This window comes from Amphiura filiformis, chromosome 10, assembly GCF_039555335.1.
Source record: "Amphiura filiformis chromosome 10, Afil_fr2py, whole genome shotgun sequence".
Lineage (NCBI taxonomy): Eukaryota > Metazoa > Echinodermata > Ophiuroidea > Amphilepidida > Amphiuridae > Amphiura > Amphiura filiformis.
The window spans coordinates 14,206,659-14,350,837 of NC_092637.1; the positions used below are offsets into that span (position 1 = coordinate 14,206,659).

General features: G+C 38.6%; 2 protein-coding genes and 1 non-coding gene across 3 annotated transcripts; 2 read left to right on the forward strand and 1 right to left on the reverse strand.

The window, feature by feature from the left end:
• The first annotated feature begins 273 nt into the window (after window positions 1–273).
• LOC140162539 (uncharacterized) lies at window positions 274–39,141 on the forward strand. Its single transcript, XM_072185789.1, has 5 exons — window positions 274–515; window positions 12,097–12,391; window positions 13,103–13,299; window positions 27,996–28,128; window positions 38,983–39,141. The coding sequence occupies exons 1-3, from the start codon at window positions 442–444 to the stop codon at window positions 13,274–13,276; spliced, it is 543 nt and encodes a 180-aa protein (XP_072041890.1). The 5' UTR covers window positions 274–441; the 3' UTR covers window positions 13,277–13,299; window positions 27,996–28,128; window positions 38,983–39,141.
• Window positions 39,142–52,510: 13,369 nt separating this feature from the next.
• Window positions 52,511–52,584, forward strand: Trnat-agu (transfer RNA threonine (anticodon AGU)). Its single transcript has one exon. It is a non-coding gene; the product is annotated as a tRNA-Thr (tRNA).
• Window positions 52,585–58,455: 5,871 nt separating this feature from the next.
• LOC140162540 (uncharacterized) lies at window positions 58,456–68,627 on the reverse strand. The gene is made up of 2 exons (XM_072185790.1): window positions 68,505–68,627; window positions 58,456–62,709 (listed from the first exon to the last, which is right to left on the reverse strand). The coding sequence occupies exon 2, from the start codon at window positions 62,668–62,670 to the stop codon at window positions 59,380–59,382; it is 3,291 nt and encodes a 1,096-aa protein (XP_072041891.1). The 5' UTR covers window positions 62,671–62,709; window positions 68,505–68,627; the 3' UTR covers window positions 58,456–59,379.
• Window positions 68,628–144,179: the final 75,552 nt, after the last annotated feature.

Genomic DNA, 144,179 nt, shown 5'->3' on the forward strand with positions numbered 1-144,179 from the left:
GAATTTTTATTATTTGAGCCTATCTGTGGCGCCGACTCCGTAAAATGATCTAGAAACTTTTCCTTAATTAAACGATATAAATTAATTTATGCCCCTTAATATCCTATTAATTTTTATTTATTATCACATATTTGATTTTGTTTAAATACAAGTAAATTTCAAATAGGAAAAAAGATTGTATTCAATGATAAAACGGTAAGATTTTTATATTGTAGGGATTCTGGGCTGACCCAGTAGCCATCACATGAGACCAATCAGTTGCGATTTCGCGTGTTCCGGGAATGACCCACTTCATCGACGTTGCACTCAAAAAGCACCGTTTTGCTTCACTCGGGCAAGAGTTTACTGCATTGTCAGCATAGATCATTTGCCGGGTGTATACTAGCAGAGTTTTAAGCGAATTTTGAGCTGCTGTTTAGTTGAATTATAGCCGTGCAGAAGATGGAAAACGTGTCGACATGCCGCTGTGTTTTGTTTGTTTTGATAAGCTTACAATTGCTGCTTACATTTACAAGGTAAGTCAGTCTCCAGTTAACAGTATTTGAAATCCAGGTTACAACAAGTCCTAAAGTATTAAGTTCAAAATTCCTAGTAATTACCAGGGCTTTATACACTCTTTGATAGCGAGAACCGATCCCGGTACTGTTGACTGTACTTCAAAAATACACTCATAGGTTCCACAGTAAAAAATAAGTGCACACTACAGCTTGTCTGTACGCAGTGCAAGAATACATATGAGGGAAGCACTTATAAGGAAGAAGAAGAAGAAGAAGCAGAGCAAGTGTTAGAAAAATCCAAAACATGCATTGATTGTGAAATGCACGTGCGTGCGCATACTCGCATACAACGCTGGAGTGCTTTCGACGCGTTCATTTTTCTTATGGATTGATGCATTTATATTTGCTTGTATTTTCCGATACTTTTAGTGACAATTTGGTTTTAAAAAGAGCAAAGTCATGTAATTTTTTCTTGTGTATGAAATCTACATGTAGATATAAATATGTATCACTTGTTGCTCGTGAAATTGTACATTTTCACTCACCACCAGCAAGTGATGCGTATTTATTAACCTGTAATTGGTAGTCTTTCGCTCTAGCATCCTGTGCCATTCTTAGAGAAACACTAATTAACAGGAAATTACAGCAGGAGAACCAGCGTCACTGGAGGCCCATTCTAGACTGTGGAGGGGGGGGCAAAAAAGAGGTAAAAGAAAAGAAAAAGAGAAAGAGAAGGAGAGAGAAAAGGGAGGGGAGAGAAAGAGAGGAGGGAGCTGAAGAAAAGGAGCCATTCCCCTCCCTCCCCCTTCGCCTCACACATCTTGCCCCTTGTTGAATGCTGACCTACACGGTTTTAAAGTTGTTGGTTTTTATATTTTGGGCCCATTTTCGGCAAATTTTCCCCCATAAAAGTCACATGGCCTCTCTTGACTTTGGAAAATTCCTGGCTACGTCACTGGCGTGGCAACACATGCAAGTCTGTGTCATGCAGCAATTATTAATCATTATAAATAAGTTTACTTTCAGTCCGATATCACACAACTTTTACGGGATTTCATCACATTGTATATACTAGAACGCCTCTCTCAGAAATAATGTAAAAATTATGCACCAATATAAATAAGCAATTGGCTTCATTACGGCCGGCCAGGGGCGTACATGTAGCCAGGATTTATTGGGCACTTGAGCAAACTTCTGTACAAATTCAACTTATGCAAATGAATCAACCACAGCTCATTATAACCCAATGACATCACCAGCTCAAATTACATCCCATTGAAATACATGTAACTGATGTAAGTGGAACCAACATTACTCAAATTTCAAGGCCTTTTTGTAAAAAATTACAAGTTTAAGGTTTATTCAAGCTACTTGTGTAGGAAGTACAAGTGGAGACAGCCAAATGTTGATGGACAAACGTAATATGCATGAGCATTTTTCATAGTCCAGAACAAATTTTCTTGAAAATCCATGCACCTGATTGGTCAGTTCAGTGCATGGGGTTGTAATGTGAGCAGCTCTGTGTGTACTGTTGGTTGGTGGTTTCCCAACTGTGCAAATGATCATCATGGTGGTGGTACCTGGTGTGTTCTCTTAATTATTTGTACAGTGCCAATGGTGCAAGTTTGATTGTGTTGGGGGCTGGTTTTGAAAAGGTGGACCTGTTTTGGACCTTTTCCTAAAATTTTGACCAAGAAGGCATAAAGAGCCTAATTTTTTCGCTCGCTACTCTCACGAATGGGCAAATTTTGTCCTTTTCTGAATGAAAAAGCAAAGTGGACCTTTTCGGCTTTTAGTGATCATAGGAGGCGATTACCTCCCACCTGCGCTCAGTTATATTTCAAACCTCAAGACACCCCCATTCATATCATTTTATCGTGCTAATTTATAAAAAAACGGCATGTCATATATACAATAATAATAATAATATGCACATATTTATTAAGCGCTTACAAAATTAATCTCGAAGCGCTGTACAAAGCATTAAAAACATAAAAACAAAAGCAAATATTATAGGCAAAAATATATAGATTAAAACCTACACAAGAAACATAATAAAAGCATGCAACAAAATATAATAAAGGGCACGACAAGTGACAGGCTATGACAAAACGCACGATGGAAAACCAAGAGCCAAACCATCCACCCGTCGTGCGCCGCACAACTCAATATTTCTAGCCAGCGCCGCACTACAAGTGGCTGGTTATGACAAAACGAACGAGAAAACAAAAGAAAGCCGTCCATCCATCCACTCGCCGTGCGCCACCCAAAACAAAACATGTAAGTCAAGGGAACGGCAGGCCAACGGTCCCTCCAACGAGACCGACAAACACCAAACCAGGAGAGAACAACTCCATCAGCCAACCGCTGCCTTTAACAAAAACAAGAATGGTAATACTGATCAATTAACAACAATTAACAATGCAACTGACTTAAATAAACACTGTGTTGCGACCAGAGGTGTAGATCCGACCCGTGGTGTGGGGTATAAATCCCCCCAATATTTTGATAGGGTAGATGGTCCATTCAATCATTCCCCAATTTTGATGCAGGTGTATGTGGGTTTCTGACCAAAGTAACCGTGGCCATTTTAGCCTAAAAAGTGTGACTTTATTTAACATTTCCACCATATCTCACTTCGTGCACATTTGTACCATGAACTTATATAATTATTTTGTTGCCAAAAGGTGCTGGATTTACTAATTGAGTAGGTCCATGCCTAAAACCAGTTGGGCCCGTGAATGAAATCCATAAAAATATGCCGTTGGAAAATAAATAAATAACCTTAAAAAGGGTGAAAATGGTGCATCAAATGGCTTCATTTGTGCTTTTATTTTGAACATTTTCCGTATGACAAATTTCAAAAATTGTTTTGCCCCTCCTATCAATTTATACCCTGGCGCCGCCCCTGTGCGTATCATGCACTAGACATATGCCTGCAATGTGCTTCATGCACACTTGTTTGATGGCATGTACAATGTAGAACTGGATTCATTTTAAAGCAAAGTTGAACACATGGCGCTATTTATCTTAAATCTTGCAATTGCAAGTGGTAGACATTTGTAATGGCATTAAAACATCATAAAAATGAGTAACATATATATACTATGCAAGGACATTTTCAAACTACTTTTTATCATGAAATGAAAGGAATACCTCATATTATTGGGCTAAATTAAATTTAAAATATATGTAAATAGTACCCTCATTTTCCCGCTCATTTTGCACACAAATAAACAGCTTTGTATATAATAAAAAGGATGCGAGACGTCTCACCCCGAAACCTATTCGCCCCAAAAAAGTTCACCCAATACACATTACATACCACGACCAGTTCGCCCCACCAGTTCGCCCCAATTGACTCACCGTGTATAACGTTGCCGTGCGTGCATAGTACTAGTAGTGTTAAACATGATGTAAATTACTTATAAATCGCCAGTGTAATAATTTATATAATATATGGCAAAACAAAACATTATATAAAAAGAAAATAAAAACAACAAAAACTCTTACTCTTGCGAGTTTTGTATTTTTTATTTTACCGACTCAAACTCAGTTAAAATAAGTTTGAGATGTTCAAAACTTTCAAAACTTGCAGTCCTATAAACATATTAAATCAGAGAAGATCTTCTTTGACATAATGAAACTATTAAAAGGACTGAAAAAAAATATATTTGGCAATTTTGCATACAACTAGCAAAACAAACGCCAGCAGCAGCTTTGAGATGTTTTGTGAGTTCCGTGCTGTGCACCCGGGCTGTGCACTGACTTTTGCCGCTTTTTGCACAGCGTATAAGCGGCGGATATTTGCTGCCACTTCATGGCGCCGGGTGTGATATGTGTTCAATCCTGGTTCAATCTATTGTACCTTGACCAAAGCACGCAAAAGTGCCAGATCACACCGACAGCGTACCTTGCTTGACAAGTCCCGGGCCCAGCGACCGTGTGCCTTACACACTGATGTACGATCGATTGCTTGACAAGTAGGCCTAGTATGCTCTCAATTTGATTAAGACCGGAGGTAGTGCCACAAAGAAGAAAAATGCAATGATTTTGTTTGCAAAACTGGTTAAAGTCCAGTATTAATACGATTTCTGTCAAATTTTAATTTGGTTATTCTTTGCCAAATATTATTATAGTAACAACTGTCAGGAAAGTTTTCTGGTCATTCTAAACTGTGATGTTCTAAAATAATCAAAGATATAACAATTTTTAAATATTAGTCTCAGATAATTATATATTCATCCTCATATAGCTTGATGCGCGTTACAACTCTTTACAATAACTTATTATTATATATATCTTTAATTGAAATGCTATTATTTTAATTATATAATCATAATTTTATAATGTTTCAGATATATTGTACATTGTAATTGACAGTTATCATGATTCATTTTGTTCTTAATTTCTGCAACTTGCCTGTCAATCACAGACTAATTATGATTGATTTAAACACCACGGGACATCTTACATTGTACGATGTGTCCTAATCCTCTCAATATGCCAACAATTTTAAGGCGGGATGTTTTAACTCGATGATGTTAATACAAATGTCGGCCTTATTTTATTGATTTATATCATACGCTAATACATAAGCTGGCATAATTATTCCTGGAATATCATGATTATATCGTTATGAACACGACATAGTGCGAATACGCAAAATTGCTGTTCTGAGTAAACGCCATGGCGTTTGAAAATCTTAGTACCATGCTCGACCAATGGGCTCAATCGATCCAATTTTATATCACAATTTTGCCCCGAAATACCAATGACCGCAATTTTGGCAAGCTGAGAGGGGGCAAGCAATTTTTACACGAATTCATGGGCGTCTTTTTAATAAAACGCTCTAAAAGGCTTAGGAAAACAGTACGGAAAGCGCTTAAAAATGCAAATTGTCCTGCTCGCTGGGCTCGCAACATACATCTAGACCATTTAAGGTTTGCAATTTGGGATCCCAAAAATTTGACATGTTCAAGGGGGGTAAAGAATTTTTGGCGAGCCGAGAACAAGCGATTTTTGGCGGGCCGAGAGGGGGGGCAAGCGATTTTTGGTGAGCCGTTTGGAAATTTTACCCGGGGCTCATAATTATTGCACAGCACCTAAACACGTTACACAAAATTGTTCCATTAATTGGATTTTTTACCCATGGTAGCTCCAATATCTTAAAAACATAATTAATTTGGCAGAGTTCAATGTAAGCTTTGACATTTTTAAACATTAAATAGGCTATCGCCTTTTTTTTTACATTTTAAAGTAAAAACAAAATTGAAGAAGAAAAAGTTTGTTCTCAGAGAATAAATAAATTGAATATCTCTTGTGTGAAATATTGTATTAGGCCTATATTAAAGCCACGATTTCTCCGTGATACGGAAAAACGGAAAAAATCACGGAAATCGGGGTTTGCCCACGGAAATTTGAAAATGCCACAAAATTGTAAAAAACTGAAGAGTGCACGTGCTAGTAACCTCTCCTCTTCTGGGTTATTTCTCGCCTTATGTGCCGGTCACATTCGCTTAAACCCCATGCTTTATATTATTGTTTATTTGTTACTTTATAATGTGCAATTAACACCCAGCCCAACTTACCATTCAATGGGAGCAAGATGCTGTTGCCTTTATCTTGCTGAGAGTGCACGTGCTAGTAACCTCTCCTCTCCTGGGTTATTTCTCGCCTCATGTGCGGTCACATTTCGCACTTCCATACTTTGTATTATTGTTCATGTATAATGTTATATTGTGCATTTAATAACACCCAGCCCAACTTACCATTCAATGGGAGCAAGATGCTGTTGATCTTAGCTGAGAGTGCAAGTGCTGGTAACCTCTCCTCTCCTGGGTTATCATGCTTTTTCATGTGCCGGTCACATCACCAAATGTGTTTTGTATGATATCATATTTTGTATTTTAATTTGTACATTTTATATTACTTGCTACTTGTATTGATTTTAAAAACAATTTGCCTATTCTCATGTTATAGTAATATTATTGTATTTTGTATATATTATCATGTTGTATCATGTGTAAGTTTAAGTTATTTTTGGTAGTTTTTAAGGTTTTGTATTGTTTTATCTGTAAAGCGCTGCATAGGGCGCTATATTAAGGGCTGGGGTATGAACGTTTGGACAGTATTTATTGTGGGACATTAGAGCACATCAGACATATCGAATTGCATTCTAAATACGAAGAATGTCATTCTGATATCAAATAATTTTGATTTTTGAAATTAGCAATTTAATACACATTTTATGGCAAATCATTAAAATTGATATTTTTGATATTTAACAGTACTTGAAGTAAACTTTATATATCTGATGATTTATACTTAAAGTGTATGTAGGTGGGATGAAAAGCCAACGATCAATTAAACATTTTGACCTTTCGTATTGAAGATATGGATTTTTTTTCCCAAAACACCAAAACAAATTAGGTCTTTTTGGGTAAAAAATACATATCTTCAATATGAAAGGTCAAAAATTTTCAATTGACCGTCGGCTTTTCCTCCCTACTACATACACTTTAAGAATATGTCATTAGATTTATATAATTTACTTGAGGACTGTTATATATCAAAAATTTGAAAAATATCAAATTTTTATAATTTGTCATAAAATTTGTATTATATTGTGATTTTCAAAAATGAAAATTATTTGACATCACAAAGACATGCTTCGTATTCAGAATGCAATTCGATAGGTCTGAGGTGCTCTCATGTCCCACAAAAAATACTGTCGAAACGCAATAAATGCTCATTTTAGATCCCTTAAATCTTTGTTTATTATTATTATTATTAAAATGTCTAACTGTTGTGTTGATTTGCAAAATAAAACAAAGAAAAGTGATTATTTGGCAGTAATCAACCATTAAACAACCCATTTTAGCATTAATTCTAGGCCTACTACAGTAAAGGGTAATACAAAATACACTTATAAAACATGTTTGTTTTCAATTTTCAGTGCTTTATAATTATTGGAAAAGCGGAAAATCACGGAAGTCCAATTTGTAACACGAATTTTAATTTAAGTAACATGGAGAAATCGTGGCTTTAGCCTATATTATGTTGTAAAAGAATTAAATGGGAAATATTTTCCATTTCAATTATAGCGGAAGAAAACACATTCGGATTTATGCGCCAAAAAGTAACATTTTCCAATTCAGCTCAATTCTTTTATTCTGTTCAATACTGTTCATGAAGGTGTGCGTTGTGTAACTTGGGGTGGAGGGGTGTATAAAAATAGTTGTTTTTAAAAGGTTTAGTATGCCTGCAACGTCAGAAATCCCATTCTTGCATGAAAAGTAGCCTATACATTACGGATACATTACCATGCATGAAGATATAATAATGTCTATAATACATGCTGCATGCATGGAAGACACCATTTAATATCATGAGTAGGCCTAATGTTGGAAACTCCATTCTTCCATACCAGAAGTTCAGCTTTTTCCTCTGGTCTTAAATTAAAATAAATATCTTGTTGTTTTCTTTGGTTTTAGATTTCAATAACATTTGTCAAAGTGTCAAAGTGATTTTCCATTTCTGCGCCAAATTTCAAGTTTGAGTATATGGGTGACCGAGCATGACGATGTGTGTTGTGTGTGTGTGGGGTGGGGGTGTAGGGGTATACGGGTGTGGTTGTATAGAGAATAGCTAACCAAGCAAAGAAACAAAATTATTTGGGAAAGATTTTCCATTTTGAATTATTGGAGAAAGAATTCAGATTTATGTGCTAAAAGTGACATTTTTCATTTCAGCTCAATTCTTCTAGTATTTCAGTGTGTTTATACTGCTGAATGAAGGTGAGCTTCAGTATGTGGGGGGGGGGGCGTGTGGGCGGGGCAGGGTGTGGAGGGGTGTTATTGTTAAACGTTATATGGCCCATTTCACGGTTAGGCGCCACTTTTGGTGAAAAAAACTTGAAATTTTCAAAATGGATTAAATTTCATTTAATTGGGGTTTTCTTTTCCACATAAGACCAGATTTTCATAAAAATATCATTTCCCAGCTTAAATCTCTCTACTTCTTGAAGAAAATTATAATTTATTATCTCATGTTATGTAATTTTTTAACAAATTTGATAAATATTGAGTAGTGAATATTTATACTTTTACTGTCCAATACATATATAATAGATATTTAAAATAAACAAGTATGTCATAGGCTCTCTTCTGACCAAATTTGGGCAAATTTTGTTGTGTAATGACAAATTTATGGCCACTTACATGTAATTTTTGTGGTAAAAAAGGGAAATTGACATGAAAAGGTTTACTCAACAATTTTAATAATCAATGAATGACTCTGATATTTCACAGCTTTGATGGTCATAATATGGGTAATGTTCACAAATAATATCAGCCAGTTTGAAAGCACAGGTCAAATTCAAGATTCTTATGTTTGTGCAATTTTGGATGTGACAGATGTCAATGTGAGCGGAAACCACACATTGTAAAAGCAAGAGTATGTTTCAGAAAATAATGATTCAAAGAGTTTTCACACACTCAGTAAATTAAATGGGATATATTGAAACATATTAACCTGTGTTAGTGTTCATTTTAAAACATTGTTTACAATTTATAGAGGTGGATGTGACATTTTAATTGTGAACAGAATATTTCATTATTATAAACAGTTTGCTTGTCAAAATATAAGCTTTAAAGCACTTCTAACACATATATTTTGATAGATTCTATTGAATTGAGCAATGCTAAAATGTTTTTCCTGACCCTTTATATTTTTGCCAAGCAAAATGTTTATAATACTGAAATATTCCGTTCACAATTGAAAATGTCACATCCGCTTCTGTAAATTGTATACAAAACTGTCCCCTAAAAGACAACAACAAAGCCATGAAATAATCATATATGACATGTATGAAATAATAAACCTATTTTAGAAAGTCAAATATCATGTTGTTTAAGTATTTTGGCCTAAAAACTACTAATTTTTAGGATGTGACATGTGAACGGAAATTGAAGCTTTTTGAATCTCCTGTCACAATTAAAGAAGGCATGCTGAATTAAAAACTTATTGTGCCTTTTGATCACCCACAAACCTGTAATGAAATAACTTCAAACTGGCATCCTAGTCCCATTCCTGTCTTAGTTATTTGAAGAAACTATTTTGGATGTGACAGGTACCATGGATGTGACACATGTGAACGGAAACTTTGAAATGACATCTGCAAGCTAAGTTGATGAAGGAGTTTTCATTAAATGGTGTCATTAGATAGCTCATAGCAGGAGATTTTTAAAAATCAAGGAGAACAAATTCTGCCACTTATTTGTTAATAAATTATACTATTTGGAAAATTAATCGGATGTGACAAAATTGTGAACGGAATTTGTTGGCAAAAATTCAAAATATCGCTGTATCTACGTATTAAGAGCAACAAGTGTAATTTGTTCAACAAATAGTAACAAGACTCTGAACTTTACTAAAACACACTAGTTTGCCATTCATGTAAAGTATTAGTTGATCTATTCCACATTGAATAAGGTACATAGATGTGAACGGAAAATGTCACATCCGAATTCAGAAATTTAAATGGTTCTCATGCTAGTTTTTAACTGACAACTACTACTTTGTTCATGTATGGCTGTATAGTGCAACTTGTTCATTACATAAAAACAACAAAAGCAGCTGGTAGGCTCAACATAGTTAAAAGTGGCAGCATTGGAAAATAAATATCTGTTTTTAGGTTGCTAGTAAAATGTGGTTTTTGACCACTTCTGACCCCTAATAAGCCCTGAAAGATAAAAGCAGAAAGGCCGATTAAGCTAGTGGAGGTAGGCTATACAGAGACAATGAAAAATCACCAACAGTCAATTCTGTAACCCCATTATTTTTTACACACCAGGCCAGATACGTTGAAAATCAAAAAGTGGCGCCTAACCGTGAAATGGGCCATATGCCTAGAGCTTCAAAAATCCCACTCCTACATTAAAAGTATACAGTACCATGCATGATGATATATAATAATGTATGTACGTTCAAACGCATGCTGCATGCACTGCAAGACACCATTAAATCTTTTGGCTGCCTGCAGATCTGAACATATAGGACTTTTCCCACAAAATGGTCTTGGGAGCAAAAATTTGCCTTTTATGTGAAAAAAAAAGAAGGACGGGTCTTTGGATGTGGGTAAAGGAGCTCGTTACTAATAATATTTTGCCAAAGGATAACCAAATTAAAATTTGACCGAAATCGTATTAAAGGGGAATTTCGTGATCCACAGCCTCATCCCCCACTTTTCTCAAAAAAAAGTTGAGATTTTTATATCACTGGAAACCTCTGGCTACATAATGTTTATGTACAAAATATTTCTTGCAGATTAATTCGTTTTGCAAAGATATCGTGAAATTTGAATTTCGTTCTGGTGCACCAGAACGAAATTACAACGCATTGTCTATGGAGCAGTGTAATACACATAATCGTGCATAACTCGCAAACGCAAAATCGGAATCAACTGAAATTTTGGGAATAGGCTTTTTTCGTGGATATCTACTGAATAATGTCATAAAAAGAGATTGCTAGGATCACGAAACACTCCTTTAATAGGCCTACTGGGCTTTAATCAGTTTTGCAAACAAAATCCCAACTTTTTCTTCTTCGCGTGCCTCCCAATATAGGCCTACGTCACAATTTCAAAACACGGCCCGTAATTCTCGGGTCGTAAAAACATACTCGATAAAATAGATAAGTAACAAAAACCCATATGGATGGAAAAGTACATGATCAAAAATAAAATGTTTTCATAACATAAACATAGTCAGCTCAACTGAATCTCGGGGCTGAATCACAAGGGTTTCTAAACAAATTCATAGCATTACACGTTTATATATATCACCAGCCAAATTGTTACAAATACTCAACATTTATTTAAAAACAGCACTGCATACTGTCTACTGAAAATACAAATTGTATTAGTTACGAACAATGGATTGTAAAAACATGACAAATTCATAAAATACAAAAATACATTTTAATGGCATAAAATTCATAGAACACCGCCAAATTTGTTTACAAAGACATAGGCCTACAGTAAATAAACAAATTAAACAACACAATGTAAAGTGATTCAATAATATAATAATAATTAAGATATGATTAATATATACTAGTACTATTAATAATATTAAAATGATAGTTATTTTTATTGTTATCATAAGAAAATAATAATAATACTATAATTTTTACTATAATACCGTATTAATTATTATTATATGAATAGGTCGTATTGATTATTCCATAATACATGAATATAAATGCAAACAATTGGAAGTTGTATTGATTGGCCATATGACCGCATGCACTGCATTCACGGCACTTTACAGTTTACACAGTGAGTCCATGGGGGCGAACTTGTCGTGGTATGTACGTGTATTGGGGCGAACTGGTCGCGGTATGTACGTGTATTGGGGCGAACTGGTAGTGGTATGTACTGGTGTGGGGCGAAACGTCCTGACACCAATAAAAATTACTACAAAAAGGCAGAAAAAGATGAAAGAAAAGAAAATATAAGTCAAGAATAGCTAAAACGTGTGTATTAAAATGATACACACCCACTGAATTAATGTTTATATGACCAATTTCATTTCAGCCATGTAGTTAATGCAGAATGCTATGTAGGGAGTATAAACAGTACTACTAGCGGTAAAGTAGCAGTAATCTCGGTACTGCATGTCGAAGCTTGCGGACCGACACCATTGCCATCAACCGAGGCTCCATCCACAACAAATGCCGCCACCAATGCCACGACAACAATGGCTCCGACCAATGCCACAACAGCAGCGGTTATAACCAATGCCACAACAGCTGCGGCTAATACTACCACCGCACCTCTGACTACCACAGCAAAGCCTACACCAACGACAAAGCCTAATACTACAGATGAGGTAAGAATGCCAGTTCAGATCTCTGAGCATAGATCCTATACGCTACTCATGCACTTGAATCAGATTCATCATCAGGATAGTTCATAGTTTATTAGATTGATAAAGTTTCTTTTTCAGTTCCAATAAAATGATAAGTACTACTCACTCAGAAATATTTCAATTCCTATCAGGAATCTTGTTCGCTCTGGTACTGGTGTTTCTAGATGTTTTTAGATCCGGCAACAATTCTGTCTGGTATTGATGACGTCACCAAACCTTCTTGTTGCCGAGAATTTATGACCTGGTCATAAATTTTGTGTTGCCAGATCTAAAAACATCTAGAAACACTGGCCAGTACCAGAGTGAACAAGATTCCTGATAGGAATTGAAATATTTCTGAGTGAGTAGTATCATTTTATTGGTAGATTACAGACACCCTGATTGACTGAGTTCTTTTTTTGCTGTGCACCTGTTCAACCAGAAGTATGTCTTAACCTTTGTGAATGGGACACAATAGGCCATTTATGAAGGAACCAATGCAGTACCCAGGGCATTTGGAAACTACCAACTTGTGAATTTACTCTCATTTTGTTGTAGCAGGTCGCATATATTTAATGGTGCAATTCAATGTGCCGATGAATAAGTACTTGTAATTCAAGAATAATGTCTCTGTCAATTTCAAAATGCTTAGTCTTATACCCTAACATCTTCTACATTTTAAAATCATATTAGATAGTGACGACACCTACTCCGCCAGAAGATCCAAATCAGCGATTTCGTCGAGATCTAGAAACACCAACAACACCACCACCACCACCACCAACAAGCTGTGCGTACTTCAAGTATTTCAGCGACCCGGTTCTTAAGGAAAATGGGACGTGGACAGCCAATTTTCATGCGTTGTGAACTGTACAGATGGGGATGATACGGTAGGTCACTTTCATATATTTTTGTTTCTCATGCCCCAAACAGGGCTTTTATTTTCCTTTTGCAACAAAATGGCACATTAAAACATGGGAAATGATATTACAAATACATTACAAATATACGTTACCGAAATTTAAAAATCAATTAATGAGATAACAATAAGACTAATTCATCGCCGAAAAGACGCGCGCGGCGTAAAAGCGATCCAGTCGCTGAATTTACACAGTGACGCATCAGGTAAAAGATATAAGCCGATACCTCACTGTGTCCCTTCAACGACCATTGAAGCTGTATCACGCCACCACGTCCACCCAGCAACGAATTCAATATTCAAATCAAATGTATGATAGGGCTCCACTTATTCAAGTGAAATTCTTCTTTACAGTTTCTTTTAGCACAATAATTCTCAAGTTTTTCTACATCAGCAATCATATTTTTAACAGCATTAAAAGACAATCTAGACTCATCCCATTTACATTTATAAACATAATATTTCACAATGAGAATGATTTGGTTGATTATTAGAGAATCCTCCGAATCTGTATCAATAAGACCATACAATTTAATAAAAGCTGTAAGGTCAGGTATCACATCAAAATATTCCTTAACTGTTTGCCACAATAAATTAACAACTTCACAATATGCAAAAATGTGTGTAATAGTTTCCCTTTCTTTATGACAGAACGTACATACATCAATGTCCTTCAAATTAATCTTAACAAGCCAGGCGTTTGTTGGAAGGATGTTATGGATAATTCTATACTGAAACCACCTCAATTTTGAATTAAGAGTAGTTTTGAATGGCAAAATAAAAATTTTACAACACTCACTGTCAGAAAGATTGTATACTCTTTTCAAAGAAGACTGACTCACTGGTTCTTTCTTGATATCATCAATGAAACAAGAATAAATATATTTTGATCTTAATTTGATAAGTGGTATTGGTGTTGTGCCATTTGATAGGGTCAAGCCCTCATCAATATTATTAGGTCTAAAAATACCTTCATTTCGGATCATATCACGCCAATGTTTAGGAATTGCATCAGTAAGACCATACCACTTAATAATATCAATGCCGCTAAAGTTGCACCCACCAAGTAAGTCAGGCTTCTTTATATAACCATTATCATCAAAGAAATCATATATTGTGTGGAAACCTGCTTCCTCAAATTTTGCATAATAAACAGACTGATTTCCAATGAGAATAAATCTATTATTCCAAATAACTTGTTGACACACCTCTTTAGCATTTTTTGGGTTATTTAAACTAAGGTTAGACCACAATAAAAAACACTGAAAATAAAATGGAGGAAGTATACCAAATAGTGATTTGGGATCGTAACTACAATTGAGAATATTTTGTCCCCCAAATTTATTCAAGTAAGATAAAAGGATATATTTCCAGCCAGCCTCATTTGGCATCACCAAGCGTTTGAGCCACATAACAGATTGAGTATTGACCCTTGATTTTAAATCGACCATATTCAATCCACCTTCATTCAACTTTCTACAACTTACAGAGCGTTTTATCTTATCTGGACCACTCCAAATGAACTGATAAATAATTTCATTCACCTTCTTTTGAATCTTATTTGGCATTCCAATCATGGACTGAAGTGTACAAAAATTTAGATAACCCAAATGTTTTCACGATAACAATTTTTCCCATAACAGAAAGATCCCTCATTCTCCACATATTCAAACATTTAAGTAAGAGACTTAAGTTTCTCATTGTAATTCAAATTAACCATTGCATTATCATCATACGTAAAATAAATGCCCAACACCTTTACAATATTTGTCCATTGAACATCCCCTGGTTTTGTCGTACTATTGCGCATACATCCCAGCCACATTGCTTCCATTTTATGATAATTAACTTTTAAACTCGAGAGGGATTGATAATCCCTTAGTACCTGCAATACACATGTAACATCATTAACTCCATTTAAAAATAAACACATATCATCAGCATAACAAGAGAGTTTCACCTGTGTGTTTGGACCCACTTGAATACCCTTGATATCATCTCTATTGTATAACTGAATGCATAGAATTTGAAGAACCAGATTAAAGAGCTGACAGCTGAGCGCATCGCCCTTGAATGGGGAAGTACCCAGTTGACATTCCATTGTTCATTACACAACTGGTGATATTGGTATAGAAGGTCTTAACCCATTTTTGAATGGAGATTCCAAAATTGAATGCTTTCATAACCTTATGCAAAAATTCATGGTCAATTGAATCATACGCCTTCTCGAAGTCAATACACATTAAAATGCCAGGGATGTTCTTATCTTTTGTATAATACAACATATCTGCGACAGTCCTGACAGAGTCCCCAATGTACCTTCCCTCAACAAAAGCAGACTGATATGGGCCAATTAGCTTGGGTGTTACCATGGCGATACGTTCAGCGACAGCTCTGGAACCTATTTTTAAATCAACATTAAGGAGTGTTATAGGCCTATAATTTTCAACACGGCGTTTATCCTTACCATCTTTTAAAATGAGTGTAATAACTCCTTGCTTTTGTGAATTTGAAAGTTCACCCATACGATAATTAGCATTTAAGAGCTCTTGAACATAATTTTTTAGAAGTGGCTCTATACCTCAAAAAATAGATTTTTCTGATATTTTGTGCAATGATGCATGTTAGGGTGTTGACTACTTGTGTGACTAAAAAAATTCAAAAATCGGCTCGTTGCCATGGAAACAGCCAAAACCCAGATTCTGTCATTTTGGGCCAAATTGGCAGTGAAATTAGTGAAAAACATGTTATTTCAAGTGTTCGCTGTATCTAAGCCATATATTGCTGGTACATCACATTAAGTTCTTGTGAAAGGACATCTATTCATCTGATGATCAGCATATTTAGAGGTCAATAAGTTATTCTTAAGGGTGCGTGCAGAGCCCATCTGTCAGGTGTATTTTCACTTTTTCATAAAATGTCATTTTAGCACCTAAAATATCATCATGAAAATCAACAACCCGGTGTTCCCAGGATTTTGTCCATTCTAGTGTGGGTAGTACAAGCTAGGTACTTTACATTTTAATAAAAATCAGCTTGGGCAAATGTTACTTCTAAATACAGTGTTGCCAGAAAAACCGGTATTTTTGCAAATTGACATTTTGTCAAATTACACCTTTTGTCACAATTTTGTGCATTTTGACAAATATTTTCCTTCAAGGTGAATCCAAACAACACTTTTTCGTCTTTGTAAATATCTAAACACTGAAAATTCAAAATTAGTGTTGCCAGAATTCTTGATAAAACACCCAATATTAGCATTTTATTGATTTTGTGTTGATGGTTTGGTTAGGAAATGCTTATTTCTAATTTTCATACATCGAATGTACATAGTATAGATTGTTATATGAATGTTTAAACACCTGAGCACAAAGTAAGTGTTGCTAGAATTCTTGATAAAACACCCAAAATCATATATATATATATTTATGTGCTATGATCCAACATCAATTTTTTTTACTATCATCAATGTTAATAATAATATAAATGTAGGCCTATTAACATCATTATCATTACTAATCAAAACTATTAATATCGATACAAATAATAATCAAAAGTATTAACATCAATTTGGTTTACTATCATCAATAATATTAATAATATCAAATATATTAACATCATTATCAACAATCATCAAACATATTAACATTAACCCTACTGAGAACTACTGAGCCATATTTTGTAACACGGACTACGAAGGGGGGTTGCAACCCCCTAATTTTCAATTATAAACGTCATATACCGTTATATTTGGAATCAATGTATAGCTATGGGTCTCCTCTACCCCAGTGATACCAATAAGTACAAACATTCCTCTCATATAATGTCGCTGTGACGTCATAATGTGAGGGCGCCCATGCAAATTTGGAAAATTTCAGCTATTTACAAAAGTATTGGCAAAATTGATTTTCGGCTAAAATTCTACAAAAAATGCAATTTGACCGAATTTTCTCCTCAAACTAACAAGTAAAAAGTCAATAGCTTATAATAATTTTACATGAGCGAAATGAAAATAATTTATTTTACTGTAGAAACCATTGGTGGCCCTCACCAACACCCCCTCTATGGTCATCTTTGACAGCCGGTCCTACCCCCAGGTAAGGTGCTGGTAAATATTTTTACACTAAAATAAGCGCAAAGGATGGATCTATGATTAGTTTAGGTCGGGGCGTAAATGCGCGCATTTTTTTATGACGGATAAGAAATCTTGGGGTGGTACTTACAGTAGTTCTAGGGTTAATATCAATAATAATCAAAAATATTCACATCAATATATCAATAATATTTAAAAATATTAATACCAATATCAATAACACTAATAAACAAAACTATCAATATCAATAATAATCAAAAATATTAACATCAATATCAATAACAGTCACAAATATTTATATCAATATCAATAATAAGCAAAATATTAATATCAATAATAATCAAAAATATTAATATCAATATCAACAATATCAAAATCTTAATATTTTAAAATTGATATTAGTATTACTATTTTTGATTATTATTGATATTGATATTAATATTTTGATTATTATTCATATTCATATTAATATTTTGATTATTGATATCGATATTAATATTTTTATTTTTATTGATATTGATGTTAATATATTTGATCATTATTGATTTTGATATTAATATTTCTCATTATTATTGATATAGATATTAATATTTTGATTATTATTGATATGGATATTAATATTTTTGATTATTATTGATATTGATATTTATATTTTTGATTATTTTTGATATTAATATTAATATTTTTGATAATTATTGATATTGATATTAATATTTTTGATTATTATTGATATTATTGATGTCAATGTTTTTGTTTATTTTTGATATTGATGATAATATTTTCGTTTATTATTGATATAACGATATATATATATTTTTTAATTATTACTGAAATTGATATCATTATTTTTGATTATAATTGATATTGATATTAATATTTATATTTTTTTAATTATTACTGAAATTGATATCAATATTTTTGATTATTATTGATATTGATATTTTTGATTATTATTGATATTGATATATATATTTTTGATTATTATTCATATTAATATTTTTGATTATTATTGATATTGATATTAATATTCTTGATTATTATTGAAATTGATATTTATATTTTTGATTATTTTTGATATTAATATTTTTGATTATATTGATATTAGTATTAATATTTTTGATAATTATTGATATTGATGTTAATATTTTTGATTATTATTGATATTATTGATGTTAATATTTTTGATATTGATGATAATATTTTTGTTTATTATTGATATCGATATTTATATATTTTTTAATTATTGCTGAAATTGATATCAATATTTTTGATTATTATTGATCCAGTCCAGTAAGGTTTGAGTGACCAGTTCAAAATTCAATAGAAAACAAAGAACAAAATTAATACCCATAATTACCCTGACTATAACTTTGTACTAGATAATACTAGAACCGTGGGGTTTTTAAAATTTGAATACGCTTTTTAGGATAAGCTATTGATGATAGTAAACCAAATTTTGACGTTGTCAACTTTAGCGTGAGAGGACTGGATCATGGCATTATGATTTTGGGTGTTTTATCAAGAATTCTGGCAACACTTACTTTGTGCTCAGGTGTTTAAACATTCATATAACAATCTATCGATGTACATTCGATGTATGAAAATTAGAAATAAGCATTTCCCAATCAAACCATCAACAACAAATCATACTATCAGTAAAATACTAATATTGGGTGTTTTATCAAGAACTCTGGCAACACTAATTTTGAATTTTCAGTATTTAGATATTTGCAAAGACGAAAAAGTGTTGTTTGGATTCACCTTGAAGGAAAATATTTGTCAAAATGCACAAAATTGTGACAAAAAGGCGTAATTTGACAAAATGTCAATTTGCAAAAAGACCGGTTTTTCTGGCAACACTGTATTTAGAAGTAACATTTGCCCAAGCTGATTTTTATTAAAATGTAAAGAACCTAGCTTGTGCTACCCACACTAGTATGGACAAAACCCTGGGAACACCGGGTTGTTGATTTTCATGATGATATTTTAGGTGCTAAAATGACATTTTATGAAAAAGTGAAAATACACCTGGCAGATGGGCTCTGCACGTAACCTTAAGAATAACTTATTGACCTCTAAATATGCTGATCATCAGATGAATAGATGTCCTTTTACAAGAACTTAATGTAATGTACCAGCATTATATGGCTTAGTTGCAGCGAACACTTGAAATAACATGTTTTTTCACTAATTTCACTGCCAATTTGGCCCAAAATGACAGAATCTGGGTTTGGCCGTTTCCATGGCAACGAGCCGATTTTTTGAATTTTTTAGTCACACAAGTAGTCAACACCCTAACATGCATCATTGCACAAAATATCAGAAAAATCTATTTTTTGAGGTATAGAACCACTTCTAAAAAATTATGTTCAAGAGCTCTTAAACAATTAACTAAATACACACCAAATTCTACCCAAAATGTTTTATAAAATAATACAGAAAGACCATCATTGCCAGGTGATTTACCAATTTTCATTTTACAAAGTATCTTATAACACTCATCATAGGACAGTTCTCCCTCACACATGTTACTATCATCATCAGATAATTTAGTAATATATGGACTGTTCAAAAATTCATGAGCATGAGGTGTATTAAAATCCACTTCCTTTGGAGAATACAATGTAGAGTAAAATTTCTTAATTTCTTTTAGAATACTTTCAGTTATCTACACACTCTGTACCATCATCATTAAGGACACATCTAACAGTGCTTTTAACCTTATTAGTTTTTTCAAGATTGAGGAAATATTTGTTATTTTTCTCCCCTTTTTCAACCCAGTCAGCTCTTGATCTTATTACAATACCCTGTGTGACTGAGGCATAATGTTCATCGATCTCAGATTTGATGTTCTCCCAACTAGTTTTTGCCTCGTCAGTAGGATCGCTGTTTAGCAAATCTTCTGCAATCTTAAATTTTTTCTCCAACTCTTTAATTCTTACCGTTGTTTCTCGTGCCTTATCCTTACAATACTTTTGTGTAAAACATCGAATTTCAAATTTAATTAACTCCCAAAGTACTCTATGATCATTTATAGTATCATACTTATTAATCCACTCCAATTTCTTCTCCTTAAGTTTATTACAATAAATAACATCCTCACACAAAGAATCATTAAATTTCCAATATGATGGGCCATACTTACTCTTACTCAGATCTGAATTGAGTTTTAAATAGACATATGAATGGTCAGTATTGATGGCAGGACAAATATCACATACTTTAACTGAGTCTTGAAATTTGTCTGAAATAAACCAGTAGTCCAAACGACTTTGGATGAGTGGATTTGTTTGACGCCATGTATATTTCCTTAAATTTGGATTCCGCAATCTCCAAATGTCCACCAAGTTAAATTTTTGTAACATATCATTAACGGTATCAACAGCAGCAGAGTCACTTCTAACATTCCCACCTTGTCTGTCCAAATTAAAATTCATTAAAATATTCATATCGCCCCCTATAATTAAGAATTTGTCCTCATTATATAAATCAAACAGGGTATTTGTCAATCTATTATAAAATGGCACTTGATCTTTATTCTTATGACAAGGAGCATAAATATTAACTAACAAAATTGGTGTGCCCTGAATCCTCATATCTAAAATAATATATCTTCCTTCGACATCCACATACTTGGAAATTATATCATACTCAAATCCCTTGCGAAACAAAATGGTCACTCCCCTACTATGGTTTGATCCATGGGAGAAAATTGTATCCCCCTCCCAATGAAACTTAAAATATTTTTCCATTTCTTTAGTACAAAATGTCTCCTGAAGCATATAGATGTCACAGTGTTTTCTTTTCAACCACTCGAGAATTTTTCTGCGCTTATTAGTACTACGAATACCTTTGACATTCAATGACAATGAACTCAAGTTTAAATTATTGTCATCCATGAATCCTTATACATAATAATATCATCTCAATCGTGCAAAACAATATATAATAATATTGTATGTCAGCTTCACTAATATCGTTTACATTTCGGTAACACATAAAACATTCATATATATGCAAGAGGTTTTTATAGGAAATATATTTACACAAAATACACTTAACAATAATTGGCCAGAAATCGAAGATTGCTCTCGACCGCTCCGATTTTCTAACTGACGCCATACTCGAAAAAAAACCCCAAACAGGATGCCTCCGGCACGAGGCGAGTGTTATGCTAGATGGTACCTCAAGTCACACCCAACTTTCGGCGGGCTCACTCCAGGGATTACTTGCCAGCAAATTTCGGGCACAATAAACGGGCACCGTATGCGTACCATTGTTAGGGTAGGCCTACTCCTCACACAAAAACCGAGCATTCTTTTTTCCTCGGGATCGAATCAATTTACTACCAAAAAGGTTATCAAAAACAACTACTACCACAAAAACTATTACCGGCAGAGTTAAATAAATAACACAGGTGTTCAAATTCTTTTATCAACACAGTCTTCAAAGCGGAATCCAGACCGCATTTATATCACATTATCAGTCCGAATCCCGTGCAAGCACGGACTTCACTATTTAAAGTCTTTAGCGAAATGTCAATGCAATTCCATACCAGCAAAACGATGTAGCGGTATTTTAATACAGTCATTTTCTAAACAAACGATTTGCTTACCAAAATCCAATAGAAAACACTTTCGTTCTTCAGGTTGACTTTCTTCACCGTAATTGCCCAAAGCAACATAATAAATATTTAAAAATCCCGGTATATAGTCCAAGTTAAGTTCAGCGAAATAAAACGATGCGAGTCCGAAATAAGTTCCATGCACATAATTCGAATGCTAATCCAGGGTGTTCCAATTCGTTCCCAGGTTGACTTTCTTCACCTTTATTGTCCAAAGCGACATTAATAAATATTATAAATCCCGGTATAGAGCCCAAGATAAATTCAACGAAATCAAACGATGCGAGTCCAAAGTAAGTTCCATGCACTTTCATATATTGGGCTATTCCACTTGAAATCCATACACCCTCTGTGAAAGACATGACCATAATCTCCCACATTCAGGTAACCTCATTTGAAATTCACACTCCCTTTGTGGAAGATTAAGGTCATGTCTTCCACAGAGGGTGTATGGCTTTCAACTGGAATAGTCCAATCTTTCATATATGTGACTATCCACCACAACTGAGCCCGGATGTCTCCAGTGCCACTATTGAGATATACTCTATTGAACTTAACAATAAACAATAGGAAACAAAGAATTTATTGACTGTTTTATTGATTTTTCACTACTTAAATGTCAAGTACTATGGACATGATATACATCATTTTAAAGCTAATTTCAAGCAGAATATTTTGGTTGAATATCTCAAAAATGATGATTGGCGACTTCAGGGTTCAGTTGTGCTGGATGGTCACACATTTAATTGCCATCACACAGTGGTGCAGCCAGCAGGGGGAAGTGCCCCCTGACAAAATATCGTCAGAGAAAATCGGGAAGGCAAAGAAAAAGGAAACAGGGAAGGAGAAAAAAGGAAAAGAAAGGGAAGAAAAAAGGAAAGAAGCACTGTTACGAGTCGGAAAGCCTCCAGGCCAAAACACTTTTTTCCCCGACCACCATGACCACCAAAACCAGGAGGAAATATTTAGTTTTGCCCCCCAACAAACAAAAAAGGGTATGTCACATTTTGGGGGAGTTTGTCCATACCGACACATGTAGCTGTATGCAATTGAATGGAGATTCATCAACATGGCTGAAAATGCTTCCTCTTGGTCCGGTTTTTGCATTGACAATAATTTCATTAATTAATATCCTTCCCTATTCGCCAGCAAAGTGGTTACATAACTCCCTGGTAACTGGATCATGCACCTTTTGGAATTTATATTACATGTCTTACACTTTGTGTTGTGATCATTTTGATTGTGGTGCAGGATTTAAAAGCATGATCTAGTTGGCATAGTGATAATCGGATTACACGTACATGTAACACTTTGCTGGCGAATTAAAGCTGTGTACAATCTTTTAAAATGAAATTGATCATTTGTTTTCAAACTGGATTTTATATCTAAAAAAAATCTAAATGGAATCAGCCAACTTTGTTGTGTTTGTACATGTGTAGGACAACAGAGCCATTCTGAATTAATGTTTTAATTATGACATTGAGTCCCAAATTTTGCTCCACATGGATAATTTAATTATTTTGGCTTAAAATTGACAAAAATCCATCATGACAGTCATAATTGCTAATATTATTTCATCATTTTTGGTAAAGAATAACAAAATTAAAATTTTACAGAAATAGTATATTATGGATTTAAGCTATCTACCAATTTTAATTGTTTGAGATTGGATCACTGATAGTTTTCTGGCTAAATACAGTTTTCTGGCTAAATAACAGTAATTATAGATTTTAAGGTTACACGAAGAAACGTATAAAAAACGTATAAAAGACGTATAAAGTTGTTCTCTAAAACCGCGTTTTCTCAGTAATCAAATATCGCAGTGAGTCAAATGTTGGTGCATGGATGTATCTTTACATTGTTTTTGTGTGTTTATACAAATTTTTAGAATCCGTTTGAAAATCCTTCGTTTAAATCATTTTTACGCACCATGTTCAAAAGATCAAAAACGCGTTCCATGCAGTTTTTTTCAAATGTTCGCTCTGTATAAAACCACGCCGAGTGATTATTTTCTCTTTTTTTGTATTGTACTACAAATCGACCAAAGAAATAATGTTGCCATGGGGAAGAACAAATTACAGTACCGATTAAATTTTATTAGCCCGTTTTTGGGAACAATTTTCGAGAATCTTGTACCACAAAACACTGTTTTGTTACATTATTGATATCTGAATTACGGGACGTTAATTTAGACATCTGAATACCTACATTATTTCTCAACATTCTGCCAATTGCTATCCCATTTGATTTTCACTCCAAATTGAAGCTAGTATTGCAAAAAACGAGGTTTTTCCTCCATCAGTTCGTTCAAAATTTCAGCGCCGACATGCATGTTTATTCTAAGAGCCATTGTGCGGACGCGATTGTAATCACATAATTGTATCCAATTATAGTTATATATCCGCTTCGGGAACAAGCAATTGCGTAAGCTGATGTATGGCCGAGTGGATAGAGCGTTGGACTGGGGATCTGTTATGAAACATTTTTGTTGGTTCGAGTCCCGTGTGGCTGAATTTTCTTTTTTTTTTTTCTCTTTTCTCATTTTTACTTCCTTTCTTTCCTCTTTTCTTTCTCCTTTTCTTTTTTCGTTTCTTTTTTTTTTTCATTTCTTTCTTTCTTTTTCGTTCTTTTTCTTTCTCTCTCTCTCTCTTTCTTTCTCTCTCTTTTCTTTCTCTTTTCACTATTTCTTTATTCTTTCTTGCTCCTTTCTTTTTAGTTTTATTTGATTGATTCGCTGACTGCAGTGAATCGTGATTGATTGTTTTTCACTTTATATAATTCAGAAATTTGTAGGCCTGCTAAGTCTGTCTTGTTGAATATTCTTCCCAAATTCGATTTGCAAATAATTGCTTTTTGATATTGTTGTTGATGTTATTGTTGTACCCTATTACAGCAATAGCAGCATTGATTTATCAAGGCTATAAATTCAAAATCAACCAATTTTCCAGGGCGTAGCTTGACGAAGTGCCCCAAATCAATTTTAAAATTTATAAAATCCTTATGAAAATTGCCGAAACGGCTTGTGCCCCCGGCATCCGACCCGCATGCCGCCCTCATGACACCCCCGACACACGAGCTCCGGGCATCGCACGAGCTAAGCCAAGTTTCATAGCCTTTTCATGTCTTGACCGTGGATCGATATTCTATTATAAGTAGGCCTACGTCCCGGTACGCTTGTGAATTTTCTGCATGGCTGTTTCTGTTATGAACTTACGCCCCTCTGAAATCAAGCGCATGAAAAACTCTCGGCTAACCTTAATACTATCTCGTATCAAAATCCATTCGATTTTGGTAAATTCACAATATAATGTTTCCATTCTAGTTAGGCCAGATCGGGGTGAGTTCTCACCGTGTTGAACGGACCGGGTTCTTTCTTCGGTTCAAAACAAGCTGCACAATGTCAATGCACTACATGTAGTTTCAATTTCACATGTGGTTTTAATTGGTTATTTATTGAGCCATGTTATTATATTAAAGGGACATATAGAGATCTGTTAACCCCACAGAATTAAAACTAAGAGAACTCGTACTGGATGTGCATGTGGCAAAAATTGGAAGTATTTGTGTTTTACATGATACATGTATGCACTCAAAACTAATCGGTGCTTGTGCTCATACTACTTCCAATTCCTGGAAAATCCTAAACCAATTGTTTGGGATAAAAAATATTATCTTGTTTTGCCAAATGAAACATAGCTAAATCCTAATCTTTTAGTTCTAACTGGAAATGAAAGTCAAATTTTAATATTTGGCCAAATATAAGGACCAAAACATGCACTTTTAAAGTGTTTTTTGTATGCTGTGACAATCAAGCCCAAAGACTTGTACTAAGACTAATGTAATTTACATTCGAACTTTTGGAAAACGCATTAATTTTCTTAATACCTTTCATAACCAATTAACATAAAAACACTTAATCCATCAAACTCTGAAGGAGAATCTCCGCAAATTCTACAAGGGCAAGAAATACAAGCCTTTAGATCTGAGACCAAAGAAGACCAGGGCCATGCGTGAGGCGCTGACGCCACGTGAAAAGAAATTAAAAACCAAGAAGCAGTGGCGAAAAGAGAGACTGTATCCAAAGCGCAAATATGCTGTGAGGGAATAACTTTATAGTTAATTTAGATCAACGTGGTATGACAAATTGGACTACAAATATAAAACACTTATTGCAGACGTCTGGTTTCGGTGTAGTGTGGCAAACTCAAGATGTTGGTGATTCAAAATTATTTTTGAATATTTTTGCCACCAGAATTAGAGATATTTCCTTTCAAAATTGGTTTTCTGATATGAGTTCAAGGAATAAATTAAGAACCTACATTCAGTTCAAATCACTCCTTGCTCCTGAAAGGTACTTATTATTGATTAGAAATTTTGGTAAAAGAAGGGCCATGGCAAAATTAAGATGTTCCGATCACCCTCTCAGAATTGAAACTGGCAGGTGGAATAAAATAAACGCCGAGGAGAGGTTTTGCGAATTGTGCAATGATGGTAGTGTTGAAGATGAATATCACTTTGTTTTGGTATGTCCCTTTTTTCGGATTTTAAGAGATAAGTACATTCCTGTTTTTTATAGAGTCAATCCATCATTATATAAGTTTATCTCTTTGATGAAAAATGAAGATATTAATGTTATTCAAACACTTTCAGAGTTTATTTATATTGCTCTCAAACTCAGGTATAATATGCATTCTGATACATAATGTTTCTCTATTAATCTAAATTGTTGATTTTTCTTTCATATGCATGTAAATAATGTCTGTCACCGTGTAATTATTGTTTGCTTTGTACTATGGGCTGGAGGCCTACGTACTTAATAAAATACAATGAATGAATGAATGAATGAATAAAAACACTAATTTCTAAGCAAACTCATAGCCTATACTCCAAATTTTGAATGTTTAGACTTTTGCCAAGTCTTTGAATTTTGTGACTACAATCGTTATTACCCCAAAATCTATGTATCCAATTTTAAAACTGAAATGACACAAAAAAGACCCATTTTAGTTTTGCAAATTTAGATGCCTCATTTGTCTGGATAGCTTTAAATTTGTAGCCATGGTGACTCCCTGAAAGATAAAAAGATATTCCAGTCAGTGTACCGTTACATTGTCTACAAAAGCAACATTTTAAATGGGTTTAGGTGCAACTTTGTTTAAATCAGCATCTTTTCCATTCAAAGGTTTCTGTGGCAACATATTTTAGGCTATAAAGGTATCTTTAAATTTGGCTTCTTTTTGCTATTTCAGTTTTAAAATTTGATGCATAGATTTTGAGTTATTACATGTATCTCATAATGAAGGGGTTAAGTACTTAAAGTGATGTGTTTATTCAAAGGTTACCATGGCAACAAACATTACTTTATGTGAATGTGTTATAATGTGTTTGAATAAGACACTATATACCGAAAACCAGTCTCCCAGGCAAGTGTGTCAGATAACCATATTAGTCATCACAAACCTGCCAACTGTCCCTCATTTTGAGGGACTGTCCCTCATTTGGGGTTTACGAAAGTGAAAATGAGGGACAGTCCTATTTTCTGACAATTTCAGTGATGGCAAATTTAAATGTAAGAACAGCAGAAAATGATGAAAATGTCACTTTAAAATTTGCTATAGCATTCTCTTTAGTCTATTGTGATAAATTCAGATCTGCAAAACCTTCTGAATTCTGAAAGTATTGCACACCCCATGTCTTTGAATTTGTCGGTACCTCGTTTGTGTATATGTACATGGTTTTGCTCTCAATGTCCCTCATTCTGACTTTGGTAGGTTGGCAGGTCTGTCATCATACCTGATGAAGTCTTCCGATGTGAAGGACGACATATTGTCATGTGTAAAAATATCACTTGGTTTTCTCAAGCAAAATGGAAAGAATGTATATTTTTATCAACAAACCTGATAAATCTATTCAACGAAATTACTTTTTTTGGTTTTTATTTTTATTCCAGGTAAATGGCAAGGTAGGGAAGAGAGTGTGCTGTCGTACAGATGGGTGTAACAGCTTGGCTGAGTTCATGAAGAGGGAAGATGTCAATTACCAAAATGTGTCTAGATGTTATAAAGGACTTAGCAACCAAACAAGTAAGTACATGCCCTTGGGCACATTTAGGGCTCATATTGAAATATCCTACCACGTTTCACACAGAAAGAAGGCAGGATTCCCTCGCTAAGCTGCTAGCCCTCAGGAAAGCTTCGGTCATAAAACGGATGGATTATATGCATCAGTGATACACCCTGCCCAGGATTTTAACAAAAGAAGGCTAGCACAGGAAAGCTGCAGGATGGCGCACACCTTCCTGTGTAAGGGAATTTCAATATGAGCCCTTACAGAGCCCCTGATTGGTTAATTACGTGATATAGTCATCTTAGTAACCAATCAAAATATAGCTTCTAGATCTCTCAGTAATTTTAAACCTAATCCCTTCCAGCCCTTGCTGACTATACTTACTTACTATTGGCCAGCGAAGTGTTATGTGTAACCCGATTATCACTATGTCAACTGGTTAACGCTTTTAAGTTTTGCACCACAATCGAAATGATCGCAACACAAAGTCTATGGCATGTACTACCAATTTCAAAAGGTGCGTGATCTAGTTAACAAGGAGTTATGTAACCACTTTGCTGGCGAATTGGCTCAAAACATGATATATATGGGCAATTCTAAGCAAGCGTGCCCAAATTGTCAAAATTTAAAAGTCATGTGAAATATGTGATTTTGGTCTCATATTGTAGCTGAGAGTGTATATGTTGTGAAAACATAGGGTTTTCCCTTGAGCAAATTGTGTTCTATGTCAGAAAAATAATCTAGACTCAGTACACCGGTCGATCTTACCGTTTCCGATGTTGATTAAGATACTTCTTGCATCGATCCCGAGATGCGGAAAAAACCAATAGTCATTTTGTCCCACATAAATGAATAAATAACAAAACCCCCCGATCCCCGGTGGACTCACCCAAAAGGTGACGTCACACCATATGATCGTCCCTTATCCTCCTTGGTCTCCGACTGACACAGACGTGCCTATCGATTGTTCATAGCACTGTGTATCAATTTCTCGACCAAAGGCGAGATATACGGTTGTAGTTTCACACCTTAGGTAAAACCAAACCGGTATTGTTCGGCTGAGGATAGTTTTGACGGCATTTTCTGGCGAAAAAGTGACAAAAACGATCCAAAACTTAGCTACATATCGGGCCTCCGTTTGTATACGGGACACACGAGCAATTCAAAATGGCCGCTCGGTGACGCCATTCATTTTGTTTCCCACGTAAAACAACCATTGCAGCCTGTAAGTTACAATAGATGTTTGTACATACACATTGTATTTCATGTACGGTAGGTTATTGTTGCTATGTTAGGGTGATTACTCTATCGTTATGTCTTCATTACCGTCCAATAAAGACGAGTTAATCAGATATTCATACGGTGGGGATTGGTAGGGACCGTCTGACATTTTAGTAATAAAGTTAGCCAGTCCTTACTTTACCACTAACGTTAGCGACCAGCCTCCGTGCTCAGGTTTGCTTACTGGGCTTGAGTCGCGTGTTGGGGGGTAGCCCCCTCCCTTTTCTCCTCGCTTACCCTCGGCCCTGTCGGGCGTGCCCTTCCCTGGTGACGGAGCGGACCCACACCCGCTCTGTTTCACCCACAGGGAGTGCTCACGATCTTCTAGATGTCTTTCTTTTGCTTAGGACTCTCCGAGTTCCAGCTTGACGATTGGGATAGGCTCCGTCATCGCCATAAGACGAAGAAGAAATCTACCAAGGGCACTGGTAAGGTCGATACGGTGGATTCTGCTGTGACAGCCCCTATGTGTCATGGCAGGTCTGCTTAAGGGGGCTCCGGTCCCCGGACAAGCAGGCGGTTCCTTCCGGGACTGCTAAGCGGCGTCAAAGGCTCAGCAGCCAGCGAAAGCACTGACTATACGTCGGAGCAAAGTAGCAGGCAGCAGAGCGGTAACCACCAGCGGAAACCCTAGCGGGTTTTGCAGCAGGAGGATACCAGTCGACACGGTAGATTCTGCTGTGACAGCCCCTATGGGTCATGGCAGGTCTGCTTAAGGGGCTCCGGTCCCCGGACAAGCAGGCGGTTCCTTCGGGACTGCTAAGCGCGTCCAAAGGCTCAGCAGCCAGCGAAAGCACTGACTATACGTCGGAGCAAAGTAGCAGGCAGCAGAGCGGTAACCACCAGCGAAAACCCTAGCGGGTTTTGTAGCAGGAGGATACCAGCCCTCTAGCTTAAAATCCTCACGGGTTTTTAGCAGGAGGACACCCGTCTGTTGCAGGCATGTCTCACGGGCTCAAACAGCCACAGTAGTAGCCAGCGACGGGCAGCATGCAAGGGTACCCGGGCTTGCCTGGGTTGAACCCTAGCATGCATGGGTTCAGCAGAGACGATACCGCTGCTAACGCTGTGGGTGTAGTCTTAGCAGAACCAACTGGGGTTGTCACACGGCAGCGTTCCATGGCGGGACCGCCGAGTGATACCCTGGGCCCTAGAATAGCTGCTGGCTGTCCACAGGGACTGGCTGGCGATTATTCAGGGGTTGGGCTCGCAGTCTCTCACGGGACAGCGACCCAGGTGCATTCGGTGGCAGCTACAAAGACGCGCTCCGGCTTGACTTCAGTGGTAGCCGCTATGCACCCGCCCATAGCTGCCGTGAGTGGTCCGCCACACACAGCGACCTTGGGCGAAGCTCTAGAGGGTACAGTAAGTAGCTTGAACAGCCTAGCTGATCAACAACCCACTTATGTCCTCGAGAGCCAGCGGAGCGTGGGTGATCCATTACCGTCAATGGGTCAATTACCCTCTCTTGATCGATCACTGTCAAATCAACAGGGCATAGCTCCATTGATTGGCGCTGCCTATTCAGGTGGCGAGGTTAGTGATCGGGGGTAGGCACGCTCAGCTACCCGTGGTACTAGGCAAGCTCCCTCTAGCCAAGGGACAGCCGGTATAGCGGGGTACCCATACACACGGCTTGATCCCCTTGCGGGGAACGCAGTGAGGCATGGGTACAGTGGTACACAGCCGGGAGCCCTCACGGGCACCTACGCTAGTACCGCGCGGTACCACGCCAGCACACAGCTTGATCCCCAAACAGGGAACGCGGTGTGGCGAGGGTACAGCGGTCCACAGTTGGGAACCCTCACGGGTACCCACGCTGCTACCGCACCGGTCCCGCAGCACCCGCCTTCGTCGCCACAGTCTCTGTGGCAACAAGGGGAGGCGGTGCTGGTACTGCAGTACCATGGGGTTACCCTGGTGGCGGATCCTTTCAGGGTCAGCTGCCGGCGGGTATGCCCGTGGTACCCGCCGCAGGGTGTTTCTTCCACGGCCTAGCACCGTGGCAAGTGTCGCCTAGCGATGGCCACGCAGTACCATCATCAGCTGTTGACCAGGCCAGCCGGCATGGGGCTAACCCAGATCTTGATCAGGGTAGGCCCGTGCTGCTAAGCGCTAGGGCGACGGCTGCGAGAGCATGCGGACCCAGTGGTGCCATGGCGGATACCTCAGGGTCTTGCGGAGTACTCCCTCTTCTGCTGGCAGGTAGTCGGCGAGCCACACAGTGGTTATGCCTTCTTACCCGCTTTCAGATGCCCGTCCTCAGTTACCGTCATCATCAGAGCATGATCACGGATACTGTGGGCGAGGGAAAGGAGTCGGAAGCTGAGTCCGGTAGTGACATCACTACAGTCTCCTGCCCCCGCTGCCCCGCGAGGGGAGCAACAGCACTGATCTTCCTCCGGACACCCCTAAGGGGGAGTCCATGGAGGAGGACCAGGGATCCTTTCAGTAGGATGCTCAGCTGCTGCTTCCTCACAGGGGCGCCTGCACTCTCATTCCCGGCAAACCTCACGGGTAGATATCGTGGGGCTGTCGAGCTCAGTAGAGCTATGGCGCCCGCGTGCTTGCACGCTTCCTCTGCGTGTAACGCGGGAGGACCACGAGACCTACCTGAGGGGATCCGAGAGGGACCCAGATGTCGCTCAAGCGTATCACGCTCAGACAACATCTGAGCTCTTCCTTGAGGTGAGCCTATTAGCGGTGCTAACAGCTAGCCTCAACGAGAGCTCCATGGGCCTAGCCCGTCGGGTGTCCACTCCGCGCCGGGGGAGGGGCCTGCCACTCCAATCGCTCAACGCGATGGAAAGGCAGGGTCCTTTTTCTCTTTGGATGCTTCTGCGCTACGGTGGAGGACCGTGCAAAGAAGCTACCAACGGAGCACTCTGAAGAGGTCGGAAACTGCCCTTACCATGGGTAGGAGCTCCGACTTCAGCAGGCCGTGCACCACCAACAGTACCGAGCCCACTACCTCTGCAGCACCCATTTCTGGGAGGCGCAAGGGTAGCACAGGAACAGCTGGCAAGCCCGAAGAAGAGCAAGCGCTCTTCCAAGGGAAGCTAGGCAGAGCATTCCTGGGGGCTCAGCGGTTTTTCCACAGGGGATCTCCCAGTGGGCGACCGCTTATGGCTTTCACCCAGAGGTGGGAAACCATCTCTTTGAGCGCCTGGGTATGGTCAGTGGTGAGTGGGGGTTACAGACTGGCAACCCAGTCTCCCCACATTCGTCTGCACATTTCAGAGGTCCACAGTAGTGCCGTCAGACGGCCCCAGCGTCGGGCACTACTGACAGGGATCACACAGCTTCTCACGGCGGGCGATTGTCCCGGTCTACCCCCGTTCTACGGGTGATCTTGGAGCCATTGGCTCCAAGGAAGACCGGCGACGGGAGCCCCATCCGAACCGCAGGCCGTTGAACACGTTCTTCAGGCCCAAGAGGTTCAGAATGGGGACTCTCGCCTCGGTGCTAGCCTGCCCCATCAGGGGCATGGGAACAACATCGCTAGATCTCTCGGACGCCTATCTGCATATGCCAATCGCCTCTCAAGATCGGAGGCATCTGCGCTTCTAGGTACAGGATCAAAATTACCAGTTTTGATACCGCCATCCGCCTGTCCATCTCTCCCAGGGTGTTTAACACTCTTGGTCAGAGCGGTGGCAGCGTACCTGAAGCACAGGGGTGTCAACATCAGTTGCTACCTGGACGTTTGGCTCATATACGGACGCACTCCACTGAAGACTACGGGTCTCATGGGGTTGACAGTCCGTGGGGTGCGGACCCTGGATTTTTGATCAGCTCAAAAAGTCCAGCGTGGTCCCGACGCAGAACACCACTATTTGTAGGGGCCCAGATCACCCTCACGGAGGGGTTCGCGTGCTCTCACCTGAGCGGGTGATTTAACATGGTGCGGTGTGCCTGACTCTTGGCCGAGTCTCGGGCAAAACCCGCTGTGGCATGGATGAAGGTGGTAGGCCTAATGGCCAGTATGGTAGACCTCGTACTGTACTGCCGTTTCTACGTTAGGCTTACCCAACTACACCTTCTAGCCTGCTTGCAGGCCCAGTCGTCACCAATATCCCTCGCGGTTCCGTTGTCGGAGATCGCGCGAGAGAACTCTGGTGGTGGACCCATCAGCCCAATTTGACCCAGGGTGTCAGGTTCCTGCACCCCGGTATGTCACGTAGTGACGACCATAGCGCCAAAAGCGGGGCTGGGGGTCCACATCCACGGAGACTCCGTCTCGGGCCTATGGGGGCCATAGAGACAGAGTTTCACATCAACCTCCCTCGCTACGAGGAGGTGATCGTGGAATCACATACCGTTGTCCTGACGGATAACACAACCGTGGTAGCCTACCCCAACAGACAAGGGGACTCCGGGCCACCACGATTGAGCCTGCATGCACGACACCTGATAGGGTGGTGCAAGTTCAGGCAGATTACGATGAGAGCGATACACATCGCAGGCGTCACCAGCATCCTCGCGCACAATCTGTCACGAGGAAGGGTGTCGGGACCAGCAGAATGGTCCCTTGCTCCGCAGAAATCGCTCAGACGATCTTCAAGGGATGTACCACCCCTCGAAAGATCTGTTCGCATCTCATCGCAATCATCCACTGCCGGTGTACTGCTCAAGGGTCGCGGACCCCAAGCATTCACCGTGGGCGCTCTGTCCATAGACTGGGGAGGGATGACAGCTTATGCAGTCCCTCCGATCTCACTACTCATGAGGGTGGTGGCCAAGATCGGGTGGGAAGACTGCATTGTCATTCTGCTAGCGGCAAGGCCGCTGGCACTCCCCGTGGTACCAGATCTACTCCGGATGCCCGGAGCGGAGGTACCCAGTCTATCACTAGAGCACCTGCAGTTAGCTGCATGGCCCTTACCAGGAACACGCAGCGGAGGGATACTTTTCATCAGAAGCTGTTTTTCTCATCGCCGGGGCTAGACGGAAGTCTACCCTCCGTGCGTATAGCCAGAGTCTGGCTCCATACTACGCTTGGTGCAATGAGACAAATAGCTCTCCGCTAGAGCCTCTGTGCTGCTAGTTCCGGAGTTTCTGACAGAAAAGTTCCAAGCAAGACTTCAGCGGGCCACTGGGGCCAGCTATAAGTCAGCTGTCCTCTCCATTCACCGAGGTTTCGAGACGGGTCGACTATCATAGCCGATGGTTACCTTATTAGTCTCACGCCTCGACGGTATGTTCAGCGAGTGTCTACCAAAACGGAAAGTGATCCTCCTAGGGATCCCAACACAGTCTTAGATTACTTTAAGGGTCACCCTTTTGACCTTCCGTCAAAAGCGTCGCTTAAATACGTAACTCTCAAGATGGCTTTCCGGTTTGGCGTTGGCTTCGGACGGCGGTGCTGAGTTGCACACGGTCTCGAGGTTAGCTTCCGTGTTCACAAACACTGGAGCGACACTGTTTCGGCGCTCTGTTCTCGTGACTACGAACGGGCGCGGTGCATACCGACATTCGTCCCTCTCCAATCCCCAGGGTTGGGCAAGGTTCGGCTGAAGCCAAAGATAGGCTGGGGTGTCCGATAAGGCGCTGCAGCACTATTTCTTCCGAACACAAGCCTTGCGAGGGACTCACGACCGCATTCATCACCCTTACAGAGCCTTTCGGTCCAGCCGCTGTCGCAATGGCTGGTCCAGGTGTTGGTGGGGTCCGGGGATCGCGAAGGTTTCGCGTCCCACGACCCACTCGACACGAGCTATCTCATCATCTTGGGTATACCGTTCGGTTGTCCCTTGAGGAGATCTAGCAGGCGGTGTCCCGGAAGCCACCTTCGCCTTCTCTCTACGATACTTCCGTTTACGTTAGTAATCAGAGGCGGGCGGAGGTTTACCGGGACATTGTTCGGCGATCATAATACGGTGGTGTCGGGTACCAGGTTTTCAGACTATACAGAATACTCAGCATGGTAAGAACCAGTGTCGCTATTCTTAACCACCAAACTTATTAAGTAAGGAGGTTTATGTCTGTGATCGCGTGGTCTTTTTGTTTCCCGACCGTTGGGGAAAATATTTTCTGACCTCGCGAAAACCATCGTTACCCGCTCCCGATCCCTGATCAGATGCTGACCAATCTTGTACCTCCATCCGTCCGGTTACTTGCTAGATCGATCTTTCAGATGTTGATGCAAGAGTATCTTAATCAACATCGAAGCGGTAAGATCGACCGGTGTACTGAGTCTAGTCCCAAACAAAAATGTTTGGTAGACTCATAACGGTGCGATCTTACCTTTCGATGTTGATTATCCCGACCCCGCCACCCCTACAAGTTTGGTCCGGTAGGGGATCCCAAGTCGGATAAGGGATTTATCATATGGTGTGACGTCACCTTTTGGGTGAGTCCACCGGGGATCGGGGTTTTTGTTATTTATTCATTTATGTGGGACAAAATGACTATTGGTTTTTTTTTTATTTTTGGATCGATGCAAGAAGTATCTTAATCAACATCGGAAAGGTAAGATCGCACCGGTTATGAGTCTACCAAACATTTTTTGTTTGGGACTATTTTGCATTAATTTACATATTAGGCCAGTGAAAGTCGATTTTGAGTTTCCCGTCACCCGCCCTCACTTCATTTTCTGACTCACTTGAATTCATTATTGTGATTTTCCAAAAAATACCGATAACTGGTTATATTTGCAAAAAAAAAAGATGAATATCCATTTATTTTTTGTGGAAAAATCAAAATCAAAACATACATTTTGCTGTCAACTTTGCAGACTCTTTTTAATATACTTTTGAATCTCATTTGGGCTAAACATCCATCTTCAAGTGAGTGGGCGGCAAATAACAACACATTTAACATGCGTGTTGGTCATATAATGAAAGGCAAAAAAATAATGAATAATGAATAATGAAAAAGTTACCTCACTTGCTTTCAGAAATTATGTGACGGGAAACTCAAAATTGACTGTTAGGGGCCTTATTTGCATTTGAAATCCATACACCCCCAAGGAAGACATGACCATATATCTCCCACACAGCGGGTATAGATTTCATATGGAATCATGCACCCACCAGGTAACCCCATTTGAAAATACCGGAACACCCTCCCTGTGTTGCATCACAAATTTTAATCATCATAAATGTCCGTGCTTTCATACTAAAGTCCATACAATCCCTAATTTCATGGAATTGCCCTTATGTATAAGTCTTATTTTGACAAATTATTCTAATATTTTCTGATAAATAATTGGTATAGCAAATATATTAAGCACACATGAACTGCTTGATTGACTTATATTTATGAATTTTAATGAACTTCCTCCATGATATGTATTTTTTATCTTTATAAATTATTTCTGATTATTTCTATAAATACTCGGTATCAAATAGTAAATAAACTGAGCACACATGGACTGATTGATTGACTTATATTTATGAATTAGATGAATTTAATATCCTGATAAAATAGTTGCGATACTTTCTGATCGTAGGTTAATTACTTTCCATCAGTTATTTTGGGAATATTTATATAATATTGAATGGCTTATTTTCGTGTGATACAAGAATATATTGCATAAGATAGAAAAATATTGCACAAGTCGAAGACGAGTGCAATATTTTTCTATCGAATGCAATATATTCTTGTATCACACTAAAATAAGCTTTCAATATTATTATTTATATCAGGCTTTTGCTATGCGGTAAAATGAAAATTTAAGCTTACCTAGCCACCGGGTTTAACCAATGTGTATTGTATTTAAGCTTACCTTTTGACCTTCTCAGCTCTTTACTCTCCAAAGACAATTTTGGAATAATTATATATAGGGGTATTGGTAGATGTGGATTATATTTCCTAAGGTTATCATCATCCAGAATTGCCGCAATTAAGTTTGTGATTTTACTTGTTTATACAGTACTGAAATCTCCTGTGAGCCGTTCACGATGTCTGTAGTGTATTGTTGTGCTGTTGTATCATGACTTCGTGTTGGTGCCGTCACCATGGTAACACGCATACGCGATACGCGTACAATATTCAACAACTATTGTATTGCATTGTATTGTACAATATACAGTTTTATTGTAACGCTCAAAAGCCTGATATAAATAATAATGTGAATTATCTAACATTGTGCTTTGGAACCGAGGAATATCCCAAAGGGCAAAGTACAGTGTGTAGATATTTCACAATACCCCAAATTAATGCAAAGTAATTATTAACCTCATTCATAATTCCATCTGCATCATATTTTGTTCTTTTAAATTTGAAAATAAAATAAAATTATAACTTTATCTTTCATTTTCCCTTTAAAAAATCAAATCAGCTAGTTTGATGATCAGCTTTTTAAGAATTGTCTTGTGACATCTCGCCAGAAGCATCCTAAATTATTAATTCAAGACCTTTACTCAATCTACTTTCTTTAAGGTAATACACTATTTTAAAGTGTTGCGATTTGGTAGTTCACAACATCTTGCGAATGGTAGTGAGCTTTGGCAGAAATTGCATTACTCATTTCCTTGCGAAGCGTGTAGAAGAATTCAAATATCACAGAAATACTTTTGTAGGTCATGTGGTTCTTGAGTTATGTTGTAATGAGGGCTGAAACAACAACACTTTTGTAAAATGTACATAACTCATTAACAACAAATGAATTAAGCAAGTTTTCAAGGTATATGATTTGTAGAATGAACTTTTGCAAAACATCAAAGTGTTATTTTTCAATAATATATTGATTTAGACAATAAAAATTGACTTTTTCGGCTGCTTCGACCAACAATACCTCGTCTACCCTTAATACGCACAATATAGACCAGACAAGTCAACTATATCACTCTTAGCATGGGTCTACTTTTCAGTGTAGTGGTAAAATCCTAACAATTCCCGCCGATTACGAGCTGATCAAACTATTGCGCAATCGTCTTGTGCAATGTCCAAAATATGGCAGTCAGTGCATGCTTTAATTGTTTGTACGCATAATATATATATCACACAACATTGTCATTGTAAAGCGTACTTAGAACTACTTTTATACAGCGTAGAGATAGCGTTGTCTTGCAAACCACATGATCCATCACTACAGAAGTAGTTGTGACCTTGTCAGGAAGTGACGTCGGTATACAACAGCGAATAGCACACAGTGTCAACACCCTGTATTATAAATATTTTTTCCATACAGCTCAATACTCCGTTGAAATCAATATTCTATTATTGACACAGATAAAGAAAGTTTACATATGCATTGTGTTAAAGGACTTGCACCTGGGACTTAACTGAATGGGCTAAACGTGTTCCCTTATACCTATAAAGTATAATTGTAATTCTCAATATTAAATATATCACAATTTTTACTTTGGATTTCAAAATCTTTACTTATAAAATGCAGTAAAAGATATCCACAGCAAGCTGCAAGGCCCCGCTAATTAGTGTATTGCTTTTCGAGTGAGTGTACTGGAAACAAAACCCTGGTTTTACTTCAAAACAAATCGATTTTCTTGTAATAGAAACATCATATGGGGTACTAGAGCATGCACGATGCTAGATGATGACGATGTGTAGCACTAAAACGGATGGAAAGGTACTTATCCAAGCTCTCCCAGCTGATCTCTTTAATCTTGTGTACTTATTTTCAGGTGGCATGAAGGTGTCTACATGTACAGATACAAATAGTTTCTTCTGCTTTAACCGAACTACAACGGATGTCAGTGGTAACATAACAACCCTGTACAGCTGCTCAGACAAGGTTCAATCTGATTTTTGCTTTAAACATAATCTGACATCTGGGAATTGCACAAAGGTACGTGTTATAGGATCCACAACTAAGGGAGCTGGCATTTCCTTCAGAAGGGGTGGGTCCCAAATATGAAGAGCTTATTTCCAAACCGTGTTAAGTCCACAACCCCATGTGTCTCATTTAGATAGATAGAAAATAGAGCATGAAAAATTGGACCACATCTCTTTAACTTTAAAAAGGTTTTTTTTTATTGCTCACATTTTGATATTTTTCATCTTGGTCCAATTTTGTATAATATTGTATTTATGTATATTTATATTTATTGATGTATTTTTGTATTGAGGTACTCAATTCAACCTTTGGCTGCGATGTATTTGTTAATAAAACTTAAACATTAGATAAAAATCAATAAATATTTGTGATTCGAGACATATGTTACCATGAATCCTAAAAATTAAAAAATTAAAAATCACAATTGGTTTTCAGGCCACCTACAGAATGGAAACAAACTTGTTTTTAATCTAATGTTCTTATTTTGCTGGTGACAATTTGAAACTGAATTTGTATTTTGTTCATTTTTTTTATCACCATTCTAGGATCCTAAAAGCGAATACAACATCATGCTGTTGCCTGTCAGAGAAATGTAATTACTTCCCTGCAGCGCCTTCACCATCACCAAAACCATCACCAGAACCATCGCCGTCATCGGTAAGTCTTCCTCTCTTTGTCTCTCTCTCAGACTTGCAGTGACTTAACTCAAATGATGTGACTCAACTCTAGATTTACTGGCACCATTTGGTGACTTGCGCTTTGACTCTCTTCCTTCCTCTTATCTTGTCCTCCTCTCTTACAAACACAAGCACCATCGTCATCTCTTCCCTTCCCCTCCTTCCTCCACTCTCTGTATGGCTTCCTTTCTCTCTCTCGCAAACTCTCTCTCCTTCTCTTCCAACCACCACGAACATCAGAACCAATTATGACACAGAAAACCCTAGAGTAGAGCGTTCCAAAATCATCGGACTCCTTAAAATTCTCATTGGACCCCTTAAATTTTGGTTTTGCAAGATTTAAGGGTCCAGAAAAAATCGATTGGACCCTTTAAATTTTTGAGCTTGTGCTATCCCTGGTCCCATGCTATCATGAACCTGGACATAAAGTTGTTCTTCTTATTTCCTCCTCCTTTCACAGCATGGTATAAGTAAAGGTCTCATCACTGGCCTTGTATTCATGGGGTTAAACCAATGACTGACTGACCCTGAGCTTTAAGGGGAATACATGATTTTTAGGCCTCGTGATAGATTTCTGGATAATAAGTTGTTCAATTTCTTGTTATTTCCTGCTCCTTTCACAGCATGGTAAAAGTATCATCACTGGCCTTGTATTCATGGGGTTCTTCATAGGATTCATAGCAGGTGTTGCTCTTGTGTGTTATTGCTTCAAAAAGAAAAGGCCGTCAGAGGGTATCGACTTCAACTACACACGGATCACAGCAGACTCAACGGAAGATGCAGATTATTAAGGGTGTCCTACTATAATTTGAAGACAGAATTATAAAGACTAGTTTATGGGATGATGTCCTGTCAACCAGACCAAAAATACTGTACTGCGTAGGTCCGCAACCAATCACATCATGCTTTTGCCCTTACATCAGATACAAACTAGTCTTTATAATTTGGTCTTCAATTAATAAGGAAAAATCTATCCACTTCAATTACACCCGGATCACAGTAGACTCAACGGAAGATGCAGATTATTAAGGGTACCCTACTCATTAGGAAAAGTGCAGCATCTGCTTTGTTAACCCCATGGGCACTACTGTCTTTCTTACAGTGCCTCTAATTGGTTCATTACATGTCATATATAATCATCTGAGTAACCAATCAAAATAGAGCTTTTACATTTTTTAGTACTTTGAAGCTTAATCCCTTCTTATCACATATCTGATTGGCTCAATACATGATATATCTCTATTTGTAGCCAATCAGAATAGTTCTTAGATAATTTGGCTGGTAGTTAACATGGGATTATTACTACAAGCAGGTACTTTGTTTGGGAGAAAACCGATTCAAAAACTGAAAAAAATCTGCTTCCCGCATAAAAATGCAGGATCTGTTAAGGTAGCAGGTAAAGCAATACTGTGTTCACATGCCAAAGTGCCTATCTCTCTTTCAAAGCAATTGGCCCAGATTTTAATGTTGCTGCGTGGATATCGCTACACCTCTATTTCATTTATACTCCTGAATGGGGAGAGTCAGTAGAGATTAAGAGCCTTGTCTATGTGCACAAAACGTTGAGGCCACTGGAACTCGAACCCACCCTGGAGCTACCTGACGTTTATAGAGTTTGAAGTTTTTGACCGCGGTGTCCCTGTGTCTATTATTTCCTTATAGATTCTGCAATTTTATTTTCAGATTGCAAACTGATCCATTTGCTTCTGAAGATATATCCCATTCTGTCTGAGGTCATTTTATGAACGAATCCTAAAAATTGGCAGAATAATTTGGTTCAGTTTTAGGTGTACAATTCCCTGGTCATGGCAGAATAATTTGGTTCTGTTTTAGGTGTACAATTCCCTGGTCATGGCAGAATAATTTGGTTCAGTTTTAGGTGTACAATTCCCTGGTCAAGTGTATTATTGCACTATTGCCAATCATTTGAACAAATGTATTGACAGATTATGCTTTGCAAAGTGTGCTAAACAAGAAATCACTTGAGGCCTTCACAGTTAGGGACTGTGCAATAATTATCTGTCCTTCATATTTTTTGTAGCCATTTTGAAATCCCCACAGGTAATTATTGCACAGTTCCTATGCGCAAGCAGAGTTTAAAAAGCAGTACCGGATATGCTGTTAATATCCATATATTGTTTTTGTTGTTTTTTTACATGGGAGGGAAGAATGGTGCTTGATTGAAGAGGAGCACCTGCTTAACAAATAGTGGTGCCACTCCCAATTCCCCCACTTTTGAGGCAAAAAACCCCAAATCACACAAATTACCACTTTTTGTGGTAATTTTGTGCAAAATTCATTGATTTTGCCCCCCCCCCAAAAAAAAATTCACCTTGATCCCCTCATGCTCCCCCCCCAAAAATACCTGGTGCCGCCACTGTTAACAAACACACATACATCGGGCTATTCCAGTTGAAATCCATATACCCCCTATGGGTGACATGACCTTAATCTCCCGCACAGGCCGTGAAGATTTCAAATGGAGTCGGATTAAAGTCATGGCTTCCATAGCTTCAATAGAGGGTGTGTAGATTTCAACTGGAATTCACAGTTAACCGTGGATTAATTGTACACCTACCATTAGAGAACTCACTCAATTTCTATATGTGCCTTCTTCAGATAGGTGAGATACTGTGGACATCCACAGTTGGTTGAGTGTCCTCAGTTTATATACAGGCCCTTGTCAATGTTCATGGGCTTTTTGCCTGAGGGCCTGTCTTATTTTTTTAAAGTAGGATATAGGCTTGTTTCTGCTAGGAATTAAGTTATGAAATCAGTAGCGTAGCCAGCCAGGGGGGGCAGGGGGCAGAGTGCCCCCTGACAAAAAAAAATGAAAGAAAAAGTGCCCTCTGACAAAAAATGAAAGAGAAAATCAGGAGGGCAAGGGAATAGAAAAGGGCAAGGAGCCCTTTTCTAGCAAAATTCAGGGCCAAAATAGTGTAAAATACAAAAATTTTCCGCGCTATGCGCGCAAATTGTAACAATGAAGCCCTTTTTTAGCCGCATAATGGGCGAAAATAGTGTAAAATACCATTTTTTTAAGGCTACTGTACACATCATCCCAAAAAGGCCCTTTTAAGGGAAGCTCGAAGACATACAGTCTCTATGTATTGTATGATGCAACTGCAATTTTTTTTTTTTTTTTCCCCAAAATTTTATTTTGCCCCCCTGACCAAGAAAGCTGGCTACGCCCTGTATGAAATATTACATGCTCTTGCCAATTTTTGTTTTCTTTTTTTTTTTTTTTTTTTTTTGCAGAAAGGATTTTTAGATAATTTTGTATTATAGATAGCATGGCTAAAAACTTAGATTAGTTTAAATTTAAATTTCTTTATCAATTGTTGCACCATAAACCAAAAGAAATGCTTATGTGCAATATCACATGCCAGGTGGGTGGTGAACCTTCAAAATATAAGAATTTTCATGAGCATTTGAACAAAAAAAGACGCAATATAATTGGTCTTGAGATTTACTAATTTGACCTGACAATGGGTCTTTTCAAGTTGTTGTTTTTGGTTTTGACTCCTATTGGGCTATTCCATTTAAAATCCACCCCCGTGTGGAATATTTTGCTGCTATCTAAATTCCATCTGCAGCTTGTGTTTATTCAAGCTCGAAATTTTGCCACAAACATGTTAAATTTCAGTTAAAAACTTGTAAAATTTAGATGGATTTTGCACAATTTGGCCTCATGTGTGAATATTTTATTTGGAATTCCAAAATATCCACACTTTTTCACTTTTTGTGGAAGAAAATTGTTGGATCTTGAATTTGATTGGAATTCCAAAATCTTTCTCAGAGGGAGTGTTGGTTTCAAATGGATTATCCCATTGTAATGGCTAAGCTTTGTTAGAAGCTGTTATGGTTTTAACACTAACTCCTGATGAAGGACATAACTGTGCATCAAATCAATTCAGGTAGCCCCATTTGAAATTCACACTCCTTGCGTAGGAGATTAAGGTCATGTCTTCCATAGGGGGTGTATGGATTTCAACTGGAATAGTCCAAGAGAGAAACCTTAAACTTGAAACGACCCAAGGTCTGAGAAATTTGGTAGCGATTAGATCAGTTTAGAGAATATTATAATCTGGTTTTAGGTATTTAAACCAGGTTTTAAGAGATTTACTATAAATATATTTTATCAGTTTGGCCCAAAAAAAATATGTTTGTTTCCTGTAACAGGTCTAAAAGTCAAAATGTGATTTTTTTTTGAAAAAATCCATGTATTGAAATGGAGTAAAAGATGATTTTTAGCCGGCAGAGGAGTATTGGGTGGATTCTGTTTTATTAAAATGCAGTACTGACCCAAATTGATGCACAATTCACACACATGGGCTTGGTTTTGCATACACAAGCAACACTGTTTTGTTGTGTAAATGTGTGATGTTTTCTACAGTACTTTTTCACTATGCTCGTTTGTTGTGTAATGTGAAATGTTTACTCCAGTAGTGTTTTATACTATTTTTTGTGATTTTTTTCTGTTTTAAGTGAAAAAAAATAACGCTGTCAAAAACACAATGCGCGCTACAGGAAACAAACTTGTTTTTTCTTTGGCCTCAGAGTGAATATAATAATCTGATTGTTGGTATTTTGTATGTATTTCATCAAAAGTTTTATTTTTATCTTTCATTTCACCCTTCATGAAACAACATATTTAATGTTTTAATGTAGCGTAAGTCAGAGGTTTTTTTTCGAATTTTAAAGTATATGTTTATCACTATCTGGTAAAGGGTCAAAATATTTTTTTTATTACAAAAACATAAAAAGTTGTGTATTATATGAAAAACCTATGGTTGTAAAAGTGTGTACTTTACTTGGTGTATATATATCACCTTCAAGAAATGTGATATTTTAATTTAGTATATTTTCATCCATATATTTAGCAAACAATATGTGACATGATCTGGTCCATGGGGGCCAAAGTCGGCAAATTTGAAATCGAGATAAAAGGCAACAATATGGAAAAAAAACCCAATAAAATACATAAGAAAATAGACCTCACAAAACGTCAGAACTTTAGAACCAAGTATGCTAGATCTTTGGTGTTTTCAGTATATGATAGCCTAATGTTCAATGATGTTTGTAGGGTAATGATTATTGTAACTCAATTTTCAAAAATGCCTCCTTTGGCCCCATGGACCAGATCGTGTCACATATTAAAATTCACTGGTTGCATGTATCTTGAAACTTGCAAACCTGGGGGCTGAGTGGCAAAAATATATGCAAAAATTGCTGATTTTACAAAAAACAAATTGGGGATTGATGCCGCCAAAATCATTCCTCTGGGAATTCCACTGTGCATATTCCAGTACAATCCCTTCACAATTCTTGCGTTTCACAATACGATACGCCTCCAGCGGTCACTGGGTCGAGGCCAAAATACGCAGTGCATCATGGGAAAATGAGTCGACATCCAAAGCCCGCGTAATACGAATACACTACAGGAACATGCATCATTATGGGTTTAAATGTCATTATAATGATGTTACATGCGAATGCACACTAAAACAACAATTTACAACTATAGTAGATCCATTTTCTATCTATTGATCACAGGGAATCCTTCGTGGAGCTGTTTTCAACATATTTATTATTACACTAGTGTGAAAATTTAATAGCAGCTAGAACGGCGTGGTCGACTCTAGAGTCTAAAATTTGACTGCCAAAAGCAACCGCTGGCGGCGCATCGTATTGTGAAACGCGAGAATTGCACACATGTAGGCCTTGGTATAGGTGACAATCATGTGATGCAACCTTTGGAAAGACCTATTCTTCATAATCATTTGTATTTATTTTATTTATAACATTCGGCTGAAGCCAGGCAAAGCGCAATTGTACTCAGAGGCTACTAAATTAAAGGGATGCCAACCGAATATGACAGAGATATGGGAAGAGGTCCGATTTATCATTTTAGTAGCAGGAGGAAAACCAGAACACCCAGAGAAAAACCTGTGATGAACCTTTTTAGTGACAAAATGTAAATATATGGGGACTTTTGGTGATAGTAGATTAAAAATCAAGCAACTTTTGGTAGCTTCTGTTGGTGCATGTCTAGGGGGTCTTAGGGGCTCAACCCCCCCCCCCACGGGCTTTGCCAAAAACCTGACAAATCTGCCTATTTGGGGCAAATCTTGGCCACTCTGCTCCTTGGGGTAGAATGTTTCTGGGCTTGCCCGTACTTGGTAATAAGAAGTGTAATATAGATTGAATTGATAAGCTTAACTTGTATTGGCTGTGTTGATGGTGGCGTAGCTAGGGGTTGAGGTGCCCAGGGCCAAGGATACATAATAGTGTGCCCCCATTCTTGAAACAATTGCACCTGGCATGTGCAAAAATTTGCACTAATTAATTTTGGTTGTAAAGAAGTTGAATTTCGGTCTTAAATTGATCTTTCAAATGACTATTTGTGCTGAAATATACGCAAAGCATGCAAAAGTTTTGACTTTTATCGCTTGGAGGGGCGCAGAACCGCTGAATTTGACAATTGGTGCCCCTTAGGGTGGCACCCAGGGCATGTGCTCCCCTTGCTATGCCACTGTGTGTTGATGTTTGATTAATTGAGACTGGTCACACAAGAGATTTTTCTTGAAAATAACTATTATATTACATCATATTAGTAGGCTGAAACATGCACTCATCATCACCATAAGCCAACAATGTAAATACATAACACATAATTATTGTATGTACACAGTGCTATTATTTAGTGCCTTATAAGTTTGTAAATAAAATAGATTCTACTTATTCAGGGTTCTTCTAATTAAGATTAAAACTATTTGTTTTGTTGCCTTCTCTGAAAAGGTGCGTAGCCAGGATTTTATTTGTGTACGGGATGGGGGAGCATGACTTGGAAAAGGTTGACCCCACAAAAATGAGAGTGGTGAAAACTTGAAACTAATGGCCATATTAAATCGTGAAAAACGATTTAATAACATTAAAATGTAGGGTTATATAATTTATATAAAATATCAAATTTTAATAATTTGCAATAAAATTTTTAAAAATGAGCAAGGTTTTTAATTCAAGTCAACACATACATAAATGACAGCCAGTGAAAAAATGTCACTGACTATCCAGGATTTTAACCTGGGACCTTCGGATCACCGGACCGATGCTCTACCAACTGAGCTAATAAGTCAGATGGAGAAGAGCAGTGATGTTATTATCTATAGGCCTTCAGTTCAATACCCGCCCTCTATCATCTTCTCATCCAAGAAGCTTTAAGAAAGAGGTTTGGAAATCATTCCGAAATTATATTCTCTGTCAATAAATTTTTTACTTTATCACGAATTTAAAAAGAAGATCAAAATTATATGATATCAGAAGGACATTCCTTGTATTCAGAATGCTATTTGATATGTCTGATGTGCTCTCAGGTCCCACAAAAATATGTGAACATTTTGTTACATTGCTATCCAATTCCTTAAGACATAAATAAAATAATAATTGAATGAAGTACCCCAATGTGTCCATTTATTCACATCTTTTGCCATCATTTCTGAAAATATTGTTTTCATGACTGACCCTAACATTTTCTTTCTTTTGAGGGCAACTCAACATTTTTTCTTGGCCTTAGTGCGACTACGGGAATATTGTTCAGCATGATTGCCTTATAACAAATGTATTTTAATGAATTAATATTATAATTGATATACCATATTATTACTACCTGATATCAGCAGTAGATAGGGCATTGATGAACTACATGATATCAGCAGTAGATATGACCATTGATAAACTACATGATATCAGCAGTAGATATGAGCATTGATAAACTACCTGATATTAGCAGTAGATACATGCATTGATAAACTATCTGATATCAGCAGTAGATAAAAGCATTGATAAACTACCTGATATCAGCAGTAGATAAGAGCATTGATAAACTACATGATATCAGCAGTAGATACATGCATTGATAAACTATCTGATATCAGCATTAGGTAAGAGCATTGATAAACTACCTGATACCAGCAGTAGATAAGGGCATTGATAAACTACATGATACCAGCAGTAGATAAGGGCATTGATAAACTACATGATATCAGCAGTAGATAAGAGCATTGATAAACTACCTGATAACAGTAGTAGATAAAGAGCATTGATGAACTACCTGATATCAGCAGTAGATAAGAGCATTGATAAACTACCTGATATCAGCAGTAGAGAAGGGGTATTGATAAACTACCTGATATCAGCAGTAGTTAAGGGTATTGATGAACTATAGCAGTAGATAAGTGGCATAAGTTATACGATCATAGTACCAATGTCCTTGCAGCCTCACAATGGTGTATTTTTCATAAATAGTTTGTATCATCACTTTTGTATCACCTGGGTCTTTCTTGTTTCTAAAATCTAAACTATTTTGGGCTATTCCAGTTGAAATCCATACACCCCCTGTGGAAGACATTGCCTTAATATTCCACACAGGGAGAGTGACTATCAAATGGGGTTACCTAAATATGTGACTTCATTTGAAATCTACACCCGCTGTGTGAGTGTCTTTCAGGGGGTATATGGATTGGCAAACTTTATGAAAGGTTTTCGTTTGATTAAGCCATTTGAAGTCCACACTCCCCCTGTGGAAGATTTAAAAAAATCTTCAAAGAGGAAGTATGAATTTCAAATGGAATTGGCACATTGACCAACTCTATTTGAAACTCATCATCCCTCTGTTGAAGACTCAGGTTGAAACGTTCTCAGGGTGTGTATGAAATTCAAATGGAGCTACTTAATGTGTTCATTCCATTTGATATTCATACTCCCCCTGTAATAGATATTATTAAAATCTTCCACAGGGGTAGTGTGGATTTTAAATGGAATAGCCTGATGAAATGTAGTCCCATGTCTTTTTAAGGTTTCTCTTCACTTTTTGAAAAACTTTTCAGTGTAAAAAACTATATTTTCTAAAACTTTATAAACATAGGTATATATTATGTTAACTGTTTATTTTTAACTGAAATCATGTTGTTTAAAGAAAAATGTAACTTAAAAAAAAGAATGTTAGTTGTACATGTAGTATCATGCAGGCTTGGCACAATAATTCCGGTTGAATCTTTCTCAGAGTGCAAGAAATTCAAATAGATCTGCCCAATGTGCTCATTCCATTTGAAATTCATACTCCCCCAGTGGAAGATATTTCTAACATCTCCCACAGGGGTAGTGTGGATTTCAAATGGAATAGCCCGTTTAGTTCAGTCACATTTTGGTTGTATTATTTTATGTACATGTATGGGTGCTTAGAAATGGTAATAAATGTTCAACATTATGAAATGTTGAATGAAATTTAAAAAAATTATGTTGTTGACTTGCAATTTTTAGTCTGCACAATAAGGGACCGTTCACAAACACTTGTTAGGGGGGGCTGATGCAAAAGGGAAGCCCTGAAAATTGTTGACCCTCCTTGGGGGGTAGCAATGGGTGAATGCATATGTGACACGATCAAGGGAAATGAGCCTGATGTCGCTAATATTGATTTTGAGATATTGGCAAATAAAGTATTAAAATTCTTTTGTTTTATATTGTTTTCAGCGATTGATAAATTGACGTAACTTCACAAAGAAAAGTCATATCAACATGGGGTTTTCAGTTTCTAAAAGCTCTAAATGTCCTCTTTAAAAACATTTTTCTTTTTTTTTAAACTCATTTACGACCAGGGCCGACATGCGACTCATTCCCCTTGATCATGTCACATATATGCATACATAATTAATATTTTATTTTGTACATAAAACATTCACACAAACAACATAATCTGAATCGATTCCTGATAATTTATTCAAAAAAGATCAAATTTCAAATGAATATGATTGTACATGTACGTGCTACATAACACCAATGATTACATACTTTTATTTGAGAATTTACAACTTCTGATCATCCTAAATTTCAGAAAATTATACACTTTGTACATAATACAATGTATATTACACAGCTACACAACATGCTCAATATTATTTCAATTTTCAATGATTCGTTTCATAATTTTACATTATGCATAACATAACAAAGACAGGTTCATATATCGCCTGGTCAAATTATTCTTCATTTTTAACTGCACTGAATTAGCCTAGCATAGAAATCCATTGAAGGATTAATCCACAAGCTGCTTGATTCCTCAATGGAGTCTTTAAACTGGTCTAACTCATGAATATTTACATGTAACACCAATCATCAATGATCATCAATCAAGTTCAATTCATGCCTGTAATGTAATGCCCACATCATACTAAGCGATAACAAAGAACAAAGGATTTTTTCATAAAGTATATTTCTATCACTTGATCGAAATAGGGATTACCGATTTCCCACCAGGCGCACTATATACATGTACATGCATTTGGCTTCCTTGATCTTTCAGTTTGATCAGTTATTCTAGTTAACAATTAATTCCAACTACATTGTACCTACACTACAGGGTGGTCCAAAAAGAACTTTACCAAATTTGAAAGGTGAATTTCTCAGAGTTTAGAGGAGCTATTCTCAAAAATGTTATCACCACACATTCTTAAATATATATATTTAAAATATGTAATAATATTGGAAATAGCTGCTCTACACTCTGAGAAAATAAAGCTTTCAATTTGGGTCAAGTTTTTTGGACCACCCAGTATAACAAACTACCGAAATGTTAGTACATATTTCAGTCGGACGAATTGGAACAGGGAAATGACAATATACAAATACCAGGTTGGTCATTTCAATTGAAATGCTCCATGCAAAACATTTTATTATATAAATTTCAGAAGTTTCGTCTGCCTGTATAACAGGTTTTTTCCCATTGCCTGGAACATTTGAATTAGGGGTTCATTCATAGGATTGAGGGCATAAACAGCGATCATGCCCGAAATCCTATGAATGAACCCCGTTCATGCATACCCAACATTCTTAGCAATTCAATACAGATGAAAATAATAAGGGTTTACAAGTTTAAATAACATTTCCATACCGTTTTCCTTCATAAATTGGAAGAAAATGAGTAGGCCTACTTGCAGGAAGCAGCTTGGCTCATGAGGTCAACGGCCGGGAGTCAACGCGTGATAAACGGAATTTATGACCAGCAAAAAAGGGCCCAAATCCAATTATAAACATCGTTATATCGTGAGTATGTATGAACTGGATTTAATTCATTTTCATGGTGAATTTGTAGGCATTTCTACACAAAATTAAAGGATCAAATATTGTGTCGGTATGACGACGTACATGTAAAGGAAGGTGACCCGATATATTTGGAAAATCTTACGTATAACATAAAATGTCGTCCCTTTAAAGCTTTTCATTCAAAAAGAACATGTAAATGTTTCTTGACTCATTCCTTATGAAATGACTGGATTAAACAGGAATTATAGAATGACAATTATTTGGCAGTCAAAAGTGTAATTTCTTTGATCATACATGTAAATACAACAGGTTTCAATTTTACATGTAGTAACTACCCGTACTTGCATCTCTCTTAGAACCTACTCGGGCAAATTAAGTTCATTTCAGTAAATCAGGTAATCAAATAGCTACAACTACAACATTAATACAGGTTATTAACTTGATGAATGAAGCCAATAATGTATGACTGTTTGTTTGCAAGAAACCAAAAGTCACTAACAGACACATCTACATTAATTCTAACCAAGTCTCTACTTCATCAAAACTCTTTACTAGTTGGACCAGGCCTTGAACAATTTTTTAAGAACTGCTGATCTTTTACTAAAAGTGGAGTAGTGATATTTGCCCTTTAATTTGTCAAAAATTTCAATAGAGACTCGTAATAATGAATAATTATGATGGATAAATCTAAAGTTTGGAACCGAATTGTGCATTTACTATTGTATAGCTTTGTATATTTGTATAGCTTTGTATGTATACATTACATGTATTGTATACAGTATATCATACAGGCCTACTATTTAATTGCCAACTTCAATTTAATCTTAAATATAAAGTATTACATTCTACATCAAAGCATGTCATTCCAGTTGAAATCCACACCCCCTATGGAAGATAATAATGACCTTGTTCCCCCACACAGGGAGTGTAGATTTCGAATTGAGTCACCCATTCATCAGGTGCTGCCATTTGAAATTCGCACTCCCTGTGTGGGATTAAGGTCACATCTTCCATGGGGGTGTACGGATTTCAACTGGAATAGCCCAAAGTCCACAACTTTGACACTTGGCAAAGTTTGAAGACTATTAGGCAAAGTAAAAAAATATCACACTTAATGTTCAGGCTGCCTTTTTTTGTGATTATGAAATTATTTCAGGCACATTTTACTAGCGCCTCTTTGGATCTCCTCTTCCAAGTTACATGACCGGCGATTGACCGCTCTTCCTTTTTTCAAAAAAGCTGTATTTTTAAATATGCTTTTTTTTACTTTGCCTTATAAATCAGAACAGAAATGCCTTTTACTTCAAGAGGCATAGATCAGTTAACTTCATAATTGAAAGTAAAAAATAAAGGATCTTTGTTTTGCATGATAAAAGTTTTTAACACAAGTTTCCACATGTATAAATGAAAGCCAATGACAAATTTTCACTGACCATGTACAGGATTGGCACCTGGGACCTTTGGATCACTGGACCGATGCTCTACCAACTGAGCTAATGAGTCGGTTGGAGAAGAACAGTTTTGAACAAATTTCTATCTTTACCCAGAGCAGCCAGCGCACATAAACAAACATAAAAACCTTCCGCTCTTCTCCTGTGTGCCTCTGTGGCTCAATTGGCTAGAGCGTTGTGCTAGTAATACGAAGGTCGCCGGTTCAAATCCGGCCAGATGCACTGGGTTTTTTTCAACTTTTATGTGCGCTGGCTGCTCTGGGTAAAGATTGCAATTTGTTCATCTTATCAACCCAGAGAACTAAGTATATAATTTTCATTGAAGAACAATTTTCTTATATAAAGGGTACAGGTTCACATGTATCACATACAAGGAAAATTCATTAATAATCACACCACGTCATACAAATACATGTAACAACATAATTTATGGGATAATTTTAACAATCACACTCACAGACAGTGACTTATATTTAAATGCACAATGGATTTTACAAAGGAGTTTTACTTGAAAAATAAAAGAAATTACACCATATTTTGGTGGTTTTGTTCACTATTTTGGCTCCAAATATTCACTAAGCCTAATTGGCCTAAATGGTACAAATGTCCAAGGCTCAGGGATGCCAGTGGCCTGAAGTGACTTTGCAGGAAAGGCCTGAAAAAACGAGCTGAATATAAATAATAAAGTGTGGAAATTTGGAGTAACAAAAGGTACACTACAAGATTCCTATTGCAGCCACCTGCACAGGTACACCGTCGCCAAGGTACCAGGCTGGTACACACAGAGTACATACACAGTACCAACTGTCACCAAGGTACCAAGCTGGTACACACAGAGTACCTACGCAGTACCAATACTGCAACTGCACAGGATCCTCCAGCAGTAGTATTGTACTTGTACTCCCCTGGTACTGCACAGTACCACAGCCAAGTACCTTGGTGACGGTGTACCTGTGCAGGCGGCCCAATAGGAATCAGGTACATTTGTAGGGTACATGTAGGAAATCAGGCAATTGCCTGAAACCTGGCATCCCTAGAGGCTGTATACGACATAATCTCAAAGGACCGACCAAGCGTCGATGGTGGATCGAATGATCAAACTTATGGTATTGGGTTCTTTTGCCATACATGTAGTCGACATATGACATTCCTCGTTGCCTGATGTATGTATCATGTTATGTTTGGTTGAGGACCTGTGATTAATAATTCAATCAAAATCAGATAAAGGGCAATAAAGAACAGCAAAGTGGTCATACGCTGTTTTAAACCTCAAGTACATAATGTACACATGTAGGCCAATAGACCAATTTCGAAAATATTTATACAGTAAACACTACAATTACAGCCAGTCCCGTTTTTATTATAACATCATCTATTAACATGCATCTAGAATTCAGTGATTTTTACAATGTACATTTTCACACAATAAACTATGTCACAAATGCAGCTCAATATAGTATTCATGCACCATGATACACATAGAAGTTTTCATATGTACATAATTACAATATAATTGCATTATCCAAACTGTCCCATCTGTACTACAAACTTCAAATATAACCGATACACAATGTACACACATGTATAACAAAATTACAATAACCACTGATTATAACATGAAGTATAATTAATGGCACAACATGTGATATTATTTATAATATTTACAACCATAATCCCGTCATAATTTCAATACAATTAATCTTTCACCATTATGTACCAAATTTATATCAACATAAGACATACACCCATCAAATGTGTGTCATCGGACTGTAGGAACCCATGGATTCGATCCATGTACATAAGACACCCACGCCCAGCACCACACCACCATCACCGACTGCCCTACAACATGTACCTACAATACGTGTTTTAGTCCCAGATAACATAATTTGACCATATAATTTCCCCCCCAAAGGTTTTAAAGGCAATGGGCCATTCCATTTGAAACACTTCTACCTCAATTTCAGTTGAACTGTGAGTGCATTTTATGTTACATCTAGATGAAAACATGGCAAAAATGTTGAAAAAGCATGTGAAATTGAGCAAAACCATGCCAAATGCATACATTTTCGTAACAAGAAAACCTGAATTCAGGTTTAAACCTAAAAATTCTCATGCCTGCATACCTTTCCATTGTTATGGATGGGGTGATTTGTTGAATTTGGAATGGCTGTAACTGTTGAATTTGGTTGATATTCTGAAATTGTCCTCAAGGGGGTTGTGATTTTTAAATGGAATAGCCCAAAACCTACCCAGTAAAAAAAACCCCAAAATTTCTATTCACTCTACATAGCATGAATTAGACAGTTTACATTTAGTTTATGCAGCCTTTGGTAAAACTTAAAATTTCAGTTTAGAGATATTACGTGATTGCAGGTTCGGTGACCACCATTTTTGACATCGTGTATCCAAGATAAATGTATTTTACATTTTGTGTACAAATTTAATAGAAATGATCTGACCCTGCAGCCAGCCCCTTAATATCACCAACCTGCTCTGGAGGCCAATGAGGTAGAACCAAAGAGTACCATCTGTGTCATCTCTGTGAGACGCTCATGGAGGGCAAGATAGTGTCTCCGGATTAGTTTGCTATGCGCCTGGCAAACTTTGATTCAAAGTGGATGTTTCCTTGAGGTCTGCGTGCCACTGTGTCAAAAAACATACACTAAGCGCTGCATGTGCACTCATAATGTAACGCTAAAGTTTACAGATGCCAATTATCATACGATTTTGGGCCTTAGCCAATAAATACAGGAGGTACACTATTTGCTCACCATGAGCGACAATCCAATATGAGTGTATTTATCATAGTATTTCACACTGGGCAATTTTGAGTTGATCTGGGTTTACTCTCTTTGGGAGGTCTAAAGCTTCAGATTCCATTTTGGCTTTCTCAAAAAAGTAGGGCCTGTGTGTGATACACACGCAATTAAAGACGGTGCATCAGTAGCGTGCAATGCAGTGCAAAGTGACTAAGCCCTACACATACAATGTACACTGCCTTTGATCGCACATGTACCACATGCACACACTGCAGTATCAAAGAAGCCAAATGGACTATAGCACTATAGTCTGTATACCTATCTCGAGTAATATTGATATTGTTTTTGATTGTATCTCTAAATGTAATCATGAGAAACAGGCCTATATAAAAGAAAGGAAATGATGCAAGTAATCCAACTAGCATAACAGCATCCTGCAAAAATTAACAGTGTTTGAGAAAATCTCAAAATTTAATTTTACTTTACCGACTCGGGGAAGGTATACGGACTATAAAAGTGCTGCTTTGGAGTCATTCTGAAAAGCTACAAAAAAGGGCTGAAAAGCATTACAGTTTTACTGGATTAAACAGGTAGAATGGCTTCATGATACCATACATGTTATACAAACCACATCTCAATATGTGTACATCAATATCAAAACGATGCACTTGTAGGCTGTACATGTGTCTCATTTCACATACATTGTAATAGCAAGAAAATAATACCAGACTCATCTCAAGTGCGAGGTCACTTCAAACCATTCCCAAGTCACCTGGTTTAGGAATACAGAGAACATTCCTTAACCATGTGACTTGGAGATAATTTGAAATGACCTCCACTTGAGATGAGTCTGGTATTTAGTCCCAACTATTATGTGAAATGAGACACATGTACATTGTAGCAGCCGACAAGTGCATCGTTTTGATATGGATGTACACATACACCCCCTATGGAATACATAACCTTAATCTCCCACACAGGGAGTATGAATAAGCTGTGAGATGATTCACCCATTCAGGCAAGCCCATTTGAAATTCACACTCCCTGTGTGGGAGATTAAGATTGTGTCTTCCATAGTGGATGTATGGAGCAAAAAAACAATAATCTCAATTACACAATTCAACTACTACAGGCTATTCCAATAGAAATCCACACACCCTGGGCCCCTATGGAAGACATGACCTTAATCTCCGACAGATTCACCCATTCAGGCAGTTCCATTTGACATTTACACTCCCTGTGTGGGAGATTAAGATCATGTCTTCTATAGGGGGTGTATGGATTTCAAATGTAATAGCCAATGTACCCTGAGTTCATCCAACAAAAATTCATAAATTCAATCAAAAATCATTCACAATTTTTGATTGTGAAACAATACATAAATTAAATTAAAAAATATTTACAATATCAAACTCAAAATTCTAAAAAAATTAATTCAAGCACACCAACACATATGTGACACAATCTGGTTTATGAGGGCCAAAGGCAGCAAAATTGATATTGCCTCATTTGGCCCCATGGTAGGTATGTCCACATTATAGAGGGCGACGTTCAACTCAAAAAGCTCAAAAAGTTGCGACCACAGTAAATGGCTTAACTGTGTAATCCCCATAGGAAAATACAAAATTTTGAAATTTGGACACCAGAAACATAGTCTAAAGAGTGCTGGTCCTTTATCCTTGTACAGAAGTCATCATACAGTGATAGTTAGATTTCATAAAATAAAATCGCCTTTGTGTAAAACGGATCATCGTGGTGAAAAATGATGCATTACTGGCTCTTTGGTACAGTAAGTCATTGTAAGGCATTGTCAATGATGGCCGCAGAAAAATGAAAGATTTTAAAAACAGACATTTGCCCATAACTTTGTTGATATTTGAGCTACAGACATGGTTGATATGACCCCTCATTTTTTAAGTTAAATGATCACCTTTTTAAACAAAATAATTTCCATGTAAAAAAACCTACTTGAAAATTTTGTGATCATGCCTACCCATGGAGGAGATTGTGTCACATGATATATATAATACAGTAAAAGAGAAAATTTCTTGTTTTGTTCCAATTTTTTTGTTGAATGCGGATTGCCAGATTAAGGGAAAAAAAAGAAGAAAGGAAGGAACAAAATGTGCTCTGTGCTGCAGAACTTTGAGTCTCCTTTCTTTGAATCAAAACACTAGCTAGGATCCACAACATGCTCATCTATCAGGGGCACAGTTCTTTAACCACAATACATTTGTTTATTCATTGAATGACCTTTGAAAATTTGGGTACAAAAACTATACTCTGCAACTTGAGGTCAAATTTTGCACTATGATTGTATAATTGAGGTTATTGAACTATGCCATTGGGATGAGGCCAATGTGGTCCCTAGTGAAAGCTGATCCAGGAAAAATGAGTGGCTTGTCAATCTAAACCAACAATTTGTTTTTAAATTCATTGCATGTGTCATTTTTAAAGCTTTAATTTGATGAAAAGTACACCACATTATCAGGCATGAGAATAATCATCCATGAAAAAACCCTGAAAGTTTGAAAAAGCCTGTAAAAGCATGTGAAATGAGGCTAAAAATGGGCTGAAATTAAAAGAAAGTACGGAAATTTGGACCACAAAAAAGCAGGAAATCCTGCAAAAGCAGGAAAATTCTCATGCCTGCATTATGTGAAACCTGGGTCTGTCTGTTAGACAGGGGTGTGAGAGGCCACAGACCAAAAACAAGGAAAATTACTAAAACAGCGGTGAAATCAGGGCCAAATACACATGTATGGGCTGAAAATAAAAGAGAACATGTACATTTTGGCAATGAAAAAAGAGGAAATCAGCTGTAAACAGGAACTCTCACACACTCGTCAGAGATCAATTTGCCCGAAATTCCTTCTTAATACAATATACGTACTGCAACAACAAAGGAGATGGTTTAACCTCTGAGCTGCATAATCTGTCATATGCCATATGGGGAAATTATATTAACTAGTGGGAAAGCATTTTGGTACAAAGTGACTTACTATAGAGGCCCTGCATGAAATTATCGATTGGCTCCAAACAAAGGATTTGAGCCGGTGTCCTTCACCGTAGTTATGGCGGAGTGCAGTCCATTCAATCAAATGTTGTCATCAACCTATTTGATCATAGTGCAGGGTTATGTGTGTAAGACGAACTGTCACAGTAGATTGCAATCATGCATTTGAGTAGTCCGCCATATTTACGGGATGATACGTCACATGCAAGGCCTCTATAGAAAACCCAGGATTCATGTATTAGTTCCCAAGCCTGGAAGTAAGCAGACTGGAACCAGGAGCAATTTGTTTTTGAACATTGCTCCTGGTTCAGCAATATTTGAAGAAACAGGAGCAATTTTCAAATAGTAAATCCTGATCTGCATATACAATATAGCATTCCAGCACTACAGCATCAAGTGCAAAAACTGGATCCAGGAGCAATTTTCTAAAATAAATGCTCCTGGTTCATGTGAATTTTACAAGAACCAGGAGCAAAATTGGTGGGTTTACGAGGGCAAATTTGCTCCCCGCGCCCACTTTTTTCCAGGCTTGTTAGTTCCAGATGTGGTAATTTTAGTGCTGCACAGAATGATAAAATACAAAGGAAGTTTTTACTATTTGACTAGACCTAAATTCAAATTAGAGACCAACGGCATGTATACATGTAGCACGATCACATTTTCAGGCATGAGAATGGCTTTTTTGAAAACTGCCTAAAAAAGCGTGTGAATTTGATGTTAAAAAGCCCAAAACAGGCTGAAAAATATAAAAATGCATAAATTTGGACAACAAAACAGCCTGATTTCAGGCAAAAGCCTGAAAATTCTCATACATGTCTGCATTTTGGACTTACTCGCACGATATGGCATCCATGGAAATTTTTGCATTTTGCAAAATTGGAGGGGGCAATTATTACATTAATACAAACAATACAGTAATTAAAAATAGCTTTACATAATTTCGAGCATTGCCGACTTCTTCCTTTTCGTCAATTTTCAAAAATACCTAATGTGAGAGTTTTATCAACTTATCCGACAACAACACTAATAGTGTATTCGCTGTCGTAGTGCACGTTAGTAACCATTGGTTACTGCTCCAAGCCTGGGCTCATACACCTGTTCCGAATTTTGATATGCCATAGGCTTCGTGTTTTGATCATTTCCATCAGTGCTTCATAGAAAGCGTGATCCAGTTGACCTAGCAACGGTCATATTCTAACATGTACTACGACAGCGAATTTAAATGATGTTACAATCGTATTATTCCTGCTTTACAACTGGCGCATCCCCATCGTTAATTTCATCTGGTGTCACCACGCTAACCTCCACATCGTGGACTATCTCCATGTGGGCTTTGAAATGATCCAGAAGATTGAAGTGTTTGGAACAGAATGAGCACTTAAAGGACGAGCTTCCGAGACTCTCCACAGCGCCATCATCCGTATCCATTGACTCATCTCCACCAAAATTTTTCTTATGCACATTCTCCATGTGCGATCTATAGTTAGCTTTTGTGACAAACCGCTTGTCGCAGTCGTCGCATGCGAATGGTTCGTGTCCGTCGTGCTTCTGCTGGTGGTAACGCAGCTCTCGATGCCTTGTGAAGCGCCGATCGCACCGATTGCATGGAAATTTGGCCTCTTTTGTGTGGAGTGTTTCATGTTCGCGCAAGTAGCTTCGACCGCGGAATGATTTCTCGCAGTATGAGCAATTGTAACGTTTCTCGGGAGCGCGGGCATTTCCCCTCGAGTTGGGCGAAAGCAATGACTGGGAGGCATTCGCCGGGAGGACTGCGACAGGTTGTACCAGAACCACATTCATAGTATTTGCTCCATTTTCTTGCGTCACCTGCTGCTCATCGCTTGTTCCCTTGTCGCCATTTTCTGCGATTTTAATACTCACAATTTTCCCAGATGCATATTTGCACGGATCCGAGCTATTTTCCTTCAGGTGCTCTTGTATTTGATCGCGATCGGGAAAACTACGTCCGCAATACTGACAGTACATGTTATCCGCTGTGCTCTTGTGACTCAATACATGCAGCTGGAAGTCCTTGAACCCAAAGAAGAGCTTACCGCAGCCACACTGATGCGAGTTGGAATCCAAAACCTTTGCTGTAGGTGCCGGCGCAATCAGGATAGGCTTCCGACGAGAGGACGCTCCCGGACTTTCGCTATCGTCCTCATCCAATTGTGGCTGCACATTCAAATACTTACATGGTCGGACTCCATTCAACTTCTTGTGATAAGCCATATCTCTAGGTCGAGAGAAACAGCGACCGCAAAATTCGCAAACACTATTGTTCTTCGTCATGTGTCCTTTAATATGGGCGTGGAATTCTTCTTGGTCCTCAAACTTGGTTGTAAGTCGAAAACAAGATGTAAAGCAACATCTCCAAAAGTCGATACCTTCGCCCTTTTCCAAAACTTTTTTTGGTCGCCTGCTAGAGGGTGTGCCTGGCGAGCTCCCAGTAACATGCGCATCACCGCCTTCGTTATTAGCTATTAGCACAGCAACCGTTGATGATCCTGGGGACTGCTTGGGAGCAATGAGTGGGAATGTTCGCACATGTCCTGCTGTACCTTTAGTATGCTGCCCGACATGTTCAACAAAAGTGCCCTTATTCTGGAAGCCCTTACTGCAGAAACTACAGATGTAGGGAAAGGATGCTAATTCTGTGCCGGCTCCATCATTAGTATCGTCTTCTTCATGTGTTTTGCGATGCATTCGCAACTCTTTACCGCCCTCAAACTGTGCGTGGCATATTCTACATATGTATGGATTGACTCTGAATATGTCTTGCATCACTATACTGTGGTCAACATCCATTTCCATGAGTCTTGCTCTCTTCTCTGCTGGCTTACGATCAAACGAACCATCTTCGTCGATATCGTGGATGGTCTTCAGGTGCTTCTTCAGATCCCACTTCAGCACAAAATTCTTCTGGCACAGCCCGCACACGTACCTCCCTTCTCCTCTGTGTCTCGCTTTGTGGTAGCGCAGCTCTCGGTTGCGCACAAATGTCTTGCCACATTCGTCGCAGCTGAACAAATTATCACGCGTATGGGTGGCGATGTGTTCGTCAAACTGACGCCTTGATTTGTGGTCAAACTCTTTGCCACACTCGCTGCAAATGAAATTTGTATCGCTGGGCGTGCTCTGCACCGCCAAATTCTTCACATTGTGGGTATTCTTCAAATGCTCCTGCAGCTCTCTCCGTGTAACAAAAATCACGTAGCAATATTCACAAGTGAGCTTATTGGACGACGATATATGCACAGTTCTGATGTGAATTTTTAAATCTCGTTGGCTTCCACAAGCCTTTCCACAATGCGGACAATTGACAGGATTGGAAGCTGTATGTGTGCGTTCGTGTTGTACTAAACTGCCCTTATTGAAGCATTTTTTCCAGCAATACGAACACTGATGCTGTGCCTTTTTGTGCGTATCTTCGTGAGCCAACATCAGGGATCGATCCGGCAGATTCTTCTCACAAAACTTGCACGCATACAGCTTTGGATTTGCATTATCCTGTACCATCTGATGTTTCAGAACTAGATGCTTGCGCAGACTTTCTTTGTCGTCGTAAAAACTAGTACAAAACAAGCATGCCATCTTTCCCTGAGGAATTATCACGGTGTCCTTCTGCGACGGTGATATTTGCGAGTTTTCGCCACTATACGAACTGTTCATATCGGCGTCTGTTTCATTCAAGCTTTCATCATTGTCCATACCGCAGACTTGGTGGTGCTTTTCAAATTCTTCGCTTTTGCGAAAACTCTGTCCACATTCCTGACATATGAGCAAAACAAATTTACTCTCTATGTGCATTTTCTCGTGTTCCTCTCGTTCTGTATTCGAAGCAAAAAATTCCTCACAATACCAGCATCTAAATTCCGACATCGCTTCAGACGGCGACAAGTCTATTCTGTCTGATGTATCGTGATCGTCCCCGCCCGTCCCATTTTCTAACGGTTCGAGGATAAGACTGTTTTTGTTCTCATCGCCTCCAACAATTACGACAATTTGCTGCTGATCATCATCAGCAGCGCCCTCGTCAGTTGAATTTCCGACAGAATTCACAAGTTGTTGCACCAAGTCTGTCCACGGTTGATCCTCTTCCTCCTCCTGAGCTTCTACATTTTGTATAGCAGACTCAAGATTTTTGTTGAGTTCCTCTATCATGGCAGTGCTATCTTGAATTTCTGTAGCAGAGGAGTCTCCATCCGACTCTGCCACAAGGTCGGACTTTTGTTGCGCATTATCTGCGGTTGGAAGGTCTTCATTTAAACCATCTGTGCCAGAGTTGACCTCTGAGTTTACTGGGGAGTTAATATCAGGGATCTCTTTATCAGGTTGTTCAATTTTCACTCCATCAACTGTAGCCTGAGAGTCAGAGTCAGTAGCGTCTGGGTCATCAGTGTTGGTTCCATCTGTTGGTTGGGCTGGGTCATCAGTGTTGGTTTCGATACCATCCATGACACTGTCATCTGCTGTTTGGTCTGTATCCATATCTTCAGATGGCGGGGTGGGATTTGGCGGTTTCTCCATAGCATGTGCTGAGTGCTGGTACTCACGTTACAGCATTATCTATTGGAGCAGAGAGAGAACAAAAGATATAGTTAGAGGAAGAAGACACCTGAGTCAGAGAAGATAACTTATCCTTCCCAGAATCCTTTGCAACATGATGCATCACCTCATTACAGCGAATGACAATCCTATTACCCTTTGTTTTCACGTTGAGAATAGATTGGCTAAAATTGGGGTGAGAGTCATGAAATAAACATATTTTGCAAGATCTGCATGTGCTCTGTTCAGTGAGGTACATTATCACTATCGACTCATATTGCACTTGATAGCAAATAAGTGCGGAAAATTGAAATGGAAGAAATGCATTGTGGGAGGTAAAGTAAAGTAAAAGGTAAAGGAGACGACCCTGTATAAACAGTGATCGGAGTGCCCATCTCTCTTTCATTGGCGATTGGGCCAGACTCCTCCATGTAATGTTGCTATAGGGGATCGCTACACCTCCTCTACAGCGAGTCTGTTACCTTCCCAGCATTTAAGAATGCCGGTACCCATTTAAACATCTGGGTGGAGAGGAATAATCGAGATAAAGTGCCTTACTCAAAGGCACAACACGATGGCGTCGCCGGGGCTCGAACCCGCAACCTTGCGATTATGAGTCAGTGCCCGTTCCGCTAGGCCAACGTGCTCCCTTGAAATGGAAGAAATGCATTGTGGGAAGTGTAATATATCTTTCCTCTGACCAAATGATTGATGATACCCTATAAACAGAACTATTCCCTATTCCAGAAAAATACAGCACTAATTTTTTTGAATTAAAAAAATAGGAGCGATTACCGAATAGGGTGCAACTCTACTAGTCTTATTACAAGACCGCTGCCCTACATCAACCCTAAGCTCAGTTTAGGCCAATTACACCCCCCACATTTCAAGATGACACAAAATTAATTGGCATTGATCATGCATGCAAGGATTCCTCTTTCTTCTCCTCTCCTTCCTCTTTCTTTCTTTCTTTCTTCAGACATTAGATGCATCATTGTTTTGAATTGGGTATTTTTGTTTAATCAAATAGTAGCTTTAATAAAGAAGCACACATACTTTCTGTTCGAGTTTGTTACTATAATAAAATGACTGGCTTACAGGTAAAGTACCGTTTGTTATCACCGTCAAACCCCCACCCTTTTTATTTTTTCCCCATGATTTTGGCCAGACACCCTTTCTTTATCAGGAATTGAATTGAGTAGCCCCCCCCCCCTGGCAGTAATTTGGACAGGGCCTACTTTCCTTGTGAAATTGATAAATCTATTTTAGTAGGCTGGCATCTTTTATAAGTCAGAACATGCCAACCTCACTGTCCTCACATAGATCATGTTTAGATAAAGGACACCATATTGTCTCCAGTAGCCATACTTAAAACCGGAACTCATCACTATTACACTGACGGCATCTATTTATAGGAAGAATTCAAAACACGGCGACGATAACGGTCACAAGTCTGGTCTTTTACATCCTCAAATGTGCTCAAAATTTATGAACATGCACTAAATATGTTTTGTTTAAGTCTCATCTTCACGTGAGGAATGGTAGGAAGTGGTTATGAGAAAAAGTAGTATTTTATGTGTACCCTGGAAAGGTCTACTAAGGTAGACATCTCAGACTCGAAGCAAAGAAGTCAGTGGAAATCGTAGTGACGGAGGTGTGAGTACCTCGGGCTAATATGCACATACATGTACATGTAGCTACATAATGTTTAAGTACGGTACCAAATATTTCTTGCAGATTAATTCGTTTTAATTAGCATAAATAGATCGTAAATTTGAATTTCGTTCTGGTATACCAGAACGAAATTATAACATAAAGGGGCTGTCATTTTCTTCGAAGGGGGGGGGTCATAAATATACTGGGGGGGGGGGCATAGAATTTTGAGACCAAATACAGGGGGGTTATAATTTGTTAACAACCAAAATAAGGGGGGTTATAGAATTATTAACCTGGGCTGGTGACTCAAAATTTGTGTGCGCAATTCTTCAACTTAAGGTAGTACTACACCCCTGGCCAATTTTGTGCCTATTTTTGCATTTTTCTCAACAATTATAGCGCATTGGTGACAAGCAATATATATTATAGGGGCAAGGACTACAACTACTGCACTGGATATTTTATTTCAGCACAGACAACAGTTGTGGAGTTACAGTCTAAAATGAGGGAAAAACAATATTTGATCAATAAATCCGTATTTGGATTGCTCGCTACCATATTTGAACAGATTGTGATACGCACTTTTGTTATTGGTCGTCATGTTTTAGCCTGATCAATTTTTGGAAAGGGAAGATAGCTGAAGATGTAAAAATCATCTATTTGTATAAACTTTTGAGCAAAATTTTGTGTTATTTTGTAAGGTGAAGAGATTAAAGTGATGGTTATGAATGAGGTTAATAACTTTGCATCGGTAATATGTCGGGCATTGTGAAAAATCTAAACATTTTGCTTTGGACCTCGGATCGATATTCCTCGGTTCCAAAGGCAAAATGTTTAGATTTTCACAATGCCCTCCAAATAACCGATGCGCGCAGTTATTAACCTCTAAATATGTTATAAACTTTAATTGGCCGTAAATTCGTAATAACCATGTTAACATCCTGTTAACATCAAGTTCTGTCTTGTAAAATAATATAAGATGTGAATTCGGCATTCCTTTACTTTAGGGTTTTTTATTTTTACATGTAATAGCTGCCTTCTGGGCGGGTTAGGGTTACATGTATGTCCAGCATGGTCACGTCACTCTTCCGGTGTAACGTGTCCAGAACATCAATAACATCTTGGAAGACACCGATAAATTCCAGGACGGCCTGCCAATTTAAGCTTCCTATAATATCTATTGCACATAACATATGAAGTCACGAACTTACAAACTTCAATATGTACTTCAAATAAACCAGACCAGCTGTTAATAATTACCGATCCTTCAAAACATTTCACTCTTGCGGCTGTTTGATGTAAAATACGACTTCCATTTCTCCATTTTCCCTATCGAAACGTCATGTGTTGTTTACCATTTTGCCGGAAATGTGCAAGGTATTGTGGGAAATTGCCAGGCCTTCTTCTGGAAATGCGCAAGGTATTGTGGGAAATTGCCAGATCTGTACACATTGTGCGCGATTTTGTCAGTGTTGCCAGATAAAAATAGAGACTGACCGATCATGGTCAAATTAAGTAAATTGTAAATGAATACGGGAGTGTGTTTTTTGAGCTCAGAGCATACATAAATTAATTATGGTAATACTATGTGTACAAGTAGGCCCTTTCAACATACGGGTGAAATTTACTCACGGCGATGGCAGCCATTGTTTACAATTGGGGAATTGGTAATCGGTGATCGATGATCGAATCGGCAGATCAAAGAGGGAATTGATCGGCCAATCGGCCGATTCAGATAAGGACATGATCGGTCAGACACTAGATAAAAATGATGTACGGAAAAAGAAATTGCCCCTGCACTCGCCATCCAACGAGTGTTTGCTGGCCATTAAGTTGTTTTATTTCACAAAGGGGATCTGCTGTCTTGCTAAGCCTAAGGTGGTACTACACACCTTGATATAAAATTTGTGACTATTTTTGCATTTTTCTCAAAAACTAATAAAACACTGGTAACAAAAGTTATGTACCATATATTATAAGGGCAAGGAATTCAGTTACTACACTGGAATTTCAGTGACTCAAGACAAGTAGTTATTGATTTATTGATCAAATATTGGTTTTCCCTCATTTTTGACTGTAACTCCACAACTGTTGTCTGTGCTGAGATAAAATTTTCAATGCAGTAGTTGTAGTCCTTGCCCCTATAATATCTTAGGCCAATCAAAGTCGATTTTGAGTTTCCCATCACGCGCCCTCACTTCATTTTCTGACCATCACTTGAATTCATTATTTGTGATTTTCCAAAACATACCGATAAAAACTGGTTATATTTGCAAAACAAATGATGAATATCCATTTATTTTTTGTGGAAAAATCAAAATCAAAACATACATTTTGCTGTCAACCTTGCAGACCCTTTTTATTATACTTTTGAATCTCATTTAGGCTTAACATCCATCTTCAAGTGAGTGAGCGGCAAATAACAACACAATTTACATGCGTGTTGGTCATATAATGAAAGGCAGAAAAATAATGAATAATGAAAAAGTTACCTCACTTGTTTTCAGAAATTATGTGACGGGAAACTCAAAATCGACTGTTAGTGGCCTTACTTGTCACCAATGCGCTAGAATTTTTGAGATAAATGCAAAAATAGGCACAAAATTGGCCAGGGGTGTAGTACGGTACCATCTTAATCTTAATCTCGAGAAATTACATGTATGACAGGATTTGTCTGGAATCGGGATTAGATAAGATAATTATAGGGCCCCTATACAATACACATTCATTTTCTGTAGGCCTACCATTTTTAAAAACGAATGGACTAGAAGACCTATCAAGGTGTTGCTACATACAAGCTGTTTGTGCAACGCTACAAAAGTACAAATCTTTGTCACTCAATGTAACTCGGTTAAATTGCAAATTGGTCCGACAAGGTCAGGTCATATCCGCATGACCGCGTCATTACAAACATGACAAACCTCATTGTCGTAGCCGAGAGAGCAAGCGTGAGAGCTGGACACTTTTCGTGTTCTGGACACTTTTTGTCATAAATATATTGGCGATGTCCAGTGTTTATGGCCATTATTTACATACAGGTACGTTTGATCGTGATAGGGTACAAGGTAGATCGATAGCTGTACAAATTGTACAAAATATCAATTTGATACTGACCTAAAATTATGTACACAAATATTTTGGTCCACACATTGTGTATGTACATGTATAACCGGGATGTATAATTGTATTAAGTTCAAGTTGTGCCACGATTAGGTTAGGGTTAGGGTTATACACATGTCACTTGTATGACCCACCCTAGGACCCCCGGGGGATGTGCGTCATGGTTAGGTCATTTACCAACCAATTAGTGACGCAGGGTACGGTCATTTACTCAATATGTGCGTTACAACATACCCCGAGGGGTGCGTCAGTGTCAGTCACTTTACCTAGGTGCGTCAATGGTTAGGCGCATCAGTGTCAGTCAAAATACCTAAATGCCTAAAATGGTGAGTCAAATTTGCGTCATGAGGACAGTCATAATCCTTAACATGTGCGTCACAATTTTGACCAGGGGCTCAGTCATTGTCGGCAAATGTCAGTCATTGTTTAGACGCACATGTGGGTCATGGTATAGTTAAATCCGACGCACCTATGTAAAGTGACTCACCACTCCCGGGGGTCATAGGGTGGGTCATACAAGTGACATGTGTATTATAACACTGTACTTCCACAAGGCAGCTATAACATTTAAGAATAAAACCCCCTAAAGTAAAGAAACACCGTAAATTCTGTCCGAGAATTCTGTCTGTCATGGTCTGTAATTTATTATACGGATTCCCTCAAACTGACTGCATACGCCAGCAGTCTGAGCATGGACTTCACTTTTTTTAATCCTTTTCAGTTTTCTTTTTCATGATCATAAAATAATTTCATAAATTTTTAAAGTTTTTGACACAGCACAGAGTAGTCACATGACTGCCAATTCATTGCCTGACTGTATGCTGTACAAAATAGGTGCCGCACCTGACGCATACGCTCGAGTAGTTGTCGCGGGGCTTGCCGGGTCAGCGCACGGTTACCGCCCCGCTAATTGCGCAGTGCACAACATCCGCACTGCTTCGCTGTACATTTCAATTGGGTGCGAAGTCGCCAGCACGGACGCAACTTTCGCACACAAAATTAAACATTTTAACGTTAGAAATGGTAAAAACAAACCTTACCATGCTTAGAAATGCACCTTGGCGTAATTCTTTATTATATCTGCGTACATGCCAGTTGAGTATTTTCGCTGAAAATTGGAAAACTGCCTTCGCAAATCGACGCACATACGCGGAAAATGGCTGAAAAAATGGCGAAGAAGGAATGCAGGCTGTCCGTAAAAACACTCCCGAAATTAGCCAACTGAGGGCGTTTAAACAGGGTGATCCATAAAACAGACCATAAAAAAAGTCATCTACTCCAATCATCTCATACCATATTCAGGGCCTAATTTTTAAGTATAATTTTTCAAAAAATTGGATAGAGACAAGGAATTGTGAAACAACACTCATTTACTCTGTACTAGCTATTTATTTAGGTTCTTTCATGAAGCAAAAAATACTTGCCGTTTGCGCCACTTGCAGTGCACTTTTACCTTCTGCTGAACTTGAGCCTACCGGTAGGCCTACTAGTAAACAAATCGTTCAGTTTTTTTTTTCTTCTTCTTCTTCTTTCCGTTACTGTGCATAAACCTCCTAGGATTAAATAAATTATAAGATGCATTATCTGAAAAAAAGTGACAGGAAACAGGAAATCGAGTTTAGAGTTTAAAAAGCAAAAAAACAGCACGTCATTAAATAATTTCCTGCTCCTAACTTCCTGTGCTTTGAAGGCTCATTAATTATAACATGCCCAATTGGCTTGTCATAAGCCCAAGTAAACAGCAAATTATCCACATTGAACTGTTTCCCCTGATTTCCGGTGGGATTTCCCCGATAGGCAGACAAAATTGCGGGGCCAAGGCCTCCCCGTACCCACTTATTAGTCATGTTAGTGGCGTAGCCAGGAGGATGGGCAAAGGCGGCATCCCCCGCGGCAAGCCAACTTTTATGGGGGTCCGGGTAAAAGTACAAAAAATCTTATATATCAGGCGGCCAGCATCCCACAAGGGGGGGGGGGGGGGGAGGACCTCTAAGGGGGGCTATGCCACTGCCACTTATTTACTACTGATAGCCTCTGATATCAATGCCAACATCTATTAAATGCTGATACCAAGTAGTTTATAAATGCCAATACTGATGATATCAGGGAATTCATCAATGTCATATATCTGCTGCTGATACAGTATCAGGTAGTTTATCTACTGCTGATATCAGGTAGTTTATCAATGACCCTTACCTATACTGCTGATATCAGGTAGTTTATGAATGTTCTTATCTCCAGCTGATATCAGGTAGTTCATCAATGACCCTTATCTACTTTTGAATTAAATCAAATACTGGAACTTACATTTTTTGCAACTTGCTACGTTGCGTCTGAAACCATCAGACTTCATCAGGCAACTGACCCGATGGGTCACATATCAGGTAGTTTATCAATGCTAAATCTCCAGGTAGCTAATCAATATACCTAATTTCCTGCTGATATCAGGTAGTTTATCAATGCACCTTTATATCTCCTGCTGATATCCGTAGTTTATCAATGCCCCTTATCTCATGCTGATATCAGGTAGTTTATTTACTGATATCAGGTAGTTTATTGATGCCCCTTATCTACTGCTGATATCAGGTAGTTCATCAATGCCCCTTAGCTATTGCTGATATCAGGTAGTTTATCGATGCCCCTTATCTCATGCTGATATCAGGTAGTTTATCAATGCTCTTATCTACTGCTGATATCAGGTAGTTCATCAATGTCCCTTATCTACAGCCGATATCAGGTAGTTTATCAATACCCCTTATCTACTGTTGTTATCAGGTAGATATCAGGTAGTTTATGAATGTTCTTATCTCCAGCTGATATCAGGTAGTTCATTAATGACCCTTATCTACTGCTGATATCAGGTAGTTTATCAATGACCCTTATCTACTGCTGAAATCAGGTAGTTTATCAATGCTTTTATCTCCAGCTGATATCAGGTAGTTCATCAATGACCCTTATCTACTGCTGATATCAGGTACAGGTAGTTTGTCAGTGTTCTTCTTATCTCCTAAATAGTGAATATTTTTAGTCAGCCAGTCGTTAGAATCACAAGGTTTTGAATTAAATCAAATACTGGAACTTACATTTTTTGCAACTACGTTGCGTCTGAAACCATCAGACTTCATCAGGCAACTGACCCGATGGGTCACATATCAGGTAGTTTATCAATGTTCTTATCTCCAGGTAGCTAATCAATATACCTAATTTCCTGCTGATAACAGGTAGTTTATCAATGCCCCTTATCTACTGCTGATATCAGGTAGTTTATCAATGACCCTTTATATCTCCTGCTGATATCCGTAGTTTACTAGTATCAATGCCCCTTATCTCATGCTGATATCAGGTAGTTTATTTACTGATATCAGGTAGTTTATCGATGCCCCTTATCTAGATCTACTGCTGATATCAGGTAGTTTATCAATGCCCCTTATCTATTGCTGATATCAGGTAGTTTATCAATGCCCCTTATCTCATGCTGATATCAGGTAGTTTATCAATGCTCTTATCTACTGCTGATATCAGGTAGTTCATCAATGTCCCTTATCTACAGCCGATATCAGGTAGTTTATCAATACCTCTTATCTACTGCTGTTATCAGGTAGTTTATAAATGCACTTATCTGCTGCTGATATCAGGTAGTTTATAAATGCCCCTTATCTACTGCTGTTATCAGGTAGTTTATAAATGCACTTATCTACTGCTGATATCAGGTAGTTTATAAATGCCCCTCATCTACTGCTGATAAAGTTAACCAATGCCCCTTACCTACTGCTGATATCGGGTAGTTTATCAATGCCTCATCAGATACCCTATATTTGCTGATGACATCAGGCAGTTTATTAGTGCCCCTTATCTACTGCGGATATTGTTTATCAATGCCACTTATCCACTGCTGATATCGGGTAGTTCATCAGCCCCTTATCTACTGCTGATATCAGGTAGTTTATAAATACACTTATCTACTGCTGATATCAGGTAGTTTATAAATGCCCTTATCTACTGCTGATATATTTTATCAATGCCCCTTAGCTACTGCTGATATCAGGTAGTTTATTAATGCCTCTTATCTACTGCTGATATTGGGTAGTTGATCAATGCCCCTTATCTCAAGCTGATATCAGGTAGTTTATCAATGCACTGTATCTACTGATGGTATCAGGTAGTTTATCAATGCCCCAATATCTCCTGCTGATATCAGGTAGTTTATCAATGCCCCTTATCTACTGCTGATATCAGGCAGTTTATCAATGCCCGTTATCTACTGCTGATATCAGGTAGTTTACCAATGCCCTTTATCTACTGCTGATATATTTTATCAATGCCTCTTATCTACTGCTGATATCAGGTAGTTTTCCAGTTCCCTCATCTACTGCTGATATCAGGTAGTTTATCAATACCACTTATCTATACTGCTGATATCAGGTAGTTCATCAATACCCTTATCTACTGATGATATCAGGTAGTTTATCAATGCACCATATCTACTGATGGTATCAAGTAGTTCAATGCCCTTATCTATTACTGATATCTAAAAGTTTATCAATGCCCTCATCTACTGCTGATATCGGATAGTTCATCAATACCCCTTACCTACTGCTGATATCAATCAAGTAGTTCATCAATTCCCCTTATCTATATTCTGATATCAGGTAGTAATCAAATACCCTATACCTGCTACTGATATCAGGTAGTTCATTAATGCTCCTTATCTACTGCCGATATAGTTCATCAATACCCCTTAGCTACTAGACTGCTGATATCAGGAAGTTAGTCAGTGCTCTTATTTATTGCTGATCAAGTAGTTCATCAATACCCGTTATCTACTACTGATATCAGGTAGTTAATTAATGCCCATAGAACAAAACTCAATTCATAAGAAACACAAAATGAAACAATATAATACTATTATTTGTTTTAAAATTTTATTTTCATATACATATTTCAACTCAGTACAATTGTATACACAGAATGCAACATAAACACAAAATAGTATTTGCATAATTATATTATCCATTGTTTAAAATTTGCTTAACTTTTCCACAAACAATTAATAACAATAAAACTGTAATTATTTTCTACAAGGATTGCAAGAAACGTTTATTCTCATGTACATATTTCTATTCTCATTTGACATAGATGTGAAAGTACAGATGAGGTGACCGCCAGAGAAGCGCACAATGCATTTCTTCCATTTCAATTTCAATTTTCTGTACTGATTTGCTGTCTAGGATAGGTTGATAGTGACAAAGAGTACTTGAATGAACAGAGCACATCCAGATCTTGCAAAATGTTATTATTACTTGACTATCAACCCATGCTTAGCCAGTCTATTCTCAACATGAAAACAAAGGAAACCTGTACAAAGTAATAAGAATGTCATTTGATGTAATGAGATAATGCATCATGTTGCAAAGGATTATGGGAAGGGTAAGATATCTTCTCTGCTCTGATCCACTCATGGCAAAGAAGGCAATTCTGAAAATGTAATCATCAAATTGCTAAGTAAATCGACTGCTAAGTGCCAGAAGTGGGTAAGTGGAATAGCTGCCATGTGATGAGTACAATATACTGTTTGTAAATTGCCAAATGTTCACAGGGCAGCTATTGCACTTACCCACACCTGGCATAGATCAGTCGAAATAAGCTCCCACCTTGGTTTCTTTATCATTGAGGTATAGGACTTTTTATTTTTTCGGAGAAGAGCAGGTAGGGCAACTACTTGATTATATGTCTACATGTTCATACTACATACCGTGAAAATTTTAGAAAATTTGCACGAGTCCGTTTTTTTTAAATCACATTTTTGTTCCTAAAATGGGGATTATAGCGCCCTCAGCGGGCACTCTCTCCATATAGGGCTACATGTAAAGACCAGACAAATGGCCCTAAAATAAAACGGACTTGTGCGAATTCCTCCTCAAATTTTGCATATGATGTAGATTTAACATCTGGAATGTAATGCAAGTGATGTCGTTGCTGCTCTCCTAAATTCATTTTTAAAATGTCCGCCCCAGACCAAGGTGGCCCATCATAGTTCAAAATAAAATCCACAAAATATTAATGTTATAAAAAAGAAGTCATAGAACTTTCAATTCTGGTCAATTTCAAGAGTATCAATTGGAAAAAAGCAGGCTTTTCAATATTTAATGGGTAAGTGTAACAATCATTTTGTTCAATAATTTTTATTTCACAACTTTGAACTGATAGTATGGCCACATTTTCCCCACATAATGAATGAGGCATACAATGTATGACATAACACATAAATCCTCACCTATAAATATACACGAAAGACAATAATAATCTGATAAAATCTGTTATATACAAATTAGAAGGTTAAAAATATTACCCATTGAAAGCTGCTTTTTGATTAAAATTGTGAATAAAATTTAAACATTGTTTGAGTGAACAGTGTGAACAATTACACTACAGATACACTAAAATATTGTGCTATTCCAGTTGAAATCCATACACGTACACCCCTTATGAAGACATGACCTTAATCTCTCACACAGGGGGTACAGATTTCAAATGGAGTCACCCATTCAGGTACAACCCCATATGAAATTCATACTCCATGTGTGGAATATTAAGATCATGTCTTGACTGTCTTCCGCAGGGGGTTATGGATTTCAATTGGAATAGCGCAATACATTGAAAACACCACACTATGAAAGTAATCATTTGGTTTAGTCCTGGCCCTAGCTAGAACCCGGCCTACACCGGATAGGGCAGAGATTTTGACACTTGATTTGGGTTATTGGACCTTTGAGGTTAACGAATCACAGAGGTGCTTTTTGCGGCGGCTGCTAATTCGAGAAATCCAAGATGGCCATGCGTGCCATTTTGAAAATTTTAAATTTTAGTTTTCACTCAATATTCATGTGTAATACATCATTCTATAGGTTTTTGCATACAAGGAATCAATTTTTGACATTATTTTTATGATTGAAGGTCAGTATAACATGTTTACATTCAAAATGGCCGCCAAATGGTTGCCAAAAGATGGGGTTTTCATTAAAATGTATTTAGAATTCAATATTTTAACTTATTTGATGTTAAAAATAACCATGGGTTGCTGATATTATGGTCAGTTGTCTATGTCATTTCTATCATCTCCTGGATATGTTTAAAATCAAAATGGCTGCCAAAATGGCCGCCAAAATCGCCTTTTTTCATTAAAATGTGTTACAGGAGTATTATGAAGTACCAGATTTACAATGAAATGGTGCCAAACATTGTGTTCTTTTGTATTCAAAGTATCTCTCTGGTAAAGGGGTAAAAATATGACATCAGCATCAATTAATATGATCTCATGGGCATGTAAACATTCAAAATGGCCGCCAAAATGGCTGCAAAAACATGATTTTTTCATTAAAATGATATTTAAAACAGCATTTTAATAGATGTTGTGTTAAATATTTTCATTGAACGCTGATATAATGTTAAAGGAGTATTTCTATCCAAATTTCTTCCTGCTCATGTGTTTTTACATTCATGAAAGAAACCTAAACCCAAATTTTCATGCAAATCGGACATTCAGTTGGCGAATTATGGGCTATAACATATATTTCAATGGTCCATAGGATTGTGTGTGATACTTTCGTTGTCGACAGAATGAAATTCAAAATCGAACATTTCGCCCGTTTCTCTAGATATAAATTATAAATTTATAAGATAACTTTGCAAGGTTGTTTTTGCACATGATCATCATGCACCTAGTAAGGGAGACCGGGACAGGTTGGCCCCTTTTTCCCCACTTATCTGGAGAGCTCAGTTTGTGGGTTAGGAGGCTCTCATGATCAATTTGATACTTGAGAGCTGTTTACTCTAGGTAAATGCTAACAAATTTATATGGCTCTGTGACTTATACAAAAGTTATAGTAGTTGTAGGAGAGAGCGAAAAGAGAAAATTAACCAGGCCGGGGCAGGTTGGCCCACCAAACGGGGCAGGTTGGCCCTCTATGCACAACCGTGTGTTATTGCCATATTTCTTTCCAATAAAACATTCTAAAGTTACAACTGCGGTAAGATATCACCTATCATAGTTCCAAGATAATCAAAAATAAAATTCATTTTATGCCATCATGGGTCATTCTTGAGGAAATAGCTAAAATCAAGGAAATAACGTTAACCAATCATCATATAAAACCCATAACGAAAAACTGAAAGGCTGTGGATAACAATTGTAATTGACTTTTTTGTTCATTATTAACTATTCTGAGTGATGAATTACTTTTTATGTACAAATTCCCAATTATAAAGAAATATGATATTGAAATATTGCTATTTCCAGTCAAAAAGTGCTCAAATAGGACAACAATATAGATTTTTTGGTACTATACTCCGCCTTTGAACAATTTTATCCATGGAACTGACTAGTGTTGGTGTGTAAATTGTATTTTGCTTCATTTGACACAAAATGGGTGAAAATGGAGAAAGTATGCATAACTCTTGCCCATAAACACAATGGGGGCAACCTGCCCCAGCACAAGTGGGCCAACCTGCCCCATAGTCTATTTTTGTTTTCCATCAAATTCCATAAAACAGAAACAGGATGGAAAGCTTTCAACTATATGGCATTTTAAGCAAGACCCATACCTTCCAGCAACTTACAATTTACATAATGTATTATGTGCAACAATAGTGCTTTCTTTCCTTTTTTTTTTCTCTCCAAAATGACCATGCAAGTAGTTTTTAAATTGATAATATTATGTCTCAACAACATGTAATTTATCTGATTTTTAAGGAAATGGTGCCACATGAGTGCTTTCTTGAGATCCAAAAATATCTTTGTGGCAGAAGGGTAACGTAAAATATGTCATTCAAAATTATCCCATGGGTAAGTTCAAAGAAATAAAAGTGACTCCCAAAATGGCCACCAAAATATTATTTTTTCATCAAAATCTGTTACAGCGACACTAGGTATCTGGTTTTCAAGGGGATGGTGCCATAAAAGGAGAGTATGTTCCCACATAATCATTATAGCATAGCAGTAATAGGAAAACAGCATGGACTTATGGGTAATTGGGCATGTTTAAAATTCAACTTGGCCACCAAAATAATATTTTGAAAGTTGGTGTAACAGTCATTTAAAAGAATATGACTGTTACACCAACATTCAAAATATTATTTTCAGCTTCATGGCATATGGTTAACATTCTGTCGTAAAATGATTCTGCCGGCATGCTCATACCAACGGGACCCCTTATATACTAGGTGCATAATGATCATGTGCAAGAGGAATCTTGCAAATATATTCCCTTTCCAGAGAAACCGCCAACATGTTCGATTTTGAATTTTATTCTGTCGCCAACGAAAGTATAACACACAATCCTATGGACCATTGAAATATACGGTATGTTATAGTCCATAATTCGCCAACGGAATGTCCGATTTGCATGAAATTTAGGATTTAAGATTCTTTTATGAATGTAAAAACACATGAGCAGGAAGAAATTGGGATAGAAATATCCCTTTAACATTATATCAGCGCCCATGGAAATATTTAACACAACATCTATTAAAATGCTGTTTTAAATACCATTTTAATGAAAAAATCATGTTTTGCAGCCATTTTGGCGGCCATTTTGAATGTTTACATGCCCATATGAGATAATATTAATTGATGCCGATGTCATATTGTTACCCCTTTACCAGAGGGATACTTTGAATACAAAAGAACACAATGTTTGGCACCATTTCATTGTAAATCTGGTACTTTATAATACTCCTGTAACACATTTTAATGAAAAAAAGACTATTTTGGCGGCCATTTTGGCAGCCATTTTGATTTTGAAACATATCTAGGAGATGATAGAAATGACATAGACAACTGACCATAATATCAGCATCCCATGGTTATTTTTAACATCAAATAAGTTAAAATATTGAATTCTAAATGCATTTTAATGAAAACCCCATCTTTTGGCAACCATTCAAGTGCCATTTTGAATGTAAACATGTTATACTGACCTTCAATCATAAAAATAATGTCAGAAATTGATTCCTTGTATGCAAAAACCTATAGAATGATGTATTACACATGAATATTGAGTGAAAACTAAAATTTAAAATTTTCAAAATGGCCGCGGCGGCATCTTGGAACTCTCGAATTCATGCAGCCGCTTTAGAAAAGCACCTCCGTGATTCTTTAACCTCAAAGGTCCAATAACCCAAATCAAGTGTCAAAATCTCTGCCCTATCCGGTGTAGGCCGGTTTCTAGCTAGGGCCTGGACTAGTTGTGATAAATTAAAAGCAAAATTGTTAAGAATGTAACAATGCGTAGAGAATACATGCTGTAATTAGTATTTACCTGCTACTTCATAATGTTTTTTGTTACATTATTATTACACTATTCAAATTGAAAAACCCAACTTCAATCTTCATCACAGGGAGTGCAGAATTCAACTGGAGTCACCCATTCAAGTAACCCCATATGAAATTCATGCTTCCTGTGTGGGAGATTAAGGTCATGTCTTCCAAAGGAGGTGTGCAGATTTTAACTGGAATAGCCCAATGCTTTTCATTACTCATTACATTAAAACCTGAGACTCATGGGCTATTGAAATCTATACACCCCCTATGAAAGGCACAACATTAATCTCCCGCACAGGGGAGAGTAGATTTCAAAAGGAGTCGCCCATTCAGGTAACCCCATTCACAAGTATTTATGGTCAAACTTGCATTTGCAGATGATCTTATTAATACCCTTCTTGATTGGTTCAAAATTGGACACAATATTCATTTTGGCCAATCGGCAGGTAGTTCCCATGGGGTTAACAAGCAATTACATGTATGTTTCAATGGGTATGCCATCAGATTGGAAAAAAAAAAGTTGCAACAAGTTGGATTGAAAAAAGTTGTCAAGCTATCATAAAGTGTGGCTCCAACTTTATCAGGCAAGTCATAACCACACAAAAAGCTTGACAACTTTTGAAAGTTCATTCCAATGTCATATGCACGACAACCTTTTTCCATCTGGTGGGGGCCTGTTGCATCTTATTCACTTGTTATGGATTCCCGTCATTCATTGAACATGCAAAAACCAATATCAATATCTTGTGATTTGAAACATACCGTATTTCGTCAAATAAACGCCCCCGGAGCGTTACATTTTCCCAAGGGGGGGGGGGGCATTTATTCAAGGTCAATTTTAGAACGATAATTCCCATTAAAATCATTAGGTAAACTAAAAACACACGCTAAAATGACTAACTATGAACTAGAAACACTGACTTCTGGCTCACTTCCGGGTTTCTGATCCAGATTTTTGCCAATTATTGACGCTATTATCGACCATGTGCGCAACTTGGTAAGCTTACTACACAAGATAGCATGGAAATATCGGCATTTTTGAAACATCTTGGTTGAAAAAAGTGGTGGGGGGGCATTTATTTGAGGGGGTTTATTTGAGGGGGGGCGACTATTTGACAAAATACGGTAGGTAAAGATAAGTTGTCAAATATTATAAAGAACATTAATAATGAGCTGTTGTTGATCATAGTTTCAAAGATATACATTGGATTTTTTAAAGTAGGGTGTCGATTTAAAGCCAGCATTATAAGGGAGTAGTTAGAAATAGTTTGAAAATGGTATTTATCAGCTTTTGCATCTGGACTTTTCATATTTTCTATAATCAAAGCAATAGTGTACAATGGGCTCTTCCATTTAAAATCCACACTACCCCTGTGAAAGATTTTAGAAATATCTTCCACAGGGGGAGTATGAATTTCAAATGGAATGAACACAGTTGGCAGCTCCATTAGAATTTTATACACCTTCTGAGAAAGATTCAACCTGAATCTTCCATGGAGGGAGGGCAAGTTTCAAATGGAGTTGCCTAATGTGTTCATTCCATTTGAAATTCATACTCCCCCTGTAAAAGATATTTCTAAAATCGTCCACAGGGGTAGTATGGATCTTAAATGGAAGAGCCCAATCTTGACAGGTGTGGCTATCCTTATTAAGCAAGTTATAGCTACATTATCAACTTTTTTTCAATCAAATGGTGCACCTGTTGTAATCTTGTTGTTACTTGTTTACGGATTCCTTTTATGACAACAATTTCTTTGTGAGATTACACATATTTCGCAGTGTTGTGCAAGTGGACGAAGAAACTGATAACCAACTTGAGTGGCTGCAGAAAGCATTGAACGGGAAACGGGGAATTTAGAAAAGGTTATCATCTTCTGTAAATTGAAGAAAAACTGCAGCTTGATCCACGCCGCAATTACTTACTGATACTGATAATACACTGAAAGCAAATGTGGCAATATTCCATGCTGATACTCCACCACATTGCAAAGGTGCAATTTTGGAGGACTTTGTAAAGAAAGAGAGTAAGATCCATGTTTTTTAACCACATCTGCGTTTGGTATGGGAGTAAATGTGTTTGGTCTACAAACCGTCATCAACTATGGCCCGTCACATGATGTAGATGACTACTTCCAGGAGAATGGTTGAGTGGGCAGAGATGGTCATAAGAGCCACGCAGTTGTAATGAATTTTAAAGGGAGAGATAAAGGTGTTGTCTGGCCTGCCATGAAGGAATATGTGAACAGTCAAAAAGGAAGCAGGAGAGAACAATTATTATTGGTGCACTACTGTGAAAGCACCAAGCATCATGTTGCTCCGCATTACTGTTGTGACATTTGTTCATTTTTTTGCAAGTGTGGAGAGAACGGTGTATGTTCAAGCGGTGGTGGTGTTGGATGGGCTGAGTAAGCAATAGCAATGCAAATGGTCGGCACAAACAAAAAGGAATATTCAAGACATGTGACTGAACACGAATGTGAGATTGTGAAAGGATTGCTCATTGAGTATCAGGAATCTTTAATTAATCATGAAGGGGATGCAAGACTATACACCGGGACAAGCATTACATCTGGGTTCTCGAAGCAATTGATTGAACTTGTTATTCATGAACTTCATACAATTGGAGAAATGGAAGACCTTCACACAAGATTCTCATTTTGGACATGTACATAATGTGCTGCAAGAGATAATGAGGGACCCATCACAGCCAATTAAAAGGGCTTACAACAGTGTTGTGCAAGGATGGCCAAATCAAGACATTCCACCCTTCAATGAACTTCGATCACAGCTGCACCGATCCAGAGCAGCACAATGCCCGCCGATCCCAAGAAAGGTTGCCGATGTACAGATCGTCGGGATATGGGCAGAGTCATGGGATGGAACACAACGTTTACAGCGTCTGAATAACAGACGGGGAGTTGTGCTGTTTGCATCACCTAGAGAATTATCAGCACTACAGCAGTGCGAAACGTTGCTCTTCGACAAAACATTTAGATCTACCCCAGCACCATATGCCCAAATTGTGAGAATACATGGCTTGTACGAAGACAGGTGGGATGACTCTGCTATCCGACAAGACGAGAGCGTCGTATGAATATATGCTACAGTCCCTCAAGATTGTCGTAAAAAGGCAGACAGGCCAATGCCTCATGCCGATGAAAGTCATCACAGACTTCAAGGTTGCCCTCACACAGGCGGTTGTGGCAGAATTTCCAACCTCAAGACATCAAGGATGTTACTTTCATTTTTGCAAGGCGCTGTGGGGAAGAATATAGACGCTAGGTCTGCAGCAAGCGTACCACAATGACAGAGACCTCAGAAGGTGTGTGAGAAAGGTGTTAAGCCTTGGATATCTGCCACTGAACTTAGTTCAGCAATCGTTTGCGTAAGTACACTTTTATATCATGTTTATTATTTATAATTATCATTTTTGTCATAGCTGCAAGAAATAACGTATATTCTAGAATAGGGGTCTAAATTAAAGCCACAAATTCTCTGTGATACGGAAAAACAGAAAAATTCACGGAATTCGGGGTTTGCTCACGGAAATTTGAAAATGCCACAAAATAGTAAAAAACTGTGTAAAATGTCTAACTTTTGTGTTGATTTGCAAAATAAAACAAAGAAAAGTGATTATTTAGCAGCAATCAACCATTATTAAACATTCTATTTTAGCATTAATTCTAGGCCTACTACAGTAAAATGTAAGAGAAAATACAATTATAAAACATGTTTGTTTTCACTTTTCAGTGCTTTATATTGGAAAACAGAAAATCACGGAAAATCGTCCAATTTGTAATGCAGATTTTAAATTTTGTAACACAGAGAAACCGTGGCTTTAAGCTAACCCAGCATTTGTCAAAAATATGGGTGATCCAGTGCAAGTCCAAGTTGTAACAGAATCATGAACTCATATGGCCCCCCTGCTTTATAGACAATTTCATGTCTAACAAGCCATTGTGCGAATATGAGTCACATTTAATGAGTACTTGCAAGGTGAACAAGGGGAAGATGACTGATATATCGACATTTGGAATAGATCCAGAAGAAGAGGTTGAAGCTGTGCCCGAGTCACCTGAGAAGGCACCAACAACACTGCGTCAGGCACAGCTTCAAACATTGAAACAGCTGGCTATGCACCAAGGCACTTCTGAACTAGCTGCGTCAACATCTACATCTGGCTTCATTTGCAGACCCTCTAAAAAATAGTTGAAAATTGAAGCCATGTTGTAACATTTCCATACAAAAAAAGTCTGCGAATTCTTTGTTTTCACTGTCAGATATGTCCCATTTTAATTTTTGATTTGAACAGAAAAATAGACCGCTGGTTGGGATGGGCGTCATCCTTGAATTGGTCCCAGAACCAGAGAACAGACGCGACTCGTCTGCCATTTTAGTCAAATGCCCACCACTGCAATCCATTCCCAGACACATGTGGGGTCTCCAAACACGGGGAAAGCCAGAATCCAAGTCCGCCACCCAGAATCTGTACATGGTAGCTGGCAAGACTATAGACAGAGTGCCAGCCAAATTGTGCATAATGTTATCCAAGGGTTTGAGGGAGGGTTGGATCAAGCGGGCTGTAGCGATATATATTGGGGGGGTGTTCATGTGGGTTCAGTCAGAAGGGGTGGGCCAAAATTGAAATGTATTTATATGATTTATGCCAAAGATACTTCATCAGTAACTGTGCCATTCCTCACAAGATGCTTGCACCCACATGTTGATTCCATTTTGTAAACATGCCAATTACAACTGAGTGGCATTACACTGCACCATGCAAAAATGGTTGCTTTTTTTGGCAAAATGGGGTGGAGGTGGGTGTGATGCTATGGATCACAAAATGCCCCTTTAATAATGTTGTCAATATTTAAATTTACCATGGTTACCAGAACTACTACATGTCTGTAAAATTCAACCAAGAACTTTAAATATCTGTAAAAATATCCAAATAACCAACACATTTTCTGTGTAATTAAGCCCTGTTAATTAATTTTGAACCAATTTTTATTTGTGTGTCTCATGCAAAATGACCAAATTGTTACATTAATACCGGTAGTAGGTTTTGTCATTGGATATTTGTTACTTCATGAGTTTTTGATAATATTAGATTTGAAATTGTAACATTTTGTCTTTTTCCCTCTTTCCTTGCAAACAGAAAAAGAAAAACCATGACTTCTCAACATTGTGCCACATGGCCAAGGCAAATGAAGGGCGTTACAAGAAGTTTATTCGAATCATGAGCATGTATGAGAAAGGCGAAATTGCTGGGCAGAAAGCGAGGAAGTCTGACGCTGAGAGGGGAGGGTAAAAGGCAATGCGCCTATACCATTTTAGACAAATCAACAGTATGTCAGAGACAGCAGCCCATGCTGAACTAGACTTAACCATAGATAAGAAGATGGCGCTGAAGCAAATGGATAAGAAAGCAACGGAAGTAGCCCAGCAGATAAATGTAAAGGCTGCCATCATGGGTGAAATCAACAGTCAAGAGAAGAAGAAGGCAGTTGAAAGATGGGATCAGGTTGTGCAGCGCTTCCCAGAGCACATGAAATTGTAACATTTTGTCTTTTTCCCCCTTTCCTTACCAACAGAAAAACTGTGACTTCTCTACATTGTGCCTCATGGCCAAGGCAAATGAAGGGCGTTACAAGAAGATTATTCGAATAATCATGAGCATGTATGAGAAAGGGGAAATTGCTGGGCAAAAAGCGAGGAAGTCTGACGCTGAGGGGTGGGGGGTTAAAGGCAATGCGCCTATACCATTTTATACAGATCAACAGTATGTCAGAGACAGCAGCCCATGCTGCACTGGACTTACTCATAGATAAGATGGTGCTGAAGCAAATGGATAAGAAAGCAACAGAAGTAGCCCAGCAGATATAAAGTAAGGCTGCCATCATGGGCGAAATCAACAATCAAGAGGAGAAGGCGGCAGTTGAAAGATGGGATCAGGTTGTGCAACGGTTCCCAGAGCAAATGAAATTGTAACATGTTGTCTTTTCCCCTTTTCCTTACAAACAGAAAAAGAAAAACTGTGACTTCTCAACATTGTGCCTCATGGCCAAGACAAATGAAGGACGCTACAAGAAGTTCATTCGTATCATGAACATGTATGAAAAAGGTGAACTTGCTGGGCAGAAAGCGAGGAAGTCTGACGCTGAGGGGGAGGGTTAAAGACAATGCGCCTATACCATTTTAGACAAATCAATAGTATGTCAGAGACAGCAGCCCATGCGGTACTGGACTTACTCATTGATAAAAAGATGTCGCTCACACAAATGGACAAAAAAGCAACAGAAGTAGCCCAGCAGATAAATGTAAAGGCTGCCATCATGGGTGAAATCAACAGTCAAGAGGAGAAGGCAATTGAAAGATGGGATCAGGTTGTGCAGCGGTTCCCAGAGCACATGACGCATGACCAACTAGACTGCATGTTTGGAAAGGTATGGCCTTTCACACATCTTTTGTACAATTACAGTAGAAGCCACAATCACACCTGTATTCTTTCAATGGAAAATATTCAAATAGGTAGCATGTATGGCATTTTCTCATACATTGCTGCATTTTCAGATTGAAAATGGTACAATCTGAAGCATTGGAAAATACTTGCTGGATATGTAATTCTGTTGGGAAAACCAAGGACCGTCAACCAACTCAAAAAGAATCCTTGAAAAAGCAGATTCTTCAGTTCTTGTTGGGGAATGTTGATCACAATACAAAGGGGGACACATACTCAACATGCCACAACTACTTCAGAGAGATTTGGGGAAAAATAAGTGCTAGCTATTAAAAGAATGCCAAAATGTTGCTAGACAGTCTAGATCAGGCCTTCTCAACTAGTTTATTTGAAGTGCCAACTGGAAAATTTGAGTGATCATGAAGTGCCAATATGTCAAGGGAGGACTTCGCGAGGTATCGTGTGCATAGCTGGTAAGATGCAGTGGTGCTTTATCGGGGGTCCAGGGGGCAGCGCCCCCGGAAGCTCCTTGATTTTAAGTTATTTTAAAGGCCCAGATTGGGTATTTTCACCCCTATTTTGTTTAAGATTTATGTGAAAAAATTATTCAAATTACCGTGCGCCATTTTGTGCGCCACTTCGACTGACTCCAAGCGCCACAAGTGGCGCGCGCGCCGCCAGTTGAGAAGGCCTGATCTAGATTAATCAATGTGGAGGAAGATGATGGACATCTTTTCCTTGCAGTAGGAAAAGGAGTATTAGGTATATCCAAATGTTTGACAATTTTCAATGATTTCACTTGGACCCTGCGAATTGCAGCTGACTTTGGTGTGCAGCCACTTTTTGCCTCCTTGAATGATAAGATGTGTCCTGAAATCCAGATTTTGAAGATGTGGTTGCTAACTGTACAGATGGGAATCTAATGGTAGCATATATCATTCATTTCAATTTAGAAGCAATAACTATATATATATCAAAATGTGAATATTTTTGGCATTTTTTTGCGCATTTTCCCTGTACTTGGGTAAAGCAAACCCACTTTGTATACAGAGTAGGAGATATTAAATACATGTTAGACAAGGTGTATCTTTAGACCAAAGATACCAGCTTTGCCATGTTGGTTTGTCACTCATGGACAGCAAAGTCTGGAGGTATGCTATTGTAATCTACATGGCATGGTACTTTCTTGGTTTAGCCTCAAAGGCTACATGTACATCAAGTCTGAAGTCATAAAGGATGCAGGAGAGAACAATTATTATTGGCACACTACAGTGAAAGCACCAAGCACCATGTTGCTCCGCATGACTGTTGTGACATATTTGTTCATTTCCTTGCAAGTGTGGAGAGAACGGTGTATGTTCAAGTGGTGTTGGTGTTGGATGGGCTGAGTAAGCAATAGCAATGCAAAAGGTCGGCACAAACAAAAAGGAATATTCAAGACATGTGACTGAACACGAATGTGAGATTGTGAAAGGATTGCTCATTGAGTATCAGGAATCTTTAATTAATCATGAAGGGACTGCAGGATTATACATCGGGACAAACATTACATCTGGGGCCTCAAGCAACTGATTGAACTTATTATTCACAAACTTCATACAATTGGAGGAATGGAAGACCTTCAAACATTCCACATGATTGTTGTGACATTTGTTCATTTCCTTGCAAGTGTGGAGAGAACGGTGTATGTTCAAGCGGTGTTGGTGTTGGATGGGCTGAGTAAGCAATAGCAATGCAAAAGGTCGGCACAAACAAAAAGGAATATTCAAGACATGTGACTGAACACGAATGTGAGATTGTGAAAGGATTGCTCATTGAGTATCAGGAATCTTTAATTAATCATGAAGGGAATGCAGGATTATACATCGGGACAAACATTACATCTGGGGTCTCAAGCAACTGATTGAACTTATTATTCACAAACTTCATACAATTGGAGGAATGGAAGACCTTCAAACATTCCACATGATTGTTGTGACATTTGTTCATTTCCTTGCAAGTGTGGAGAGAACGGTGTATGTTCAAGCGGTGTTGGTGTTGGATGGGCTGAGTAAGCAATAGCAATGCAAAAGGTCGGCACAAACAAAAAGGAATATTCAAGACATGTGACTGAACATGAATGTGTGATTGTGAAAGGATTGCTCATTGAGTATCAGGAATCTTTAATTGAAGGGGAGGGGATGCAAGAAGGGGATGCAAGACTATACACCGGGACAAGCATTACATCTGGGTTCTCGAAGCAATTGATTGAACTTATTATTCATGAACTTCATACAATTGGAGAAATGGAAGACCTTCGCACAAGATTCTCATTTTGGACATGTACATAATGTGCTGCAAGAGATAATGAGGGACCCATCACAGCCAATTAAAAGGGCTTACGACGGTGTTGTGCAAGGATGGCCAAATCAAGACATTCCGCCCTTCAATGAACTTCGATCACAGCTGCACCGATCCAGAGCAGCACAATGCCCGCCGATCCCAAGAAGGGTCGCCGATGTACAGATCGTCGGGACATGGGCAGAGTCATGGGATGGAACACAACGTTTACATACAGGGTCTGAATAACAGACGGGGAGTTGCGCTGTTTGCATCACCTAGAGAATTATCAGCACTACAGCAGTGCGAAACTTTGTTCTTAGACAGAATATTTAGATCTACCCCGGCTACCATATGCCCAAATTGTGAGAATACATGGCTTCTACGAAGACAGGTGGGATGACTCTGCTATCCGACAAGACAAGAGCGTCGTATGAATATATGCTACAGTCCCTCAAGATTGTCATAAGAAGGCAGACAGGCCAATGCCTCATGCCGATGAAAGTCATCGCAGACTTCAAGGTTACCCTCACACAGGCGGTTGTGGCAGAATTTCCAACCTCAAGACATCAAGGATGTTACTTTCATTTTTGCAAGGCGCTGTGGGGAAGAATACAGACGCTAGGTCTGCAGCAAGCGTACCACAATGACAGAGACCTCAGAAGGTGTGTGAGAAAGGTGTTAAGCCTTGGATATAGTTTCAAATTATTTCCTGTGTTACTTTTATAGATACCACATATTCAAGAATAGACTGCTGGTTGGGACGGACATCGTCCTTGAATTGGTCCCAGAACCAGAGAACAGACGCGACTCGTCTGCCATTTTAGTCAAATGCCCACCACTGCAATCCATTCCCAGACAAATGGGGTCTCCAAACACGGGGAAAGCCAGACTCCAAGTCCACCACCCAGAATCTCTACATGGTAGCTGGCAAGACTATACGCAGAGTGCCAGCCAAATTATGCATCATGATATCCAAGGGTTTGAGGGAGGATCAAGCGGGCTGTAGCGATATATATTGGGGGTTTGTTCATGGGGGTTCAGTCAGAGGGGGTGGGCCAAAATTGAAATGTACTTATTTGATTTATGTATATATTTTCAATCAATAGCTAAGGTAACGATTTGCATAAGAATGTTTTGCAAGGTATAGGAGGTGTGGTGAGGCGCGGAGTGAGGTGGTGTGCTCACTGACTGAGGTCGCATGGATAGACGACGACGTGTTGATTTACATCAATGGAAGAGATGGGAATATGAATGCCAGAAAGAACAGAGGAACAAATTCTACCACGGAGACTACTTGACAGGAACATTGCGTGTTTCAAAAAGATGCTGGTAGGATGGAAGTTGGGTAAGAAAGATAGCAGGATACGGGTAAGTGTTACCTATTTCTTGTATCCGCACTTCAAGCAGCAACATCCAGCTCAGTCTATCAACCGAAGCTCGGTGCTCCCCAATATATGTGTATATTAATAATGTTTTTGCAGGTATGCAAGGAGGGGTGGGCGGAATTGAAATGCTTTATTCACGGTTGAGTTCACGAATTAGGGAATAACAAAGATACTTCACCAGAAACTGTGCCATTCCTCACAAGATTGCACCCACATGTTGATTCCATATTGTAAACATGCCAATTGCAACTGAGTGGCATTACACTGCACCATGGATGCAAAAGCGGTTGCTTTTTTTTTGGCAAAATGGGGTGGGGTGGGCATGAAGCTATGGATCACAAAATGCCCATTTAATAATGGTGTCAATATTTAAATTTACCATGGTTACCAGAACTACTACATGTATGTAAAATTCAACCAAGAACTTTCTTTTTCATTGACACATGCATGGCAAGACAAGAAATTATCGATTACAGCACAAGAAATTGTGCAGATTTTATTTCATTTCATAATCTCTAACTGAAAACTGCTTAAAATGTTTATGAAAATGTTTGAACAGGTTGTGACCATGACTGTGGCAATAAGCTTTAACATTAATCTGTTGAGAAATTCTACAAGTTTTGTAGTACGAATATGTAAAGTAAAATGCAAAATTTCTTTTCAGTAGTAACTGTTTAGCATCCAAAAATCAAGACATTATACTTACCGTGCACTGACTCGAGTATAGTCCCACCCTGTTTTTGGGTGAATATTTTTCAAAATTGGGGGACTAAACACGAATTTAAAAAAAAAAAAAAAAAAATGTGTTTTAAATAAATTTGTATTTGTCATACTCAATTAATGATTTCAAAATGCATGCAAATTCACACATATACAGGGTGTCCCAGAAAAAATTACCGGGCAAATGAATTTGGACGTAAGTCGAGAAATAGACATCAAAATCCAAAAATCTAAAAATCAGCGTGTAGCCCATCTTATTCTGCATCTTATATGCTAATTTTACTGGAATCGGTTGACTGATTGCGAAGAAATGAGCGTTTACATAACGCATGCGTTAATTCACTTCATTCCAAGTTCATTCGTTCTTATTAAATAATCTTTCTTGCAAAACATTTAATTAGGTTGTGTTCAAGTTTGAAAATCTGCACGATATTGAAAATGAAATCTTGCATGTAAGATAATGCTCAGTTCTTGTAAATATCTTTTTTCGTTAATTTTGATATAAATGTTGCATAAAGAATTATTGCATACAGAATTCTGTAAATTCTGGTTAAAAATCTTTCTCACACGCGTTAATGTTTTTAGAATATTTCCATGAAATTGTAATGCAAACTTTAAAACAAAAATTACACGTGAATCTGTAAGCACTTGGTCATTGTCATTCTTGCCTCAAATGTTCTTTGGAACGTTAAAATATAACATATTTGCACAACCTAAAGAATCAAAGTTGGAAAGCTACCAATTGCAGAAATCAAAGTTTTCTCGGACAAAGCAGTGAAAGCATGAATAACATAACACCGTCGAATTATAAAACATATAACGTGAACTAAATTTAATGAGATACACAAACTTTAGGAAGCGGTGAGCGAGTATGATAAAGGTGCCTGTTGATCAAACTTGGAATGAACTGCATTGATGCCCGCATTATGTAATCATTAATTTCTTCGCAACCAGTCAACCGAATCAAATAAAAATTTCGTATGTGATGCACAATAAAATAGGCTATGCGTTACATTTTAAATTGTTTGATTTTGATGTCTATTTCTCGACTTACATTCAATTTTATTCACTCGGTAATTTTTTCTGGGACACCCTGTATATATGCCTACATATTTTTTTAAATCAACCATGAATGATCCTAGCAATAGCATTTAGCTCTAGGTCCAGGGACACTCCAAAGCCCAAAAAATAAATAACTTAAAAAAAGAAGTGGGGGTGGGACTTTACTCGAAGGTGGGACTATACTTGCGTCAGTACGGTAATACGATAGACAAGCTTTAAAGATGAGTAGTGAGTTATTATGTAAGCTATGTTATATGGCGAGAGTCACAGGTCATTAGACACTTCACTGGGCAGGAATAACCTCATATAAAATTGCAAAGGTCAAATGCAAACCCAGCGAATCTGATACAGGAGAGTGATTTTTAGCTTAGCTTTCTCCTTAGACCCTATTGTTAAAAATGTTCTAAACAGCTCTCCTTGAAGGCTCGAGAAGACTGTAAACTTTTTAAACATCTGTAAATATCCAAATAACCAACACATTTTCTGTGCAAGCCCTGTTAATTAATTTTGAACCAATTTTTGTTTGTGTGTCTCATGCAAAATGACCAAATTGTTACATTTTAATTCCGGTAGTAGGTTTTGTCATTGGACATTTGTTACTTCATGAGTTTTTGATAATATTAGATTTGAAATTGTAACATTTTGTCTTTTCCCCTTTCTTTACAAACAGAAAAAGAAAAATCCGGACTTTTCAACATTGTGCCACATGGCCAAGGCAAATGAAGGGCGTTACAGGAAGTTTATGCGAATCATGAACATGTATGAGAAGGGGGAAATTGCTGGGCAGAAAGCGAGGAAGTCTGACGCTGAGGGGGGTTACAGGCAATGCACCTATACTACTTTAGACAGCTCAACAGCATGTCAGAGGCAGCAGCCCATGCTGTACTGGACTTACTAATTGATAAAAAGATGTCCCTCAAACAAATGGACAAAAAAGCAACAGAAGTAGCCGAGCAGATAAAAGTAAAGGCTGCCATCATGGGCGAAATCAACAATCAAGAGGAGAAGGCGGCAGTGGAAAGATGGGACCAGGTTGTTCAACGCTTCCCAGAGCACATGACGCATGACCAACTAGAATGCATGTTTGGGAAGGTATTGCCTTTCACACATCATTTGTACAATTACAGCTAGTTCAAGCCACAATCACACCTGCATTTTTATTTCTTTCAATGGAAAATATTCAAAGAGGTAGCATGTATGGCATTTCCTCATACATTCCACACATTCTCAATGTATAAGCACTTCCTTCCATCTCAATGTGAACTTGTGAATTATTTTAAAAGCTTTATTTTGATCAGATGGGATAGAACTGTTCTTCAAATATGTTATATCGTCATCACAAACGGTTCTATTCCAGATTTACAGCTAGACCTTAATTCTGTCTAATTAATGAGATATAAATCTCTCATTTTGGTCTATTTGCTGCAATTTTACATGCCAAGCATCAAAATTGCAAGCTAACAGCAGGGATGACCACCTCAGACATAGATTTTTCATCTTCTAATATACAAAATGACTTCTTATCAAATGAACAACTCATCCACAAGTTGAAGGATGAACAGACTCAAAACCAGAAATACAACACAAGAGCTGAAACACTAGAGGAGATAATAACAAACATATAACAGAAAACGTATACCTGGGTAGTGGGTAGGTGCTAGGAAGGCACTCAGTTTTGGAAATGAAGATGTTGCACTGCAACGTACAGGTTCTGTGAATGCCAATAATTCAGATGAAATGTTTGGAGGAGGAAATGAAGATGGGGAGGGAGAACAACCAATACATGTGAAAATAAGTGGGATGGGACTGGTTCCTCTCTGCCTCCCTCTCTTTTTTTCAGAAGACCGCAGCCATGAAATGAGAATAAGAAGAGAGATTACCTCATTAATAATATTAATCTACCTCGTATGCCAAGCTGTCCTGTAAGATTTCACTATTTTTGGCATTAAGGTTGGTCTGAACCCTGGAATTATGGGGCTTTCGGGCCTCATAACTGCTAAATTGTTGGTGTAAAGTATATAAAAATATACATATTTAAAATGGCAAAGACTTGATAAGTTCATCTGTAAGGTCAAATTTGGACCAAAATGCTCATTTGTGGCCCCAAAACCCCAAAAACGGTTTTTTGGCCAGTTTTGTTTTTCGTGCAACGTAAAAAAAACCATTCTACTGAAGAGTGAAAAGAATTCCCCACCACACCTGTGTGTGTTTCGCTGAAAAGGAAATGTGACCGGCGTATTTATTGTCGGAGACACCGTTACAGTACACTGCACCAAGGGCGGAGTTACTTGCGGTCTTCTTACACTTGAGGCTTTGTACTACATATTTGACATATCCTATCCCAGGTGCCATGCAATGGTGTTGGGATACATGCAGGTGCTTGTGTTTGGGGAACAATTTCCTTTCCAGACATCCAAAAAGTTTCCATTTTTTCTGCACACGGTACGGCCTGTGTTTAAGTGGCATATTTTCTAAGCACCATGTGGCCTGTACACAAAGCTGAAAGATGAAGGTCAGCCAAATCCAATGATATTTGGTACTTAGTCTAGTTAGGTCAGATGGTTCACAACTATGATAGTAAAAAAATCAGGTGACCACCCTGGGGGAAATTCCATGACCCCCCTAAAATTGGCCCTCTTTTGACCTGCCTCAGAATTGATATAGCTTAAAAAATGCCCAACATTTGACATCATGAAAATGTACTTTAAAATAACCTGGGTCTGACAGAAAGTTGAACATATTGGAATTGAACCATGCTTTATAAGATGACCTATTCAGAAAAAAGTAATTCTTTTGATATAATTACGTAAAATAATGGTGGAATTTGGGCAAAAACAGGATTTTTCATAATTTTGAAAGTAGCGAAAAAGAACATTTTCAAATCACATTTTCTGCCATATTCAGGCTAACATTGGATCAAACCTTTTAGATAATATAACCAACATGTTGTACTTCTGAAATATGTTTAAATTAGCGTGGTACTTTTTTCCTATACTGCAGGGGAGTTTGTTGATTTTGGTGGATTTTCCGTTTTTTGCTTGTTTTTTGTAGACTTAATTAACGTTTTCCAATGTATAACCATACTAATTATTTTACATTCACAATACAGCTTCAATTCTCAACCAAGTTATTATTGATTTGAGTTTGATAACTATTTTCATGTGGATTTTGCTCTTTTATTATAGTGGAATTTGTTAATTTTCATGGAATTTGCATATGAATCTCCCTGCAAACTAATGATATGAAACTTGGGTTTCCTAGATTGATATGATAATTATTTTGATTGCTGATTTTAGAAATATGTTTCCAATAACAGAATGTGTTTGTTTTGTGTTAATGGAATTTGTTTTTTCCAAGGAATTGTGTCTTTTAACATATTTTCGAAAGTGGAATTTGCAACCAACATTACACTGTTTAGGTAATAAATCATATTTTAAATAAAATAGGCTAATCTTTAGTAAAAAAAATCATTTATAACAAAACAAAACAAACACCACACCATACTTCATATTATCTACTACCAATGCAATGGAATTTTCATTTCTTTTCAAAGGCGAATTTACCAAATAACATGTACAGGTACTTTAAGCATGGTCTAAAATTGAATGTGAATATGTACATGTAATGATGTACGTTTACAATATCTCAATATCTCATTGAGCGTGAAACTCATGCATTCAGGGACTTTATCAGGTGTCAGGTCTATTGCCATTTGGTCTAATACCATTTGGTCTAATACCTTGACATTTAGTATGGAATATTTTCTCACAAAACTCAAGGACTGGGCTGGAATTTCGGACTTTATGCAAAATAATTGTTCTGTTATTGTCCAATGAACTCACGCTGCTTTATTGAATTATTGACCAAATACAGCCAAAAATAACTATTTTCATGTGGATTTTGCTCTTTTATTATAGTGGAATTTGTTAATTTTCATGGAATTTGCATATGAATCTCCCTGCAAACTAATGGTCTAATACCATTTGGTCTAATACCTTGACATTTAGTATGGAATATTTTCTCACAAAACTCAAGGACTGGGCTGGAATTTGGGACTTTATGCAAAATAATTGTTCTGTTATTGTCCAATGAACTCACGCTGCTTTATTGAATTATTGACCAAATACAGCCAAAAATAACTATTTTCATGTGGATTTTGCTCTTTTATTATAGTGGAATTTGTTAATTTTCATGGAATTTGCATATGAATCTCCCTGCAAACTAATGGTCTAATACCATTTGGTCTAATACCTTGGCATTTAGTATGGAATATTTTCTCACAAAACTCAAGGACTGGGCTGGAATTTCGGACTTTATGCAAAATAATTGTTCTGTTATTGTCCAATGAACTCACGCTGCTTTATTGAATTATTGACCAAATACAGCCAAAAATAACTATTTTCATGTGGATTTTGCTCTTTTATTATAGTGGAATTTGTTAATTTTCATGGAATTTGCATATGAATCTCCCTGCAAACTAATGATATGAAACTTGGGTTTCCTAGATTGATATGATAATTATTTTGATTGCTGATTTTAGAAATATGTTTCCAATAACAGAATGTGTAACTCACGCTGCTTCTTTGTGTACAGTAAGATTATAACATTTCATCTGGCCCCAGGGGGCCATTCAAACTTTCTGAGTGTGTACCACTTTTAAGAGCCATATTTTTAAAGCTCCTCCCACTTTCAAAACGGGTAAATTACAAGTGCATTTCAGTTCTGATGAACACTTATTGGTATTAAGGTTCAGTAAACATCACCTTAAACCTCAATAAATTTGACAATGTTGCTCAAACTCAGAAATTTTACCCCCACAAAAATCCAATTCAGTCTCCTTAAAACCGCCATTTTAGCGGGCATTTTAGACTAATTCACTACATTAAGAGCGCCATAATGTAAACTAATGGAATTTGGAAAGCACATTTTCTGTCAAAAAATTATGTTACACCATCCCCCGACACACCCTGATTAATATTTAGTCTGTGCGGTTTATGCAGACCCCTTCCAGACCAATCTTGGAAAAAATATTCCATACTAAATATCAATTCTGTATATACAAAAGGTCTAGTACCAGAAAGGCTAATTACCACGTCTATAATCATATAGTCTATAGTCATTTAGTATAATATTGTTTGGTCCAATAACCAGTATGTCTACTGACCATATAGACTAATAACCATTTGGTCTAATATTTTATTATGAACAATTTGGCCTAATTACCTTCTGATCTAATAAGTGTTTGGTCTATTAACCTTATGGTCTAATAACCAGTTAGTCTAATACTATGCCGTGTATTTGCCAAAAAATTTGTCTACAACTGGTTACGGGCTGTAAATATATGTAAATGAGACGAGCATGTGTATAAACATACTACATTCATCAAAACTTATGCATTATTCCTCGGAATTCTCAGAATTAATATTGTTTATTATTGTTTATAATGTACCAAAAAAAATTAAGAAGACATGCGGCCTGCATGTATTGAAAGTGACATTTTGCCGGGCTATTTGTTCTTCTTTTCCGGTCTTTACAAGGTATATAAATAATATAACCGACACTATAGGCTCATCATGCATCACCGGGGGTGCCACAGGCATGGGACATGGGCCAGTACGAGTTACCTGCAACTCCAAACATTAAAACGAAATAGGTTTGCCTGTTACGTCATTTGCATAGAGTTGGAATACTACATGTATTATGGCCTGTTTATATATATAATCCCTGTTTATGAAACAAGCAAAGGCATCCTGCTTTTTTATACGACCACGGTAACCCCGGCCTATGACCTCATCATGTGTAGTAGCCCTGAGTAGCATCATTGCGCCTACATAGCCTCACACGTGCTATTAGACCAATCGGTTAGTAGACCAATTAATTAGTAGACTAAATGCTTGTTAGACCAAATGGTTTGTATACCAAAAGGGTAATATTAGACCATATGGCTATTAGACTTAATGGTTATAGACCAGATGGGTATTAGACCAAATGGTTCATTGGAATAAATGGTTTTAGACTTTTTGGTTATTAGGGACCGTTCACAAGGGAGGGTGGGCTGATGCAAAAAGGGTGGGGGCCTGAAAAATTTTGATCCTCCTGGGGGGGGGAAAAAAATGACCACAAATTTTCCCAGGAAAATTGAATTTATATGCTTTTCTATGGGGTTGACCCATAATTTTCATGTCAAAAAGGGGGGGGGGGGGCTGACATTTTTGAGGTCTGTAAAGGCGGGCCCCGAAACATTTTCGCGATGAAATTTTTTGGCATCAGGCCCCCTAACAAGAGTTTGTGAACGGTCCCTTAGACTATTGGGTTTTGTTCGAAATGGCAAATAGGACCAAATGGTTATTGTACCAAATGATAATGGGACCAAGTGGATGTAGTAAAATCTAACAAATTCTCACACATCAAATTTAATTTATTAGGGATTCATTCATGAAAACCACGCTTATACCAGAACATTTTGTGATACTATACTATTTCTTCATCATATACCATTATTTCTCCAACTGAAATCCTCACGCAAATCAGCCGGTCCTAAACGCTGGGCCATATCGCCGTTGTTTAGTCTCAAACAATCAATCAAGCGCGCCGTATAGGTAGCGCGTATGTATATAGGCATATGAAGGTAAATTATTGAATTATTGACCAAATACAGCCAAAAATGGGATATTTGGACAATAAAAAGTCACTTCTAGGTAAAAACTTGTACTCAGTTGTTATTAATAAACTACATACTGATGTTATATAATATTTTCTTTCTGAATAATACAGATTGTAAATAGTATTAGACAATATTAATATGCTCATTTTGATTTTTTATATTTACGAACTAATGCAAAATGCAATATTTTAAAGACCCCTAAAAAAAAATTGGAAAAAGGTACCACAATAGAGAAAGCATTTTTTTATAGGCAAAGGATGGGAAATGTTTATCTGAAAAGGTCATATCAAACTCAGCCTGAATAAAGGCAATAATTAAGTTAGAAATTGGGTAAAATTTGAATTGTTTTCTCATTTTCGACATTTTGAAAATATGGTTATATTGAGTTTATGAAAAATCCACCTTAATGAAATTGCTGGCTTCTGCAAATTTGTCAGGAAATTCACCAATATATGTATTTTCAAAACCAATTTGTTTGGGACCTGTTGAATTATGGAGTTTCCTACAATATTTCCTGGAAATGCGATGAAAAACTGCTTTTTAAAACATATTTTAGGTGATTTTGGAGCGATTTTTAGGGGGGTCATATTTTTTAACGGGGGGCTCCAGAGAATTTTTTAGTGTCGTGATTGAAAAGTGTTATCAAAACCTATCAATGTCCCAAAATATTATTGATGGCGGCCGACCTTCATCTTTCACGTCTGCAGGAAATTAGAAAATATGCCACTTAACACTTTGCAGAAATCATAAACTTAACCAAGAACTTAAAATGAGGCACAGTGTTAGTACAAGTACATTATGCTAGTGCTAGTAACTTTAGAATCCAGATTCTTATAGTGAATGACATGGTACCCATTCAGCCATTGTGTATAAAAATCTATAATTAACTTGTTAGCAAAATTCAACTTTTAATTGGCCATAATTTGAAATGTTTTATAATGAGGAATTTCAACTCAGCAAAATTGGAATAAGCTATATCTTTGGATTTGGTGTTAAAATGAACCTTAATTTGTGTAGATTAAGATGGCATTATTTTTGCACTGCCAACATCAGCCACACAAAATGTACCATCATGCAGAGTAACAATGTTGACATTAAGTTGTAGTGATACAGTATTATTTTGTATGAGCTTTTTACAGATAACATATGTAGTGTAGGCCTACTGTACATATTTTAAGGCGAGACTGGGTGTTCGATAGTTGTTAAACTGCAAAAAAATTAATTTTCATGGTCTAGTTAATGGCAAATGACACTTAATATAATTTGGTTGGTTATTAAATCCAAAATGCACACTTTGATTTACTTTGAAATATTGTTTGTCTTGAGTTGAAACATAAATAGCCATAAAATAACATATCTGGCATATATGGCATTGAAGTAGGTGCACCATAACTGCTCCATCCAGCTTTATTTAGAAAGGTCTTATAGGAGTCCTGAAATTAAGTAAAATGTGTTAGTCCTGAAAATAAGTAAAATGTGTTAGTTCAATTAACTTGTTTGCTGGACACAATTTGAAATTCTTAAATTAAGTGAAATGTGTTAGTGCAACTAGTTAGCTGTATAAAATCTGGAGTCCTGAAATTTAGTGAAACACATATTGTACATCATGTGAATAGTGCAACTTGTTTACTGGATAAAATAAGGAGTCATAAATTAAGTGAAATGTTAGTAACTAGTTTGATGGTTTTTGTTAGTGACATGGTGTTGGGAATTGCATGTACTTAAGCACCAGAAACAAATTTGTTCGATCTTTGGATTGACCGTCGATGCTGCTTCGATGCTTGTTATTTTAATGAACTAACAACTAATTATTCAGAATTAATGCTAAATTTATATTGATTCATATGTTATCACAATTAACAGTAATCATTTAATTGCATTTATAAACAAAAAGGATCGACCAAGCATCGATGGTCGATCGAAAGATTGAACTATTTGGTTTCTATTGCCTTATTGATTGAATGTATTCATATCATGTAATATTGTAAAATGTTTCAGTGTTGCAAGTTTTAAAGTGTTCATTGTAACTGAAAGTAGCGTGTGAGAGCTGTCCTGCCTGAAGGCACTTGTGATGAATTTGTCCTGACACAATGTGTACAAGTTCAACTATGTCCAGTATTATTGACAATATTAGAGGCAGCAGCCATGAATACGGCACAGCTATAGGAATCAGGCTAAAACCGAAGAGTCCCTGGTTCCAGGGATAATGACTGCAGCTACCATCTGATTCAACTGCTGCTCACAAGAAATGAATGCTCACCAGACACTTGTGAATTTTGAATGCATTGCAAATTTCAGATACTAGTAAGATGAGAATCTCGTTTTGGTCAAAGAATTGGAAGGAGACAGACTGTATCAATAATGCCCTTGACAAGCTGCACCACATACAGAAGTTAGCAGATGCCAATGCATCCATATACAAGGCAGCAGATGTATTGAGGAAATATTTATCATGGCAAGTCACAGGTACTGTGTGGTTGGTTCCCCATGCATTATGCCTACAATGAAAATTACATAATAATAAAATCACAAATTTTCATAGTTTTTTTTTTTAATCACATATTTGTCATTTCAGGGCTCATTTTGAGATAATATATTGTGGATCTAGTAAATGGAGAACAGCCAGACAAGTAGCAAGCAGAAATGATAAGCTAGATGAAACAGGTCTTGTTGTTTCTTGATGCAGGCATGCAATCATGCAGAAAGCAGCATGCAGGGGAGTTGTACGGTTATTCACATTTCCTACACATCAACTTCTTGTGCAGTACATCTTCCAGGATGTTATGTGTAAATATTGGCCATGGGCAGGGAAAGTCAGTACAATTTGCAACCTCTGGGCTGATGCTGTGAGGGTAGTCAAGCATGCATTGTCAGTATTCCACTCAAAAGCACATGCTTGGCACTGTCAGGTAAGGTATGCAATCATGCAGAAAGCAGTAAACATGTTTGCAGGGGAGTTGTTGTACGGTTATTCACATTTCCTACACGTCAACTTGTTGGTACCAAATGGTGTACATAGCAACAGGTTACAGAACTGCAATAGTAATTTTGTGTATCTGCACTTTAAAATATTTTGGTAAAGAAAACAAAGTATTGCAGAAGAATTGTAAACTAGAGGGCCTTATATTTGTACATAAGCTTATAGTCCTTATTTGCTGAGAAATGGCAATCCCTTTGTTTTAACATTCGAGGCCATGGCCCATGGGCCTATAATATTTGACCTATGGAGCTCATTACAGGTTTTCACCAGGGCCTGGTTTAGGGCTAGGACCTGATGTAATAGTCCCAAACAGAAATGTTTGGTAGACTCATAACCGGTGCGATCTTACCTTTCCGATGTTGATTAAGATACTTCTTGCATGAGACAGACGTGTGAATGCTATATTCCCAACGCTAAGTATCAATACCAAACCAGGACGAGAGGCGGCAAAAGATGCTCGCCCCAAGGCCCAGTCAACTAGGTCAATCTCATCATCGTGGGCCTACCATAGGGGGGTCCCCATTGAGGAGATTTGTCAGGTTGTGTCCTGGAAGAACCCATCGTCTTTCTCGTCAGTTTACTATAAAAACGTAAGCCAGAGACCAGGCGACAAGTTCACCAGGGCAGTTCTTGGGCGATAATATGGTGGTTGGGTACCAGGTGTATATCAGACAGTCAGAATTCCAACATGGTAAGAACCAGTGTTTCTATTCTGTACTGAGTCTTGATATTCATCCTCAACCCATAGTGCCTTGTACTAGATTATGGACTAGAGTGTCACATTAAAATATAACATAAGATCCATTGTCATCATGGCACCCAAAACTCATGGGAGACCAAAGAAAAAACACCAAGAAGAGCCATTTCTTGGTGAAATGTTCGTGGAGAGAGTGTACGAGATTCCCGGTTGAAGTTAGAAGAAGAAAAACAACGGCTGGAAATGGAGATCACCAAAAAGGAGGTTGAACTTTTGCAGAGGACGTTGCATTCGTTGGATACAGCAGACGAGATGCCTTCTATGAGCGGTGCGGACCAAATACCTGTGGACACCACATCAGCACCTGTGGAGAAGGTGCCGATGTTAACCAACTGCTAACCACCCTTGGTTTCTCGCAAACAGAGTCACCATCCATGTCACCCGCTGCAGCAGCCCAAAGGTCAATAGATAATAACCCCATGCTGTACCTACGAGGACCTCCAAAAGGTGAGAAAGCTTTGCAAATTGTGTATTTCGTTCACAAGTATGACCATGAGGACGAAAAGGAGGGAGAACTTTTTCATGGTCCTAGCGGAAGATTTTTGCGAGAAGATCCAAGCCTCGCCTGAAATTGCAAGACGCATCCCCGGGGCAATGGATTTTGGCCAATTCCCGTATCATGGCGGAGTTGCTAATGCGAGGAACATTACAAAATAACTCAGTGCTTAATTACCTTGGATATACAGCTATGATTGGCGAATTGGCGACGAAGTATACCTGGCAGTCCATTCTTATATATGACAAGGAATATCGGGAAGCCCAAGTAGCCCTTGGTTTCTCTTGGGGAGCTAATTCCCCCTTAAAAATATAACATAAGATCCACCTAATTTATAGATATAGAACCATGTCAAAAAAGAGCATAGAGCTATCAATTATGGTCATTTCAAGAGAATCCCATGTTTAATTGGAAGGAAAATAATACACTTAAAAAAAAATTTAAACTGATCATGGGTACCAATCATTTTGATACAACCTTTAAGCATCCTATCAATGGGCTATTCCATTTAAAATCCACACTACCCCTGTGGAAGATTTAGCTAAAATCTTCCACAGAGGGAGTATCAATACACAATTGAATACCTGAGTGGAAGAAGGGCCCAACTCCAATTTTTACGAAAATGTGTTAGACCCGGCATTTTATTGCCAGCAGACTGTTCGTCCTTGTGTGTGAAAGATGAGCCAAAATCCACTCTTTAAATAGTCTTCCGCGTACACTTAATCATGGTTTTCATGGAAGAAAGGCCCAAACTCCATGAAGTCGGGCCCTTCTTCCACAAATGTTGGGTTAAAGAGGAATTTTTTTCATCCATTAAATCTGCTTTTCACTAGTTTTACAATAATCTTTCTTGCTAACATATTACATGCTTCTACTTGTGCAATTAATGGATAATTATCAAATTTCTGCTGCTATTTATAACTCATCTGCTTACGGATCTGACACTTGCAGTATATTGGTTGAAGAAGGGCCCAACTCCAGATTGTATTAAGAAATGTACCGTTGCCATGGAAACATATATAATTTCGAATGTATGGAATTTTGTATGTTCATGTATTGAAGGTCCCCTGAAGTTGAAAACATTCTTCTTTTTTTCTTAATATCGCAAAAAAAGTTTTGATGGAGTTGGGCCCTTCTTCCACTCAGGTATTCAATTGCGTAACTTCCATTTGAAATACTTACTCCAGTTGTAGAAGATATAGGTAAAGCCATAATAAAGGGGGAGTATGGTCAAAATGATTAACCAATTATATTTGAAAAACGTACTCCCTCTGTGGAACACATTTCCAAAATCTTCCACAGGGGTAGTGTGGATTTCATCTGGAATAGCCCAATGTTTGGCACAAGTATCCTGATCGATAGTTTAGTTTGATGCAGAGCAAAAATACACAATCTTGAACAATACATAGGCCTACATGTTAGCCTCAAGCAAACTGCTGTGACACAGTTATTGCATCTAGTGTACATGTCTCAGCCTTTAGGGACAACACTCCAGCAGTATTAAACGTTGGAACTATACCAAACAAAAGTCAGAACTAGCAACTGTCCACTATTATTGACAATTTTAGAGGCAGCAGCTCCAGCAACATTAAAGCGTTGGGACTATATACCGAACAAATATCAGAACTGGAGAGGAACTGTCCAGAACAAATATCAGAACTGGAGAGGAACTGTCCAGTACTACTGACAATTTTAGAGGCAACAGCCATGAATAAGGCACAGCTCAAGAAGAATAAGGCGAAAACAGAAGAGTCCCTGGTTCCAGGGATAATGACTATATAGCTAGCATCGTATTCAACTGTCACTCACAAGAAATGGATGCTCACCAGACACTTACCGGTAGGTAAATTGAAAATGAAGAAAGGATTGAATTAGTCTATACGCTTCACCCTAGCAGGGCATTAAAGACAATGAGAGATATAATGATGCAAACCTGAGGAATTGTGATATAAATGACTTTTTAAGAAGCTATGTTTTTAAAAACATATTAAAATATTACAAACAGTGCTCAGACCAGTAACCTTGTCAACGAACCCCTCTTTCGGGATTTAACATTTTCAAAAATTGTTACGAGGTAGAAATGGCCAAAGCCAAGATCAAACACGATCTAATACAGATGGACTTTTTTGTCTATCAACATGCCAACCTCGGAATGCTTCAATTTTATTACAATTTTCTCAATTTTTACCTGGACAGGTCAGATTTTGAATGCATCCAAATGGACATTAACTCGGCTTATTGCCATATCTGACAACAGTATCATATATGGTAGAACATGCTACCAGGCCCGTACGCAGGGGGGGGTGCGACGCACCCCCCCCCCAAATTTGGAAAAATATACAAAAAGTCCAAAAAATCAGGGTTTTTACGCTTTTTTGGACAAAAAAGGTTCAAATTTTAGAAAGAAAGTCCACTTTTCACAAACTTTGGAAAAAAGGTCCACTTTTTCAAAATCAGCACCCCCCAAATGAAATCCTGCGTACGGGCCTGCATGCTACAATGGTTTTCTCAGCCTTCTGCGGATAAAATATAGTAACTCTAATAGCAACAGGAAAGAACAAGAGGTATCTGATCATGGCATTATTCAAGAAAGTTATTTTCAAGATCAAAGGTGGTTGTTTGTAGATATGACAAATGTATTGTGACCGTGGAAGAGAGGAAATTTTGTTGCATAACTATTGCACAAAGTACACTAGATTTTTTAACAACTTGAAAAACACAAGTGAACTTTGTGTTTTGATGGAGGCCCTAACAATGAAGGTCGAACAGCCCACGACGGAATATAACACACCACAAATCATCTCCAATGATTCCATTTTAACGTTCTGAAGATCTTTCCAAAATTCTGAATCTTAACATTGAAGAGCTTTTTTTGTATGCACGACTGACAGAGAAATACTGTAGAGAAAAAAACATACTAATAAATAAACATACTATGCACTTCACAGGTACATGAGCTACATGTGGATAAACCAGGCCCATCAACTAGTCGGAAGAGAGTAAGAGTAGTGAAGTATGATTCTACAGAAGTTGAGGTGAGTTTCTAGCACAGAATTAAATCCATAGAACCAGGACTCAACTGCCATCTTGATACATGCATGGGGCAAATTTGGTTTGTGTTATGCTCAAAATTCATCCGAAACCAATCGGTGCTTGCACACAATACTAGATACGCTTCATGGCACGGTGCACTGCCTGCGTGTGAAGAGGGACGCAATTTGTGATAATTATGCAGAATTGTTTTTGTTCGTTTGCTTTGCACGTACGGTCAGCAAGGACGCAAAAAAGCCTACTCTCAATTTTCCCCCATAACTGATGACCGCTCTATTTATGTGGCGGTATTCGCCCTTTGCACGGATCATCCAACATCTTGCAACGCAAGTGTTCGAAACACATTTTTATATTATATATTTTGTCTATTTTTCTTTCCCTCTAGCTCCCTTTTTCTTCCTTAATTTATTTCTATGCGAAGGTATACATTTTTGTTTTGCAACATATTTTTTTCTTCTCTTTACCGTATTTCAGCTCTTCATTCTACAGTCATGATTGGATTCTGAAAATCGAATGTAAACTTAGGGTTATCTTCCCCCAACTAGACCCCCAAATCATATTTCACTATGCTGCAATTCTGGCTGATCGATTGGAGGGTTTCTTCTGCAGAGTTATACCCCTGTAGATCTACAACACCATGGCAAACTCTACTAATGAAGAGTTTATTTCTATAACTGGATGGCCCAGAGATGAGCACTGTGTCATTTCAGCGTAGAGAATTGGTCAAACTTGGAGATTTACACTTCCCGAGTCAGTGGCTGAGGAGACCATCATATCCCTGTTGGATGAGCTGAAAGATGAATTCAGAAGCTTGGTAGAAAAGTGGGCCCATGAAAATGAAATGCAAGTGTTTGAACATATTCTTATCATCGGTAAACTTTTTTATATTACATATTTGTGACATGATCAAGGGGAATGAGTCACATGTCAACCCTGGTTGAAAATGAGTTTTACATTTGTTTCTAAAGAGGACATTAGAACTTTTGAATTCAGACACTGAAAACCCCATGTTGATCCGGCTTTTATTTGCGAAATTACGTCAATTTATCAATTGCTGAAAACAATATAAAATACAATATCTCAAAATCAATATTAGCGACATCAGATTCATTTCCCTTGATCGTGTCACATTTTGTTTCTGATTTTCTTTCCATCTAGCTAGCTCCCTTTCACTTCCATACATTTTTGTTTCACAACTTTCTTTTTCTTCTTCATTTTACCATATTTCAGCTCTGCGTTCTACAGACATGATGGATATTGCAAATCGAAGATAAACTTAAGGTTATCTTCTCCAACTTGACCCTAGAATCAAGACATTGCAAGACATTAGAGACGGTATAAAAATGCAACCGAGAGATTTTAACATGCAGGCAATCTTAGAATGGATCGAGAGGGTACTTCAGAGCAACCAACAATTTTTCTTACATAGAGGTGTTGCTATAACTGTAAATCACATAGTTAATCCGTTTGGGGATGGGCACAGCCATAAGGATCCTGCAGATAGTACGGAATTTGTAAAGTACAAAAATTGTATGGTCACTGTTTCCAGGAAGGGGGATAATTTATGCTTTGGTAAAGCTATCGTCAAAGCTCTATACCATGAAAAGGGACCGGACCCTTAAAGCACGAAAAAACCAAGTCAATTCAAAACGAAAACAAGAACTCTATGCGAAAGCAGGAGTGGATTTGGGGATTGTATCGTCAGTACAGGTTTGCAAATTTCAAGACGTTCTAGCCAAAGACGGTATATAGCTCATGGTGTAAAGCATGAGATAGGCCAACGGGTATATTTTCAAGGAGCCGATGTTGCCAAAATCTATTTATTTATATCATTATGATGACCATTTTGCTATTATTGCCAGTATAAAGGTTTTTTGAACAGATCATATATTTGTGACTCGTGTCTGGTAGGTTATAGCAACAAAGAGGAGCATCATTGCGAGGGTTTGTGCATGCAATGCAAAACTGAGAAGTGCAATGCGAAATGCACAAGCAGTGATCGCAAATGGATCAAGTGCAATAAATGTCTCAGAGATTTGAAAACAAATTTCTGTTTCACATTACATCTTGAGAAGACGTGCAGCGCATTCTATATATGCAAAGATTACTCCTCTTTCGTAAACACCCGGCCAGTCAGAAAGAACATGTCTGCTGTGATTTTTACTGTAAACTATGTTCCAAGTTCCTAGAAAGATCACGTAGGCATGAAACCATGTGACTTGCCTGATGGGCCTCGGGATAAAGACAGTGATGATCCCTTTTCTCACGATTTCGAATGTCAGCAAGACACAGGTACTCATGTACCCAACCTTGTAGTTTATGTTGGATACGAGGGGCAGTCAGTATGTTTTAAGAGTTGACTCGTGACGTCATATGTGGATTGTTTTCATGGCATTTTTCAATGATTACATAAACGCTGTACCTTTGTCTTTCAAACAACACATGTAAAAATTATATCATACACATGATTACGTAACAGCACTAGCATAAAATCAATATACTAGGGACACTGCCAAATCACGCAAAAAGGCGGGCCTTTTAAATTACAGAAAAAACATGTGTTTACAATTTCCGAAAACAGCAAAAGTACAAGGTGCATATGGCTAGTTTTGGGCAAGAATAAACACTAGGTCCTCCGTTTGCATGTGGTAAAATATGAGACTTGCCATTAAACTTTGGTGGAAATGGGACGTCTGGAAACTTCAACAACTTTAGGGCTTGAATGGAAGCAAAATTATTCTGCAAAAAAGGCGAAAATGAAAAAGCAGTTATTACAAATGACATTAATTATCTCCAAAATGAAACAGACTAAAATATAATGACTGGTCACATGTGAGAGCTGGTACTCAGTGCGATGATAACTGGTGCAAATGAAACAACAATCTGCGCATGCGCAGGTGGGATGACCGATACAACATGCTGGAAATGCACGAAAATTGCTAAATTCCATGTTTATAGGGCCTAAAATATTACAAAATGCTATGAAAATTGTAATTTAAATATTCACATGAATTTTTATGGATGATCTCAACCTGAAATGAACAGAAAAGTTTTCAAAATAAATTTCTCATTCAAACGATGGCCTCTCTCTTTGTACCACTACTTTTTGTATAAATGTAACAATGGTACAATAACAGTTAAATTTAATCACGGATTCAAATATTTTCTAGGGAGACTCCCGTTTAAATGTTTGGAGATTAGTCAACAGAACTGGCAAAAAAATGTAACTTTCCACGTTTGCTATTTTTGGCAATATCAAGATTTTTAAAGAAAGAAAAGCCTTGTTTTTGTCAAAAATAAGACATATTTGACCACACACTTTAAATAAACTAAAACCTTTACAGCCCAACAAATATGGTTTAATGAACTGGTAGCTTGTGTTCTATTACTGTTCCAAAAGGCGGCATTCTCCATTCTTTAATTCCTGAGAAAAAATAGAAAATACAACAATACCCCATTTCAGCCTCTTATTTCCCTTAACAAAAACGCCTCAATTTCACCAGGTGACTCTAGACCATTGATTTTATGCTAATGCTGTTACGTAATCATGTGTGTGATAGAATTTTTACATGTGTTGTTTGAAAGACAAAGGTACAGTGTTTATGTAATCATTGAGAAATGCCATGAAAACGATCCACAAATGACGTCACGAGTCAACTCTTAAAACATACTGACTGCCCCTCGTATGTACCAAATCTTCCTCTTGATACCCCCGATTACGACATTAGAATTGAAGAATGTCAGATATGTGAGCAGAAAGTGGAAGATCGTGAGATTGTGTTTGAGGGGTAAGATACAGTTATAAGGTTTTGCAGTTGGTTATTTCGACCTAGGGGAAATCAGTATGCAGTTGATAAATCGGATAAAGAACACCTAGTTTACCGTATCACGGCTATTGCACATAATGCCAAGGGGTACGACATGCATTTCATCATGAGTCACATGATTAAGAATGGATAACCAGGTATGGATAACCAGGCCTCAGGTATTACCGATGGGAATAGAATTGAAGAACCTGATCGTCCCTCTACCAGTATGGATAACCAGGCCTCAGGTATTACCGATGGGAATAGAATTGAAGAACCTGATCGTCCCTCTACCACTATGGATAACCAGGCCTCGGGTATTACCGATGGGAATAGAATTGAAGAACCTGATCGTCCCTCTACCAGTATGGATAACCAGGCCTCGGGTATTACCGATGGGAATAGAATTGAAGAACCTGATCGTCCCTCTACCAGTATGGATAACCAGGCCTCGGGTATTACCGATGGGAATAGAATTGAAGAACCTGATCGTCCCTCTACCAGTATGGATAACCAGGCCTCGGGTATTACCGATGGGAATAGAATTGAAGAACCTGATCGTCCCTCTACCAGTATGGATAACCAGGCCTCGGGTATTACCGATGGGAATAGAATTGAAGAACCTGATCGCCCCTCTACCACTATGGATAACCAGGCCTCGGGTATTACCGATGGGAATAGAATTGAAGAACCTGATCGTCCCTCTACCAGTATGGATAACCAGGCCTCGGGTATTACCGATGGGAATAGAATTGAAGAACCTGATCGTCCCTCTACCACTATGGATAACCAGGCCTCGGGTATTACCGATGGGAATAGAATTGAAGAACCTGATCGTCCCTCTACCAGTATGGATAACCAGGCCTCGAGTATTACCGATGGGAATAGAATTGAAGAACCTGATCGTCCCTCTACCACTATGGATAACCAGGCCTCGGGTATTACCGATGGGAATAGAATTGAAGAACCTGATCGTCCCTCTACCAGTATGGATAACCAGGCCTCGGGTATTACCGATGGGAATAGAATTGAAGAACCTGATCGTCCCTCTACCAGTACGGATAACCAGGCCTCGGGTATTACCGATGGGAATAGAATTGAAGAACCTGATCGTCCCTCTACCAGTATGGATAACCAGGCCTCGGGTATTACCGATGGGAATAGAATTGAAGAACCTGATCGTCCCTCTACCAGTATGGATAACCAGGCCTCGGGTATTACCGATGGGAATAGAATTGAAGAACCTGATCGTCCCTCTACCAGTATGGATAACCAGACCTCAAGTATCAACAGTGGGAACAGTAAAGAACCTGATTGTTGCTCTACCAGCGCAGTCAATGGAAGTCAAGAACATCTACCTATCTGGATAATTAATGCTTTGGTAAAGCTATCATCAAAGCTCTATAAGGGTCCATTAAAACAAAACAAAAACTAAATCAATCCAAAACAAAAACAAAATACTACTAGCATTAATCAAAACACTATAATGCGAAAGCCCGGGGGTACTCAGTACAAATGACCATACGGGACGTGCAGCAAATATGGGTAGCATTTTCCGCCTCTTGGTATATCAATGACCCCTTTTTCAAAGCATATTTTGGTATATGAATGGGTCCTTTTTTCAAAATTTTCTCAATTTTTTCGAAAATAGCCCAATTTTTCCTTAATCTAGCCAAAATTTTCCCAAAATTTTAGGAAAATTTGTAAAAACTTAGACAATTTGTGTTAAATTCGGCCGAAAATGTAGACTTTTGGTATATCAATGGGTCCAAATTTCTTGAAAAATTGGTATATTTATGGGTCCACTTTCAAATTCTCAGCGGCACGTCCCTACCAAAACCAAACTTGAGTACCCCGGCGAAAGCAGGGGTGGAGTTGGGGATTGTTTCGTCGCAACAGTTTTGTAAGTTTCAAGATGGTTTTAGCCAAAGACAGTATACGGTTGATGGTTTATTATAGCATGAGAGCTGATGGAAACCCACAAGCTCAAGGAAACCAGGGCAACCAAGCAGCTGATGGAAACCCACAAGCTCAAGGAAACCAGGGCAACCAGGCAGCTGAGGGAACCCACAGGCTCAAGGTATGCCAACGGTTATATTTTCATTGTAAGGGTCAAAAGTTGCCACATGCTATTTATTTATATCGTTATGATGACCATTTTGCCGTATTTACATATGCAGTATGTTTACGAGTGATTGATTACATTTGGTAGGGTTCAAATGAAGTGAATTACAAGATGACCATACTGAAAGCTTGTTAAGATCCATTTGTAAATCCCTTACATTATTAGCATTGTAAATTGCACGATAAAGAAATTATTGTTATTTGTGTCTGTTTTTTTGTTTTTTTATGCAGGTCTGTCCAATATGCTTGGAAAATCAGCCACAAGCACGCATGGACTGCGGGCAGGTAATATGTGGATAGTCTGCTTGCAGAGTCTGTATGACAATAAGTTGCCATGCCCATATTGTAGGGGTGCTAAAGAATATGTGGAGTCTGCTTGCAGAGTCTGTATGACAATAAGTTGCCATGCCCATATTGTAGGGGTGCTAAAGAATATGTGGAGTCTGCTTGCAGAGTCTGTATGACAATAAGTTGCCATGCCCATATTGTAGGGGTGCTAAAGAATATGTGGAGTCTGCTTGCAGAGTCTGTATGACAATAAGTTGCCATGCCCATATTGTAGGGGTGCTAAAGAATATGTGGAGTCTGCTTGCAGAGTCTGTAGGACAATAAGTTGCCATGCCCATATTGTAGGGGTGCTAAAGAATATGTGGAGTCTGCTTGCAGAGTCTGTATGACAATAAGTTGCCATGCCCATATTGTAGGGGTGCTAAAGAATATGTGGAGTCTGCTTGCAGAGTCTGTATGACAATAAGTTGCCATGCCCATATTGTAGGGGTGCTAAAGAATATGTGGAGTCTGCTTGCAGAGTCTGTATGACAATAAGTTGCCATGCCCATATTGTAGGGGTGCTAAAGAATATGTGGAGTCTGCTTGCAGAGTCTGTATGACAATAAGTTGCCATGCCCATATTGTAGGGGTGCTAAAGAATATGTGGAGTCTGCTTGCAGAGTCTGTATGACAATAAGTTGCCATGCCCATATTGTAGGGGTGCTAAAGAATATGTGGAGTCTGCTTGCAGAGTCTGTATGACAATAAGTTGCCATGCCCATATTGTAGGGGTGCTAAAGAATATGTGGAGTCTGCTTGCAGAGTCTGTAGGACAATAAGTTGCCAAGCCCATATTGTAGGGGTGCTAAAGAATATGTGGAGTCTGCTTGCAGAGTCTGTATGACAATAAGTTGCCATGCCCATATTGTAGGAGTGCTAAAGAATATGTGGAGTCTGCTTGCAGAGTCTGTATGACAATAAGTTGCCATGCCCATATTGTAGGGGTGCTAAAGAACTCTTCATTATGTTAAGATAGTAAATAAAACCTGCATGTTGTAACATTTCCATCAAAAGCAGATTTCTATTTCTTTTCCACAAAACAAATTGTGGACAAGTCTTTAAAAAGTTTAAGCCCCGAAGGGGAGAAGAGCGAACCACTGTCAGCAGGGGAGAAGAGCGAACCACTGTCAGCAGGGGAGAAGAGCGAACCACTGTCAGCAGGGGAGAAGAGCGAACCACTGTCAGCAGGGGAGAAGAGCAGGTTTATTACACATGGCTTGTTTGGAGCTTTCCTACAGTGGTGTGTGAAAATAAGATCAGGGAATGAAAATGTTATTACCTCTGATACTGGCTATTCAGGGGTAACATTTGAAAGGCACTTCTGCCCACATCCAATTGGGAGCATTTGTCTTACTGTAAACCCACACATCGATATAACGTACCATGATCGCAAAGTGCGTCCAGGTTTGCTCCCCCAATATGAACAAAATGTGCATCTAGAGGTCCGTTCATACTACGCTACACATGCGTTTCGTTCCCTATGTCTTTTTGCAGCAACTCGATGCATTTCCAGGTTAAACTGTATTTTAACTTCATTATGATACTGCAATGCATATCAGTATGCAGTGTGCCAACGCACCGCACCGCAAAGCTAATACTAATATCTTAGATGATACCAGGGGCTATTTTAACGTGCCTCACTGTCACGATCGTGCAATGAGATAAAAGTGTTGATGAAGTAGAGTGCGTTTCAAAAATTAAAAAATTGACATTTTTACCTGAATGTGACCGTAAGGCTCTACCATTGTCTACTATTAAAGCATATCTACACGGATTGTTAATTGTCACTGTACGAATATTTTATCTCGACACGTACGTGACAGTGAGGCACGTTAAAATAGCCCCTGGATGATACCCTATTAATTTATATAGTTTATGCGAATTGGGAAAGCAATCATGCAATTTGAATACTATAGAACATATTTCAATGTGATTTCAATTCCAAATTGCATTTTGTTGATGCTGATGATGGAAACCCACAGGCTCAAGGAAACCAGGGCAACCACGCAGCTGATGATGGAAACCCACAAGCTCAAGGAAACCAGGGCAACCAAGCAGCTGATGGAAACCCACAAGCTCAAGGTATGCCAACGGTTATATTTTCATTGTAAGGGTCAAAAGTTGCCACATGCTATTTATTTATATCGTTATGATGACCATTTTGCCGTATTACGTTTACGAGTGATTGATTACATTTGGTAGGGTTCAAATGAAGTGAATTACAAGATGACCATACTGAAAGCTTGTCAAGATCCATTTGTAAATCCCTTACATTATTAGCATTGTATATTGCACGATAAAGAAATTATTGTTATTTGTGTCTGTTTTTTTGTTTTTTTATGCAGGTCTGTCCAATATGCTTGGAAAATCAGCCACAAGCACGCATGGACTGTGGGCAGGTCATATGTGGAGTCTGTTTGCAGAGGCTGTACGACAATAAGTTGCCATGCCCATATTGTAGGGGTGCTAAAGAACTCTTCATTATGTTAAGATAGTAAATAAAACCTGCATGTTGTAACATTTCCATCAAAAGCAGATTTCTATTTCTTTTCCACAAAACAAATTGTGGACATGTCTTTAAAAAGTTTAAGCCCCGAACCACTGTCAGCAGGGGAGAAGAGCAGGTTTATTTGTGTCTGTTTTTTGTTTTTTTATGCAGGTCTGTCCAATATGCTTGGAAAATCAGCCAGAAGCACGCATGGACTGTGGGCAGGTCATATGTGGAGTCTGCTTGCAGAGGCTGTACGACAATAAGTTGCCATGCCCATATTGTAGGGGTGCTAAAGAACTCTTCATTATGTTAAGATAGTAAATAAAACCTGCATGTTGTAACATTTCCATCAAAAGCAGATTTCTATTTCTTTTCCACAAAACAAATTGTGGACATGTCTTTAAAAAGTTTAAGCCCCGAACCACTGTCAGCAGGGGAGAAGAGCAGGTTTATTTGTGTCTGTTTTTTTATGCAGGTCTGTCCAATATGCTTGGAAAATCAGCCACAAGCACGCATGGACTGTGGGCAGGTCATATGTGGAGTCTGCTTGCAGAGGCTGTACGACAATAAGTTGCCATGCCCATATTGTAGGGGTGCTAAAGAACTCTTCATTATGTTAAGATAGTAAATAAAACCTGCATGTTGTAACATTTCCATCAAAAGCAGATTTCTATTTCTTTTCCACAAAACAAATTGTGGACATGTCTTTAAAAAGTTTAAGCCCGAACCACTGTCAGCAGGGGAGAAGAGCAGGTTTATTTGTGTCTGTTTTTTTATGCAGGTCTGTCCAATATGCTTGGAAAATCAGCCACAAGCACGCATGGACTGTGGGCAGGTCATATGTGGAGTCTGCTTGCAGAGGCTGTACGACAATAAGTTGCCATGCCCATATTGTAGGGGTGCTAAAGAACTCTTCATTATGTTAAGATAGTAAATAAAACCTGCATGTTGTAACATTTCCATCAAAAGCAGATTTCTATTTCTTTTCCACAAAACAAATTGTGGACAAGTCTTTAAAAAGTTTAAGCCCCGAACCACTGTCAGCAGGGGAGAAGAGCGAACCACTGTCAGCAGGGGAGAAGAGCGAACCACTGTCAGCAGGGGAGAAGAGCGAACCACTGTCAGCAGGGGAGAAGAGCGAACCACTGTCAGCAGGGGAGAAGAGCGAACCACTGTCAGCAGGGGAGAAGAGCAGGTTTATTACACATGGCTTGTTTGGAGCTTTCCTACAGTGGTGTGTGAAAATAAGATCAGGGAATGAAAATGTTATTACCTCTGATACTGGCTATTCAGGGGTAACATTTGAAAGGCACTTCTGCCCACATCCAATTGGGAGCATTTGTCTTACTGTAAACCCACACATCGATATAGCGTACCATGATCGCACAGTGCGTCTGGGTTTGGATCAAATTTGCTCCCCCAATATGAACAAAATGTGCATCTAGGGGTCCGTTCATACTACGCTGCACATGCGTTTCGTTCCCTATGTCTTTTTGCCGCAACTTGATGCATTTCCGAGTTAAACTGTATTTTAACTTCATTATGATACTGCAATGCATATCAGTATGCAATGTGCCAACGCACCGCACAGCAAAGCAAATAATAATCTTAAATAATAAACTAATATCTTAGATGATACCCTATTAATTTATATAGTTTATGCGAATTGGGAAAGCAATCATGCAATTTGAATACTATAGAACATATTTCAATGTGATTTCAATTCCAAATTGCATTTTGTTCATGTGGGAGGCTGATGAAACTGATAGGTAATGCAGCATACGGAAAAACCTTTACAAACAAGGAAAAATTCACACCGTTGACATAAACAACTAGAGCTACTGTGGCTCACGAGCCACGAATGTCAGGCGATGACTTCTGATTGACCTCATTTGACCTTTGACCTCGGGTAAACGTGAGTTGACTACTCATGCTATCTCAAATCAAGGATAATTTGCATCACATTTAAGCCCAATCGGGCCTATTTTAACATTTGACCTCATGTCATTTGACCTTTCCTGTCCTGTAACCTTGGATGACCTTTACGGTTTTATACTCCCCAAGTGTCAGGGATCATTTCCGCAAGTTGTTACAGCCTGATCGGAGCAATATTTATTTTGACCTGACCTTTGACCTCAGATGACCTTATTGGTTTCATACTCCCCAAGTGTCGGGGATCATTTTCCCTAAGTTACAGCCCAATCGAGCAACTTTAAATTTGACCTGACCTTTGACCTTGCATGACCTTTTTAGTTTTATACTCATGAAGTGTCAGAAATTGGTTTCCCTGAGTTACAGGCCAATCGGAGCAACTTTAAATTTGACCTGACCTTTGACCTCAGTTGACCTTTGCGGTTTTATACTCCTCAAGTGTCAGGGATCATTTACCCCGAGTTACAGCCCAATCGAAGCAACTTACAATTTGACCTGACCTTTGACCTCACACGACCTTTGCGGTTTTATACTCCCCAATTGTCAGGGATCATTTTCCCGAAGTTACAGCCCTATCAGAGCAACTTTAAATTTGACCTGACCTTTGACCTCACATGACCTTTGCGGTTCATACTCCCCAATTGCTAGGGATCATTTTTTCCAAGTTACAGCCCGATCGGAGCAACTTTAAATTTGACCTGACCTTTGACCTCGCATGACCTTTGTGGTTTCATACTCCCCAATTGTCAGGGATCATTTTCCTGAAGTTACAGCACTATCGGAGCAACTTTAAATTTGACCTGACCTTTGACCTCACGTGACCTTTGCGGTTACATACTCCCCAAGTGTCAGGGATCATTTCCCCAGAGTTACTGCAAGATCGGAGCAACTGTAACATTTGACCTTGGATGACCATAGCTGATGTTTCATGATCCCTTATGATTATTATATATAAGTTTTAGCTCAATCGGACAAATTTCAAAATTTGCCCCCCCACAAACCCGAGTACTGGTATTCACCATTATTGCTATATAGCATTTACCATATAGCCTTAGTGTGTATGTATTGATTTTCATAAATGCATCATGGGAAGGAATATAATTTGACCACCATCCCCACCGCACAAGCAACTATACATGTAGCATTTATCACATACCTTTAGTGTGTATTTTCATAAATGCATCATGGGATAGCATCATTTCCAAACCTTTAGTGTGTATTTTCATAAATGCATCATGGGATAGCATAATTTCCAAACCTAACAACTCTTACCTCTTTTATTATCAAAATAGCAGCACAATATTTACTGTTAATTTTCCTGGTAACTTAAAACCACACCAGTAGACATGCCCAAGCATGCAACGAAACTATATGCTTATCTCTTGTTATCAAATAGCTGTTTCCCTGCACAAGGTTGCTGCCTCTAATGATAGCTGCTTCATTACATTTCACGCAAATATTTTCACAAAATGACCCTATTAAGCCTTACATGAACTTTGACCCCAATCTGTGGTACAACTTATTTGAAGCTTGGGCCAGCGGTTCTTGCTGACCATGTTTGGTGGTCATAGCATGTCATTTAAAGGAGCAGTAGCATTTTAAGATTTTCACAAAATGACCCCTAATAACCCTTACATGACCTTTGACCCCTATCTGTGTAGAAGTTATATTAAGCTTGGGTCAGTGCTTCTTGTGGCCAAGTTTGGTCAACATTGGTCCAAGCGTCTGGCACTAGTAGCAATTTTGGTTCTACTAAAGAAGAAAGAAAGAAAGAAAGAAAGAACTAGAGCAACTGTGCCCTTTGCAAGGGCACGAGGTAAGTTAGGCGATGACTGTGATGACATCATCACGCAGCAATACTGTGCAACGTTAAATTTGACCCGACCTTTGTCTTCGGTTCAATTGAAGCATTTTGAAAACTTGACCTTTGACCCCTTTATTGCCCCTTAATGACCTTAAATGAATTTTAAAATATTTTCAACATGTTTAGAATGTCATAAGGATCATTGTATTCAAATTTCAGCTCAATTGGAGCATTTTGGAACACTTGACCTTTGACCCCTTTATGACCCCTTAATGACCTTAAATGAATTTTAAAATGTTTTGAAAATGTTAAGAATGTCATAAGGACCATTGCATTGAAATTTCAGCTCAATTGGAGCATTTTTATAAACTTGACCTTGGACCCCTTTATGACCCCTTAATGACCTAAATGAATTTTAAAATATTTTTTAAATGTTTCAAATGTCATAAGGATCATTGCATTTAAATTTCAGCTCAATTGGAGCATTTTGATAAACTTGACCTTTGACCCCTTTATGGGCCCCTTAATGATATTAAATAAATTTTAAAATATTTGAAACATGTTTAGAATGTCATAAGGATCATTGCATTTAAATTTCAGCTCAATCAAGCATTTTCGGTTAAAATGACCTTTTTGACCCCTGTGACCCCTTGGATGACCTCTGACGTTAAACAACACATAACTTTTGTAGCCAGCTACCCAATACTGCTTGTGACCGAGTTTGGTCGAAATCCGATCAAGGATGTGGCAGAAGAAGCAAATTGTGAGAAAGAAGAAAGAAAGAAAGAAAGAACTAGAGCAACTGTGCCCTTTGCAAGGGCACGAGGTAAGTTAGGCTGATGATTGTGACGATCTGATGAAGCAGCAATACTGTGCTGGATAAGATAAGGATCATTGCATTTAAATTTCAGCTCAATTGAAACATTTTGAAAATGTGACCTTTGACCCCTTTAATGCCCCTAATAACCTTATATGAATCTTAAAATGTTCAGAACATCATAAGGATCATATTGCATATAAATTTCAGCTCAATTGGAGCATTTTGAAAAACTTGACCTTTGACCCCTTTATGACCCCTTAATGACCTTAATTGGATTTTAAAATATTTTTTAAATGTTTAGAATGTCATAAGGATCATTGCATTTAAATTTCAGCTCAATTTGAGCATTTTGAAAAACTTGACCTTTGACCCCTTTATGGCCCCTAAATGACCTTAAATGGATATCAAAATATTTTTAACATGTTTAGAAAGTCATAAGCATCATTGTATTAAAATTTCAGCTCAATCGGAGCATTTTTCAGTTAAATGACCTTTTTGACCCCTGTGACCCTGGATGACCTTCGACGTTGAAAAACCCCATAACTTTTGTAGCCATCTACCCAATACTGCTTGTGACTGAGTTTGGTCGAAATCCGATCAAGGATGTGGCAGAAGAAGCAAATTGTGAGAAAGAAGAAAGAAGAAAGAAAGAAACGCAAAGAAAGAAATAAGTTAGGCTGCCCGCCTAACTTAAAGAAAGAAAGCACAAGAAAGAAATAAGTTAGGCTGCACGCCTAACTTAAAGAAGAAGATTTAGGAGCTTCACAGTATATCAGGCGGATAAATCCGCCTGACATAAAGAAGAGGCCCCCATTGGAAATCAACCCGCCTTACTTCTGGCAATTGAATGTCATCGGTGAAAACATGTGTGAGGTATGGTCATCAAAGAACACATCAAGATAGACCTACCCAAACAGATTGGGCTCTTTGTCTATATGGATACGCAAACTTGAGAATGCTGAAAAGAAGAGATAAATAGATCAATATCTACATCTAAATAATTTGTCAAGACATCTTTATGTTATCAGTGAGCCTAACCTCTCATCCACATAATAAATGGTTGGAAGAATAAACGCTACATTTTCATTAGAGAATTAGAATATTTGTATGTCGCTATTTGATGTAAAAGCTAGGAAGTAACAAAAACGGAGCAGTTACTCATTCTGTCAGAGTGAGTAAAATGAGCTACGGCATCTTAGAATTTTCTGATAAAATGGTGTACATGGTTCCAAACAAATGGGTTGAGGAGGAGGATGACAAGCTAGTCATACTGGCACCCTAGTATGGATCCACAAGGAGTTTATGCTCTGTTGGAAAAAATGAGGCAAGAAAATAACCAAAACTTTGCCAATACATGTATAACCCAGCAAGTGAAAAACATTACCGCATAAATATCTGAGATCAAATCTGATGTTACCGATTTAAAATTGAGCCTTGACTTTGTTGATACTTGTAAGTTCCATTTGGTCATTTTAAAATAATCTTAAATTTGTGACTTGATTCTTGTTTAGATTCTCCAGTGGTTCGGGCACCCCCCCTTTGTGCGCTTTCTTGGGCGTTTTGCTTCAAGTGTGCGTTCGAAACTCAAAGTTCGCCCTCCGGACAACATGGCTGATCTGGACACGAAACAAGTTTTTCTACAGTACTTTTACTCGTGTTTGAATGGGAAAACCCGTGTGATTGTGTTCATTTCAAGAGCATTTACAAGTACAAGAATGCAAGATGTCAAGGTTGTTGCTATTTAGCCTTATAATAAATGCATAATATTCATGATATACTTGAAACAAAACTCTGTGTCGTATCATGAACTGCATGGATTCGTTGTTTTGATATACCGTGACCCCGGATTTGTGAAGCTTAAAATCTTGGAGCAGATAACTGTGTCGTGAGTCAAATAATCAAGTTTTCCTGAAGGGTGAAAGGTCCGGAGCCCCTTCAATACTGAAGTTTCTGTCATGAAAAGTGAAACAATCCCTCAACTTTGCAAGAAATTGTTGGAGTGAAATAGATAGTCTGAAAAAGCAAAGACTGGAATCTGAATTATACAGCAGGAAGAATAGTCTTTTATTCTATGGGATTCAGCAGACGAGAGGTGAAGACTGCGAAGCAGTGATGCGTAAATTCTTGAAGGATGAACTTAAACTTGAAAAAATGCAGATACCTTACTTTTTGCAAACTGTCAGACTCCCTTCTAAGCAGTATAGGGATAAACAATGTTTATGATGGAAGTTTATACTAGACCTTATACCAGAATGGGTTTTTAAAGGATCCAAACAGTTTGTCTTTTGCAATGAGTACCGATGGTGTTTTGATTTTGAAAAGCTCAAAGTTTCAATGTGGCCTGTTTACCTGCTTGTAAATGAATTACCAATTGCTCAGCACAAAGCCAGAGAAAATTTTAATTTCTATGGCATTTGGATATCGTCATGCAAGCTTTTTACAACCAATGTTTCAAGAATTAGAAAACTTAGAACAAGGGGTAACCTTTTCTGATCATGAAGACCAAGAGTTCAAATGCCAAGGTGCATTACTTACTTGCACGTGTGACCTCCCAGCAAAATGCCTGGTGTCAAACAGTGTCCAGTGTAATGGGCAGTGCAGCTGGCACTGTCTCCAAAAGGGAAAAACGTACTGCACAGAAGCAGGTGGAAATTGCCACGTATTTCCATATCATGAAAATAATCCATGTGGCCCTAAACGCACTGCAGAATCTGTGAAACATGCTGTTGACAAAGCTGTTGAGCTTATACGACAGGGTAAAAAAGACTACACCATTAATGGCATCAGAATTGGAAACTTAGTTCAATCCAGTTGAACACAGTTGATATTTTCAACTGGTCTGAACTGGAATTTTGACCTGGGATTCTGGGAAGATTATGTTTTTGGATACATTTGACATTATTGATGGATTTGTTATAGACTGTATGCACGTAGTGTGCAGTGGTGTGACCAAACTCCTGATAAGTCTCTGGTTTTCAGCTTCTCATAAAGGAAAAGCTTTTTCATTTTATAAAAGCAGGGAAAACGTACACTATTTTGCATATTTTTATTAACTATTTCATATTTTCTTCTTTTTTTTTAAATTTCAGGAGCTACTGCCGACACAATAAAACAAATTGTGAAGACGCTTGCCATGTACAACAATGCATTATGTCACAGAATCGCCAGATCACCCACATATAATACAGTTGTGTGAGGGTACCACCAGGGACAACGATGTTATTAATTCCACTGGCTGCCAAGCTACCTCAACCAGAAAGGGTCTACGGCAGACAGACTCATTGTGTATTGTAGAACTCTCAGACAGTGCAGAGAACTATATGCTTATTTAGATGCAGAGGTGCATGTCCATCCAAAGCCATTTGCCATGTACCACAGTGAGACAATTCCTGACATTCAAAAAGAAGTTGTCGCTTCTTTTGCCCAAGGAGATGTTAGAGTCAATTTTCAACAATCGCCTTTGGCATGGGAGTAGACGTCAAAGGTCTGCACAACATTATTCATCTTGGCGTCCCTTCTGATATTGAATCCTTAACGTAACATATCCAGGGATGTTCAAGGACAGCAAGGCTAATGATGGCATGAAGAACTTTGCGAAGAACAGTGATGAGAGATCCAGCTAGTGTGGAGCTCGCTATTAATAGATTTAAACTTAGCCGATAGTCATTCTTAAAGGACTACACTAACTGGATCCTATCCATTAGCTAGATCCTATCACATTAGCTGGATCCTATCCACACTAGCTGGATCCTATCCACACTAGCTGGATCCTATCCACACTAGCTGGATCCTATCCACATTAGCTGGATCCTACCCACATTAGCATCCACATTAGCTGGATCCTATCCACACTAGCTGGATCCTATCCACACTAGCTGGATCATATCCACACTAGCTGGATCCTATATCCACACTAGCTTTACTATGCGAGGCACTGCCTAGCAAAGCAGGAGGGCATTAAATCCAAACCATGTACTACAAGATACTGTTGATTATTTTAACAAATACATTACTGGCCCTCTGTAGGTATTTTTTTTAATTTGATGGGAGGGGGGCAGGGTAGCTCTTCCAATTTAATAGTTTGTGGACTGTCTTACCCGCATTCCAAATAATAACATTTCAGAAAGCGTTCCAAGAGTCTTCAAATTCACATTTAATGATTCACATTGGCTGTGATAATTTGCATGGTGCTCATGGCGATCAGCATCAGTGTGCGTAAGCGTTGATTCCTTGAAATTTTATTTTCTTTCTTTCTATAATATATACTGACAATATAATTAGTATAATATAATTAGTATATCTACGCCTCATATCTGGGTCAGATTGGGAGTATTTGAAAATAATTGTATGTTTTGAGGGGGTGACTATTTGGTTAGTTAGCATTTGGCTAGTTAGCATTTGGCTAGTTAAAATCATCAGTGTCAGTCAGGCTAGTTAAATTAAGATTGATCAGGTTAGTTATTTTTCAAGGTCAAGCTAGTTAAAATCATCAGTGTCAGGCTAGTTAAATTAGGAGGTTCAAGAATTGTATGCAAAGGGTGTCAGCCTTGATGCAATTAATGTACAAATCTGAAGCAAGCTGCTGAAACCACCACACAAGCTTTCTCTCTGGCCTGGAGAGGAAGCAGGTGCAAGAGAGTCTCTGAGGACCATTGTTGCTATGTTCATGTACATCTCACTCATCAATGAGAGCATCAGTAAGGGAAGAGACCATAGTGTGTATGCGTACATTCCAGAACACATTACAGGAGCCGATTTCATGGACCGTGGCGACCATCACCACATTTACAAACGGATTGCGACCAGTACCAGAATGGGTGGTCCAGAAGAACTGGAAATGTTGACGCTTTCAGAAATTCCTTCGAGATCCCCATTCTGGTCTCACCGACTCAGCACTTCATGGGGACAACAAACAGAGTGTGCACGATGCAGATGTTTCCCATAGTCTGCACAAACTTGGCTACCAAAAGAAAGCCAAGTAAATTAAGACTGTAGCCAATTGGCACGAGGCTCGTGATGAATGAGCCATCAAGACAAAACATCATCAATCACAGGCTGCAAAACAGAGGCAGAGAAGCTGCTACAACTATGACATGTTAAACATGAGTACATGCCACTGCACTGTACAATGTTTCAAATAGCCTGCACAAACTTGGCTACCAAAAGGAGGCCAAGTACATTAAGACTGTAGCCAATTGGCACAAGGCACATGATGAATGAGCCATCAAGACAAAACATCGTCAATCACAAGCTGCCAAACAAAGGCAGAGAAGCTGCTACAACTATGACATGTTAAACATGGCGGGGAGGAACAAACAATTAAGCGTGCCTGATGCTGAAAGGCTGCTATCACACAATGTTTCCCATAGCCTGCACAAACTTGGCTACCAAAAGGAAGCCAAGTACATAAAGACTGTAGCCAATTGGCACGAGGCACATGATGGGCGAGCCATCAAGACCAAACATCAATTGACAAGCTGCCAAACAAAGGCAGAGAAGCCGGTACAACTATGACATGTTAAACATGATTCTAGATGAGTACATGCCATGGCACCGTACTTGCTATTATTTATTGTTTAAAATTTTGTTTGAAAAAATATGATGCCTGAATTATTGTTTGAATATATGCATATACATACAAAGATGGAAGAGCAATGAGAGAAGTGAAAGCGTATCTCGTCAGCCCGACAGGATACACAAGGAAGGTGGTCATTAAGACCACCACAAAGTCCACAGCTGCTGACTGGGCATCAGCAGTTGGGGCTGAATTTACCCCTCCTGTAAATAACATTCAGATAATGTTCAAAACAATAAGTGGCACATTTTCGGCAATTAAGCATCCACACACTTTTACATTTTCTGATTTAAAAGCATGGAAGAGCAATGAGAGAAGTGAAAGCGTGTCTTGTCAGCCCGACAGGATACACAAGGAAGGTGGTCATTAAGATCACCACAAAGTCCACAGCTGCTGACTGGGCATCAGCAGTTGGGGCTGAATTTACCCCTCCTGTAAATAACATTCAGATAATGTTCAAAACAATAAGTGGCACATTTTCGGCAATTAAGCATCCACACAGTTTTACATTTTCTGATTTAAAAGCATGGAAGAGCAATGAGAGAAGTGAAAGCGTGTCTTGTCAGCCCGACAGGATACACAAGGAAGGTGGTCATTAAGACCACCACAAAGTCCACAGCTGCTGACTGGGCATCAGCAGTTGGGGCTGAATTTACCCCTCCTGTAAATAACATTCAGATAATGTTCAAAACAATAAGTGGCACATTTTCGCAATTAAGCATCCACACAGTTTTACATTTTCTGATTTAAAAGCATGGAAGAGCAATGAGAGAAGTGAAAGCGTGTCTTGTCAGCCCGACAGGATACACAAGGAAGGTGGTCATTAAGACCACCACAAAGTCCACAGCTGCTGACTGGGCATCAGCAGTTGGGGCTGAATTTACCCCTCCTGTAAATAACATTCAGATAATGTTCAAAACAATAAGTGGCACATTTTCGGCAATTAAGCATCCTCACACTTTTACATTTTCTGATTTAAAAGAATGGAAGAGCAATGAGAGAAGTGAAAGCGTGTCTTGTCAGCCCGACAGGATACACAAGGAAGGTGGTCATTAAGACCACCACAAAGTCCACAGCTGCTGACTGGGCATCAGCAGTTGGGGCTGAATTCACCCCTCCCGTAAATAACGCTCAGATAATGTTCAAAACAATAAGTGGCACATTTCCGCAATTAAGCATCCACACAGTTTTACATTTTCTGATTTAAAAGCATGGAAGAGCAATGAGAGAAGTGAAAGCGTGTCTCGTCAGCCCGACAGGATACACAAGGAAGGTGGTCATTAAGACCACAACAAAATCCACAGCTGCTGACTGGGCATCAGCAGTTGGGGCTGAATTTACCCCTCCTGTAAATAACGTTCAGATAATGTTCAAAACAATAAGTGGCACATTTCCGGCAATTAAGCATCCACACAGTTTTACATTTTCTGATTTAAAAGCATGGAAGAGCAATGAGAGAAGTGAAAGCGTGTCTCGCCAGCCCGACAGGATACACAAGGAAGGTGGTCATTAAGACCACCACAAAGTCCACAGCTGCTGACTGGGCATCAGCAGTTGGGGCTGAATTTACCCCTCCTGTAAATAACATTCAGATAATGTTCAAAACAATAAGTGGCACATTTTCGCAATTAAGCATCCACACAGTTTTACATTTTCTGATTTAAAAGCAAGGAACCGACTCAAGAAGTGTGGGCCTATAAGATGGAATATACATGCATTCATCCCACTTGGTCAGCGTTCGAAATAGGGCCGGTCAGCCGGCCATTGGCCTGTAACTTTTTGGCCTGGCCGGTAACTCTTCTGACTGGCATCTAGTTGCCGGCTCGGCTGGCCGGTAACTTTTTCAGATCAAGCCCGGCTGGCCTGTAACTTTTTGAGGCATATTTCGAACACTGCACTTGGTAAGTACATAATTTTATTTTCTCTTTAGCCTAATTCTATAAACTATTATTCAAAAAGTAATAATGCCCAATCAAGTGATGTAGAATATGATAATCAAAATAATAAACTTGAATATGAATCCAAATAAGCTCACCTCCTATTTATTTTATTTTATGTATGCATTTGTTATGGAGCAATTACCTCATTTGTTCAGCTCAAATTGAATCCCTCATAAAAGTACATTTCTTTTTTCTTCTCCAGAAGCTGACATGTAGCAAATGCTGCACATGTATTAGATTTGAAAAGGGCCAAAAGGGCCATTGTTTAAACTGCAATTGTATGCACCTTCATTCACATACAGCACAGCAAGATTCTGAAGGTAAAAGACACCAATTGTAAAATTATGTTACTTCGCCACTTGCTTGCAGGACTTGTGTAAACTCTTAATTTCAATGAAATTGTGTTAACTTTGACTTTGTGTGCCTTGCAGGTACAGCACAATGAATTCACATTTATAATGCTTCTGGTACTATCAGGTGGAGCTTTGAACAGGCAGTAGAAAAAAAAGGAAAAATAGTTTTTTCTTGAATAAAACGGCGGGAACAAATGAGCGGTATACTATGGCCAGACGGTAATCAGTTGACCACGCTGCAGGTAGGTGTGTTTAGTGCTCTAGCTTACAAGCTTACAGAGAATAGTGATACATAATAACAAGGAGGGCTGTTCAGCTCTCTCTCAGATCACTATAGGCCATATTTTTTAAACCATGAAGCTAAATCAAAAAAATATTTTAATATCACACAGTACCAGGTGTCCACAATCTGAGCGGTTCAGAGCTGTATAGAGCTATTGATTACGAGGTGTCCATTTCAAAAAGACACACTGAAGTATAGGAAAAATATTGTAACGTCACACACATGCACAATACCTGAAGCCTGCATGTGACGGCCATCTTGGTTTCTTACAGGTTGCTTAGAAACACATTTCTAGATTCAGTGTGATAAAAATGGAAAGTTTTATTCATTGTCGTACTTTAAATACGTAAGAAGAAAGTAATTTAAGATGCTTGGGTCCGTATGCACAAAAGAGTTAGACCGGGTCTAAAGTTAGACCTGGTCTAAATGGATTTTAGTTCCATCAGGAATGGTCCTTTACTCCTATTTTCTTCCTAAAGTAGCTAACAAATTCTAAAGATTTAGATGCAGCTGAGTTCAAAAATAATACAAAATATCTTAAGCAAATGTAAAGGAAAATGTCCTTTCTCCTGGGACTAAATTCCACTTAGGCCAGGTCTAACTTTAGACCCGGTCTAACTCTTTTGTGTGTACGGACCTTACTGCTTGGATGATGTTACGATGACTCAGCATTTCTCTAAAAATAGATCGGTTGCTCTGTAACTTTCCACCAATCATAACGCCCTGTTTGTATAACATGTGATGCTCAGTGTTCTTGCGTGTATCCTCGCGCGTATCTTAATTTTCTAGCCAATCAGGGAAGTTGTTTTGATTTGTTTAAGCCAATCAGCGATCTTTTTGATTTGCCAAGCTGGGTATAAAAGGGCAGGGACCCGTGAAATTCGAGGACTCGCTGTGTGGGAGTTCTCAAGAGCTAAATATACCGGGGAGCTAAATATACATCTGCATAGTCCGAAAAGACTACCAGTCCGAAATACCCATCTGTCAGGTAGGGAGACTTTTATTACTGTTATAGTTAGGCCATGTCAGTGTAAGATGGGATCACAATAAAGACCTAAAAGGTCTATGCTTTATTCTTCTTATGTTTATATGACACAAGCGCTAACATCTGTACTTAGGTCTACCATGCATTCTGACATTTACCTCATGGTTAAATGTATTGTTACAATTTCGATTCGCCTATGGGGATTCTGATATAATTTATCCCGTCCGTAATTCACTGGTATGAAAATAGATACCAGTACTTTTCTAGTAATGTACCATATGGGGATTCTGGTATAATTCATCCCCGTCCGTAATTCACTGGTATAAAAATAGATACCAGTACTTTTCTACTAATTTACTATATGGGGATTTTGGTATAATTCATCCCCGTCCGTAATTCACTGGTATGAAAATAGATACCAGTACTTTTCTAGTAATTTACTATATGGGGATTCTGGTATAATTCATCCCCGTCCGTAATTCACTGGTATGAAAATAGATACCAGTACTTTTCTAGTAATTTACTATATGGGGATTCTGATATAATTTATCCCGTCTGTAATTCACTGGTATGAAAATAGATACCAGTACTTTTCTAGTAATTTACCATATGGGGATTCTGGTATAATTCATCCCCATCCGTAATTCACTGGTATAAAAATAGATACCAGTACTTTTCTACTAATTTACTATATGGGGATTCTGGTATAATTCATCCCTGTCCGTAATTCACTGGTATGAAAATAGATACCAGTACTTTTCTAGTAATTTACCATATGGGGATTCTGGTATAATTCAAGAAAGGCCCTGTCCTGCTCTCTCTTTCAGAGCACTAGGCCATGTTACATTCAAGTCCACAGGAACTATGGCCAGATGGTAATCAGTTGACTATGCTGCAGGTAGGTGTGTTTAGTAATAGAGACTAGTGATACATCATAACAAGGAGGGTTGTTCTGCTCTCTCTTAAAGCACAAGGCCATATTATATTTTAAGAAGATGCTACTGGTGCTGAAGTCCACAGGAATTATGGCTAGATGGTAACCAGTTGACCATACTGCAGGTACATGTAGGTGTGTTTAATGATCTTACAAACTTACAGTGACTAGTGATACATAATAACAAGGAGAGCTATTCTACTCTCTCTCCCAGAGCACTGGGCCATATTACATTGTAAGAAAATGCTATTGGTGCTGGAGTCCACAGGAACTCTGGCTAGATGGGAACCAGTTGAATATGTTGCAGGTAGGTGTGTTTAATGATCTTACAAGCTTACAGACTAGTGATACAGACTTGCTTACTTGCTTAAGATGAGTGGTGTCCTCGAACTACAACAGCACGCCAAACCCTTCTGTCCTGCATGGCCGTTCCCAAATCCATAACATCCAGTCCAGTGTCCTGTTTCAATACATCCACGTATGTTAGAGGGGGTCTACCAGGTTTTCTGTTTCCATGTTTTGGTGTCCAATGGATCAGCTTAGCTACAGGTTCATTTTTGCTTCTGTATGCGTGCCCAGCAAAACGTGTCCTACAGACTAGTGATACATCAAAACAAAGAGGGCTAGTGATACATCAAAACAAAGAGGGCTGTTCCACTCTCTCTCTCTCTCTCTCTGACCACTGCCTGTTAATATGGAAGCTGGTAAAGAAGCGCCACCGCCTGTTGGATCCGTGCTGAAGCCGATAACATAGAAGCTGGTAAAGAAGCGCAAGGAGCCAAGAAAAGGAAATATACAAGAAGGAATTTTAGTGAGAAGGGCAATATTATAATAGGTGAACGAAAGGGGCGGGAGCGATCCGATACATTCCGGAAGAGATCAATAACACTTATAAATAACGGGGAAACACTGCATAAACTGACAAATTGTCATGTCAATGTGGAAGTAATAGCCACTTGGCCTGGGGGAAAAGATAGGAAATGGCAATCGCCAGGTTTCCCAGCTGCCCCCGGTCCAGCTGCTGCTCAGCAATCTGCAACCGTGACAAGTAGCATTTCTAGTAGACCAGAAAATCCACCGGGTAAAAGTCCCCAGAAGCGTGTTAATACTCCCATGGCAGAGCATGATGAGGCAAATGAGCCTACAACTTCAGGGGCATCAAAGAAGCGCGGCGAAGAAAAGCGTGGAAAGAAAAAAGCGCGAGCTCAACAATCTAAAGACGAGTGTGCCGTTTGCGGGATCGAGTTTGATAGCCCTGCGGATATGCTAATGCAAGATGCTTATTGGCTAAATTGCCAACATAAAGGGGGAAAGCGGGGTTGTTCTTACTGGGTACACTCAACATGTACTGGTATTTATTATCCGGATACCAGGGCAGGGCGGTGTGCCCTTGACAGATGGGCGCCCTCCCATTTTTGTTGTACCGCTCACATGCCAGGCTCACATATGCCATCTGGCTTGGGTAAGAAAAAGAAGTAGTAATGCATTATTAGCATATCAACGAGGTTAAAACACAAAAATGCATGAAAACAGGTTTAGAAAATGCATTGTTAGTTTAAAACAGTTTTTAGAAATGCATTGTTAGTTACTTGAAAATTAAAAGAATTAGGCATTGTGCCTTGCGTTACTTGTTAGTTGAATAAACTACAATACCAAACTTGAACTACCTTCACTTGTTTGTGTGTTTTACTCTTTTGCATCTCAACTCAATTTGTTTTACTGCTTTCAAATCGTTTCAAAGCACTCTTGACACTTGACAGAGAAGGTAGTTAGACATGTTTACTTGAATTATTTTTAAATCCTTGCTCATTTCAAAAACATTCCTTCTCTTCTGAATCTCCACAGAAAGTCCAATGAGGTTAAATCACATTGTTTCATCCATCTACATTAGTACACAGCGCCCATATCATTGACATATCTCAAAGTTATAGTAATTGTACGCATACGAATGTGCGATATCACGCCTAATGTAGCGACATCACGCCTAATGTAGCAACATCCGGTGCCGAATGGAGCGTGATGAATCATGTGTTCAAAACATGTGATACACATGAATAAAATTAATGGTGAGCTATTTTCAGCGTTTAATAATGAACTACAAGCTAATACAATGACATTTAATTAACTATTATTCCATATTATGCCTGGATTCAAAAGATATAACAATATTGCTTGATCGAGCATGTACGCTCTATCGAGCCGTGCACTCGGCTGCTTGATCCAGCGGGCGCTTGATCCAGTGGGCCGCTCAATCGAGCGAGTGGCCCCGACTGGTTTAGTGATCTTACAAGCTTACAGAGGATAATGATACATCGCCTCTCAGAGCACTAGGCCACATTACATTTTAAGAAGATGCTACAGGTGCTGTAGGCCACAGGAACTATGGATATATGGGAACCAATTGACCATGCTGCAGGTAGGTGTATTCAGTGGTCTAACAAGCTTACAGAGACTAGTGATACATCATAACAAGGAGAGCTGCTCCACTCTCTCTCAGAGTGCTAAGCCATATGCATCAGGCCAGGCTGCAGGGAATGATTTTCCCTGCAGGATATAAAATTTCAAGAAGATGCTACTGGTGCTGAATTCCACAGGAACTATGGCCAGACACACGCTAATGCTATATCATAACAAGAGCACCAATGGCGCTGTGGCTCTGCGCTTTTTGGTGACAGTGAAAGTAATTGTTCTTGGAGTCGCATGGGCAACAAGTGAAATCATTTGAGTATGTGACAGATCACATTCCCCCAACAGGTACATCTGGTAGGTTGGTAGCTATCTCATTTGCAGAGCATACAATGATACATCAATCAATTTAGGGAATTAGCGACATGGATCGAAACGGGTGGAAATGAGTCCAAATGGGCCAAAACACATCAAAATATAATTATATACAGACGAGTAGGCCTATGTCAAGAATAGTGTTAGTCTGAATAAGGCTTTGGCTCTAAATGGCGACTGTACCACCAAGTTTCATGACAGTTAATACTAATTTGACCTCAGATGACCCTGGTGACTCTGAAATGACATTCCCAAAATTTGACTCTAAAAAGTGACTATACCTAACAAGTTTCATGCCCATCCGACAGTTTTTACTAATTTGACCTCAGATGACCCCTGGTGACCCCAAAATGACCGTCCAAAAATTTGACTCCAAATGTTGACTGTACCCACCAAGTTTCAAGCCCATCAGACAGTTCTGACTAATTTGACCTCAGATGACCCCTGGTGACCCAGATATGACCTTCCCAAAATTTTGGCTATAAATGTTGGCTGTATCCACCTATTTATAAGCCCATATGACAGTTTTTACTAATTTGACCTCAGATGACCTCTGGTGACCTCAAAATGACCTTCCAAAAAGTTGGCTCTAAATGTTGATTGTACCCACCAAGTTTCATGCCTGTCCGACCGTTTTTACTCATTTGACTTTAGATGACCCTTGTTGACCCCAAAATGACCTTTCAAAAATTGGCTCTAAAATGTTGACTGTACCCACCAAGTTTCATGGCCATATGACAGTTTTTACTAATTTGACCTCAGACACTGGATGACCACAGGTGACCCTAAAATGACCTTCCAAAAAGTTGGCTCTAAATGTTGACTTACCCACCAAGTTTCATGCCTGTCCGAGAGTTTTTACTACATTGACCTCAGATGACCCCTGTTGACCCCCCCAAGTGTCTTTCCAAAATTTGACTCCCAAATGTTGACGATACCCACCTAGCTTCACACCCATTGAGGGTTTTTACTTATTTGACCTCAAGATGACCCCTGGTGACCCTGAAATGACCTTTCCAAAATTTGGCTATAAATGTTGACTGTATCCACCAATGTTCATGCCCATACAACAGTTTTTACTAATTTGACCTCAGATGACCTCTGGTGACCCCGAAATGACTTTCCAAAAATTTGCCTTTAAATGTTGACTATACCCACCAAGTTTCATGCCCATCCAACACTTTTTACTCATTTGACCTCAGATGACCCCTGGTGACCCCAAAATGACCTTCCAAAAATATGACTCAAATAATGACTGTACCTGCCATGCCCGTCCAACACTTTTTATTAATTTGACCTCAGATGACCTCTGTGGACCCCGAAATGACCTTCCAAAAATTTGGCTCTATATATTGACTGTACCCACCAAATTTCATGCCCGCCCAAAAGTTTTTACTAATTTGACCTCGTGTGACCTCTGGTGACCCTAAAATGACCTTCTAAAAATTTGGCTCTAAATGTTGACTGTACCTACCAAGTTTCATGCCCATAGGACAGTTTTTTCTAATTTGACCTCAGATGACCTCTGGTGACCGAAATGACCTTCCAAAAATTTGGCTCTAAATGTTGACTGTACCCACCAAGTTTCTAATTCTTGCCATGACAATTTTACTAATTTGACCTCAAATGACCTCGGGTGACCTTGACCCACTTGCCAAAACAAACTTGTTCTGTCTCGGGTCAAGATGCACCCACCCACCAAGTTTGAGGAACACGCGACCCCTAGTCTCCGAAAAAAATAAGAATTTGCTCACCGATAGCTTCACATTCTACATTGCATTCAAAATCTAGTCGGATTTGCTGAAGAATGACACCGTGTAATAATGGAAGTTCAGAAGTAAACACAGCCGATCACAACAGGCGATTGCATCAAAAATGTTGCTAAAATTACATTTCACTCTGCGGCAAAAAAAGGCAAATCTTGCTCAAAAGATGCAGTTGACTCATCGAAATAACTTTCATCCAAATTTCAACATTAACAGAATGAACCTCCGTGCAAACTGCAAAAATTGCACTGCTGTCTGCCTGAAAAACGATAGCAAAGCACTCTAGCATGGAATGCGTAAGAATGTGTACAAATTCGAAACTAGCCCGAGGTACTCACACTGACGTCATCACCGCGACGTGACTTCACAGTGCCCCGTTTTTACGTACGTATGGCATTCAGGGCCCTAGTGAGGAAGGAACAGGGCCATGATGTACTTTGAGGCTAATTCGAAACTAGAGTTCTGGAGTAAACTGACAGACAGATAGACGCTATGTAATGTGGGCATAATTTATTCAATATTATATTATTATTACTTGTCTTTGGGCATTATTTTTATGTTTGAGAAAATATTTGGGCCATCGTAATTATCTATTTTTTTTTTTGAAAAGCCAGTGGCTAGTAGCAGGCATGAGACTGCACCTTCCTAAAAATAACTGAAAATGTGCGTGAAATTGGGCAAAAAGTACCAAAAACGGGCTGAAATTAAATAAAGTTGCGGAAATTTTAACTATAAAAAAAACTGAATTCAGTTTTTAAACTGAAAATTCTCATGCCTGTAGTAGTAATACTATGACTTTACCATGTTTACGTCCCGGGTTTACGTACATGTACCCATGATGTACCAGTGCTATGTAGTCCATGAGTGCATCATGTGCATGAGCATATGCCATGATGATGGCTGATGACCGAGTGGTTTCCGAAAGTTGCATCGATCGTAGAGGTAGTACTGCTCCTACTCCTTTATCTCCCAGACACCTTGCGATCTCTTTGGGATATTTTTACCAAATAGAGTAACAATCTGTCCTTTGACATATTTAATTTCATTTGTTTTAACCATGTTTACGACTTATCGTGGTGCAATTTCGCCGGCGACATCTGTCATGTGTATTCATGTGGGGGCTGACATCTTGGTTGTTTGTTGACTTGTTCCACTGCCAAAGACTGTTCATTACGATGTCTGTGATTGGTTCATTTTGGGGCTAATTTCTAAGGACAGCACTGATTGGATAATTACGCATTACATCATTGGGAGATAACCGCGTTATCGAAAAAGCAAAAATTTGCATTTATGCAAGGAAAATAGTCCACTAGGAAATTCATTTAGATGCAGCTGAGTTCAAAAATAATACAAAATATCTTAAGCAAATGTAAAGGAAAATGTCCTTTCTCCTGGGACTAAATTCCACTTAGGCCAGGTCTAACTTTAGACCCGTCTAACTCTTTTGTGTGTACGGACCTTACTGCTTGGATGATGTTACGATGACTCAGCATTTCTCTAAAAATAGATCGGTTGCTCTGTAACTTTCCACCAATCATAACGCCCTGTTTGTATAACATGTGATGCTCAGTGTTCTTGCGCGCATCCTCGCGCGTATCTTAATTTTCTAGCCAATCAGGGAAGTTGTTTTGATTTGTTTAAGCCAATCAGCGATCTTTTTGATTTGCCAAGCTGGGTATAAAAGGGCAGGGACCCGTGAAATTCGAGGACTCGCTGTGTGGGAGTTCTCAAGAGCTAAATATACCGGGGAGCTAAATATACATCTGCATAGTCCGAAAAGACTACCAGTCCGAAATACCCATCTGTCAGGTAGGGGAGACTTTTATTACTGTTATAGTTAGGCCATGTCAGTGTAAGATGGGATCACAATAAAGACCTAAAAGGTCTATGCTTTATTCTTCTTATGTTTATATGACACAAGCGCTAACATCTGTACTTAGGTCTACCATGCATTCTGACATTTACCTCATGGTTAAATGTATTGTTACAATTTCGGTCGCCTATGGGGATTCTGATATAATTTATCCCCGTCCGTAATTCACTGGTATGAAAATAGATACCAGTACTTTTCTAGTAATTTACCATATGGGGATTCTGGTATAATTCATCCCCGTCCGTAATTCACTGGTATAAAAATAGATACCAGTACTTTTCTACTAATTTACTATATGGGGATTTTGGTATAATTCATCCCGTCCAGTAATTCACTGGTATGAAAATAGATACCAGTACTTTTCTACTAATTACTATATGGGGATTCTGGTATAATTCATCCCCGTCCGTAATTCACTGGTATGAAAATAGATACCAGTACTTTTCTAGTAATTTACTATATGGGGATTCTGATATAATTTATCCCCGTCCGTAATTCACTGGTATGAAAATAGATACCAGTACTTTTCTAGTAATTTACCATATGGGGATTCTGGTATAATTCATCCCCATCCGTAATTCACTGGTATAAAAATAGATACCAGTACTTTTCTACTAATTTACTATATGGGGATTCTGGTATAATTCATCCCTGTCCGTAATTCACTGGTATGAAAATAGATACCAGTACTTTTCTAGTAATTTACCATATGGGGATTCTGGTATAATTCAAGAAAGGCCCTGTCCTGCTCTCTCTTTCAGAGCACTAGGCCATGTTACATTCAAGTCCACAGGAACTATGGCCAGATGGTAATCAGTTGACTATGCTGCAGGTAGGTGTGTTTAGTAATAGAGACTAGTGATACATCATAACAAGGAGGGTTGTTCTGCTCTCTCTTAAAGCACAAGGCCATATTATATTTTAAGAAGATGCTACTGGTGCTGAAGTCCACAGGAATTATGGCTAGATGGTAACCAGTTGACCATACTGCAGGTACATGTAGGTGTGTTTAATGATCTTACAAACTTACAGTGACTAGTGATACATAATAACAAGGAGAGCTATTCTACTCTCTCTCCCAGAGCACTGGGCCATATTACATTGTAAGAAAATGCTATTGGTGCTGGAGTCCACAGGAACTCTGGCTAGATGGGAACCAGTTGAATATGTTGCAGGTAGGTGTGTTTAATGATCTTACAAGCTTACAGACTAGTGATACAGACTAGTGATACATCAAAACAAAGAGGGCTGTTCCACTCTCTCTCTCTCTCTCTCTGACCACTGCCTGTTAATATGGAAGCTGGTAAAGAAGCGCCACCGCCTGTTGGATCCGTGCCTGAAGCCGATAACATAGAAGCTGGTAAAGAAGCGCAAGGAGCCAAGAAAAGGAAATATACAAGAAGGAATTTTAGTGAGAAGGGCAATATTATAATAGGTGAACGAAAGGGGCGGGAGCGATCCGATACATTCCGGAAGAGATCAATAACACTTATAAATAACGGGGAAACACTGCATAAACTGACAAATTGTCATGTCAATGTGGAAGTAATAGCCACTTGGCCTGGGGGAAAAGATAGGAAATGGCAATCGCCAGGTTTCCCAGCTGCCCCCGGTCCAGCTGCTGCTCAGCAATCTGCAACCGTGACAAGTAGCATTTCTAGTAGACCAGAAAATCCACCGGGTAAAAGTCCCCAGAAGCGTGTTAATACTCCCATGGCAGAGCATGATGAGGCAAATGAGCCTACAACTTCAGGGGCATCAAAGAAGCGCGGCGAAGAAAAGCGTGGAAAGAAAAAAGCGCGAGCTCAACAATCTAAAGACGAGTGTGCCGTTTGCGGGATCGAGTTTGATAGCCCTGCGGATATGCTAATGCAAGATGCTTATTGGCTAAATTGCCAACATAAAGGGGAAAGCGGGGTTGTTCTTATTGGGTACACTCAACATGTACTGGTATTTATTATCCGGATACCAGGGCAGGGCGGTGTGCCCTTGACAGATGGGCGCCCTCCCATTTTTTTTGTACCGCTCACATGCCAGGCTCACATATGCCATCTGGCTTGGGTAAGAAAAAGAAGTAGTAATGCATTATTAGCATATCAACGAGGTTAAAACACAAAAATGCATGAAAACAGGTTTAGAAAATGCATTGTTAGTTTAAAACAGTTTTTTACAAATGCATTGTTAGTTACTTGAAAATTAAAAGAATTAGGCATTGTGCCTTGCGTTACTTGTTAGTTGAATAAACTACAATACCAAACTTGAACTACCTTCACTTGTTTGTGTGTTTTACTCTTTTGCATCTCAACTCAATTTGTTTTACTGCTTTCAAATCGTTTCAAAGCACTCTTGACACTTGACAGAGAAGGTAGTTAGACATGTTTACTTGAATTATTTTTAAATCCTTGCTCATTTCAAAAACATTCCTTCTCTTCTGAATCTCCACAGAAAGTCCAATGAGGTTAAATCACATTGTTTCATCCATCTACATTAGTACACAGCGCCCATATCATTGACATATCTCAAAGTTATAGTAATTGTACGCACGAATGTGCGATATCACGCCCAATGTAGCGACATCACGCCCAATGTAGCAACATCCGGGTGCCGAATGGAGCGTGATGAATCATGTGTTCAAAACATGTGATACACATGAATAAAATTAATGGTGAGCTATTTTCAGCGTTTAATAATGAACTACAAGCTAATACAATGACATTTAATTAACTATTATTCCATATTATGCCTGGATTCAAAAGATATAACAATATTGCTTGATCGAGCATGTACGCTCTATCGAGCCGTGCACTCGGCTGCTTGATCCAGCGGGCCGCTTGATCCAGTGGGCCGCTCAATCGAGCGAGTGGCCCCGACTGGTTTAGTGATCTTACAAGCTTACAGAGGATAATGATACATCGTCTCTCAGAGCACTAGGCCACATTACATTTTAAGAAGATGCTACAGGTGCTGTAGGCCACAGGAACTATGGATATATGGGAACCAATTGACCATGCTGCAGGTAGGTGTATTCAGTGGTCTAACAAGCTTACAGAGACTAGTGATACATCATAACAAGGAGAGCTGCTCCACTCTCTCTCAGAGTGCTAAGCCATATGCATCAAGGCCAGGCTGCAGGGAATGATTTTCCCTGCAGGATATAAAATTTCAAGAAGATGCTACTGGTGCTGAATTCCACAGGAACTATGGCCAGACACACGCTAATGCTATATCATAACAAGAGCACCAATGGCGCTGTGGCTCTGCGCTTTTTGGTGACAGTGAAAGTAATTGTTCTTGGAGTCGCATGGGCAACAAGTGAAATCATTTGAGTATGTGACAGATCACATTCGAGCAACAGGTACATCTGGTAGGTTGGTAGCTATCTCATTTGCAGAGCATACAATGATACATCAATCAATTTAGGGAATTAGCGACATGGATCGAAGCGGGTGGAAATGAGTCCAAATGGGCCAAAACACATCAAAATATAATTATATACAGACGAGTAGGCCTATGTCAAGAATAGTGTTAGTCTGAATAAGGCTTTGGCTCTAAATGGCGACTGTACCACCAAGTTTCATGACAGTTAATACTAATTTGACCTCAGATGACCCTGGTGACTCTGAAATGACATTCCCAAAATTTGACTCTAAAAAGTGACTATACCTAACAAGTTTCATGCCCATCCGACAGTTTTACTAATTTGACCTCAGATGACCCCTGGTGACCCCAAAATGACCGTCCAAAAATTTGACTCCAAATGTTGACTGTACCCACCAAGTTTCAAGCCCATCAGACAGTTCTGACTAATTTGACCTCAGATGACCCCTGGTGACCCAGATATGACCTTCCCAAAATTTTGGCTATAAATGTTGGCTGTATCCACCTATTTATAAGCCCATATGACAGTTTTTACTAATTTGACCTCAGATGACCTCTGGTGACCTCAAAATGAAAAAAAAAAAAGTTGGCTCTAAATGTTGATTGTACCCACCAAGTTTCATGCCTGTCCGACCGTTTTACTCATTTGACTTTAGATGACCCTTGTTGACCCCAAAATGACCTTCCAAAAATTGGCCCTAAAATGTTGACTGTACCCACCAAGTTTCATGGCCATATGACAGTTTTTACTAATTTGACCTCAGACACTGGATGACCACAGGTGACCCTAAAATGACCTTCCAAAAAGTTGGCTCTAAATGTTGACTTACCCACCAAGTTTCATGCCTGTCCGAGAGTTTTTACTACATTGACCTCAGATGACCCCTGTTGACCCCCCCAAGTGTCTTTCCAAAAATTTGACTCCCAAATGTTGACGATACCCACCTAGCTTCACACCCATTGACAGTTTTTACTTATTTGACCTCAAGATGACCCCTGGTGACCCTGAAATGACCTTTCCAAAATTTGGCTATAAATGTTGACTGTATCCACCAATGTTCATGCCCATACAACAGTTTTTACTAATTTGACCTCAGATGACCCCTGGTGACCCCCAAATGACTTTCCAAAAATTTGCCTTTAAATGTTGACTATACCCACCAAGTTTCATGCCCATCCAACACTTTTTACTCATTTGACCTCAGATGACCCCTGGTGACCCCAAAATGACCTTCCAAAAATATGACTCAAATAATGACTGTACCTGCCATGCCCGTCCAACACTTTTTATTAATTTGACCTCAGATGACCTCTGTGGACCCGAAATGACCTTCCAAAAATTTGGCTCTATATATTGACTGTACCCACCAAATTTCATGCCCGCCCAAAAGTTTTTACTAATTTGACCTCGTGTGACCTCTGGTGACCCTAAAATGACCTTCTAAAAATTTGGCTCTAAATGTTGACTGTACCTACCAAGTTTCATGCCCATAGGACAGTTTTTTCTAATTTGACCTCAGATGACCTCTGGTGACCAAATGACCTTCCAAAAATTTGGCTCTAAATGTTGACTGTACCCACCAAGTTTCTAATTCTTGCCATGACAATTTTACTAATTTGACCTCAAATGACCTCGGGTGACCTTGACCCACTTGCCAAAACAAACTTGTTCTGTCTCGGGGCAAGATGCACCCACCCACCAAGTTTGAGGAACACGCGACCCCTAGTCTCCGAAAAATAAGAATTTGCTCACCGATAGCTTCACATTCTACATTGCATTCAAAATCTAGTCGGATTTGCTGAAGAATGACACCGTGTAATAATGGAAGTTCAGAAGTAAACACAGCCGATCACAACAGGCGATTGCATCAAAAATGTTGCTAAAATTACATTTCACTCTTCGCAAAAAAAAGGCAAATCTTGCTCAAAAGATGCAGTTGACTCATCGAAATAACTTTCATCCAAATTTCAACATTAACAGAATGAACCTCCGTGCAAACTGCAAAAAATTGCACTGCTGTCTGCCTGAAAAACGATAGCAAAGCACTCTAGCATGGAATGCGTAAGAATGTGTACAAATTGAAACTAGCCGAGGTACTCACACTGACGTCATCACCGCCACGTAACTTCACAGCGCCACGATTTTACGTACATATGGCATTCCGGCCCCTAGTGAGGAAGGAACAGGGCCATGATGTACTTTGAGGCTAATTCAAACTAGAGTTCTGGAGTAAACTGACAGACAGATAGACGTTATGTAATGTGGGCATAATTTATTCAATATTATATTATTATTACTTGTCTTTGGGCATTATTTTTATGTTTGAGAAAATATTTGGGCCATCGTAATTATCTATTTTTTTTTTGAAAAGCCAGTGGCTAGTAGCAGGCATGAGACTGCACCTTCCTAAAAATAACTGAAAATGTGCGTGAAATTGGGCAAAAAGTACCAAAAACGGGCTGAAATTAAATAAAGTTATGGAAATTTTAACTATAAAAAAACTGAATTCAGTTTTAAACTGAAAATTCTCATGCCTGTAGTAGTAATACTATGACTTTACCATGTTTACGTCCCGGGTTTACGTACATGTACCCATGATGTACCAGTGCTATGTAGTCCATGAGTGCATCATGTGCATGAGCATATGCCATGATGATGGCTGATGACCGAGTGGTTTCCAAAGTTGCATCGATCGTAGAGGTAGTACTGCTCCTACTCCTTTATCTCCCAGACACCTTGCGATCTCTTTGGGATATTTTTACCAAATAGAGTAACAATCTGTCCTTTGACATATTTAATTTCATTTGTTTTAACCATGTTTACGACTTATCGTGGTGCAATTTCGCCATGGCGACATCTGTCATGTGTATTCATGTGGGGCTGACATCTTGGTTGTTTGTTGACTTGTTCCACTGCCAAAGACTGTTCATTACGATGTCTGTGATTGGTTCATTTTGGGGCTAATTTCTAAGGACAGCACTGATTGGATAATTACGCATTACATCATTGGGAGATAACCGCGTTACCGAAAAAGCAAAAATTTGCATTTGCGCAAGGAAAATAGTCCACTAGGAAATTCATTTTGTTCCGATTTATTCAAGATTCGACAATTTTCATGACTATTTTTTTTGATATTCCTTAACTATTTCTTTATTTAAATTGTAAAGAAATAGTTAAGAAAAGTTAAGAAAGTCAAAATAACTTTTGAATCTGAACCTGAGAGTACTAAAATCTTAAGACATTTTAATGTTAAACTTCCGTTGGTTTGCGCCATTGTCACGCACGGTTAAATTATACAGACCAAAATAATCTCTAGCACACTGGGGAACCAAGTAATAACTCGTTATGGTGGCTTTTTTAACCAAAAAATCACATTTTCTAAACTGAATTTCAACTCTATCGGGAGTGCAATCGATGAAAAAATAATTTAGCAAAACTTAGAAACCAATTTGAAAACCTAAAGCCAAGCACAAAAATTCCTTAGCATAAAAACCAACACTGTATTGTGTAACCCTACGGTTCTGATGACGATGACTCCTTAGCTTCGCTGGAGCCAACAAGAAGGGCTACTCTGCTCTCTATTAGAGCACTAGGCCACAATACATGATGCTAAGCAAAAGGGGACCCATATTGAAAAATACCAGTGACATGCTACAAGACACTACTGGTGCTGAAGTCCACAGGAACTATGGCCAGACGTTAATCAGTTGACCACGCTGCAGGTAGGTGTGTTCAGTGATCTAACAAGCTTATAGAGACTAGTGATACATCATAACAAGGATTGCTGCTTCGCTCTCTCTCAGAGCACTAGGCCATATTACATTTAAAGAAGATGCTACTGGTTCTGAAGTCCACAGGAACAATGACTAGATGGGAACCAGTTGACCACGCTGCAGATAGATGCATTTAGTGATCTTACAAGCTTACAGAGGATAATGATACATCGTCTCTCAGAGCACTAGGCCACATTACATTTTAAGAAGATGCTATTGTCTATCTGTTTTGCCTGTACTTGTATATCAAATTGTAACGCTTTTGGTTTCGGCAATTGGTCTGTAAACACACGTCACTCAGAAAACTTAGTTTTTAATCATAATATCACACCCAAAACTGACAGTTTCAAATTTACCATTATGGTAAATTTCCTCGCCTGTGGGCTGGTTTGCCAAATTCTGTAAAGGATCATTTTATTTTGTACATGGGCACAAAGTCTTTTAAAAAACATTTGAAAACTTATTTAGTAAATAATAGTACTGAAGAGCAGGACTCTTAAATTTTGTTGTCTCGGTTTTCTGCTCAGTGACCTACTTTATCCATCTTCATGCACTCTAAATTTCAGGGATTTAAAGTGGATCCCAAGGGACTGTGATTGGGGACCGATCAAGTGTTGGATTTGAAATTGAATCTTTAAGATTTAAAATTAAATCTTTTGGATTTAAAATTCAAATCTATAAGATTTATTTTGGATCTAGAGTTGATTGGTCCCTAACTACGGTCTTAAGGATTTATTTTTAATCCTTGTAATTTAGAGTGTGGCCTGTGTTGGTCTGGTGGGTGGGGTGGGGTGTTGCTGGGTGGGTTGGTTGGGTTCTGGTGGCGGGGAGGAGGGGGGGGTAAATCCATGTGTCTGATAGGTAGGGGTCACTGAGCAGATTTCCATCTTGTAATAATGTAATAATGTGTACATCCATATCGGGAGGGTGGGCTTGTCGGCTGCTGCATGTGCCTCTTTTCATTTGTTGGCCTTGGGTGGATGCCGGACTCGTCCCGGGTCCCGGTCGCTTGGGGTCGTCCCCGGGTTGCCTGGTTTGGGAATGTTTTCTGTATTCCTTCATGTAGGCAATGTGGCTTGGGGATGATCTGGAGTGGCCTCCACGTGGCATGGGTCTGGTTTTTGTTCTTGGCTGGTAGGTGGGGGAGGCATGTGTGATGGCTGGCGGGTGCATCCTTGTGATGTGGATGTACACACAATGTGTTTAAACAGTGCAATAGTATATATTTTTATGTAATTGCCCCAATGGGTTGGAGGAGTCACACCTTTTGGTGACAGTGTCTTGATGCTTCTGACTCTTCCTGGCTAGCCCATTGGGTCTATTTTACTTTTGTTTCCTTTTGTATGTATTGCGTAATTTTACTTTGCTTTTTGATGTATTTTAGCCGAATTTGTAAAATAAAATAAAAATAAAATACAGGTGCTGAAGGCCACGGGTACTATGGATATATGGGAACCAATTGACCATGCTGCAGGTAGGTGTATTCAGTGATCTAACAAGCTTACAGAGACTAGTGATACATCATAACAAGGAGAGCTGCTCCACTCTCTCTCAGAGTGCTAAGCCATATGCATCAAGGCCAGGCTGCAGGGAATGATTTTCCCTGCAGGATATAAAATTTCAAGAAGATGCTACTGGTGCTGAATTCCACAGGAACTATGGAAGATGCTATATAGGTGCTGAAGTTCACAGGAACTATGGCCAGATGGTAATAAGTTGACCACGCTGCAGGTAGGTGTGTTCAGTGATCTTACAAGCTTATACAGACTAGTGATACATCATAACAAGGAGGGCTGCTTCGCTCTCTCTCGGAGCACTAGGCCATATTACATTTTAAGAAGATCCTACTGGTGCTGAAGTCCACAGGAACAATGACTAGATCGGAACCAGTTGACCATGCTGCAGATAGATGCGTTTAGTGATCTTACAAGCTTACAGAGGATAATGATACATCGTCTCTCAGAGCACTAGGCCACATTATATTTTAAGAAGATGCTACAGGTGCTGAAGGCCACAGGTACTATGGATATATGGGAACCAATTGACCATGCTGCAGGTAGGTGTATTCAGTGATCTAACAAGCTTACAGAGACTAGTGATACATCATAACAAGGAGAGCTGCTCCACTCTCTCTCAGAGTGCTAAGCCATATTACATTTTAAGAAGATCCTACTGGTGCTGAAGTCCACAGGAACAATGACTAGATGGGAACCAGTTGACCACGCTGCAGATAGATGCATTTAGTGATCTTACAAGCTTACAGAGGATAATGATACATCGTCTCTCAGAGCACTAGGCCACATTACATTTTAAGATGATGCTACAGGTGCTGAAGGCCACAGGTACTATGGATTTTTTTTCTTTTATGGGAACCAATTGACCATGCTGCAGGTAGGTGTATTCAGTGATCTAACAAGCTTACAGAGACTAGTGATACATCATAACAAGGAGGGCTGCTCCACTCTCTCTCAGAGTGCTAAGCCATATACATCAAGGCCAGGCTGCAGGGAATGATTTTCCCTGCAGGATATAAAATTTCAAGAAGATGCTAATGGTGCTGAATTCCACAGGAACTATGGCCAGACACACGCTAATGCTATGTCATAACAAGAAGGGCTACTCTGCTCTCTATCAGAGCACTAGGCCACAATACATGATGCCAAGCAAAAGGGGACCCATATTGAAAAATACCAGTGACATGCTACAAGATACTACTGGTGCTGAAGTCCACAGGAACTATGGCTAGAAGGGAACCAGTTGACCATGCTGCAGGTAGGTGTGTTTAGTATCTTACAAGCTTATAGAGACTAGTGAAACATTCTTAACAAGGAGGGCTGCTCTCAGAGCACTAGGCCACATTACATTTTAAGAAGATCCTACTGGTGCTGAAGTCCATCAGTAGAACAAATCTCAGTAAAAGCTGGGGAGAGCATGCTCTCAGTTTTAAAAAAATGCAGAAATCAAGTTAATGTTCCCCAAGGTGCACGGCGAGAATACATTATGCCAAGCAAACGAGGCCCCATCCTAAAAAATACAAATGACATGCAAACCAGAAGACACAAACCAGAAGGTATATTATTACGGTTGGGAATTTGTGCAAGAAGAGGTACATGTAACTGATGTAAATTTAAGTATCTTATTTAGGTGCAGTAATTGTGTAATAATGATTTTTGATAGCAATACATTTAGGTGTATTTAGTAACCATACCAGACTACTGAGACTAGTGCTATGTCATAATAAGGAGGGTTTGCTCCGCTCTTTCTCTCTCAAAGCATTAGGCCACTTTACATTTTAAGAAGATGCTACTGGTGCTTGAGTCTACAGGAACTATGGCTAGATGGGAATCAGTTCACCACGCTGCAAGTAGGTGTGTTTAGTGATCTTACAAGCTTGTCGTGATATGTCATATCAATTTATTCCCCCATGAGCACGACGAGAGTACATGATGCCAAGCAAAAGAGGACCCATCCTAAAAAATACAAATGACATGCAAACCAGAAGACACAAACCAGAAGATACATTGTTACGGTTAGGAATTTGTGCAAGAAAA

Coding starts and splice junctions, on each gene's coding strand:
- LOC140162540 (XM_072185790.1), bottom strand. CDS start 62,670: ATGGAGAAACCGCCAAATCCCACCCCGCCATCTGAAGATATGGATACA.
- LOC140162539 (XM_072185789.1), top strand. CDS start 442: ATGGAAAACGTGTCGACATGCCGCTGTGTTTTGTTTGTTTTGATAAGC. Junction 516..12,096: donor TTGCTGCTTACATTTACAAG/GTAAGTCAGTCT, acceptor ATTTCATTTCAG/CCATGTAGTTAATGCAGAAT. Junction 12,392..13,102: donor AGCCTAATACTACAGATGAG/GTAAGAATGCCA, acceptor AAATCATATTAG/ATAGTGACGACACCTACTCC.